General features: G+C 39.8%; 1 protein-coding gene across 6 annotated transcripts; it reads right to left on the bottom strand.

Moving 5' to 3' along the window:
• Positions 1-4,888: 4,888 nt before the first annotated feature.
• LOC124804591 (myelin expression factor 2) lies at positions 4,889-116,517 on the bottom strand. 6 transcript variants are annotated; one of them, XR_007017347.1, is made up of 14 exons: positions 116,336-116,447; positions 110,102-110,346; positions 83,333-83,487; positions 82,415-82,762; positions 70,950-71,103; positions 70,068-70,223; positions 62,961-63,044; positions 50,545-50,589; positions 42,431-42,954; positions 41,714-41,849; positions 36,477-36,535; positions 22,900-23,170; positions 10,099-10,234; positions 4,889-5,043 (listed from the first exon to the last, which is right to left on the bottom strand). XR_007017347.1 is itself a non-coding variant. In XM_047264781.1 (11 exons), exons 2-11 carry the CDS (start codon positions 110,325-110,327, stop codon positions 36,477-36,479), a joined length of 1,887 nt encoding a protein of 628 aa, XP_047120737.1. In that variant the 5' UTR covers positions 110,328-110,346; positions 116,418-116,517; the 3' UTR covers positions 36,044-36,476. The 6 variants fall into 6 exon arrangements, 3 of the variants coding, with proteins under 3 accessions (XP_047120737.1, XP_047120735.1, XP_047120738.1); XR_007017348.1 differs by having other exon boundaries at positions 10,099-10,223; XR_007017349.1 differs by lacking the exon at positions 10,099-10,234.
• Between the last annotated feature and the right edge of the window lie 9,597 nt (positions 116,518-126,114).

Below are 126,114 nucleotides of genomic sequence, written 5' to 3'. Positions count from 1 at the left end.
TAAGGAGAGATGGCCGACAACTTATCCTTATTCTGCCAATGCTATTTCACTCTCTGAATATGTATACTTTTCTTAAGAACTATAAGTTTTAGGAAAGCGAAATTTTGAATGAATGTACATTACAAAAGTCACAGAACACCTCCAAATATTGTGTTGAACTTCCTTTTGCCTGGCTTAGTGCAGCAACTTTACACGACACTGACTCAACACATCATCAGAAGCCCACTGCAGAAATATATCTCAAATGTTTGATGGGATATTTCACGTGATCTGGATGACCAAATCATTAACTCTAATTTTCAAGGAAGCTCTTGAAATCAATCGAGGCCAGGTGACACGGTGCATTGTCATCCACAAAAATTCCATCCGTTTGGCAACATGAAGTCTGAATGGCTGCATAAGGCCTTCAAGATGTCGAACCTCACCATTTCCAGTTAATGACTCTTTAGTTGGACCAGGGGACCCAATCCATTCTGTGTGAACACACCCCACACTATTACTGAGCCAGCACCAGCTTGCGAAGTACCTTGTTGATAACTTGGGTCCATGGCTTTGTGGAGTCTGCCCCACCCTTAAGCCATACCATCAGCTCTAACCAACTGAAATCTGGACTCATCTCTCCACCCCTATGTTTCCCAGCCTAGTGTCCAGCCAATATGGTCACAGCCCCACGAGAGGCAATGCAGGTGATGTGATGTGATGTGCTGTGCTGTTCTGTTAGCAAAGGCCCTCACACCAGTTGTCTGCTGCCGTAGCCCATTAACAACAAATTTCACTGCAATGGCTAACCGACATATTTGTTGTCTGTCCCACATTCATTTCCACTGTCATTTCACGCAGTGTCACTTGTCTGTTAGCACTGACAACTCTACGCAAATGCCGCTGTTCTCTGTTAAATGAAGACTATCAGCCATCGCCTTGTCCATGGTGAGAGGTAATGCCCGAAACGTGATATTCTCAGCACAATCTTGACTCTGTGGATATTAGAATATTGAATTCCCTAACAACTTCCGAAATAGAATGTCCCACACATCTAGCTCTAACTACCATCCCAGGGTCGAACTCTTAATTAATGCTGTGTAACCCATAATATGCCATAAAACTTTTCACGTCTATCACCAGAGAACAAATGAGAGCTCCACCAATGCACTGCCCTCTTCTACATTGTGTACACAAAACTACTGCCATTTGTATGTCCATATCGCTATCCCATGTTTTCTCAACTCTGTGTATACCTGTATTTACAAGTAAAATGAACGAAATACCTCTTACAGATTTCAAACAATTTTTTTTAATCTTTCACTACCAAAATGTCACTTTTTTTACCCCAATCATTAAAACTAAACTGTTGGCTCAGTGTTTCTCAATTCACTCGTAATAACTTATTACCATCCTGAGTACTATTTTTTTTTTTATTTCTCAGCCATTTAGAACAGAAAGTAATGGCACCTGAAAATTGTAATATATAACTTTGAGAAAAACCAATTTGAAGTTTAATATTGCAATTTTAGTGTAGTGAATTATGAGAATTACTTACAATTAATATTTTCCTGTACCATACTGATCCGAATCACACTGACTTACCTTCTCTTGGTATGCTTTTCTGTCTCGTTTCTTTTCAGCATTTTGAATTAGCAATTTCTGCTTTGCGAAGTCCATTTTCACCGGGGATTTTGCAGTATTTCTACTAGATTTTATGCCCAATGCTTCCAAAACGTTCAGTAAAACCATCATTGAAGCATAAGATTGCATCATAAACACCAAATTTGAGTGTTATAATCTGAACAATTTTCAGTAACCAGTTCCAAATGACAGAATTTACACATTCATTTGAATTTTATTTTCCCCATTAAGATATTTCTTCAACTAAGTATCTTTACAAAGCTCTCTAAATTTAGGTTTAATTTCATTCATTACTGCAGCAGGTAAAGAATGTTTGTGGTTGTGTGTTACACTCTTCCTATACTTGCACAAAGTCTCATTCAAGTACAAAAAATGCTGACAATTCTCATTTAACGGAAGCTCATGGACAAGGATGGACCGTAGACCTTTCTTCACGTTTTCTGAATTCCCAGCACTACTACTTATGGACAAGCCATAATAATTCTGTCCTCAATCCGAGAGTGACCTTTTCCACCTGACTTTTTACCATCTGTAACGTCTAGAGAAACAAAAACAATATATTATGTAGTAATTAGAGAATTAGATGTATCATATTGTGTCATTGTATAAAATTATGTATTTTTTTTATTATTTATTTCTGAAAACGTCTGCGTCGGTGAGTAATAAAACCGACACAGAAGATAAATGTTAAACAGAGATTAAAAAAGGAACTAGTATATAATAGTGTTGAGTATGAATGTCTTTGTCGTATTAATTTGGAAGCTGTGCGAGTAGGATCTCCTGTTGTTGTCGTAGAGAACGCCAGTGTAGCATTCTTTTGTCGAGACTAAGCAATGTACGCCATTACGTGTGAATTCACAATGGTCTGTAATCACTGAGATATTTAAAGGTTTTAATAGAGTTGTTTAAATGAAAACTTGTATTATTTATTGTTAAGCTTGCTTGCATATTATCCCATCCTGTTGGGACATTTTTCAGTTATATAAATAGTATCTGTGGTGCTGAGCTGCGTGGAGAACGAAGAGCCGCTGCCACGGCGTATTTAAACGACTTACAATATAGTCGAACATACCGCAAGGAAGCGGTAAAATAATAGTAAAATAATATTATTTCTTTTAGCTTCCAGACTGGCAGTGAAGATCAGCAGATTTTATGATGTGTTGCAGATTGACGCGGGCTGCTGATAGGATATAATTTACAGTGCAAATAATTTAATGTACCTTCAGAATCTGATAGGAATTTTGCTGTGCTCCGTTCTGATCTGGCAAACTTTATAGTGACAACGTATTTTTTTAATGAGAGTCTCATGTTCTTGGGCTAGTCGTGGTATGAAATAGCATTTTAACGAGAAATAAAATCCACTGCGAACTTGTGTTTTTGAACGATCACACGAACTGTAACATCAGTGTTCATAACAAAGTAATTTCAACTTTTAATCACTATGAAGTAGGGAAGATATATTGATTCTTAGCATGAGTTGCAGTTATGAAAAATCGTTCCTTAAATTGTAGGCCAGATACAGAACAAAAAGGCTTCCATATATACATTTCATTCCGCTAAAGGGTAATGACGATAAAGAAAAGCAAAGCACAGCATTATTAACAGATATTTCACGGATCTTTTCGTATATGCGATAATAAAAAACGTGAAACATCTCCTAGTATTGCTTGTGACTTTCCTTCTACTAATCTTCTCGAACTGGACCCGATTCTCTTCTACACATGCACAGTGCATTCAGATTTGTAATTTTTGATAACGACCGTATGGTGGTTCTGCACACATTTAGTCATAGCCTTGCTGTCACCAACCCCTTAATATTGTGTTGGATACTAACACCTCTACTTGCTACTGATCGATAAAAAACCATGAGAACTGCTACCTCCATCCATCACTTGGACCAGTATAATTCTTCAGACAGGAGCCTTCACCCTATTTTCCACTTCCACAAGTTATACAGTACTTGCTTAAAATTACTACATTAATTTCCTTGCTGGAATGAAATAATGCTGTCACCGCACTATTTAGTGAAGTGGGTCCACATTTCTGCCAGCTGCCATCATCAAAAAGTGCACAAATATCACCACTTTCACTGTAATCACTTTCCTTGAGTGCTTCTGCAGCTGCTTCCTTCATAAAATACACAAAAATCCAACAAGGCATTTCTTGAGCATATTTGCCTTCTGTCTCCCCTTAAACATTTATGCAGCTGTGGGCCATCACACACGACAATCTTTTTCACAAAACAGAATGCGACAGGTAATTAGCTGAAAGACAAAATGTAAGTTTATATCAAAAACTAAGAAAAATGCAGCTATGCTCACACAAATTTACCACTAAACATAGAACACACAAACAGTTGGACATGTTCTTAAGAACCCACTTGTGTGTTAGTGTCAGCCTACTATTCTATTTATAAAATAACCCTCTCACTGTATTTTAACATGTAGTGCAGAGTAAGTAAAACAGTTCTCATTTACATTGGTCCAATTTCTCACTCCATCTAACAGAACTTGACAAGAAACCTAATGAGCAGTGCTTAGAACTGTAACTAACTGTTTCTGTAACTAACTGTTTCTGTAACTAACTGTTTCTGTAACTAACTGTTTCTGTAACTAACTGTTTCTGTAACTAACTGTTTCTGTAACTAACTGTTTCTGTAACTAACTGTTTCTGTAACTAACTGTTTCTGTAACTAACTGTTTCTGTAACTAACTGTTTCTGTAACTAACTGTTTCTGTAACTAACTGTTTCTGTAACTAACTGTTTCTGTAACTAACTGTTTCTGTAACTAACTGTTTCTGTAACTAACTGTTTCTGTAACTAACTGTTTCTGTAACTAACTGTTTCTGTAACTAACTGTTCACTATGTAAAAATGTGGTGTTCTGTTTTAAACTGTCAGTGTATATGAACACTTATGTCTTCTTTGCCAATCCTGCACTGGCAATATGGTATTTGTTTTTAATTTCATATTATGAATCTTCAAAACTCCGTCATTTTACAGACATAATTACAATTGTTAGCAATATGAGTGGTATCCATTCTCACCACAGCTATCGTAGGAAGGAGGTCATAGGGAAAGTTCATAGGAAACTAGGTGAAACTTGTTGGAGAAGCATTAATCCTGAGAGAAAATGCGATCCCTACCTGAACCAGGTCACTTGCATAAAGAAATGCCTGTGGTGACTTAGTTGAAAGCTGAAGCACACGTTTAATGAAACTTGTGAACAGTTAGGGCTTAAGCACTGGATGAAAGAAAACACATTATTCCATAGTGACTCTTTTAATGTCATTACGATTTTAATCAATCTTCGACTTGTACCATTATAAAATTATGTCCACATTATACAATGCATCACCAATGTGTAAATTTTACTTATTTATTGCCTTATAGAAGGAACACGTACTTCGAAGACTGGCACCTGGAACAAAAGTCATTTTCTATTACTTTAGAAATAGTATTTGCAGACGCTTCAAAATCAGTGTTACATATGATATTATTTCTTTCAACTTGAATTCACACACAAATAATTGTGAGACTTATTAAACTACAATGTAGTATACATAAACTTCAGTTATGTTGACAGCTAATGACCTAACTATTTCGCTGCTGCAGACCTTGCCAAATGCTCTGGTGCTGTGCTGAGAGATGGCGTTCTGGTTTATCCGAAATTCTTATCAGATTTTTCAGAAACTACTATGGAAAACAATTTAATTTTTGCACCTCTTACCATCTGGTACCTTCATTTGACAAGTGTAATATTTCTTTTCGTTATCCATCAGACTTCCTGCACTGCATCATAAGCTGTGGTGCACTGCACTGAATTTAAGATTTTGCAGGGGTAAAAATGCATGGGGTAAACTGTGTGGTCAATTTTAGCTCATACATTGCACTGAATAGAACAGACAAGATACAGAAATTTTATTTACAACTGAGAGCAGAACAGGTCATTTTGTTCGAGTTACTAGGTTTTATACAAAATGGACAGTTGTGCTCAACATGCCCATTCACGTCCTTGCGTATCACTGATCATGTGGTCACAGCAATCTTAATATCTTAAATAATTCAAGAGACTGAAACAAGTGGTTTTCATCCCCCCCCCCCCCCCCCAATCATTTGCACATATCTTTTATTGTACATACAAAACTATTTTATTTACCAAGATATGAAAGTAACTTCCCCATAGAAGAGGTAAGATGGCAACTCAAGATGCATACACTTGTCCATAGCACTGTAGGAATAACGAAGAGACGCTCATGTACACACCTCACAGCACCTGGGAAAAACGTACACCACCACAGCAGCAAAAGGGCTTGGGGGGTGGGGGGGACACTTCCACAAATTTAGCACACACAATGAACACCACTGAAAGCTTCTTATCAATATATGGTAATACAATTGACGCAAAACAACTATAGGGAGTAGGAAAGATTTACATATTGTGTATTTTCTCATGGGTTTGTTTACTCAGTACAAGAAACATGACATAGGCTCACGTAACTACTGACAAATAACGGAAAGGAAATGCAGCGTGTTTCACAGCAATATATTACTTCTTCTTACATCTGACAAGATGCCAATGACAGTAAAATCAGCAAACTTGCAGCTTATACAGAGATTATCAATGGCCAGCAACAGTACAGAAAGGACTATTACAGCTGGAGGCAGATGGAATTTACAGAGCACCAATAATGAAAATGTATATGCATTAAAATACAATTTGCCTCTGGATATTTTATCCAATGATACAAGATTTTAATATAAATTAGTTACTGAAACATATTACTCATAGTTCTAGTGAAGGCCTAGTTGCAGCTAAAATCAATTCCGTAACTTAGTATGAGGCACACTGAAAGTAACATCTCAAACTTGTTACGTGAAAGTCTTCCAAATAAAACAAATTCCATTACTATTCTAAATCTTTATTCTTCAAGACTGCATATTTGCAGCCCTCTTATTAACAGGTGGTTCTGAATTGTGTGATGTAGAATTATTTGTCATCACATTCTATACTCTTTTATATAGTCACAGACATGTGCCACCTGTGAGAATATCCAGTCCAACTGCATCTTTCACTTAGAAATCTATTGAGAAGCACACGTCACCTCCTTTAGGTAGCGAAAAAAATGTTAAAATTGCTCAGCCCTGTAAGCCGAAAGAACAATCTGTTCCCACCCCAAAATATGTGATCACATCTTGGATGTGAATTGCAGAATGACATCTAGCATTGTCATGCAGAAACAAAACTCCAGGCCTCAGAAGGCCACATCTTATATGCCATATTGCACGTCAAAGTTTAGGTAGCACAGTAAGCCACTGCATTTATTGTTATTCCTTGCTGCATGAACTCTAGCAAAATTCCATGTCTACATCAAAACACAATTGCCATTATCTTGCACGTTTGACTGCCTGCTTGGCCTTGAGTAAATGGATGTTGTGGACACTATTCCACTGACATTTAGACTCTTGTGAGAAACCCATGCCTCATCCTGTGACGATGTTCTCTAAAAATTGATCACCTTCATAATGGTATTCGACGAGAAAAATCAAAAGCACGAGCCATTATTTTCATTTTGTGTTTCCCAGTAAGCAGCCATGAAAACCAATGTGAGCACAATTGGTTGGAACTGCAACTTTTCAAGACACTATTTTGTGTAGAGTTGTTCAACTCGCATTCTGAAATTTGAATCATCCATCTTCACGAATTTTCAGCCATGGATTTGACCAAATTTTCTGAGACCAATGAATGTCAGCCTGACTGCGGTTCATTATGGACATTTTCCTGTCCGGTCTTGAAAGCACTCACTCACACACTATGCTCACTCTCATCGCATTAGGGCTATACACCTAACTTACATGTTTATGAATTTTTGCTGCTGGAACTCGCCGGTTTTCAGAAACCGAACCACTGACCATATCTGTCAGCGGGCTCATCAACAATGTTTTAATATCTACAAGTTACACTGCTAGCAGTGTCATGTGACGAGCAAGGAATGCCGAAGTCTCTTCGCATGTGCTTTAAAATGTTTGCACGACACTTGATTAGCAACAGAAATTCAGACCTTACTTTCTGAAAAAGTTCATATTTCAGTAGACAATGAACAGCCTGCTGTAATCCAGTTTCAAATTCAAAGAATTCATCCACACATGGCACAACCCCTTCTTCAGCATGACAATGTGAACACATAAGTGCCACAACATCTGCAACCATCTGACTCCTTTGATTCACTGTCACTGATCTCCATGTCCCGAATTGCCTTATCTGGTTTTCATCTGTTTCCCAACTGAAATAACATCTTGAATGACTTCCCTTTGACAATGACAAAGCAGTGCAGGTTGAAGTGAGGTTGTGACTGACAACGAAGTAAAATATTCTACAGCGATGGTATGAACGAACTGGTCTCCTGTTGGGAGCGATGTGTTCTTCACCAGGATGACTAAGTTGAGAAGTAACTATGTGGAAGCAAGATTGCTGCTCACCGTAAAGATGACACACTGACTAGCTGTCCGGCACAATCAAAGACTTTACTTCTAGCCGAAGCCTTCTTCAGGAAAGGAAAACACGTATCCACGCTAGTAAGCACATCCCAGACACACATGACCTTTTCCTGGCTGCAACAACCAGAATGCAGGTGTCACACTGTACGAAAGCAGCCATTTTCAAGTGGGGCAGAGAAGGTGGAGCGATAGCACAGTACACGTGGGGACGTAAAAGCACTATCTTCCATAGTGTGCAAGGACTAGATGGCACCAGAGTAAGGAGGGGAAGAAGACAAAGCTACCACGTGTAGTGCCTGAGGCTAGGCAGAAGGTGGGAGAAATGGCGAGTGGAAAAGGAGAGCAGCAGAAAGAGGGCAAGAAACATGGACGAAGCATATGGGAACTGTAGGTATTGTAAGTTGAAGCTAGAATAATTTTGAAAGCAGGGAATTTGTTTCAAGGATAACTTCTATCTGTGCAGTTCAGGAAAGCTGGTGATGGTGGGGGAGGATCCAGATGGTCTAGGTTGTGAAGCATTATTTAAATCTAGCACATTATGTTCAGCTGCATATTGTGCTACAGCGTGGTCTACTTTACTGTTCTCCATAGTTCGGCAGTAGTCTTTTTCTGGTGGACAGTTGGTTGGTTATCATACCAATATAAAAAGCTGTACAATGATTGCAGCAGAGCTGTATACTGTATGGCTATGTTTATGTATGTCTCAGCCACCCAGAGATGGCATATCTGCAGTGACAACTTCCTTACCCATATACTGAAGTTGTCACAAAGCCTTTCGCACACAGGCACTATCCTGCAGACCTAGATCACAAAAGAACTTCCCATACCATGTTCCTACACCCCTCCAAACCACCACGAACAAACTACGAAGGATTGGAGTTGCCTCTACGTCCAATACCACACCAGAAGGGGACAACTGAACCACATCCTTCGTCAGGGCTTGATCATGCACTGAAATGAGGGGCATCCTCCCCACCCCTCCGGAAGTGTTGTTCCTTTGCACACCCAACCACCACAACATCCTACTTCAAATTCAAATTGTTGCCACAGCAATCATATCTGTGGGAAAAACAGATGCGAGACCTGCCCAATCCAACCACGCAGCATCTTTTATTCCAGTCATGTCCCAGGCTTATCTTACCCCATCGAAGGACGTCCACCTGCAAAAGTGCCATGTCATACCAGCTCTGCTGCAATCATTGCACAGCTTTTTATATTGGTATGACTACCAAGCGGCTGCCCACCATGACTGGCCACTCCCGAACTGTCCCTGAGAACAAAATAGACCACCCTGTCAACAGCATGCAGGGAAACAAAAAAAAAAAAGCTTCATTTCAATGTCTCTTCACAACTTGTAGAAATTGGGTTGTCCACCACCACCACACCTTTTCTTAACTACGCAGATGGGAGTTATCTTTACAACACATTCTCCCTCCTGAAATCATTTCGGCCTCAACTTTACAGTAACTTACTGTCCCAAGCCCCCTACCCAAGTTTGCAAAACCTCTCCCCTCCACAGATTTCACCTCTCATCACCCTCATGGACTTATCTGCCGATGTACCCATCTGTCTTTTCCCCTTCTTGTTTCTCTCCTTTTCTGCTCCTGGTGTCATGTGCACGTGAAGTGTGCTTGATTGTGTGAATGTTTTATGCAATCAATGTATTATCTGTACAGTAAATAGATATTTATCCTTTTCATAATGCTGTTTATATTTCAACATCAATTTTCCATCGTGTACAAAATAACTACATGGACATGAAGAGTTATGTTGTAAATAATGCTTTTTTTTAATTCAGAAGGCTTTTAAGACTTTTGACATAAAAATTTGGAGGTATTGCATTTCAGTATGCCCTCTTACATCTTCAGATGTTTACTGGTGTTAAATTATGGAAGCCAATTAATGTAGCATTACCAAATTGCAAATGCTGGAAATGAGAGTGAAGGTGCTGCTAATAATAGTAAGATACTTTACATACCTTTGGCCCCAAAACTTCACATTCCAGCAAGAGCTACTATGTGATTGAAGTCATTGGGGTTGTCCAAATTATTTAAGCATGACTTCTAGCCCAATTTCAAAAATTGCAGATGAGGAATGGAAGTTCTGGAACAAATCTACAAAAATTAATTATAAGTAATTTCATCTTTATACAGATACAGGGTGAACATTAATAAAACCGCCAAACCGCAGGGATGGATTGCCAACTGGATGGAGGAAAAAAACTCCTATGAACATGTGTCCAGGAACGCATCATTGCCACGGTAGCTGGCATTGACAAGTGACAGTTCCACTGACCACGCACCATGTATTCCTAGGGTGTTGCAAGCTGTGTGATTGATGCAGTGTACTGAGAGCAGCAGAATGGTCCAGTATTCATGTTGGGAGCAATCTGAGATGGTGTTCATGTATGGCCCAGCAGATGAAAATGGTTGAGAAGAAGCAGGGCTATACCAAAGTACCCTAATTGACACCAACCCCTTCACACAGCATTTCACACCCTTTTAGGATTTTTGTGAGAGCTTGGGGACCTTTCAGACACACGAACGTGCAGAGAGGCAGTGGTTTGAGGGTACACCACGGTCTGGAGGACCACGTTAAACAGGATACCAAACAAAACCTAGTACAAGTTTCAGTCAAGTGGCCCGCAACAATGATGCATGCCGAAGTACAATTATGTCTATTCCACATCTGGAGAGAGTGTGTGTGTGTGCGTGTGTGTGTGCGTGTGTGTGTGCGTGTGTGTGTGCGTGTGTGTGTGCGTGTGTGTGTGCGTGTGCGTGTGTGTGTGCGTGTGTGTGTGCGTGTGTGTGCGTGCGTGCGTGTGTGCGTGTGTGCGCGCGTGTGTGCGCGCGTGTGCGCGCGCGTGTGCGCGCGCGTGTGCGCGCGCGTGTGCGCGCGCGTGTGCGCGCGCGTGTGCGCGCGCGCGCGCACACACACACACACAAATTTATCATCTTACTAGCTAAACAATATTCCATACAAATGTACTTCTCCCCAAAACAGGAATCAGATATAAGTTTAAATTCTACAGCTCAGCACATACTTAAAATACTGCTCATATTTTATTCAATTCAGTATCTATCCTGGGAAACTGAACCTTTATCAACTGTCTTTAAAATTTGTAGTCCTGAGCCCAACCTACCGAGAAAATTAGCTTATTTTAGCCAATAACACAAATATTATGTAGTCTTTACTGCAGCACTTAAGGTCGTTTCTTTTACATGAGCTTACGCAGAGCATTGTCACTAAGAACTAGAAATAATATTTTGCACGAGTATTACACCATTTTAATGACAACACAAAATTACAACTAAATTTTGAAAAACCTATAAATTTCCTAATTCATGTGTGAAACTTATCTAACAGCAGCAGTTTATCAAGGTTGAGAAATGGTAGCTATTTAATGCTGAAATTTGTTCTCTACATTCCCAGTTTCACATGTAACCTTAAATGACCATTGGTTGCCCATGCACGCTACTGATAAGCACAAGCAGCAGGAATATTACAAAATAAAGAGACCATATACTGTGAACAACTGTAATCTTTATAACTGAAAACTGACAAATTTGACTGAATTTTCAGGTCACATTAGGTGTATAAAATTTGTTTCCTCATTTTTCTGGTACTGTACATGAGCGTTTTCATGCTAATTAACAGTAATACATGCTAAATTCAGGCTGATTTATTATATGTGATTCCATTTACCTTCCCAACCCCCCCCCCCCCCCCCCACCACCAACAAGTTGGCTACCTGGATCTAAATCTTGTGGTAAACTATTGACTAGTATGGTGGTTAACATACCATTGCCAAGCTGACAAGATCCCCAGCACTGGTATCTACTTTTCATTGCAGTCATCTATATGGTTATGTAGGTTAGGGACCCAGGCATCTCACACTGCAGCCACTCACTCATTTGCGTATACTTGACAAAAAAAATTTAAAAATTTGCGTGATGCTTGATTAATGTCAAAAAAGTTTTGCTACATTGAATGATTGTGAGTTTGAATCTTGTGAAATGCAGTAAATTATTTTTATTTTATCATTTTTATTTAATTAACTGATTTAATTGTAAATTTTTATTTCCATTTCTTTGTCACAATTTTAATCATAACAACAACTTCATCTGCTCTCAGTTTTTCTTCCTATCATTCTTTTCAAACTCTGCGAACTTAGTTCGTATGTTTTTAATTGATTTTATATATTAATTACAATTTAATTTCTTTTGTTTTACCACCGTTTTCTCCTCCACATGTATTGTGTTTATTATATCTTTGCTTAAATTTCATTTTACTTATACACCCATTTTCCCACAATTTACACATTATGAAGAAGTGTTCATGGGGAGAAAAAGGACACTGGCATGATGTTGGCCCTCCAGTAGTGTTTACAAATATTACATGGTCAAGTCTCTTGACACCAGGGCACTATATTCAGCAGATTTGAACTGGTAAATGTGTGAAACACACTTACCATGCTTCGGCATTTGGCCACTTGTAGCACTAATTGACACCTTCATTCACTTTTGCGTTGCTCAAATGTTTTCAGTAGGCCTATAAACACAGCACCAGTTACATACTGTTCTAAGCTGAGCAGAAGATGTTTCAAGAATTCACTCTCGTTAAGTGCAGTAATTACGTACATATTTTTTACCGATGTTACACAGTATTTACTGTATGTATTTTTTCCGATGTAAAAGAATCTGAGTGATAATGTGCATGTGCGTGGTTTTTTACATAACTGAGGAGGCACTGTGACCTGATAACCTCACTACGATGACCTCAGTAGAGACAAGCAGAACAATGCGAACACCACAAAATGCTTGTCTACATATTTGAACTTGACACCAAGAAAAAAATTCTTGAAATGCACCCTGCTAAGCATGAAATATGTAACTAGTGCAGTATTTCACTATTTAAATAATGAATGATAGCTGCAGGCTTTCAAAAACATCGATTATGACGTGTAATGGAAGGTGACACCATTCACAGAAAACCAGACAATGATACTTCTAAGAACTTTGTTTACCATTTGTTCTGTTTCAGAATGTGTGCTTCACTTTATTACAATACTAGTATCACATCTGCAAAGACAACTAATTCTGCTTCTTGTATATTAGATGGGAGATCATTTACATATATGAGGAACAGCAGATGATCTAAGACTGAACCTTGAGGAACCCCACACCTTAGCTCTCCCCAGCTGGAATTACGTCCCCAAACATTATTGAATGAATTACTAGGTACAACTTTTTGCATTATTTTCATTAGATAATGTAATATCTAATGAAAATAAAGCAAAATTTGGCTGGTTATATGATCAACCCCACATAACTTCTATTTATGAACTAGAATACTGTGATTCACACAGTAAAATGCCTTAGATAGGTCGCAGGAAACACCAAGCGGTGCTATTATTTAATGACTGTAAAATATAGCAAGTGAAGATGCAAATGGGTTTCTCAGTAGAGGAAACCTTCTGAAACACTGATTTGCTGAGAATAGTATTGCTGCTAAGATGAGAGATTCTTCTACAAAACATCATCACCACCTCAAAAATTCTAGACATGATAACTTGAAACAGGTCAGTAGTTATTTTCATCTCTCAACACCTTTCTTGAAGTGATTTCAACAAAATGTGTTAAGTTAGTAATGCACTATATATTTCAGGTAGGACTGAACATATAACAAGGGAACAAATCTTTAGCATTCTACTGGAAACTCCATCAAAGCAACATGAGCTTTTATTTTTGAGAAAATGTATGATTTTCTTAATTTCAGGTGGAGATACATTCATATGATTGAATTTTGTGAAGTTACATTTTTACCATACTGTTGCAATTTTGCTCTTTAACTGTTCATCCTTACAATTTCTACTATACATAAGAAATTATCATCACATACATTGCTTCCTGTGACATTTATCACCCTTACATTCAGTTCAATAGTGATGTTGACTATTTGTCCTGCGTCTCATTTCAATGCATTCCATATAGCCCTAAGTCTGATGTTGGAATTACTTTTTCTGAATGATGTGCACATTCCTTGGTTTTGTGATCTTCTTAGTAATTTTGGGTAGTTTCTGTAGTATGCAACTACTGCAGGATTCCTACTTATTCTTGCCAAAAGATACAATTTCTGTTTTTCTTTCACAGGATACTTCAATCATGGTTTCTTAAAATCTGTTTTCAAAGAAAATGCAGATTTATCATGGAACAGATTAAATTATAAATTTCATCCCAGATGATCTCTGGTGAACCATTCTAAAAATGTTTTTCCTTGAGTCATTCTAATTGATTCCCACTGAGTAGTATCCATACCCTAAGGCACTACGCTATTTTATCCTAACTAAATCTGCATCCTGATCAGAGAGAGCATTTGTTATTAGAAAAAAAATTACTTTCTTTCTTTGAACTTCACTGAAGGAAACATTATCAATTATGGCCCTACTGCCTTTATCCACCTGTGCTGGAATGTTGATTACCGAGACCAAATTGTGGGATCCAAATGAGGTTTCCTGGCCATTTCTCCTGGTGGCAAAAAATCAATTCTGGATCAATGTTTAACTGCTTTTATGGCTACACAGATTGACAAAATGCTTATAATTTTTATATGGTGCAGCTGAGCAATCAATGAAGTAACATGTAAATGTAGGCTTCCGCGGCCGTTGTCACAGCCAATAAAATTACCGCATTGTCATCTGTAAAATTCCGACATTTCGGTGACTGTTGGAAGACGCCTTCCTCAGGGAGTATTAGCAACACACCCTGAGGAAGACGCCTTGCAACAGACACAGAAACGTCAGAATTTTACGGGTGACAATGCGGCCTCAATCTCAAAAGAAGTTTACTGACAATGAAGTAACATATTTAGAAGATTTTGCCAAGTATTTTGTTTAATGTGCACAAGAATTTGCAAGCTACTATACACCCTTTCATAGGATATTGTATCAGTGACTACATGTTGCAAACTTATTTGTTGCATTATTTCAGATCATCTGGCAATGTGATACAGTTGTCTTCATTTGAGTTGACAAAAAGTCATCAATTTTCGACTCAACCAGTAGTGACAATGCCACCATGGACCAAGTCAATACACTGAGGTATGTGCTTGGTGTTTTGTATTGGAAAACTATAGATTTGCCTTTGTCGAAAGTGTTGTGTACTGTAACTTTAATCAACAAAAATAAAAGCCAATTTTCCAGGCACTTTCCCTTAATTTATGGAGCACTGTAAACCCACGTTTCACATTAAACCCACTGTCCTGGGGAGGGGAATGTGACTGGTTTCAGGCTTTAATAAAAAATGGTATTTGTGAAGCAAGTGTAAAATTACAGTTTTCATCTTTTCACTTAACTCGTCGTTTGGATAAATTTGGACACAATTGGAAAATAGTTGGTGAATGAAATTTCATATTCCAAATCCATGTGCTACCAAGCTACCGTGTATTAAATTTCATGTTCAGCATTTGCCTACTATACGAGATAGAAGAGTCCGAAGTTTACATTTCTCTCTGTGTTGCAATTTCTGCAATGAACTTTGATTCAAATTATCTAGCAATGCTATTCTACATTAGATAATGAGGTAACTGTACTGCAGTTAAAACGATCATCTTTCTATTGCGACCATTGTGGACTGTTTTATGGAATGTAAGCTTTTTGCAAACGCGTGTTGAATACACCAAATATTCTACAGACTCTGCACTTGCGCAGTTTTTTATTCTGTGTAGGAAGTGGTACACAAATGAAACTTTACATTTAAGAACCTTGTGTTGTTACATTACTACATGCCAAGCTCACATTCACCATACCTTTAGTCCCTTAGGTATAAGAACCCAAATTCCAAAATTTGTGCTGGCAATTTCGCTCAGCTGGTTGAATTTTGTGCGTAAAATTCTTTTCATTATAATTCTTAGGAGAATGCACGAAGTTGTACAAGACAGCTAAATTTCATTTCTTCTAACAATATTGCCAGAGATGCAACAGCTGAAGGCACCAGAAATTCATGCTCACTTTGCACAACATTGCATATGCAAGCAAATGGCTGATTCTCTGCCAGTACTGCTTCAACTGACATGTGACAATGTTCATATAAAATTTCATCAAAATCCGTGACAGCCGAGCAGGAGTATGTTCCAAAATTAAACTATTTAACATGGAAATACGTTTTTGTGCATTTTGCGAATCTTTGTTGAGCAGTGGAAGACTAACAAAATGTTCTTTATCCTAAATGTCACTGATCTTTAATTAGATTGAATTTGGCAAGATGCACTCTGAGAACTCCTATTGCGTAGTGCAAGAGACTACTAACACACTATTTTTCACACTACACCAAAGTGGTGACTGATTGGCAATAAGCTCTTTGATTTACATAACCTTAACAGTTTATATTTGTTTTGTAAATAAATACCGCCCTTCCTTGGTGCACTGTATTTTATTTTGCCCATACAGATTTTGCCACTTTCACTTTAAGGCATTGTCAGTGGGATCTAGAATGATACAGTTTTGTTTTGATGTCTATTATTTGTAGATTATAAAACAGTTGAACCTTTTTTATGTAAGTGATTAATTTTTTTTTGTTGGCATTTACATGAAACATTTCTGTGCTTGCTGTAGAGGATGGCCAACAGTTTATGGTTGATGAGTTATTCTTTCTTTGGTTCACTATAGTAAGTTAAATGGAAGTGTATAATTTACTTTGTAATTTAAATAAATGTAGGTAGTGTCTAGCAACAATATAGATGAGGCATTAAGTCACAAACAGGTACATGGAAGAACTTCTATACGAAAGCTTTCAGCTAAAAGGCCTAATTCACAAATCGAGAGCTCCCAAGCCTCCATATTGAAATGCCATACATATCACTAACTGCTAAGTACATATTACAGAGCTTCACTTAATATGTAAATATGTATCCAACTAAAATTAATACTGTGACAAAAGTGGGTCTGTACGAACATTCTAACGAATATTTAGCATTAAACTGCCGATGTACACAGTACATACACGGACAGTATTTTCTTTATCATGAGCAAATAATTTAGTTGCCACGCCTCGATCTGTTACAATTCTTTGAGAAACATTCTCGAAATGTACCATCATATTGTTTTCACTTAAACATGATTATTGGTTATGCCAAGGACAGCAAACATAATAAAATATTTTTATTTTTGTCACTCCCTATTTCCGCACCAAGCCTGCAAGTTCAAGTCAAATTTCACTGGGACCGTAACGATTCCAGAACTGCATTCTTACATGTCTCCACTGTCAGCTCCACAAATAAGGATATCTAGCTACCCTATTTTATCACGTGTGTGTGAACTGGCCACGTACTCTACTCGCAAGGAGAACTCCCCCCACTGAATGACTGGTTATGTGATCATGGTGTTGGACTGCGAAGGGGGATTGTTGTTGTTGTTGTTGTCTTCAGTCCTGAGACTGGTTTGATGCAGCTCTCCATGCTACTCTATCCTGTGCAAGCTTTTTCATCTCCCAGTACCTACTGCAACCTACATCCTTCTGAATCTGCTTAGTGTATTCATCTCTTTGTCTCCCTCTACGATTTTTACCCTCCACGCTGCCCTCCAATACTAAATTGGTGATCCCTTGATGCCTCAGAACATGTCCTACCAACCGATCCCTTCTTCTGGTCAAGTTGTGCACAAACTTCTCTTCTCCCCAATCCTATTCAATACTTCCTCATTAGTTATGTGATCTACCCATCTAATCTTCAGCATTCTTCTGTAGCACCACATTTCGAAAGCTTCTATCCTCTTCTTGTCTAAACTATTTATCGTCCATGTTTCACTTCCATACATGGCTACACTCCATACAAATACTTTCAGAAATGACTTCCTGACACTTAAATCAATACTGGATGTTAACAAATTTCTCTTCTTCAGGAACGCTTTCCTTGCCATTGCCAGCCTACATTTTATATCCTCTCTACTTCGACCATCATCAGTTATTTTGCTCCCCAAATAGCAATACTCCTTTACTACTTAAAGTGTCTCATTTCCTATTCTAATTCCCTCAGCATCACCCGACTTAATTAGACTACATTCCATTATCCTTGTTTTGCTTTTGTTGATGTTCATCTTATATCCTCCTTTCAAGACACTGTCCATTCCATTGAACTGCTCTTCCAAGTCCTTTGCTGTCTCTGACAGAATTACAATGTCATCGGCGAACCTCAAGGTTCAAATCTCCCTCATGCTCAACTTCACCCACCCCATAAAAAAATGCCCATCCAGTCAATGTGTGTTCATTGTATTCTGTCTGTACTGTGGTCCATTTGCAACAAAAAAGTGATCGCCAGACTTAATTACATTTTATTTGTTCCACAGAAGTACCACATTATGCCTTTTGCGTACTGCTTTGGGAGTTCTGACTTAATCCCTCGGTTTTAACACTGTGCACACCCGTTTATCTGTTGTTTTCATTTCCATGAGAGGTCAATGACTGGCCGGACAGTTCACTTATTTGTGGGGGAGCGAGGAATAAAAGGATGTAGCACGAGGGAGGTCTGAACATTGATCTCCTGCTTCGCAGTCCAACACAGTGACCACCTAACCACGACACAATGGTTCTTGCAAGTTGCTCAATGTTGCACATCTTGAGCTTAGACTGTTCACTGTTCCTGTTTTTCTCCTTTTTATCACAGTTCAATATACCTTCCTGCTTTCATCCTTTACCTGTGCTCCGTTTTTGACAGGCTACCCACTGTACCACTTTACCACTAAATTAGAGGGCGGCGTGGAACAGATAGTGGTTACAGACAGGTAACACTAGGATATTATTCCTAAACTTAATTTTGCAGGATAGTAGACAATTCAGTTTGAGGAGTATTCAGAAGAAAAATAATTGGATTTGATTTGAGATACCACCAATGGTGTAGCAGTGGGTGGTGACCTTTGTGTATGGGTAAACAATGCTCCTGAAGAAGTGGAATAAGGCCATGATAAAGAAAATCCCGACGTGTTCTCGGCTCTGGGCAACTGCTCATTCTGAAGTAATAGCAATTTAGTTTTCACTCTTACACCTTACACAAAGTTTCCTGAAATCAGATAAAACAGACTAAAAAACATCCCGTCAGCAATATCAGCTGACCCAAGTCTTTTCATTTCAGTAAGCTTTTCATTATACAGCACAGCACTCGGTACAGCAGGCAGAAATATTGTATGCAATGCATAGGTGTCAACCTTGCTATGGACTATCTCCAATACACGTATTTTCTTCCTTCCATCGTCATTTTTAATTTTGTGCAGAGATGTATAACCTGTAACTATCGACAACAATGATAAGAAATCCAGTTGATTATCAAGCTGTGGTGTCAGACTACTTGTTTAAGAAGCATTTCTTTCCCCAAAATCTAATGAGAGAAAATGTGTAACAGGAAGGACAAATCCCAAAACAAATGCTTTTCATTCACAAGTTTCTTATTTCTTCTTTTATTTTTATATGGAAAGTAACGGCTTGAGTAACTATAGAAGTGGATGTAGCTCTGCTTCACCTCCATGAATCATTTTTTTAGGCTCATCAGATGATTTAAGTCTTCCAATACATCGCAGAAGTTGCATGGAGTGACCAGCAGCCCATGTGTGTGGCGTTTTGACAGAGGTAAGTGTTCATGTCAATCACTGTCATCCCTATGTGAACCAGGTAAACCGCTTACACTATGTTTATATGTACTCCCTGGTGTTTTATCAAATGGCGAACTGCATCGCATATTTTATTGCCTCATTGTGGCCCGGCCCAGTGGCTTTATGTGCATTCCTGATCAGAATATATAATCCAAACAATCACGTCAGTGAATCTTCCACAACATGCAAAACCAATCTACTGTAAAATTTGTTTGAATTACTATCCTCAATCACACTATAGTGGTTCAAATACAGCTCAGACTGACAACCTGATGAAATGACTGTTTCATCCAGGTAAGAGATGTGACACACAAAAAACTATGAAGATACATTGTTATATGTACACAACAAAGATACATCGTCACATGTCGTCGTACTGCAAGCCACCAAAATCCAAACACTCAACAGTAACATGACAAAACTAAAATGGCAATGCCTTTAGTAAATGATTTCAACTTAAATCTACATTCCCTCATAGAATTTCCTCATGCTACACAACTACTTTTAGTTAACTCTCCTGCTACCACTGTTCAGTATGACCCAGTAAGCACATTGGCAATATATATATATCACTGTTTTCAAAACTATTATTTCACCTTCTTGAGCCAACTGTGTCCAATGATGTTTGGTTCACTTTCATATTTACACACATCTGAATATGAGACGTATGTAGTCATGATAGTTCATTAAAATAATGATAATACATTTGGTGTAGAACAGTAGGTCCCTATGACCCCAACAAAGCCCTGATAAAAAGATCAGGGCGTAGGAGGGTTAAAAACTGCATCGAAATTATTTCAAGCGTTAACTCTCAAGAAGCAGTTTCTTAAAAAGAATAGTACTAATTAAGAGTAAAAGATGTAAATAGAAGGCTAAAGTAAGTTTGCCTCCTCTTTTCAGGTAATACGAGGGTTGTCCGTAAAGTAAAATTCCCATGTCACTACAGTCCTGAAAATTGCTGTTACGGTGGATCCCGCGATTCTGTAGTGTACCTTGGATCCCCACTACAAATCCCCTCCCTAGCGAACTACCTGCGGAGCTCGGTCTTTGTTTGGCATTATGAGCCTCCACCTCACATCGCCCACGAAGTGTGAGCTGCACTTAGTGATCCCTTTTCCTGTCTGTAAAAAACACTGCGCTTGGAAGAGCTTGTACTTACAGTTTTCTTATTGTCCATTTGCGCAGAGTGTCACGTGTTGAACACCACTCGCAACTTTCGGTGGACAATACACATCGAGCGTAACTCAAACAATCACTTACAAAGATGTTTTTTGATGTAGCTGACGGAGAGAATGTTACACGGCCTCCACAGGTGTTTGTACGGAAGGTATTTATGTCAACAATATGGATTATAATTTTGCTTACACCTATTTCACGAAGGTGGTTGTTTCTGTGTGTTACTAATTTTATTTAAGTATACTGTCAAGGATTCTGAAGAATCTCACCAATTCAATATTTTTTTGCTGGAGATTTCATCTTCCTATTTTCTGTAATGTGCGTGCAGCCATTTTATGCCCTTTATTTAGTTGGTGGAGTACTTTGATATTTCGCTCTGCTTTTCTAAGAAGTTTTTGCTGGAGATTTCATCTTCCTATTTTCTGTAGTGTGCGTGCAGCCATTTTATGCCCTTTATTTAGTTGGTGGAGTACTTTGATATTTCGCTCTGCTTTTCTAAGAAGGTGTCCTGTATTATGTATGTGTGTAGCTATAGCTCTGTGTGTGTGTGTGTGTGTGTGTGTGTGTGTGTGTGTGTGTACGCGCGCATGCACGCTTTAATACCTATGAACCAAGAAAACTTGCAACAATAGTAAGTATAGTGAAACATATTGCAGTAGTTAATGATTATACTACTTCCATGGTTGACACAGTCCTAAACAGGTGAAGACAGACCCGAACACAGATTGCACCACCAAAGAAAAACAAAAAACAAATGCATATCTACCAACCCACACATTGGCAATATATTGCAGAAGATTGCAAATTTTTCCAAAAATCAAGAAGTGAATGTTGGGTTGAACCCCCTCCACACACACACACACACACACACACACACACACACACACACACACACACACACACAGAGAGAGAGAGAGAGAGAGAGAGAGAGAGAGAGAGAGAGAGAAGACAGGACACCCATTTGGAAAAGTAGCGCAGAAGTCTAAGTACTCCAATGACAAAATAAATGGCATAAAATGGATTTGTTAGAAAAACTGGGGTATTTATGCAAAATGCTACATGAAAATCTTTAAAAGTTAATCAGTGAATTTCTTCAGATGCTTTGATAATATACTTAAATAAAAGTAGCAACACACAGAAGTACCAACGTAAAATAGACAAATTATAATACGTATTGTTAAGATAAATATCTTCCATACAAACTCAGATCTGTGGGGGACCTGTAATATTATCTCTGTCAACTACATCTGAACACATCTTTGTAACTGTATGCTTATGAAATTATTCTCGATGTGTACTGGGCAATGAAAGTTGTGAGTGATGTTTAACACCTGTGACACACTGCACTAATAGACCAGAAGGAAACTACATCAATGTTCTTCCAGATTTTGCCACTAATTACATATAAAAATAAGTAACCAACTAAAAACTGTGTTATTATGTATTATGGTGAAGTCAACAAAACAAAGCAAAACTTCACGCATCAAAAACCATTACATAAAAATGGCATGGTACAAAGAAATACATGCTTTAAAATGGGAATCATTTCCCAAAACTCGTCGTGTAGAATATGAATAAAAAAATAGTTGAATGACATCAGGAAGGTTATTAATTAACAAACCCTTTGTTTTCATTGTTTCTGACTTTAAAAAAAAATTAAAAATAATTTATGTATATGAACAAAATTAGAATACCTTTGACAGATAAATGCTCTTCATATACATCCACAACCAAATATTGATTCGTGTCAACACGGTAAAACCTTAGGGGCCTTAATGGAACAGTTTGATCTGGTTAAACCATCTTCAATAAATCATACTGTTACTTAAATTCTATAAGGCAGTATTTTTGTTATTTAAATTTGCACAACAAATGAAGTATAACCTTTCTAAATAAGCTGTTGTGCAATAAATATTGTTTACATGCTTGGGAAACAAGGTATCGAGTGTTAACAGGAAGCAGACTTACCTACAATTTATATGCAGACTGGTGCACGATGAAACAGGTTGATAACCTTACAGGCTAAGCAGCACTTTGTGAAATATTTTCCCCAGTTGTCAATGATCAGCTGTTTTAAAATTTCCTTGGAGAACTTCCATGCTACTGCTTCTCAGAGGGTATCCTCAAACATGGGAGTAACTCCCACTTACACCCCAAGAAAGTAAGGTCCAGCTTATTTGCCGAGCAGTCTTCTTTGAAGCCTATCAAACTCCAACTGATGACCACAATTCAAACCACCCTGTAAAAATCGTGAGAATGTTAAAAGGTGTCTCGCACCTCACAGAATTATCATTATACTAAACCTTAAACAATCTAAATCTTACTTGAGAGGCATGGCAGAATTAAGTAGATCTGATGTGACGAAGTAGAAAGGAATGGATTATTCTCCTCCACTGAACTTCTCAATGCAAACATGAGAATTAGTCAATGTATGTTAACAGCCAAATAGAAAAGGAGAGAATAAGCAACTGCAGTCTGTCAACAAATAGTATTTCTTTTGATGTTTTGGAAGGAACACTACTGAAATTTCTAGAAGAATGAAATATACAAAATATCAAAGCCCAAGACCAGCAGTTTTTTATGGCTGGAATAGCCTTTTAAGGAATTGTAGCAAACCTACTACTTATGTACCACATTGGAAGATATTTGACCCATGAAAGATGAAAGTAACACAAGAAAACTAAAAAACCAACTTAGATGAGTTTGGAAGGAAGGTAAAATCTTTACTGCAAATAAAATTCGCAGTGGTATGTTCGAAGGAGCTGTTGTGGACTACTGTTAAATTTTAAATACTGGGATCTCTTGTTACCAGAGAAATCTCTTACCAGAAACAGAACATCCAATAGATGATTAATCCATGCACCTTTTGTGATTAAGTCTGTGTTGAGAATATATTTTCAAATTCAAAGGCAAACCAACAAGTATCAGCAGATTGGTTGAAAGAACATCTGAAAGCAATGTCATCTTATCAGTGACAGTGCACTATTACAAAGAGTGGGCAGTGTGGATCGGCTCAATTTTCCTATACACTGTAGATATACCACTGCTGCTTATGTTACAGAACTACTACTGTCACACTACAGGATTACAATGGAGTGGAAAATTTATAAACAAGTGACAAGTGGGCTTCTGAAAGCACAGAAATTTTGTCTGCATATGAAGCTAAAATTAAGTATTGAACAACCGAAAATCTGAGACAACACACCTGGGAAGCCTCCACATTTTAAAACTCCGGAAAAAAACAAATAACGCTGATATGACTATTTACAAAATTTGTTGTTATTAACGAACTATTACTTTACACTGAATTTGTTAAGACACCAGCTTTTAACGGTGTCATATTCTGCCATGCATTCAATTTTAAGAACAAGTTTTTCTGAAGACTGTTCTCAAATACTTGGTTGAGGAGTATTTAGTCAACAAGAGAGCACCTATTTCCTAGTAATATTATGATGCTGTTCTTAATTACACTATATTATGTATGTGACAAATTGCAGTTATCACCCATAATTACTCTTTGAACAGTTTTTACACTTGTGTGAGAACTGTTGTCATTAAACTGAACAATTTTTCAATGACTGAAAATTAAGATTAGTCATTTTGCTATTATAAAACAAATCATTACTTTTCATCACTGTAGCATCTGATTCACACACAAGTGGAGAATGAACAACTGGTGCACTTACAGGATTTCCAGACTGGAAAATAAGCTGTTTTAAAGACAAAGTATAAACTTGTATAATGTTAAAGGCGGTGAGAGGTGTTCTCTTCCTGTGAAGAATTTTACAGCACACACAATTTGTTACCTAGTTTTCTTTCTTTCCACAGCAATATTTATATTAGTAATAGTATTGGCTGTAGAATAGTTACAACGTCAGTTCAGAAAATTGTACAGTATCCTTTCAAAAATCCATTGCACCACAAATCCAGATACTTAAAGGAAATCATCATTTCATGTTATTTAGGAAGCCTCCAACTGCCTGACCATCCACATTTGGATTTTTCAGTCATCCTATTTACTTTAAAGACAAATTCTGTGTTGTGCTTTCTGTTTCAAAATGAAAGTGACATGATTCACAGAAGCAGTAATATTTAGTTACAGCTCTTGTTACTCCCACAAATAGTATTCACGTATATCTAGCCATTGTCAAATGTTTACGCAAAGGTGCAGACATACTAATGGCAGTGAAATCACAATATACCACCATTTGTGACTGCTCTCAAATGAACAGTTACCAGAATAGTCTGCTCCCTAACCAGCTACCTCACACACAAGTCATGAGAAGATTATTCCTTCAACATTAAGTTGCACAGCCTTTTTAAGGAAATCATCTTACACTGAACTGATTTAGGAACACTGAACTGATTTAGGAACACTGAACTGATTTAGGAACACTGAACTGATTTAGGAACACTGTGGAAAACAAATTTAAGGCAGTGGCTAAGGATTTTAACGCTGCCCCTTTACATGAAATGTTGTAATACATTATCAAAACTTCAGTCTTTCATACCAGAAGTATGGAAGTCTAAGTAGACACCTTTTTATACTGCTGGCACATCTTCAATTATACTTCTTGCAACTGCTGTTCAATATTTTGTGCAACTTCTCAATTCACTATGCCACAACTTCTTGCACATAATTTCAGGTATATTTTGATACATCGTTCTTTTTAGGCATTACATTTTGGTATTCAAAATAAGGAAGTAATCCACCTGATGTATTCTAGGCAGAGCTGCAAAAGGTGTCCAGAAAGTCTTGCACATTCATCTAATTTCTTTTATTTTTTGCAGGAGGAGAATGAAATTTTTTGTGAACATACTTTGAACGTGTAGCTACAAGTTGGTATATAAGAGTAATTTCTTTTATTTTCAGGTGAGCCATAATGGACTGTGAAGTAGATGTCAGGTTGTGACAATGGTCCACCATGAGTCCCTCTTCAAGACTGGCAACGACTGCCACTTCAATTCACAGGAAGTTGCTCCCTGTTTATGGAGAGGACACAGTAGATCACAGCAGTATCCAGCAGTGGTTGCAGAGATTTAAAGGTTATTCCTTTCTACTGAACAATCCACGATGCAGTAGACCATGGAGGGCAGTAAGTGATGTGAATAAGGAGACATATTGATCACATCATCCAAATTGACAGATGTGTAACAAGACTACAGCTTGCTGAAATGAATTGTTACTGGGTAGTGTGGTATCACTGGTACAGTCACCAGGGTACAGAAAATTCTGTGCACATTGGATGCCTAGATTACTGACATGAGAAATGAAAACGGTGAGGAGGAATGTGTGCGACAGTCTCGTGAAGACTGTTACTGAGGAGTGGAAACTGTTTTGATGGAGTCATTCCCCAGGATGGAACATGGTTGTTTTCGTCCGAACCTGAGAGCAAAATCCAATACATGGAGTGGCATGATCCGCATTCCCCTCGGAAGAAGAGACCAAGACTTTCACGAAAGGTGAGAGTCTCCTTCAGGGATCAATGTGGTGTAATTTTCAATGACTTTTGGAACCTGGCTCCACAATTAACTAGAGCCGTTACGGTTTGTCATTGGACAAGCTGTGATGTGCCTTCAAGACCCACAGACCACACCCTTAGGGTCAGCTCATCAGACTACACCATGACAATGCCAAACCCAATGCAGCCCTTATAACGCAGGAGAAAAATCAGGAAAATTGGTTGGACAATTGTTCCTCATCCTCCCTACAGTCTGGACTTTGCTTCGCCCGATTTTTACCCCTCTGGCCACCTGCATGGCAAAACATTTGATATTGAGAAAGACCTTATTTCCTGTGTCAAGCAATGTTATAAAAGTCAATCCCCAGAATTTTATTAAGTGCATTTACATCATTGAAAGAACGTTGGGCCACATGAGTCACACCTGAAGGAGTCTACACTGAGTAGGCTCAATGTATAGCTCAATGTTCCACGTATGTTCACAAAAAATTTCGTTCTCCTCCTGTAAAAAATAAAAAATTAGAGACTGTGCAAAACTTTTTTAAACACCCTCTGTGTTTACCTCAACAAATTTAGCATAAAATTATTTCAGTATTTATTTCATATAGTCATGTTTTTCAACAACACACTACTTCAATAATTTCCACTTTAAAAAATCTAAGGAACATTCTTCCTTCTATTCTGAATAGCTTCATTTTGCTCTTTTTGTAGTTGAGTAATTACTCATTTTCCATTTCACCCTGAGATCCTACATAAAAGCTGTATCGGCGTAAGTTTCGTTTGAACAGTTTTGTATCACCACAACCAATTACAGTTCAAATTAAATTCCATCATATTTGCTGTAATGTCATGCCTTTACTGTCTTATGCTGCACAAATTGCTCGGCTACTAATCTTGTTAGCTCGTGTGCAATTCATAGGTTTAAATATTTTGTGCATGTGGAGACTCAAATTTTATAGACAATTTATAATTCTATATATGAAATGGACACTTTACGTTGTGAAAATATTATGCAATATATGTAAAATTTACCATTATCACCTATGTGAATGCAGATGCTACATTGAATAATGCATTTTTTAAAACATAAGAAGTGACATGGAGCTATGCTATTAAAATGTTACACGTACAACTGCTGTTATTTTGTGCGACTTATTACTATACTGAATGTAAAAAAACACTTCTTACAGTTCTAAGAACAAATTGTTAAAAACATGCAAAACACCAAAAAAACTTAAAACGGTGGCTACAGTTATGAAATTTACAATTTATAAGCACTTTGCAAGTGAATACCAAGAAGACTTCTCAAAGAGCAACAAAGATACAAGAGAGAAACCTGACCAATTAACGATATTCTTCAGAACTTGTATAAACATTTATACATGAGTTACATTTAAATATAAATAAAAGGAAAGAGTATTTATGTTTCATAAGAAAGGCATTACTTAGTTACTTCTGACCAGCCTCACACAGAACAGGACATCAAGTGAAGATTATCAGACGCAGTTTGAGAGCCACAACACCATCATCGAAATTCACAGCACTCTTGACGCTGGAAAAAACTCATTAGCAAAAATTTGAAAATACTTTGCATGTCTTCAGCAGCAGTATATGAACAACTACATTACATAACAATGAACTATCTAAACGAGCCCATAAATTACATCAAGCAAAACCCACAATAACTTACCGAACACGAAAAATTTTACTGCAGAATTATTCTGCTTTGATGCAAAATGAATTTTGTTAATTTCTGAATATAGCAAACAGTCTACAAAAAAAATAATTGATTAACTGTTTCAACCCGTGCACTAAAAGTTTGTTGTCAATGCTGGTTTAAGAATCAATGCCTCACACATCTAAGTTATCAATGGTTTACTGAAAATGGATTCAGTGACATCTTTAAGGTGTGAGCATTGTGACCGACTCTTACAATCGTGTAAGAATTTTCATACTTGTAATCTGAAGTACAGAAACTTTTGACAATTTCAATGGAAACAGCTGTTCAGGACTTTCGGACTCCATATCCAAAATTCATTAAAACAGAGAACAGTAAAATTCATCATGAAGTGACAATTATCATGAATAACAGTTAATTTCTGGTACACTGCCACTCTAGTCTTCCAGCAGAGAATGGACAAGTACTAATTACAAACCAGCTTAAGACAGGTAGCATCGTAAGGCAGTAAAACAAATCAGCAGCCACACATTCCTTTCAATACAATCTGGATTTAAACTGCCTTTATTTCAATGGTAATTTTATCATTTCGAATGTAGAGATGACAAATTTCCTGAGGCTGAACACAATATTCCTCCACATTCCATACAGTGTTTCATTCACATCCTGTCCGCTCAAAACAATAAAACTGACAGTGTAATGGCAATTATAAAAATTGTTACGTGACCAGAAACATGTTCCAATGTACACTTGCCAACTGCTGAAGTGAAGTATTTTAAAAATGTTTCTGAACTGTATCAGAAACATGAAGATTGCAGTACAAAGAAAACAAAGCAGCAATGATCTGTTTTCCATTTCACCTGTGCACAAAGTCTGCTGATGTGCAACACCATTATCCAAATCCCCGACATTCCCTCACTGCTCTTTGAATTAAGTTTTTATTTTCTACCTGCACAACATTTTTTTCAAGATGATGTTCACATTGAATGTAAACGTTTACTATTTGAAATGAGTGCATACAGCAATAATTTACTTAGATAACTTTTAAACTGTTTCAAATGTAACTGAAGACTTATTTGTGTCCCCTTGCCAATTCAGTAACCGGATATACAACTTCACTTGCTAAATGCTGATGTATCGCAACATAGAAGTACTTTTATGTTGCATACACTTATACATAGGCTGTGATAATTTGATTGCTTTTTAATTATATAATGTAATATATGACATTCTAACAGACAACTATCAGAAATAGTACAACAGTGCATGAACAGGAATGAATCATGAATTATGTTTAAATCACAGATTATCCCGTTTCAAATATTACGAATTTTTCAACAAGTCAAGAGGCAACTGAAAATAAATTTCTGATGGTATATCTGCAACTGCTACCTTGCTGAGAACATTACAACACATTGTGCACAGTGACAAAACAATAAAACATAAGTTGTTACTGGAACAAGTGTTCGAAAGGCAATTCACAACAATGACTGGAGATGGAAGAAAACCTGTCCACAAAATGTGTGATCCATATAGATTTATTCTATCTGAACAACCAACATATTTTAAGATGCACACCACAATCAACTAAATTGGAAACCAGCATGGTAGCAGAGACTTATCTTTCTATAATGACAGGGCCAACAAAACCCAACAGGCACTTGACAAAATCTATCACACTGTAGGAATGAGTATGAGATAGATCTGGTGGTAGCATGTAGCACGAACTTGCTGAACAGTGAACTATATATAACAAATGAATAATACTGGATGTACATTTTTGGTAAATACTTTAATATTAACCACTCACTCTAATATTAACCACTCACTCAATAGTATAAAGGGGTTAGAAGTTAACATATCCTGCAGCAACATTTGCGAGTACTAAATACACCCCAGGATCAGAGCAGCATATTTAGAATGCTTCAGACTCAGAACAACAATTTGCATTGGATAGGTGGTGGTAATTAAGTGATATACTGAATCCAGAGTACTACCTACATCACTACCTTTAAAGTAAAACGGTGCCTGAATTTGTAATACTACTTTCGAATTGTACAGAATCTTCTTGGAATTTATCTTCCTAGTCTCATTACTGTACACAGTGGACGTATATGCTATAAAGTTTTCAATAATCATGAAGGCTTATTTTAATCAATGTAAGCTATAGCCATTAATAGAAGTGTCAGAACATTTCGTCCAAGTCTGTACGTCTCAGTAAAGGGTTTCAATATAAGATAAAAATTAACTTTGGTCGACAATTAGAATGGGTGAGAAAGCATCTGCTGCCTTATGCCACATATCAACCAATAACCATGTAATTTAAAGATTACTACATCTGGATCTGGAGATCTTTTCACTCAGTTGTCACAGCCCGATGGCTCAAAATTCTCAAGGTAAAACAGTTTGTACAACAAAAATCAGTCCAGCTGCACAAAATCCATCACTTTACAACAGGAAGTGTTTTGTACGCTGGCAGGTACTGAAGATCAAAGTCTGGTGTAGTTAAATTTTTGTACTATGAAGAGTATTTTGTATGCAACTCTTCACATTTGTAAGTTTTGCAGTCAGAAGGTACTTTAGCACACACTACACAAACAGAAAAAACTTGTTATCATATTCTCTCCGTGGGTGGTGATACACTGAACAAAAGTAGAACAACAATAATCAACATTTTAACTGTTGAAAAAATATCGGTGCACTGATTTCACCCAGAGATGTGCCAATTACCCAGTGTTATGATTCTGATGATCCAAACAAAAGAGAACAGGAGGACTGCTTAACACACCTGGAAAAATATATTATTCAGTCTACTGTCCACATTTTGTGTGTGTATTTGCTTAAATACCTGATGAAGCCTTACGGGAAAGTTCTCCCAACTTCGTATGAAACAATGCAAATCACAAATAAATAAAAATATGGAATACTATATGATCCAGAGGACGATTCCCAATACATGAACTTGACAGTGGTGACAAAGCAGTAGCAAATGTTAACCCATAATCCAGATACACAGCATACAGCAAAATGTAAAACAAGAAAATGGCTTGAATGAAATTTACACTCTGCAGCCAAACGTGCACTGATATGAATCTTCAAGGGACATTAAAACTGCATGCTGGACCAAGACTAACTGTAGATCTTTGACTTTCGTAGGCAGTAGAGCATTTTGAAGAGCACTTGCCCGCAAAAGACAAAGGTTCTCAGTTGAAGTCTCGGTCCAGCACAGTTTTAATCTGGCAGAAGTTTAAAGGAAATGTCTTAATTGCATTACCCACAATAGTTTAATTACTCGTTTAGAGAGAGAGTGACAGAAAATATATATGTAAAACATGATGCGCATGCTCAACATAATGAACAGTTATTTATAAATATGATATGTACACATATATGTTTAATACAGGACTTAAGCAGGAAAGGTCATATTGGGAAAGGTTAGTGAATAAACAGCAAGCTGGTCTTCAAATTTACATGGATAATTACAACAGTTTCACCAAAGCTAAGACTCTTGAGCCTGGAAATACATTACATTAGGATAGTATTACATTAAAGGACTATTTTAAATATGTATCTGCAAAACTAGGAAAGTGGACATACTACTTTCAGTAGCCACAAAGCCTGATTGCAAAGAATGAACTGTAAGGGTCTGTTATATTTCTTAAAAACAACTTCATAAAATTGTGGAAGCATTGGTCCAACACCAGTAAATCAACTCAAGATCTTTAGCAATTGGTGATTATATTACATGTATAAATGGTACTGATAGGCAGTACTAAAAATAATAATATCCATGTGAATTAAAGACCCTTGCCTGTAACATGGTAATTCCTGTAAATGATACTACACTGCAATTCACATTCTCTACATAATAAACATTTGATGATTCAAATGGTGCTGCCGGACGAAAAAACGGCTGCCAGCAATGGAAATTATGATAAAGAGACCTTCTGAACAAACTCACCTTGTACAACAGCAGGAGAAACTGATGGGGAAAAAAGCATGGCACAAGGAACAAATGTAGAAGTTATTAAAATGGGCCAAGCCTACATACATGACAGAACAGTATGTACACTGATTCAAAAATCCTGGATTCTGTTTGAATTGCTGTATTAATATTGCAAGCAAACATTTAGAATTCTTTTCACCTGTGGACGAAAGGGTATTTTCGATTGTTACTTCCTTGCATAAATATTTTATAATAGTTATGATTTTCTGAAGACTTATTATTTATCACACTTGCATGCGATTTCTTGGTTGGATTACATTTGTTTTGTACTGGAAATGAAAGTATTAAATCTAAATTCTTTCAAAATGTGTGATGCATAAGCATCGGACAGCTTTCAAACTTATCACGTGATCTCATTTTCCACCTGGCTACCCTACATGTCCTGAAGTTCTACTGTGTGCCAGTGCAACCAAGTGTAGAACAGAAATTTCCAAAATTTTAGGCCATAGCCGACAACCACACAAGCACCAGGCACTTGTTGAACTATGCATGTTAAATGGATACACTGCAGTAACCTCATTTTAAGGTCACAGACTTTATTGCTGAAATGTCACTTCATATTTGGTTTCATGTGATTTCTCCCCCTTCTGAATAGCAGGGAAAGGAAGAGTTTTTGGGCCAAGTTTTCTCTCCAGTGGAAAAAAAGGGAAGCAACATCATCAGTCCCTCGAAGTTCAACAACCTTTGTATCAGTAAAATGCGTATCTTATTTGCGACAACATGCCAATTTATTTACTTAGAAACAGCCAGAAATATGACAACTTTTTCAAACTTGCAGGCATTGTAACATTGTCAAACATTTTTTTACGTAGCCCAACATCACTGCGTAGTAAGCAACACACTACGTGCCATGAAGTTTTATCTCTCTTACAAAAACTGACTGAAGGCAGTGGAATTTTCAATCACCTTTCAAATAGAAGCAAAATGTTTCCTTTGTTATACAATACTCTTAAGCAATGATTTCAAAGAACGTTCTCTACTCATTACAAAGACGAAGATAAATGAGAAAGGTGAACATTGTTTTATAACTATTGTGGACTGAACTACTTAGGAATGTCATTTCTGAAGAATCACTAAAATACACACACAGTAAAATACTTTCTTGAAAAGTATAGAACTTTCACATCTATAATACTGTAGGAGTAGAATCCACTTCGCCTTTAAACAGTGACATCTCTAAATCATTGAAAGTCATGGAAATGGAACTGTTGCAGTAAAATGCTTCCTAATTAGGATGAACCATTCTTTTACTTTTCGGCAACATACAAACATCTCAGCCTTTACAGTATATTATACACCACATTCTAAAATTTTATCTATCTGCACCTCTCTCTTACTCCCTCATACTACACATACTTCCAGTAACTGTGACACCTTTTTCTAGAGTCACCAGCTATGTACAACCTTGAACCCAGCAACTAGGTTCACAATTAAAATAGCAATTAATACAAGAAGGATCAGAGAAAGATTTTCATGGCTTACTGAGTTCCACAAAATAAATTCCACAAAAATCAGAAATATTTCTCTATCATCAGGTAGCAGGGAATCAAAGTAGACAGAAGCACTTGCTGAAATATTTGTAAAAAGCCAAGAAAAATGAAAACAGTACAAATGGCAACATTAATAACATACATGGTGCAAAGAACTTTCCCAAATTTCAGACTGTATAAGAGGACAAATTCACTGGCAACTTTACACAAAAATCATGGTTCATAATATATTAAAATCTTCACACACAAAGTGAAGTAATTCAAGTATACATTGCTTTACATACATTCACTGGCATAGAAACTGAGAAAATGGAATGTTGAATCTGTACAAGTATAACCAAATTAAAACTGTGCAATTTCAATTAATGTAGTGAGATGAAACATGTGGCCAACTACCACCACCCAAAAATATAAATCAAAATACCTTCCATGTTCCACAGAGTGTTAAAGCACGATGTCCAGAGTTAACATTTCAATTTCAAATGAACATTAGAGTTTAGTTTACATGGCACTTCTGTTAACAGATGACAAACTGAGTGCCCACGTATTTCGAATTTTTCAATATTCTGAATGATGACTTCTGATATCTCAGTAGACCCTCTACAGAACTTTTAGTTGCTATTAAATTAGCAGTCATCTCAAAGTAGGCTTCCAAAACCTACCTCCTTGCACAGTAACTCTGATGCCACAAGTGGAGGTGCTCTAATATGTTATTGGTTAAACCAAATGGACTAAAATGAAAGTATAACATCTATAAAAGACCAGTATCTGGTCAACTCCATTTGATAACCACATTACACAGATACATGAAACTTAAATTGATCCAACATTAAGCAAGGAAAGTAGCGTTGCCCATATTATTGGAACATGGTACGCTGCACTGCAGTTTAGTGCATCAATTATCTGAGTCGTCTAAGTCAGATCCACAAATACTGGCAAATAATGCTTGAAAGCTCACAAATTTGCAACACTGAGAAACAGGCACAGAAAGGTAACTATAAAACAGGCCATACACTTTTCCCACCATTTACCAAATTACCCCAACTAAAAGAAAAACTGTTTACTAATATGTGACAAATTGACTCAAATTCAGTAATTCCTTCATACATCTCATTTCCTTCTTTTGAGTGAGTAATTACAAAAGCTTTTACAACACATTTAACAGTATCAGCAAAACCATTAACACAAACAGCTTTGATACAGTTGTTTTGCAACACTAAATTCAATCTCATCCTTGCGAGTGTGTTCTTTAAATGAGAAGCTGCAAATAATAGCATATGTATTATTGTATATGAAAAGATCAGTCATATTTCTCCACTCTCAATACTACAAAGCTGCTGCATATTGTATTTAATAATGCACCAAAATAAATGCGAAGATTAGATTCCAGACAAATCCAAACAAAAACACAAAAACTGAATGAAGATTTACACAATTAACGCATAAGCTCATGAAGATACTTCCTACGAGACTACCACCTTCAGTAGAATTTGTGTCCTACAACTGAACTAAACTTTGAATGCCTTTAAACATTTGTACCAATTTTCGAACAATTGAACTCCATACTGTGTCATTAACTATTCAGGTTTAACAGCCCAAACACAGAGAGAGAGAGAGAGAGAGAGAGAGAGAGAGAGAGAGAGAGAGAGAGAGAGAGAGTGTATGTGTGTGTGTGTGTGTGTGTGTGTGTGTGTGTGTGTGTGTGTGTACGCGCAACTGACATGTAATCAACTCTAAACCAATTATTGGTTACACCAAGATTAGCATACTTTGGCTGAAGTGGAAGAGAAGTAACAAAAATGCAGTGAAACTGCCAGTTAAAAGTTAACTGTAATACACAACATTCCATTTCCTTGTAGCGTTCGTACAATTTCAGTCCAGCAGAGATTTGTAATCCAACAACTGTTTCACCGTAATGGCAAAACTTAGTTTATAATGGGATTAATACTAATTTATAATGGAAGTACCAATATCTCAAGAGAACAATTACACATGTATCGACACAAATAGGGAAACTGATAAAACTCCTCAAAATTCAGAGAGCACTACTTGAAGAACTGGCCAAAAGTAAAATAAAAATTAAGCAGGTGCAATCACCACCACTCTATTTATCCTTTGCCTATAGAACTTACCAGACAACTTCCCAGGGGAAACAATACATCTGTCAAGCTGATGAGGTTTGTAACTACCAAACCGAAAACAGCCTGTTGTTCAATGTCAGCGATGAATCCACTAGCGAAACGGGCAGTGAAAACAATATGACACTGCATCCAGCTGCTGCAAATACCTGCTTACTTAAAACAAACAGGTTTCAAACAAATGCCTGAGATTCACTGACACTATTTTCAACGCGCACCACAAGAATACAACACATTTCTTGAATTGAGGGCAAGAGAATCTAGTTTGTACAACAACCACCACAACAATCATGCCAGACACACATCGTGCAGATACCTCAGCAAAAATCGAAAACACCTTTTACTTTTACGAAATCATTCATTTATTTAAGACTGACTGCAATAATACAATTGTCCAACTAAAATACAATGTTCCTACTGAATTTTGTTTACTGTCAGTATATATCAATGTAGTGAGAAACAACTTTTAAAAGTACAAAATCCTAACACAAAGGTTCTTCCACTGAATTTCACACACAGTACATTTATAAACAGCGACACATGAAGTCAACGAACTACAATGGACAATCTTCAAGTCAGAAAAGTTCAAAAGCAGCTTCACAATTCTTCTTTGCAGAAGCCACAATAAAAACGAGAACTCCGAAGACTGTGTAGAGCAAGACTTCCACACCATTACAATGACCACATAAGAAAATGCATATACTATGGATTCTATATTTCTAGGTGCAAATGAGACATGACAAGCGACTTTTTTAACTCTTCCCACTTTACCTAATAGAAGAGAGATACATCAATAGTACGGCCTTCCAAACGAGTGCGATCCGTCATATCTGTAAAAATGTTAAGGAAACTTGGGGAGAGAAAATACAGAGATGGGAAAAATTTGAGATGGAAAACAATTTAAATCACTTTAAAAAAACTCTGACTGGCAATTAGTATACTATTTCATACCACAAGATTCAAATTCAAATGGCTCTGAGCACTATGGGACTAAACATCTGAGGTCATCAGTCCCCTAGACTTAGAACTACTTAAACCTAAATAACCTAAGGGTATCACACACATCCATGCCCAAGGCAGGATTTGAACCTGCAACCGTATCAGCAGCGCAGTTCCGGACTGAAGCGCCTAGAACCGCTCAGCCACAACAGCCGGCCACCACAAGATTGCAATCAGCTGAAAACAGTAGTGTGTCCATCACAACTGCAAACAGACTAATCATTTATAAAATATCTTAGTAACAATTATATATTAGTTTAACACACAAAAGTTCTGTACAAAATCTATAGAACTTCTTGGAAAATTATGCCCAATGCATTCAGGTAACTTTTGAGTGATAAAATGTGGAGACTGGGCCCACTAATGAGGATACTTAATTTTTGAAAGGCTTGGGTTGTTACCTCAAGTTTGTGCATTATTTTTAGATGCGAAAAACGTGTTATCTTTTACAGAAGCTCCAATAAGTGTTCCTTTTGAAACTGGGAACCATATTTAACAATGAGTGAGAATCACAACTGTTGCATTATACTGGGTGGTTACAATTAAACTGGCAGTATTCCAAGTGCTGCAGTGCAGGGTGTACACTTTGCAGGACTCAAACGTTCTAAGTAAGATCATTAATTGGTGCACTCACAGAGCATGCTGGAGGGGGTGGGGAGAAAGGAAGGGAACAGTTCCACTTTCCGTCACCAGGAGACAACATAGATGTAAGCAGCCAGAATGAGAAATATTGCTGTTTTGATGTCAGTGTGCTGTTTGTCACTAAGCAAAGTATGTTACTTTCATTTGTTAAGTGACTGTGTAAAGGGTTAAAAGGATTGAAGTTTTCCATACAACACGCAATAGCTATTGAGAAGGAAGACTGTGCAATGCTGGTGAAGTATTTTTATCAGAATGACAGCAATAGCTGCAATGCCTTGTGATAATACTGCTGACACAAACAGCTATGAAGAGATTCCATGTCAACGGGCTAAGAATATGATGAAGCAATATGAGGAAACGGGTGAATTAGGTGATGCACCAGAGACCAAGGTGGCCCATTTCCATGGCAATAGTTGGTTAAGTTGCTGAGGCTATAGCTGACAGCGAATGACTACAGCTCACAGTGCAACATGTGCCTCAAATTCTGTCATGGGAATTGCCTCTTGCATGGTCAACAGTTCGAAAGATTTTTCGGTGCATCTTGCACTGGTAACCCTACAAGATTCAGAATGTGCACCAAATGAAGCCCCTAGATAGGCTACAACACTATGACTTTACCCTTCGTTCTTTTGGCATGCCCAAAAATGGATGATGCAGCTGGGGAATATTCATTTGACAGACAACACATTTTAGGCTGCATGGTGCCATGAATGCACAGAACCATTTCATATGGGCTTCAACTTCACCACATCTTTGGGAGGAATATCCACTGCACTCAGCTTATGTGAATGTGTGGTGCGGTTTTCAGATCAGTTTCTTTCCACGAGACGGCACATCTTGGGTCTGTTAAGTGAACAGTGACATCTGATGTAAGAACCATGAATGCAATTGTGTCTACACCACTGTATATTTTCAAACAATGGAAAATCCAGGATGGAATGTAACAATACGAGAGAAGGAAAGTTGCTACTCACCATGTAACTGAGATGCTGAGCCGCAATAGGCACAATAACAATATTCACACAAACATAGCTTTCGGCCATTAAGGTCTTTGTCAGCAGTACACACACACACACACACACACACACACACACACACACACACACACACACACACACACACACTCTTTCTTCTTGGCATGAGACGGGTGGCAGCTGTCTACCATCCATGGTTGTCACCTCTGCAGTGACGAGCAGTCCCTCTCTAAACATACCGAGGGTCTCACTGAAGCCTTCATTGACCGTTATTATCCTCCCATCCTTGTACAAAAACAAATCTCCCGTGCCTTATCTTTCCAGTATCCTACCACCTCCTAAAGTCTCACAGTCCAGCTACATAGCAGCATTCCCCTCTTAACACAGCAGCATCTGGGACTGGAGCAACTGAATTACATTCTCCGCCAGGGTTTCGATTACCTCTCGTCGTGCCCTGAAATGAGAAATGTCCTACCCACTATCCTTCCCACCCCTCCTACCGTGGTATTCTGCCGTCCACTGAATCTACACAATATACTCGTCCATCCTTACACAACCCGTTCCCAATCCCTTACCTCATGGCTCGTACCCCTGTAACAGGCCTATATGCGAGACCTGTCCCATACATTACCCTACCACCACCTACTCCAGTCCAGTCACCAACATTACCTATCACATCAAAGGCAGGGCTACCTGTGAAACCAGTCATGTGATCTACAAGCTAAGCTGTAACCACTGTGCTGCATTCTATGTAGACTTGACAACCAACAAGCTGTGGCCAAAAAACAAGTGGACCACCCTGTAGCTGAACACGCTGCCAAACATAATACCCTCAGCTTAATGACTGCTTCACAGCCTGTGCCATATAAATCCTTCCCACCAACACCAACTTTTCTGAATTGTCAAGGTGAGAACTTTCCCTGCAATGAATCCTACATTCCCGTAACCCTCCTGGCCTCAACCTTCGTTAGTCACTGTCCTCACCCATCCAGCACCCTCCCTGTTCCCATTCTAGCACTACACAGCCGTCATTTCACCGCCACACCCAGTCTTAAATTCTTTTATTTTTTATTTCTCTCCTTTCCGCTACTTACCCCCTCCCCCTCCACACCTTCTCTCCTACCCTCCATCTAAACTGCAACACTTCACTGTTCACCACTCCCACCATACTATCCCTCCCCTCCCCAGCCTCCTCCTTACCCCCATCCAGAGACTGCAGAAGCGCATATGCGTGTGTGTCTACTGCTGACAAAGGCCTTAATGGCCAAAAGCTATGTTTGTGTGAATCTTTTTATTGTGCCTATCGTGGCTCAGCATCTCCGCTATATGGTGAGTAGCAACTTTCCTTTTCTCCCTCTGTATATTTTTGCACAAGACGGGGCAACACAACGTCACTTGCCATGTGAAAGATTAGCTCTGGAAACCTTTGGTAAAAACTGCATCAGCTCTAGGTAATTTCAAGGGTTGTGGCTTCCAGATCCATGTGACTTGCTGTGGGGATATCTGAGAGATTGTGTCGCATCAGGGATGTATTAGGATTGTTCTAATCTGAACGGTAGCTTTTGATGACGTATTGATCCCCTTACACTTGATATGCTGCGAGCAACTGTCGACCATGTCATGTTACGTATGCTACATGTTACTGACACGGGAGACCACACTGAACAGATGATGTAACTTCTGATCATATCCTAACTAATATGCTAGAAACACCAGTATCGTGTTTTGTAGTCATCCCCTTTTTCCTACATCCCCACCACATTCTGACTGCTTACAGCACCATATTTTAACCTTGTGGCAGAAAGTGGAGCTTTTTTTCGGCATACACTGCAAGCACACCAATTAATGAACATACCTATGATGTTTCAGCATCCTGTGATACAGCCCACACTGCAGCACTCAACACTGTCAGTCTATTATAGTCACACGCTAGATATTAAAAGTAGTTGAATTAGGGGAACTAGATCATTTAAAATCTTCCAGTTCGATGCAGAAAAGAGTTAAAATCATTTGCCATTTACTGGCTGCTTTGGAAGTTTGTGGCAAGTTCCTATGGGACCAAACTGCTGAGGTCATCTGTTATGCTTTACAGTGTCAGGTAACTAATCAGGAGGATGAGAGTACCAGTGTCAAAAGTGTTTTCTAGTGAGGTACACAGATGGCATTTGTCATTTGTGGATGTTGTATTCAACCAAGTATATGCAATGCAGTGTCCATGTATCATACAGACGTTGTCAACATACTACAGGGAGACAAGGCAGTACAGAAGGGGAGTTAGGAAAGTGTCGATGCTCTGGAACCTCACATGAAGACAAGTATCTGTCAATCTCTGCAATGTGGCATTACGGGCACCACCGCCCTAAGTGGTGGACTTCCACAGGAATGTCTTATGAAGGTTGGAATTGAAGTTACAGAATGGCCCATATTCAAGTCCCTACATAAACCCCACTGTTCATATATGGGACATGTTTGACAGATGTCTTCATGGTTGTCCTGTTACACGACTGACTCTACAAGAACTTTCATGGGCTCTCACTGAAGAAGAGAGACTCTCCCTTTTAGGAGTGGAAGAAAGATGATTGAGCTAAAAAAATTGATACAGCACAAGGTCTGTACATCCCTGATCTATGCGAAGTGGACGAACCTGTTCTCACTCATACTGACACTCTGCCAAGCCTGTACTCTTTCAATCTTACTATCTCACCCTTGTTGAGAAAGCTTCACTGTATGATGACATTCTAGATGTGTTTCTTTTCTCTAGCACTTCAATTTTTGGCCCAACCCATTCATTCTTTCAAGTCAATTTTGACTTACTACATCAAGAAACACAGTTCACAACTGTTGTCTTATTCACCATTTTGCTCCGCCCTCAGGCAAATTTTTAAAGTGTAACTAGTCTGAAATCAAGTTTTTGTGCAAGCCTGTCAGTTCTATTTCATTAAGAAATCAAACTGTTGGTACTTTCCGTATCCTTACTTGGGATATTTTTATGTAGATAAACTACAAAAGAAATTAACCCTATTACACTAAATATAATGTACGAAGGTACAATACAAACCTCTTTACAACTGAAAATTTGTATTAGTATGGTAAAAATGTAGGAGAAAGATTAATTTAAATTTCAACCATATGAGAGCAAAAGGCACCTTCCCTTAAACGTTTTCTTTCTTCCCACACCACCCATGAACGAAACATTAAAAAGGCAATGAACTACCCCTCTGTGTAATACGAGAAGAGAATATTTAAGTACTGAAGTAACCACAGCAAAGGTAATATCTTTCCTTGCTGTTAACTAAGGAACTGCATGCCTAATATTATCATGCAACAAAATTATTACATTCACAACTTTTATAAGAAATTATTTCGACAGTCATATTGGTTACTAAAGGATACGGACTGCACGCTCGGCCTCCAATTCAGAGCTGAAACGCACTAAGCCAATCTCTTTACCCCTAATCTCTGCGAATTTGACATCTCCGATCTCCCCATATTTATCCCGAAGCATCTGCCATGTTGCAGAAGGAGGAAGCTGGAAAGAGAGACCATTAACAACTTAGTAACAAAGGCGGAAAAGACAAATAGTATGAAAATGAAATAATATGGAACTTTTTTATAAAGCCTTTTACTAACAAATACAATAATATAATTCAACATCACTGTAACTACTCAACCATTAAGTGATAGTACATCTTCATAGGTACTGTTTTTGTACTTTAATTTTTATGAGAACAATTGTCAAAACTTTGGCCAGTGCAATGAAGACAATTCAGGCAGGAGTGGGAATTCCGACAACACATTTTACATTAGCTATAAATTTCTTAGTTAAGTTACTGCTCATTTACAGCCAAGCATATCTCATGCAATCGATCATGCAATTCAGTACCTGACAAATACATCACATAAGCAATATGGAAGTCTAGGCTCTGAACCTTATTTGATCATAAGGTTAACTTCCCACTACTGAATGAGGGAAAGCACTATTATGTAATCAATAATTAGTCGAAGTGGAATCACGTTACAAATGCCACCAATCCGACGATGTGATTTGATTTTAATACAAAAAATTATTCTGGATTGCATTACACGTAAAATGAACAGTAGTCAACTCACATTTTTGATCAGGATAGTATCTGAACCTCTATGACCTGGAACTGCTGCACCTCCCATTCCAATTCCTCTTGATGGTCCATTGGCAAATCCACCATCCGCTGCCCCTCTAAAATCTCTTTCCCCTAAACCAGACCCATAACCACCTCCTCCTCCACCACCCCCAAGACTAGAGTTAAGAGAATCAAAATCACGTCCACCACCTCCGAACGCACTATTACCCACTAAGCCTGCTGCTCCACCACCGAAGGCGCCTCCAGCACCGCCACCCATAAATGAACTGCCACCTCCAGTGCCGATATTTCCTCCAAATGATCCTCCTCCTCCACCCAAACCAACACCTAGTCCTGCTCCCCCAGCACCTAATCCTGCACCTAAATTGCTTCCCCCAAATGCACCACCTGCCCCAATCCCTCCTCCTAAACCAATATCACCACCTCCGGCTCCCATAAGGCCACCTGCTGCAGCAGCTCCTAAGCCACCCACACCAGTTAAACTGGCAGGCAAAGCTGCATTGTTACTCAAACCTGTAAAAGAAAAATAACTCCCATTAAGCACAGAACACATTAAAAAATTAATATACATAAGTCAAATGAAAAAACTGTTGCTCTGTGCAGTACACCATTCCCATTTATTTGCAGATGCGTAGTTATCTTTATTTTATTGTACATGACATGCTGTCCTGACAGTAATTATTTATGCGACATTTGCTAGCCAGTACTCACTTTCAAGACGCAGAATGAAATGAAGTGTGGCATGGCAAGGGCCTCCCAGTGGGTAGACCTGATTGCCTAGTGCAAGTCTTGAGGTGACGCCACTTCGGTGATTTACGCATCAATGAGGATGAAATAATGATGAAGACGACACAAACACCCATTCTCTGAGTGGAGAATATATCCAACCCAGGCGTAATTGCACCTCGGACCCCAGCATGGCATGCCAGCACGCTGTCCATTCAGCTACGTTGGTGGACATAAGCAGAATGTTTAGTATGAATGCACAGAAATAGAAGTGCATTCACTGATGTACATCTATTGGCAATATTAAACATTCTGCCTCCAGGCAGCAAGTCCATGCAGGATATGGTGGCTAGTGCACAGTAACAACTTTTTATACTAAGTACTGGGCGAGTTCATTCGTTTGTTCGGAGGAGGAGGCCGCTATTGTTTTTCAGCTTTCCACCAGTTGGTGATGTGATGTTTTGACAGAATCAAGGTGCACGCCCTGCAATCTTTCTGAAACAATTTTCCCAAAACTATTTGCTAAAAAAATTTGCTTATGTGTTCCTAGTAGCTTCACAATGAAGTGTCCACTTCATTAACAATCATAGTTATTGCGATATTTCTGTTTAATTACGACACTATGAAAATTTCAAAAAAGCAACGAAAAATATGGATTTCTATGACTTTGCGTTTGGTGCATATTACATCACATGTCGCTGCTTGTATCACATGCACCAGCAGTAAGGCTAGAGTGATATGTCCACAACATTCCTCACTTACCATTCACAGCTTGATATACTGAAATGCGATTTCGGTAAATAACAGCATGCAAAGACAGTAGTATTTTGCCATATTGTTAACACACAGAACTTCGTTATTCACCATATAACTAGTAGACATTTTTGAAGAAACTATGTACTTTTTAGTAGCCTTTGATATCTGGTGAAATGAGAATTGCTGCAGGTTTGGGAACAATGGAACTGAAAACATTACACATCTATTTTTGCACTGAGCATATGCTTTTAAATAAGCTACTGACCTTACTTGTCCTCAGTTCCTCATGTAGTAAACTAAATACATCATCGTTTCAGGATTGTTGCAATTATGTCTGCACCTGTCACTAAGGTGACATTGTGTAAACAAGTGTTTTGGCAAAAGAAGCAAATTTTAACACGGCAACAAAAGGAATGCAGGTTTTACTCAAAATTCATCACTCGTGTTGTTTCTCTGAAAGTTGCAAAATGTTAACAAGTCAGGCGAAAATGAAACTCTGCTTTTGTTTTATTTTCAGCGGAATTCTTTATAGATACTAACCAAAGGAGTGATAGTGAATCTCTTTAGATGGTCACATTTAGAACGGCACTTCCTCTCCAGCACAAATCATTTCCCCTACAGCGCATTGATGCCATTGCGCAATCCACCCCCCCCCCCCCCCCCTCCACTAACACTCTCCACACACTTGCTCAGCCAACTGTACATCTGCCTGACATTATTCTGTGTGCAATCTACCTAACAATTCTGTCTAAGAATTTACTATTTTTGTTAACAGATTTTCCTTTTGACACAAATGTCCTGTCAACAATGTACTTCAGACTAGAACGAATTACATTTATGTATTAGTTTTTATGTTCCACCATCTAAACACCACCACGGCAACGTAAATGACCCGGACTTCAGGAAGTAGCTAACTTTATGACCGTTTAAACTATAAATTTCAAGGAGTACAAGTAACTAATCCCCAAATACAAAAACTAGCAAAAATTTTTTTCTATGGAAATTAATAACAGGAAGTGTGTCACATGCACCATACTGACAAAGGGTACAGCAAAGGCAAATGCAAGTGTCCAACCTGTAAGCCCACAAACATGCACCTTTAAGCAGCCACAAGGTAAAGAACCTGAAGTGTCTCTCTTTGTGGGAAAATTATGGATTGGCTGCTGAACACCCTACATTGCATGTGGTGTAACGAAGCAATACCTGCAACTCTTTCAGACCTAACATACTGTGTCTAAGAAAATGTCTTTATCAACAATACTGGGATGATGCGCAACATGAACTTGCCAAGTTGATTACAGGCTCCAGTTACACACACTCCAACCAGGAAAGACTCCTGTGACAGTACCTCCACCAAGGTTTCACAATATTCACATCACTTCCCAAACCACGCACAGGTATGTATCATGGGCAGGGTTGTCAGAAACCTTACTGAAACATGTGATTTCATGGGGGTACTGATTTCACATCGATTTAGATACTGCCAGTGATGTATGAAGGGCAATACAGCAGTGAATCAACCATGGGGCACTTCTAGCTGCTACTACTACAGGGCACTTCTAGCTGCTACTACTACAGAAGTACCTTGCTGCATTAACTTTAGAGAATTGCAGAACTCTTTGATCTGAAGACAAGTTAGTGGAGATAGACAAGTTAACTACCAACAAATTTGATGATTTACACCAAAAGAGCAGAATACGAGGGAAAAAAAGAAAAGAAAGGAAGGGAAGACAAAATTTAATTAAAATTAGGGCATGTGTGTCACAATGGAAGAACAGAGCAGAACAGAAACTGAGGAGAACTTTGTTCTGCAACAATGTTATAGATATGACTGTAGGATGAGATGTTTCAAAAATGACATTCCAACGAAATAATATTTAAGACACTCCCAACTGATTTGGGCATTATTAATCACTGAGGCCCTAATAAAAGAGATTGATGTGTTCTAAGGATAAGGGGCTGAATAGTTAATACTGCTATGGGAGGTGCTGCTGAATAATGAATTAACACATCAATAGAGTCCTACTGCATAATAGCCACTACGGCATTCTGCTGTAATTAAATGTTATATTTTTTAATTCCCCCCCATGAACCATGGACCTTGCCGTTGGTGGGGAGGCTTCCGTGCCTCAGCGATACAGATAGCTGTACCGTAGGTGCAACCACAACAGAGGGGTATCTGTTGAGAGGCCAGACAAACGTGTGGTTCCTGAAGAGGGGCAGCAGCCTTTTCAGTAGTTGCAAGGGCAACAGTCTGGATGATTGACTAATCTGACCTTGTAACAATTACCAAAACGGTCTTGCTGTGCTGGTACTGCGAACAGCTGAAAGCAAAGGGAAACTACAGCCGTAATGTTTCCCGAGGGCATGCAGCTTTACTGTATGACTAAATGATGATTGCGTCCTCTTGGGTAAAATATTCCGGAGGTAAAATAGTCCCCCATTCGGATCTCCGGGCGGGGACTACTCAAGAGGATGTCGTTATCAGGAGAAAGAAAACTGGCGTTCTACAGATCGGAGCGTGGAATGTCAGATCCCTTAATCGGGCAGGTAGGTTAGAAAATTTAAAAAGGGAAATGGATAGGTTAAAGTTAGATATAGTGGGAATTAGTGAAGTTCGGTGGCAGGAGGAACAAGACTTCTGGTCGGGTGACTACAGGGTTATAAACACACAATCAAATAGGGGTAAAGCAGGAGTAGGTTTAATAATGAATAGGAAAATAGGTATGCGGGTAAGCTACTACAAACAGCATAATGAACGCATTATTGTGGCCAACATAGATACGAAGCCCACGCCTACTACAGTAGTACAAGTTTATATGCCAACTAGCTCTGCAGATGACGAAGAAATTGAAGAAATGTATGATGAAATAAAAGAAATTATTCAGACAGTGAAGGAAGACGAAAATTTAATAGTCATGGGTGACTGGAATTCGAGTGTTGGAAAAGGGAGAGAAGGAAACGTAGTAGGTGAATATGGATTGGGGCTAAGAAATGAAAGAGGAAGCCGCCTCGTAGAATTTTGCACAGAGCACAACATAATCATAGCTAACACTTGGTTTAAGAATCATGAAAGAAGGTTGTATACATGGAAGAACCCTGGAGATACTAAAAGGTATCAGATAGATTATATAATGGTAAGACAGAGATTTAGGAACCAGGTTTTAAATTGTAAGACATCTCCAGCGGCAGATGTGGACTCTGACCACAATCTATTGGTTATGACCTGTAGATTAAAACTGAAGAAACTGCAAAAAGGTGGGAATTTAAGGAGATGGGACCTGGATAAACTGAAAAAACCAGAGGTTGTACAGAGTTTCAGGGAGAGCATAAGGGAACAATTGACAGGAGTGGGGGAAAGAAATACAGTAGAAGAAGAATGGGTAGCTCTGAGGGATGAAGTAATGAAGGCAGCAGAGGATATAGTACGTAAAAAGACAAGGGCTAGTAGAAATCCTTGGGTAACAGAAGAAATATTGAATTTAATTGATGAAAGGAGAAAATATAAAAATGCAGTAAATGAAGCAGGCAAAAAGGAATACAAACGTCTCAAAAATGAGATCGACAGGAAGTGCAAAATGGCTAAGCAGGGATGGCTAGAGGACAAATGTAAGGATGTAGAGGCTTATCTCACTAGGGGTAAGATAGATACTGCCTACAGGAAAATTAAAGAGACCTTTGGAGAAAAGAGAGCCACTTGTATGAATATCAAGAGCTCAGATGGAAACCCAGTTCTAAGCAAAGAAGGAAAAGGTGGAAGGAGTATATAGAGGGTCTATAGAAGGGCGATGTACTTGAGGACAATATTATGGAAATGGGAGAGGATGTAGATGAAGATGAAATGGGAGATACGATACTGCGTGAAGAGTTTGACAGAGCACTGAAAGACCTGAGTCGAAACAAAGCCCCCGGAGTAGACAACATTCCGTTGGAACTACTGACGGCCCTTGGAGAGCCAGTCCTGACAAAACTCTACCATCTGGTGAGCAAGATGTATGAAACAGGCGAAATACCCTCAGGCTTCAAGAAGAATATAATAATTCCAATCCCAAAGAAAGCAGGAATTGACAGATGTGAAAATTACCGAACTATCAGTTTAATAAGTCACAGCTGCAAAATACTAACACGAATTCTTTACAGACGAATGGAAAAGCTAGTAGAAGCCAACCTCAGGGAAGATCAGTTTGGATTCCGTAGAAACACTGGAACACGTGAGGCAATACTGACCTTACGACTTATCTTAGAAGAAAGATTAAGGAAAGGCAAACCTATGTTTCTAGCATTTGTAGACTTAGAGAAAGCTTTTGACAATGTTGACTGGAATACTCTCTTTCAAATTCTAAACATGGCAGGGGTAAAATACAGGGAGCGAAAGGCTATTTACAATTTGTACAGAAACCAGATGGCAGTTATAGGAGTCGAGGGACATGAAAGGGAAGCAGTGGTTGGGAGGGGAGTAAGACAGGGTTGTAGCCTCTCCCCGATGTTGTTCAATCCGTGTATTGAGCAAGCAGTAAAGGAAACAAAAGAAAAATTCGGAGTAGGTATTAAAATCCATGGAGAAGAAATAAAAACTTTGAGGTTCGCCGATGACATTGTAATTCTGTCAGAGACAGCAAAGGACTTGGAAGAGCAGTTGAATGGAATGGACAGTGTCTTGAAAGAAGGATATAAGATGAACAACAACAAAAGCAAAACGAGGATAATGGAATGTAGTTGAATTAAGTCGGGTGATGGCTGAGGGAATTAGATTAGGAAATGAGACACTTTAAGTAGTAAAGGAGTATTGCTATTTGGGGAGCAAAATAACTAATGATGGTCGAAGTAGACAGGATATAAAATGTAGACTGGCAATGGCAAGGAAAGCGTTTCTGAAGAAGAGAAATTTGTTAACATCCAGTATTGATTTAAGTGTCAGGAAGTCATTTCTGAAAGTATTTGTATGGAGTGTAGCCATGTATGGAAGTGAAACATGGACGATAAATAGTTTGGACAAGAAGAGAATAGAAGCTTTCGAAATGTGGTGCTACAGAAGAATGCTGAAGATTAGATGGGTAGACCACATAACTAATGAGGAAGTATTGAATAGGATTGGGGAGAAGAGAAGTTTGTGGCACAACTTGTCCAGAAGAAGGGATCGGTTGGTAGGACATGTTCTGAGGCATCAAGGGATCACCAATTTAGCATTGGAGGGCAGAGTGGAGGGTAAAAATTGTAGATGGAGACCAAGAGATGAATACACTAAGCAGATTCAGAAGGATGTAGGTTGCAGTAGGTACTGGGAGATGATGAAGCTTGCACAGGATAGAGTAGCATGGAGAGCTGCATCAAACCAGTCTCAGGACTGAAGACCACAACAACAAAATTTTATTAATTATACACAAATGTGAGGCAGTTAATCCCTTCACCTTAGAACTTAATGATGATTATACTTATCAGAGGTCACTCTTTATATCTTTACACTATGGCATTAATTAGCACAAACACCCCACAATCCTCACTGCATTCCGAAAGTAGGTGATCCACACAGTTGATGTAGAACATGTAGTCACGGTACGACACTTCAAAATAAACTTTTGTCACAACTGGTAAACTGCTTAACAGAGTCAAGGACACAGAGTCGACAATATGTATTATGGGCGACCTTCTGCCATTACATTATGTCCTGCTCACTAGTACTCTCAGCAACTTCTGCACCGCTCACTGCCTGCATTCCACTATTAACAGCTGTATCTCTCTGGTGCTTGGCTACTTATATGTAGCCTACCTCAAGCTGTGTGAGGCAAAACTACATTTATCTTTTCGTAGGAGGCTGCAGACCTCTTACACATTCCATGGTAATCACTTAAATCAATGATTCAACATATTTACATTCTAATGGGGTTAGAGGACCTAAACGAGAATCTTTAGAATCTAATGACATCAATATTTATCGAAATGGGCAAGGTAAGTGAGTTAAGTCCAACAACAACAAAATTGTCGAACCTTAGACACAACAGCAAAAAATAACAAGATTAAAAATTCGAAGAATTTCATGAGAAAAACAAATTAATCCTTTCCAGAAGAACATAAAGAGAAAATTGCCTTGGTAATGAGCAAATGACAAAACTAGTAATTATTTCACCATAAACTAAACTGTACAAAATATGAAGATACCAAAACACTTTGAATCAGAAAGTTGGGTTTATGAACAGAAATCAATGTAAATATGAAACCTGTAAGTTTCTTCCATAACTAAGCTTTTGGCCCAAGAGGCCTCTTCCCAAATTACTCACATGCAACTTACTCGTGTACACACACACACACACACACACACACACACACACACACACACACACACACACACACACACACACAGATGTGCTCCAAATACTGAACGTGTCTTCTTGGTAACACCTGGTAGAATTTTAACTCATTCACCGAGTTAAATAGCAAATCCCAGACAACGTATCATACTTCAAAGTAATAAAACCAATGAAATTCACTTTTTACATATTTCCAAGGAAAAAATGTTGACATTACAGGCAAATTTCATTCCAAGTTGTTATACTGGTACACATCTAAGATTTGCATGTCTTGCTAAGTTTAGTTTCTTCTGGTAAAGTTAAGAAAAATAGTTACCCAAAGATGCTGGACCAACAACATTAGACAGTGCTGATGCCGCTCCTGTAAAAAGAAAAAAAGTTTTTGTGAAGTACATATTTCCCAATCACCAAAATACAGTAAAATAACAATGTCTACAGACAAATATTTTTTCCTTCAATAGGGTTTTAGGTCATTTGCTAACAAAGTGATCAGTAATCAGAAATCTGGAGATTTTCAGGCTGTATCACAAATGCACACAACTTAACCCCAGCAACATATTGCCACTCTGTCCATGAACACAATAAGCGTTAATTTGTAGTCTCGTGTAAAACCACGAATGGGTGTCAATTTAAATAAAGCATCTAGAATGAATAACAAATTATTTATATTTGGAACTTGTGTTATTTGAGTAACACCATAGGTAACTACCGTTACACAGAAAGGAAAAAAAAATCCTTTTGGGGGATTTGTGCTTTGACATTTTCTGCCAGCATATTGTACTGAGAAGTGTTACCACACCAGCAGTTTGATATTGGCTACAACCAACTCATCTGCTCTGAATAAGGAAAAGTAGTTTATAGCATCCACAATGAAACTTAGTACAGCTGAGGCTAAAACCAACTCATCCGCACTGAATAAGTAGCATCCACAATGAAACTTAGTCCAGCGGAATCCTCCACCCCCACCCCTTTCATAGAAGTCTCACCTATCCAATGTATGCAGAAGTCAGGTTGTCATCCCAGCAAAGCACTTAAATGCCGAACAGGGAAATAATACTCCTATTCTTCAGTAACTGATACTGACCCACAGCCAGAATTTTTAAGCGAGTTCAACACACCCTGGGTTACAACATTCCACATGCATCATCTGTAGAATATTTTCACTGTCCTTTCCCAAAGGTAATGGTCTCCATGCAAAACCTGTTCTATATTTAGAGTTCACACACCGAATTATACCCACGTCTACAGGCTGCAGGTGGCGTGTTCATTTAGCAAGAGGAAACACACATGTTCCTGACATATCATCACCTTTTCATGTGCAGAAGATGTGTCAACAATAAGAATTATCTTTCTTCTTACTGAATTCATCTCCACATTTCAACCAAGAAACTTCTTATTTCAGCAGACAGCGAGGTACTGCTAACAAAATTTTAGGTACACAGTAGCATTTTTTATATCCCGCAGTACGTCAATTTTTTTATTATTAGTGGCTTCACTAGTAACACACACTAAAATCATCTATTCTCCTTGGCATCCTGTTCTTCTGGAAATTAAGTATAGAAGACCCCAGTCCCGCCAGCAACAAAAATATTTCTAGGCTCATAATAGTTATCAACTGTGTCAAAATTTTAACATTAAATTCTTTTCATGTCTAATGCCTTACTTTCGCTATATAAATTTTGGTAGGAGAAGTTACATCTTTCTTTTTCCAAGCAGTCTTCTCAGCCACTATTCACTTGAATCTTCTATCCCAATCTCTGGAAATTTTTGAAACCTTTGTCAATAAATTTTCACCTAGAGGAATGTATCCATTTCTCATTTCATAAAATCATTTTATTAGTAAGAGGGTGGTCTCCAATTCTGTAAGGCACCTACCGTCTCTCAGTTTAGCTCCAGAGCCAATCGGTGCAATGTCATATCTAAGCTTCAACTGTACTATTATAGGAGATAACTGCAAATATCGTCTATGGGCGTGTCCCTCGGGCAACTGTACAGTTTTCAGTCTCCTTGTCACCTGTCATCTGAACATAATGATGTTAGAAAGAAAGCAGCCATCTACAATGTATTAATGTAATAAACTTTCTGGGGGTCTGACATGACTCATGATTGTGTAGTGAAGGAAAATTAACCTCACTTCCTCTGTAAGAAAAATTAAAGAAACAACTGCAACTCTTTTTTCTGCCTCCCATTGTCACAGTAACAAACCCTGCACAGAAAGCCACAACAGAGAGAAACTGGGGAAGGGGCCATTACTAAACGCAGTCAACACACCCTCAATTCAGGTAACATAAGGATTTTGAAGTGAATGGGCAATTAAACTTGAAAGAATGAAGCTGAAACTTTTCCCTTTCCAATGCCACAGGGATACTAGTTTCAGCATTCAGGAATATTTCAGTACCAGGGTGTATATGCGGACAAAGAAAAAAATTCCCGGATATCTCCCGGATTTTCCAGTTAAAAATATATTTTCTCCCAGGTGAAAACATACTTTTTCCCGTTACCTGACAGTAAATTTTCTCTCGAAACTGTTTAACCTATCCATCCTTAGAATGGTTACGGTTTTATACACGGGTGTAGAATTTCCGGCACTTTAGAAAACGAAACACGGGGGGGGGGGGGGGGGGGGGGGGACGTCGTTTTGGGAAGATCTTTGATGTGCAGTAATATGTACGCTGCATATTTTCGTATTACAAAGTATAAATTCGAATTCCATCAAACAGCGCATGTTACTTTCCGAAGCATTGAAATCGAGATTGCGATGCGCTTTTGTAAGCCAGTCATAGCTCATGTCACGTGATTTTCACCAGCCGATGATACCAGGTATTGAGAGCTTATGGCACGTGATGAAGTCAGCCAATAGCAACATCACTGTTAAGTAGCGCGTACACAAAAACAGAAAAGTTAATGTTTTAAATTAATATACACAGTGTTGCTACAAGAAAAGTAAAGCTTTCACTTATAATATTGGTCTATAAGATTAATACGCTGGAAGAGAAGCTAAGCTTTCACATATAATGTTGGTCTTTTATGCGCGTATTACAATTTAAAATATATCACACAAATGTGCCATTAAAATTTTTAATAACGACATAAATGTCAGTTCTTCTGGGCTCCAAATTCATCTAAATGACTCGTCATCAAAGAGTTTATTTTTAAATGACAGTCAAACATTCTTTGATTTAAGAAATTCAACGTACATTCTCGTACGTAGTTCAACTTGAGTAAAAGGAAATTTTCTTTGATAGTAACGCTTTTCAAACCACCATTCTGAATATTTTCCTGCGACCTGTTAGAAATAGGCGCGTTTCTGCAGTTGCCAGAGAGCACCAGATGACAGGCATCACCGCACTTGCGCAGCTATGATGTCGTAGGGAGCCGTATGTTCGTACGTGTAAAACATTAAACGCTCTTACATTAGGTCACAAAAGAAACAAGACATTCGAACCTGCCACATTTCTGTAGCCAGAAGTGGGAGAAGGTACTACTCAACTGCGAATGCGCATGATTCCGCTTGTAACTGCTAAAACAAATCTAATGTAAAAAGTTGTGACGACACGATCATCGGAGGCAATTTGTTGTTATGAATCATTGCATATTCTTCCTAAAGCCTTTGACAAGTTTTGCTGTTGGCAGACGCTTGTATGAGCACTTTGTTTTGTTGTTGTATATGGCGCATTTACTTTGCAGTTTAAGTTTTATTTTTTCGTTTTTTCACTCATTCATGTTTTATTGCTGAAGTATTATTCTGCAGTAGCGGGATACAGTTATATTCTTTGTTTGAGTATCTGTTCTTACCAGTCAAAATTACAAAAATTTAACCGAAAACAATGAAAAATTTCCGGAATTCTAAAATATTCCCGGGTTTTTCCCGGATGAAAAAATTCCCGGGTTTTTCCAAGACTGTATACATCCTGAGTACATACCACACAAAGGAGGAAGAGCCAAATCTTATTCTTTGCTTTGTCAGCAAGTTTAGCATTCCAACTGACTAAAAAAAAATGTTGTCTTCCTTTCTTTTGCTGCCCATAACCTAACTTCCACACTGTACAATCAAATCAACTTGTTCACTCTACAATTACTTTTGGTTATGTCAGATCAGGTGACCTAGATGTGAAAATCTGTGTCCGAAAATATCAACTAAAAACAACCTATTGGCAGACTACTTTATCAGCAATTTGATGTAACTATCAGAAATGAAGAATAGTGGAAACTTTCAAACAAGTCTGTAAATCACCATTTCAGTTTGCAAACTAACAACTGACTGACTTTCTTAAAGCAAGGTCCATTAAACCACACTCCCGTGGCATTCTTCTGGCAATTTCACTGGAACAAATATATCCATTAAAAGTGGGAATTCTTTACAGACAGGATTGTTAATATCGGGTTTTACAGGATCAGTAAATATCAATCTCCTTCATGTTCTCAAATTGTGCTTTCCCGAGCAAATTACAAATACTAGAATTTTTTCAGCCAATTGCACATGTTAAGACTGTTTTGAACCAAATGCATCTGGTTCATTTTGCACAAGCTAGATCATGCATGTTGACACAGAGATCACAAATTTTCTTAAGAGTCAACACTTAATGCACATGAGCGTAAAACAACCATCAATACTATTCACACAAGGCCTCCAAATTATCCAGATCTAAATGTAGAGGAGGAAAATCACGTATTTCACGAATTTGAGCTTACATGTGTGAAGATGCACAATTCTGTTCTTAAATTTATTTTAAGGCCTACAGTGATCAGATTCATACGAACAGGAATTCTACAACTGTTTTCTAAAGCTGTCTTCAAACAAAATGGAAACAGATGATTATGGCTCAAAAACAATTTTTTGGGGCATTCAAAAAGGGACACACATGTAACAGTTGCTTAAACCTTTATTACTAATTAAGGAAGACAAGTGTAGGACATCCTCAAAGAACAAGTCAATGTTAAAACCTGGTCGACATAGAATTTTAAAACTAATATATTTCCTCCCAGACAAAGTGTCTCAGCAGATCTGAACAATTAGAATTAAGTTTTGAGTATCTGCATCAAGTTAAAATTACTCAAGTGTCCTCACACAAAGACTGATTACAGTATGTTGTTTGCAGAGTTCATCCTGTGATGCGAAAAGCTATCAGGCATCACACTGTTTAATGTTCGACAGCATGTGTCTACAACGTGGCATGTACCTTACTTGTTCACTACTGTAAACTCTGCACACTATGAAATTCTTCGGTATGAAAACATTTTAACACTCCACAATCGTGTTCAATGTTCCATCTAAGGATGACTCCAGAGTATCAAAAACCTTGCAATTTTGCACAGTACCTTAGTCCATCGGACACTCTACAGATCTCGGTGTTTGCCAGCAGATGAGAGTGCAGCAATGAATCAACTAAGATTATTATCTGAGCAACCCACGGCCATATCGAAGTGGTACGAGAAGTACAAAAACATGGAGGAGTTGCAATGACAATGGTGTGATGTATATACAACTCAGCCACCAACATGTTCAACAACACAGTAATCAGGATAAATCTGAAGCCAATAATACTTTCAGCATGTGCTTAAGGGAAGGTGTGGCCAACCAAAAACCTCAACCAGTCCAGCTTCTAGCACTGCTGCATTGCAACATTTTACTACCTCACCTAAAAATACCCAGGGTGCATGTGAAAGTGGGATAAGCCAATTGATTAAGACGAAATCTGAAGGCCCGATGTGAAAAATATACATTCCAAGATCACTGTACTCTATGAATGAGAATGAGCCAAATCGCAGCATGTAGTACAGCGAGTGGTTTGAAGGCGTGTTTCACGAGCAGGAACAGTTTGCAGGGATGGTTATTTGGTGCGACGAGGCGCAATTCAGACTGAACAGTACTGTAAACCACCACAAATGAAAATAGTTATGTTCACATGGACAAACATGTTAATCTACTGAAGAGTAATGTGTGGTGCTGTCGGTCATTACACAGTTTGATTGAACCATTCTTCTTTGAATGTACCATAACTTGTGAGGTATCTTCATATGCTGCAAACATGAACTTTACCTGCAATCCGAGAGGTGTTTGGAAATGAAAGATTTTTTTAGCAACAACAAAACAGTGTTCTGCCTCACTCCCATGTCAGATCATCCTTTGATGAAAATCTACCCTGAGAAAGGGCAGATCGTAGAGTAGCTGCTGAGTACCCACCAGGGTCCCCAAACGTCTACTTCTGCCTATGGGGACCCTGAAAAATGAAGTTTACCAACAGAATCCGTCTACACTGAATGAGGTATGAGAAACTATCAAGCCATCCTATGATCCTATCACATCGGAAACAATGGCAGCTGTAGTTCGGTCAACAGTTCGGTGGCACCGACACCATTTGACTGCTTATGAGTGTCATTTTGAACACACAAAATAACCTTCCTTCCTTCCTTCTCCCCGTACCTGGTACGGCATTAATGGACTGACAGCTGACAACAATGCAAGTGCCTTTGCTAAATGCACAACCTCTCCTGTATAGCATCTCCTGTGCTTGTGACCGTATCAGTTGGACACTACTTCATAACCACGGCTTTGTTGGATAACTTAATTGTGGCACAAACCCTGCACAAGGTGGCTACTCAAATTTGGGAAAAAAATTCCCTGAGAATTTCAGGTATGGATAGCAAGATGATGATAGAAGTTCCAGATGGATTAATGAAGTGCAGGGGGGTAGGGGGGGGGGGGGGGGGACGACTTACAATAACGACTTTTCTTTCTGCTCAGCTGATATTTTCTAGCCACAAGCTCTAGTTTCACTGCAATTTTTAAACATTGATAATTTATATGCAATAATACTAATAGAATTATCTCTTTAAAATACCTAAGTATTTCAAAATTCGTGACAAACAAAATTCAATAAAATTAAATTCTAATGCTAGGTTCAAAAAACAGAATTCACAGACTTTATTAAATCTGTCGAATTAATTGAGATTTCCCGGCTTTTTCAAGCTACAATGTAATTCCCTGAGAATTTCAAGATTTTCCAAAAGAATCACCACCATGCCACAAAGCAGTGGGACCAAGGTGTCAACAAGACACTGTTCAAGCAGTTGGTTGCTCCATAATGGTGTGAGCTGTGTGTACAAGGAATGGACAGGGTCCTCTAGTCCACCTGAACTGATCATTGACTGGAAATTGCTATGTTCAGCTACTTTGAGATCATTTGCATTTGCTGCCATTCATGGACTTCATGATCACAAACAATGGAATTTTTAAGGGCAACAATGCACAACACCAAGTCACAATTATTTGCAACCGATTTCATGAATTTTCTGCACAATTTGAGAGTGGTTCGGCTACTCAAATCGCCCAACGTGAACCCCATTGAACATTTGTGGGACATAATCAGGAGGTTAGCTCGTGTACAAAATCTTGCACTGGCCACGCTTTTGAAATTAAGGGCAGCTCAGTTTTTCTGCTGGGGTTTTCGAACAATTTGTCGAGTCCGTGCCATGCCGAGTTGTTGCATTACACAGGGCAAAACAAGATCTGACACACATGGAGCTATCCCAATGACATGTCACCTCAGCCTGGGAGACGAGTCTTTGGACTGATAGCCCAGTAGAAGATTCACTACCTACTGCGGGAAGCTGGTCAATTATTAAAGGAACTAGAGTATATAGTACAAGCCACATTTCCACACTTCAGAACAAATTCACAAACGTGCTAGGTGCAACAATGAATTATTTCGTAACTGGGGCTATTGTACCATTCTGCCTTAACTAGAAGTCTAGTTAATAGTTTTAATATTTCCCCACTGAACGTCATATTCTGTATTACCAGTTTCAGGTCCCTCCTTACACTCTCTCATGTATGTATGTTAAGATGAGAGGGCAACACTTAAAATTTTCATTTTTGAAATATTTTTTGGTGCTCAAAATTGGTAGCACACATTGCTGAAAATCACTGATATTACTATGTGCGCTGAAATGTATTTTCATGTTCAGACACGCACTTACACATCAGTTCCAAAAAGTATGTTGTTAATACAATTCAATAACAATTGACAATATTTATTTTTTTAGGGTGGGCATGAAGTACCTCCCCCTTAGGTAATGGGTGTTATGGAAAATTGCATTCACATTTGTAACAGATTTTTTCACATAACACAACGGAGGGTCATCATCCTGAAATACCAGACTCCAGAGGCACTAATGAAAGCCAATAGTACAGTGAAGATATTACAGGTTGAGATAGAAAAATATCCCAAGAACTACACATCCAATTAAGAAACAGAAAATTACATGTTCAACGTTTTCAAAAATGCTATCTGAGGATACGTACACTGATCCCATACTCCATACCCTGGGGACAACCTCAGCATCAAATAGGAACATCCCATTTTTAATGTAGGGTCACATTCAATTGGAAAATACAGAACTTCTGTATGTAACACTTTTGTTGTTCTCTGATAGATGGCACTGTGACATAATGCATTTGAGTTCCAAAATGGTGGTATCTAGAGAAAAATGTATTGCATAAAAATAGGAAAAACAAATGTGTTCAGTTTTGTTGTGCAGGAGGCTTGTTTAAGGTGTGTCCTCTCCAATCTCACCAACAGGTTGCTTGTTTGTATGAATTATTTCACAGTAACTACCCATTTCAATGCACTCATTTATCCACACATGGAATTATTCAACACAACTGAAACGTGTTTCCAATGTAATCTGAACCACATTATCATGCATTGTTGCACTTCATTATAAATTTCAGTCTTCAAGTAACCCCACGAACTGAAGTCAGGCAGGCAAGAAAGATATTGCAATCTTGCAAGCCAAGACATTGGACTGCATTCTCCAGTCCACTGACAATTGTGCAAATGCTTTAATACTTCCCATGCTGCTACAAATTGTGTGTGGACAACCATCAAGTGGAAACCATATTGTCTGTTACAAATCCAAGTAAAGGTCTCCAAACAATACAGGAAGATTGTCTAAGAATTTTTGAGCACTTACTGCGAAATAATTCTAACAAACAAGCACCCATTAGCAAGAGGCAACACCTCAATTTGTTTTCTTCAAAATTACTGAACACTTGTGGATTTTTTTTATCCAATGCATTTTTAACAAGATTATACTGTTCTGGAATTAAATTGTGTTACTCATGAATTACAGCACCGCCTGCAGCATAGCAAAGAAAGTTTCATACTTTTTACTCCATAATTCCCAATCTACAATAAAAATGCAATGTTCTTATTCAAGATTTCGGGGTTGGAGACTATGCTGGACATGTGCCCCCTTATATCTATCGGTTACAATGGAGGCAGCAGCACTCTTACACAGTTACATAAGCTGAAAATATTTAGCATATACAGAATACAGCAATAACACAAGTATAAAGAATGCAAGTATAGCAATGCTTGGGGAAATGCTGACTGACTATACAATAACAACCAGCTCCTTCAACAAATCTTTCTATAGAACCATAGGAAGTAGTGAGCAATGAAATACAGAACCACAATACCACTGAATGACTGACTAGTTTACTGATGATCTGATAGCAGACCAAGATACTGGGGCCATGGTATACAGAGCAGCAGTCTCAGCTGGAAGACAATCTGCATAGGTGTTGCAAAGACCATAGCATTTAAAGTAGCTCTGATACCTCTACCAGCCCATGCAGCTATTCTAAGATTGTTGCAAAATGCCATGAAACCCCTTTAAGGTTAGTGAAAATCATTAGGTTTTACCTACTGTGAGTACTTTGTCACTTAATGATGACGAACTGATACACTACCCAAAATGGGGGGGGGGGGGGGGAATTCAATAGTTTATTAAGCTCACACAATACATAGGTAAATGAAACTATTGAATTTTAGATTCCTCAAAACAGCTACTCTGCTTTCATCACTGGCTTGCATAATCTCAGCCTGTGATAGGTTGATTTTGCTAGGGTTTTGGTTGAAATTAGTCTCCATTCTTGCTGCAGGGCCTCCCCCAGAAGTGAATGTTTACCCATTGTGGACATGGTACATAGGCTGGTCAAATATTAAACAATGAAATTCACCAAACAGCCATGCAATTGTGATGTGATTTTGTTCACCGCCGGTTTTGGCAATTCATAATTGCATCTTCTGGCCCCTATGCACCTCAAACTTAATTGACATTGGCTTACTGGGGCCATGCAGAAACATATGGCCCCAGTATGCCAATGTCTTATTTTTTTTGAGGTGCATATGCAGCCTGAAGGTCACATAATGAACTGCCGCAACTGGTAGCAAAAACAAAGTAACACCTTAACTGCACGGCCCTTAGGTAAATTTCATTTTTTATTTCCACAAGTGTGTCCCTCTCATGATTCCCATTTTCAGATCATCCAGTCCAATTCACCCACAGTAGCTTGATTGGGTTACTATTGGGGACAGGGAAGGCCATTCCACATTTTCCAAAACTATTCCACATTTTCCAAAACTTTCTGAAGCTCTACAGAAGTGACAGCTCTGACAAGTTGGCTGTATGTTTCGTGCTGTTTTTCTGCAAGAAGAACCCTTTTCCAGTCAGACGCAAACCAGATGTCAGTGTATAATACCCTTTTGGTTCGTTTTTCCGTCTACTTTCACCAAATCTCAGACTTTATTCCACCCAAAAGACCCTACACCACCACAACACACCCCCCCCCCCCATGTTTCACAGCTGAAACTACACACTGAGGATTCAAGTATTCATGCGATAAAAGGCAGACAAATTGATGGAGTCTACTTCCAAATATTTCAAATGCGAGGAAGACTTTCCCAATGGCTCCTGTCCAATTTTGGAATGTCATATCCCACTGAAGCCTTTTCTTCATGTTAACAGTGTGCAACAATGGCTTTTCTGCTGCTTCATAATCCTGGAAGCTGTTTTTTTGCCAGGTGCTGTCTCACTGTTGACTCATTCACAGGTGTGTCCCTAGTTTTGTTGAATTAAACAGTCAATTCATGGACAGTTGAGAATCGATTATGTTTACTGATCACTACCAAATACTTTTCCTGACTTGCTGTTTTCCCAGGTGCTGGAGTGAAGATTATCTTCATGCTGGAAATAATTTCTTTGATATTTGTCTGACACTGGTGGGTGCAAAATGATGAACTTCACCTGTTAATCATAAGCAATCTGGCACTTTGGGGTTACTCTTGCTGTGTGTCCTACATTCATACAAACAAAACAGCTGAACTGTAAACAACATACCTGTTCTAACCAGTAAGTCATGTAGATCATTCACCTCTCGTTACACTGCAATATGCGGTCTCCAAATTTATGGAAGGTAGTGTGTATGTTACATTTTTCAATGTGGCACATCTTGTAGACATTGTTAACAGTATGTTTACCTAAAACTTGCAGTGAGATCCATGTATGATGCTATCTCTATAGAAAATAAATAGATGTAATATTTAAGCATGTCCTCATGTGTTGTGGCTTTTCTGTCACTATATGTTTTGTCCACTATTTTCATGGGACACCTACTGCTTGACTGGTATCACTGAACTGTTTACAATACGAGGTCTGTTCAAAATATTTCAGAACTTCGTCTACAAGATTTTTTACTGTTTACTTATTGTGCATGTCTCCTTCAAAATACTCTCCTCAAAAACTGACAGACTGCTCCCAAAGCCTTTTCCACTTCCGGAAGCAGACGTGGTATGCCTCTTGCTGGAATGTGCGAAGAGCCGTTTGTCAATTTTCTTTGATCTCGTCTACCATTGTAAATCCTGGTCCTTTAAACAGTTTCCAACTTTTTTATTTCCAAAGTCTGTACAACCAGCTCTGCAGAGTATGGAGGATGACACAGCACAGTGATTTCGTTTTTAATGCAATAGTCACACACCAACAAGGATTAATATGCGAGTGCATTATCATGATGCAAAAGCCACGAATTGTCTCCCCATTTCAGGAAGTTTCCTTCCCTCATTTTCTCGCAGGACTCAACATGGACCAATAGGATCATCAATTAACAGTTGATCCCTGTTACAAGAATTCATGATGAACTAATCCTTCAAAGTCAAATAAAACAGTCAGCATGGCTTTGAAATTTGACCTAACCTGATCAGCCTTTCCGAGCCTTTGTGAAGACAACCTTGGTCTAAACATCATAACCATTAAGGTTTTCTCGAGTTTCACACAAAATGTGACGCATACTCATTGCTCCTCTAACTCTCATCTCTAAATTCAAACTGTGCAACAACATTCTACTCAATAACAGACATATAACAAACGTTTGCCAGTTAAACATTAAACAGGGATGTGTACCGAGGGACATCTACCACATTTCACTCTAACACACCATTGGAGCAAATTTACGAATGTTCCCGAGTTTTTAGATCTCATTGGGACTTGCAGCAGAACTAACATACCACTGTAATGGATAGCATAAATGGAAACACACACACACACACACACACACACACACACACACACACAAACACACACACACACACACAAGTTGTGCAGTGTTCTTTTTGTACCTACTAGCACCTATTTGAGTCGTCGTCCTACTACTCCTCTGTCGCCACCACTCAAAATTTAAATATAATTTTCATATTTCAATTTGCACTATCGTTTTAAGGAATCAGTTTGCTTATCTTTTGGAAAATTAACAAAACAATTTGCATTGCAAACACTGCAAAATTATAGACAAGCAGCACCATTCTGATAAATTGTTTGTACCCGACCGTAAGCTCTATCAGCCAGCACATCATTCAACAGTATGTTTTGCAAATGACACTGGGAACTTACCTATTCCAGTTCCCAATCCTGCTGCACCTCCTGCAACAGCTCCAACCAGACCACCCACATGGTCACTTACACTTGGTAAATTTCCTGGAAATTCAATCAATAATGATATCTTCAAACTTTTGTAAAAGTATCACAAGCTGTGTTTATCATTATTACATAGACATATTTTGATTAGGGGATATCGAGAAGAGAATTTCAACTTCGTCTGCAGCAGGAATAGCTTTTGATGTTCCTAAAGGCAGAACTAAAGCCCCAGACATTTTCATATCTATAACTTCAAGTTATGTTCTACCAGGAATTGATAGCCTTTGTGATACAAGAGTTGTGGAATGCAGTTTTAGGCCAGGTATCTAATGCATGTCCAGCTTCCACCAATGTTTCCAAATAGCGAAGTTACAGACGTTCGGTCCGACTAACACAAGTACGGTCTGCCAGACAATACTGTCTGCACTCTCAGTGATAAACACCACACACTAAGGAGTAAACTGTCTTTCACAGACTTTGTGAGATGGTGTACTTTAGCTGGTAATGTCTCTTCAGGAGCCAACTAATCTCTTTTACAATCACAGACTATCAAAGATGCAATTTCTGTAATTAAGTTATATTTGTCTTTTGTGACTAATAAAAGTGTTCAATTTTTAGCACACTGCACTTCACAGAGACTGAATATAATTTTGTTTTCATGTTCTGTGGTCACCCACATTGGCAAAAAATTTACACAACATGGAAACAAAAATTCTAAAAATTTAACATCTATTTGTAGAAGGATGTTAGGAAATAAAGGGGAGGGGGGAGAAGAATGATCACTGAAGATGCTTAATGTTAAAAGTAAAAATCATCTGGTGTGAAGATGATTTATTAGTCAAAATAGTTGGGATGTATCTCATTACTTGTGAAATTGCAAAAGAGGACCCAGAAAAGGCCAAGGAAGGGTCCAATAATCCCCATAATCCCCACATCCCAACTCCAAGAATTGACCAGCAGCTAGTAGCACCAAAGGAACACTTGCTTTACATACTAGACTGGAGAGGCTGTAACAAGAACTGTAATATCTAGTTTTACCTCCCCCTCCTAACACTACATGTCTGCTCCCTCCATATATGACTCAAAAACAATTTTCTTTGCAACAAAAATTCTACGTCAACACCCATACTGTGCAAAACAAAAATACTGTTAAGTGCATGGCAGGCAGCACTTCCCACTGTACATTCTACACCTGTAGATGACTGACCATTCAAGTTGGCTTGCTGCATCCTCACTAGCAAAAAATCAATTCAGTCACAAATTTCCTTGATACCCCAAACAATCACTTTTGGTAGTAAATGCAGATGTGGTACTAACTCGAGCGCCTTTCAGAAATTGAAAAATACTGTACCTGACTGCATTGGTACACGAGTTTCAGGACATCACCTGAAAAAGCTGCAAGTCAGATTTCACCAAATCAATGTTTCTAGAAACCATGCTGGTTGGCATGGGTGATATACTGTATTACATCTGGGATCACAATATGTTTGAAGTTTATATAAGAAATTGATGTTAAAGATATTGCACGCAAGTTTTGTAGTTCACTTCTGGTAGTTAAGTGTGACCAGTGCTATATATTATGGTAGAAAGAGGGCTAACCCAGACTAAAATCTGCTAGAGACTGATAGGCATTCCATCAGGTGCTGAAGCTTTGTTGATTTTAGCAATTTCAGTTGTTCGTGAACACTAACACCTGTGTCACTTCTCTTGGCAGTGCTGGAAGCATTATGTAGGACAATAACTATTGTCTAACTCTGCATTTCATTATCACTCCAAAGTGGAAGATAAATATACATTGTGAAGTTTTATATTGTGTAAGGTACACTTTAAAACAATAGTAAGGTATACTTCAAAACAACAGTCATCTACATCTACATAAATATTCCGCAAGCCACAGAATGGTGTGTGGCAGAAGGTACCCTGTACCTCTATTTCCTTACCTGTTCCATTTGCAGAGTGAGGGAAAAAACAACTGTCTACATGCATCTGCACGAGGTCTAATATCTCTTACCTTCGTGGTCCTTACATAAAATATACATTGGTGGCTGTACAATCACACTCTGAAGTTTGTTCTCAAAATTTTCTCTATAGGGCTCATGAAAAGATCACCACCTCCCCTCCAGCAATTCCCATTTAATTTCCCAACGCATCTCTAACACGTGTGTTGTTCGAACCTACCAGTAACAAATCTAACAGCCAACCTCAGGGTGGCTATACTGTCTTCCTTTAATCCAACCTGGCTCAGATTTCAAACACAATAAGATACTCAACTATATGAGGTCTCCTTTACAGATGACCCACATTTCTTAAAAATTCACCACACCAACTTTAGTTTACCATTCACCTTCCCTGCTACTATCCTTATATGCTCATTCCATTTCATATTGCTCTGCAACATTAAAACCCCAGACATTTAATCTACCTGACACAGTCAAGCAGCACACTTACTTTATTTGAAAAATCATCAGGAGTTTTTTTCTAATTTATCTGCACATTTTTCTACATGTAAGGCTAGCTGCCATTCATCAAACCAACTACAAATTTTGTCTACGTCAAATTGTATCGTCCCACAGTTAACACCACCTTCCCATACACCACAGCTTCATCAATAGAGAGGTTGTTCACGAACTGAAGGGTCCAAAGGAACTGTTCACCAAGCTGAACAGAAGGAGCGAGGAACGAATTCTAAGAAAAGTCTTTCATAGTTCACTTTGGTTGTGGCTTTCTACTTATAGTTCCCAGGAACGGGAAACAGTCTGCCTCATTCCATCAACATTGGCCGGTCTCATTCCAGCATCGGTCCCGTTCCCGTCTGTCTGTCTCTGTCTTACCTCAGCCGGACTCATCCTTCGCGTAGCCACTCATAGCAGTTCCACTGCTGACTGCTCATAGTTAGTTCAGTATCAAGCTGTTCGTTTCATTCACTGCACACACCCATTCTGGATGTTTCAAACCTTTTTTGAACTCTGGACTTCGGTTCTTTTCGGATTATATTCAGTGTCCACAACTGGTAATGACAATGTCTTTTATAATTATGTAAATTACATGAAAATTACGTGATATGTAATACACACATCTTTTCAGATAACAGAAGAGCATATCAGCTTACTTCATTATTTCGATAAACAGCAGAAGACATACTTATAAAAAGGCAAGTTTTTGTATTATTCTGCACGCAAAGGAAGCCAGCACAGCACACATGAGTGTCATTTTCTGTCTTTTTTGATCCAAGGTAAGATAGCATGTTCATTGTTATGGAAGGCAGACCGACTTACAACCAAATGAAGCCCGCACCCCATAATCTAGTGTCTGATGTCATTTTGTAAAGAAAATACAGTAACTTCTACAATATTATTTCAGCGGTACAGGCTGGCGCACGAAAAATCATCCCTGAGTACTTGACTGCTCAATGTCGCCAACCAATCGTCATCTACTGTTTCAAAGTAGTTGTTTGAATTACCTGATTTGTTATTTCTTTACTGCCTAATTATTACATGTCTATTCTGCTCGTAGTGGTCAACAAATCATGTATAATTGGCAAGCAGTCTACTCGGGGCCAGTTTTTCAAGTTTCAAGAAAATTATCAATTTATTTTCCAAGATTTCTTATTGCCTTTAATTTTCTTCAGAGAAACATTATGAGTGGCAAGTTGTGAGTAATAACTAAGTTCCCTTGTTGCCACGTTCAAATATGCTTCTCCTGCCAAAACACAGCACAGTTTGTAAATATTTATGTCACTAAGATTCTAATGCAGTTGAAATTGCAGCATGTCAGTAGTTCATGAAATTACCCATCATTAGCATAAAAAGTTAAACTTCCTCATGTCTGTTGTTCCAAACCCATAGTAACTCATTTCAACAGCTGTTGATGGTGCTATGAAGTATTAAATCATTTAATTGAAAAATCTGTGGTCACTTTAATATAACGGTAAATATGGAAGTTCCACAAACTAATCAGATGACGAAATACTCTCCTCTTTGTATACTAACATTTGCCAAAATCTTGTTACAATGTCTGAAACCGTTTACAAGATAGGAGGAATTTTGTGAATATTTTAATCTAACTTTTTCACTAATGCGTGAGTTCAGGACGAAGTGAGTTATATATGATCCATTTTTTCAAGCCCGGTAATAGGGATATTCTTCAAAAATTGAAGAAAAATTTAGCTACATTTGGTATGCAGCAACATGAACTAACATGCACTGAACGTAATTTCAAAGCAACATCTATTTCACTGCAAACCTTATGAAATTCTTGCAGTAATTTACTTAATACTACAATATCACAAGAAATATGATAATTAACCAAATTACAAGCAATTCATCATTAAGCTGATGAGCAAAGCTATAAGATATGCAAATTATTATACTGAGTAGTTCCTTTACAATCAACTGAGAAAAATTAGAGTTTGGCCGACCCATGCCCCCTGCCCTTCACGGTGTCAAGCCACCAGCTAGCTTCCACACCAAATCATAACCATGTAAGAGGTTCAGCTTGCAAGGTGGCCATCACCCCCACCTGCTTGCCAGCAGCCATGCGCATCATCTAGCAAACTTGCACAGAATCTTATTGTGTGAGATGGGCTTTACCATCACAACTGTGCAGCCTACCTAATTAACACAACAGTCAACTTTTCGACCTTGGTCGCAGCAACAAGCCACAACATTGGTCATTTGCATATTCTCGCAATGTGAAAAGTTCTTGGAAAAAGAATCAGTCTCCTCCACATTTTCTGATCTGGATAACCTCTTTAAAAATAAAGTGAAAAGCTTCAGTTTGATAAATACAATTTGAGTCACATATCTGCTTTCCCACTGGTTTCCTTTAACAATCAATTCTTCCCATTTTTGAAGCCCTCTTAATCCTTGCCAGTGAACTATATTCTCACTTTTGTGTTGTACTACTTTTATTGCATGGAACTTCTTTTCCACTGTTGCTTCAATTCATTCTTCAAGAAACATTTCAATATTAGAAAATTCAACAGATCACATTTCCCTTAAAATTTTTAAGTTTTTTTGAGCACCAAGACTATACATCATTTGTCTTATGACCATAAGAAGCGGACTCAGGTAAACTTTCTTAGATTGTTACCTCCTGTCCACTTAAAGGCACAGTAACTGCTCCACTTAAACATTCTACAAAAGGGGATGCACTTTCCTCAGTAATCAACACAAGTCATTTGTTTCCTAATGAATTATGTACCAGAAAGGAGTTAGAGGGTATTAAAGTTTGTGTTTTTCCGTTTGCTATTTTACCCAATTTGTTGCAAAGAAGACTTGCTTGGAAAAATAAACAATCTGTACACGGTTACCTCCACTCTAGCACCTCTCAGAAAAACAGACTTTATATTAGACGATGATTGGTTTGTGGGGCGCTCCACTGCGCAGTTATCAGTGCCCATATTAAGTCCCTACATTGACAAACCAATCTCGTCACATTCACAAATGACGGAATGATGAGGACAACACTTAACAGTCCCTGGGCACAGAAAACCCCAAACCCAGCCGGGAATCTAACCCGGAACCCCGTGATCCAGAGGCAGCAATGCTAGCAACTAGACCACGAGCCACAGACAATTTACATTAGGATAAAAACACTACAAAATTCAATTTTTTTACTGATCCAAAATCAAATTTATATCTTTGAAGATTAAAAATACCACTTAGCTACAATTTCAAACTGACTGACTACAATCTGTCAGGAAAGAAGATAGACATATCTGCAGTTTGAGAATAAACTTCTTGACATTAATGTTAAGGTACGTTCTATTACAACTAGGAACCTGAAAAAACTTGCATTTCAATCAATGCAAATACAGATGCAAATTCAGTCTCATAACGCAGAAATGGTGTTACCTAACAGACCCTATTTCATAATAAGTTTTATCCAGATGAACATTTAATCAGTTTAAATAGCTTTATTTTCTTCTACAAATATTGCATATGTAACCAATTTTACAACTACTAATATCGGGCATCTGGTGAACTCAAATTTGGAAAGAACACGCGCGAGAACATGCTTGCAAAATGTAAGTGCACAAATGCAACAATGCATCAGTGCACTATGTTCAAGTGCCACACAAATTGTTGACTGTAGAATAGCCTCCAAGATATACACCATGTAACAAATCTGCAACAGGACCTAGCATTATAACAAAAGAATGCTTATGTTTGAAAGCTGGTACAATAGTCACTTACATTCCAACCAACTTGCTTTTAACATGATAGTTTCCAGTGGCAGTTTTTAATTGTAGTTGCGTCAAATAACAGTAGAGGTTGGGTCTAGTTACCCTGTTTACGGCTATATCAACATGCATGGTAGCTGTTACTGAATGTTGTGTTGTGCTTTGAACTATCTGGTGCGACCAATCCCGGTCATCACAGAGCTCATTAAAACTCAACACCAGAACGGATGGCAATCTCTATAATGTCTTAGTTCTGCTGTGGCGGAAATGCTTTGTGCAGACTGCTGCCCTGCTTGGACAAGGCACGGGCTAATTCCCCACACCAGTCCTCCCTCTCTGGCAGTCTTAAGTCTAGTTCATTCACACTCATGTCATAACTATTTACTGTGTCCACACTGAAACGAAAACACAACCTGTCAACATATTTTGAGTACTTCAAAGTTCTTCCCCTAACATGCAAACAGTTATTTTCATTCCTAATTCTATGAATAGGTGCCTTGTCGGTTCAACATGTTGTGTTGTCAAGTACGGGTTGCATGGCTATTAATGCCCCGAAAAACATTAATATTCTGCAAATTCTGTAATTATTGAACTGAGTGGAAAAAAGTGTCAAAAAACACTTATCAGATAAGCACTTTGTTGACTGATGGGGTACAATGTTTATGCATTTCTCAACAGAAATGATCATTTGTTGAAACAGACACCACGCAATCATATAATTATATTTGATTATTTATAAACAAAAATTTGGGTGCAACTTTTTTCCAAAATAGATTCTACGCTTACAAGTCCCTAACTGACAAATTGAAAGGCATACCTTGTACTTCCATGTATATTAGTAACATTAATTACACACTGTCACTTCAATCTGTAACATTAAAAAAAATAATTTTCCATACTTGCAACATCCTGAAGTGGAGCTCCACCAGCACCAAGACCCATTCCTAGGCCTCTCAAACCTTCAGGAAGTTTCAATGGTCCTTCTTGTTTGTGTTCTATGCGATCCATCCTTACAGTGATTTTCCTGTCGTACAACATCTGATTATGCAACATAGCTGGAGAAATCATTAAGGAAATTATACAACTATTATGAGAAATACACCATGAATTAAAGACAAACTAAACCGAGATTTAGAAACAGCAGATTGGCAATGACTTCAAGCTATCTAAGCCCTTCCAAAATCTTCACTGAATGGTGCACTATTCTACATGTCTTGCAGATACTAATTTTTTCAGTATTTTAATTTTGCCACATGCATCTGTGCTGGCCCATTCTTTGACTAATAATTGAAAGTACTCTGCTGGTATGTGCATGCCATTTAAAGAAATTTCATTAACTGTCCACTGTACATAAAAATGTTGTAAATGTCACATCTAAACGTAAGAGATGAAATATTCAATCCTGTTATATTATTCTCTCTTTCAAAGCTGAGTAGGTCACTATTATTTTAATGATGCTTGCACAAGAGAGAAACGTCTTAATTCCTTAATGTTCACCTGTTACATGTTTTGCACTTACATTTTCTCTACATTTAAAACTCCAGACAAAATATGAATTTCATGAAAGTGAATACATGGAATGTGGGAGGTTTTATACACCTATCTGGATGTGGCATCCTATTAGACTAATTCTAGCCAGTACAGTAACTGCCTCTAAAATTAGAGATTTCTCCTGCTTTCCTAACAGTTGCCAAATGGAAAACATTTAGTGCACAAAAGACCACATTAATGTCCAGATATACATGAACACACAAAGGCACAATAGAAATACGGAAGGATACAAATAGCTTGAACAGCTTCCACTGGATGTTCATATTCAACAACACCAAATCCCCTACTCTTGCCTTCTTTATCAGTACTAATTTCTGCACTGACCACTTTTCCGGCCAGTTTAAATACTTCTTTTAGCTTCTTTTCGTCTACTTTGTAGTCCAGCTGAAAAAGGAAAAAACACATTTAAATACAAGGGAAAGACTCTAGCATTAATAAAAATTAAATTCTTGTAACATTCAAAGTACAGGAAAACAAAAAAATAGTTCTGAACTTTTCACATACTATGCCAATATGGGCATATCTGTGACTTCTTAACGAAACATAACTTTCATTCTTGATCATTTAAAATAAAGAGCAAAAAAAAAATGTGCTTTTGATTCTTTTCGATCAAATATCCATCAAATTTTGAGCACACATCTGTGATATCCACATTTCTTGTAATACGAGGTTGGAACTTTAAAAGTGGCAACTATTTATTTACAGCTCATACAAAACGCAGGAAGTGGCATTACTTCTGTCTCTATGATGTTCATTTTTGGAACACAACCTACGACCAGCTTAAAGACAGAAGCGATGACACTTTCTGCAGGTTCTGACCATCATTTTGCAGGACAATGCTCAAGCACGTACAGTGGAAGCTGTTATTTATTTGTTTGACTGATGGGGCTCTTAAGTGCTATACCACCTACTGCACTCCCCTGACTTAAGTCCTCGTGAGTTAAACTCAATTTCTAAACTGAAGGAAACACTTGACGGCATTCACTTCGGAACTGCTACAAATTCAGGAGGCAATAGACTGCGCTGCTCAAACTATCAACACAACCAGCACTGCTAAGAGTATCCTACAACTTCCACATTGCTTGCAACAGGTTATACACAATGCTGGTGACTACTTTGAAGGTCAGTAAAACTTTGAAAGAAGTTATTTTTTCCAAGCTGTAAATAATTAGTTGTCACTATTAAAGTTCCAACCCTTGTATTTAGGCCAAAAACATTTATGCCACTGTTGAAGTGGCTCCTGAAATATCAGAAGAAATAATAATGTTCTAATCACATTTTTGAAAACAGACAGAGGTTTTCTGCACTTGCAATTCATATGATCCTGCAATATCACATTAAAATGAGGTAATTTTGATCCCTTTATGTACCACACACAGAACAGCTGCTCTCCTTTGTCTTGTGATTTAAGGAAGTGCTGAAAAATTTCTAATGATCTTCTTAGTGGAATAACTGACTGACTTTATTACAACTAGATGCTGTCTTCTACATCCTAAAGAAAGTGCCAACACTTGGCAAGTATACAAAAACCACTGGCAAATTATGTTCAGATTCATAGCTAACTAAGTCACATAGGAAATAAAATGTTACTGGTGAAGAACAATTTAGTTTAGACAACCACTTACCTTTGGTTACCTGGTCAAAAATTTCTACAATTTAGTAATTACAGTAAGTGCATGAACTTCCACCTGCCATTGGTGAGTAGCCTTTGGATGTTACGGATGGTAAGAAATGAGAAAAATTGTTAGAGAAATACTTCAAAAAGAAAGAAGATATGCACCGAATGTGGTGAAAATTACAACAGAACTAACTGGCTCTGCTCTGTTGCACAACGAACATCCCTCTGAGCAGTTTGAAGATCGAGGGCATGTCTAATGATTTCTAAAGAATCCGACAACTCTTCCAACTGCAACTTGCATCTGTTGTTGTGGTCTTCAGTCCTGAGACTCGTTTGATGCAGCTCTCCATGCTACTCTATCCTGTGCAAGCTTCTTCATCTCCCAGTACCTACTGCACCCTACATCCTTCTGAATCTGCTTAGTGTATTCATCTCTTGGTCTCCCTCTACAATTTTTACCCTCCACACTGCCCTCCAATACTAAATTGGCGATCCCTTGATGCCTCAGAACATGTCCTACCAAGCGATCCCTTGATGCCTCAGAACATTTCCTACCAAGCGATCCCTTCTTCCAGTCAAGTTGTGCCACAAACTACTATTCTCCCAATCCCATTCAATATCTCCTCATTAGTTATGTGAGCTAATCATCTAATCTTCAGCATTCTTCTGTAGCACCACATTTCGAAAGCTTCTATTCTCTTCTTGTCTAAACTATTTATCGTCCATGTTTCACTTCCATAGATGGCTACACTCCATACAAATACTTTCACAGAAATGACTTCCTGACACAAATCTATATTCGATGTTAAATTTCTCTTCTTCAGAAACACTTTCCTTGCCATTGCCAGTCTACATTTTATATCCTCTCTACTTCGACCCTCATCGATTATTTTGCTCCTCAAATAGCAAAACTCCTTTACTATTTTAAGTGCCATTTCCTAATCTAATTCCCTCAGCATCACCCGACTTAATTGAACTACATTCCATTATCCTCGTTTTGCTTTTGTTTATGTTCATCTTTTATTCTCCCTTGAAGACACTGTCCATTCCGTTTAACTACTTAAAGTTTTTATTTCTTCTCCGTGGATTTTAATACCTACTCCAAATTTTTCCTTTGTTTCCTTTACTGCTTGCTCAATATACAGATTGAACATCATCAGGGAGATGCTACAACCCTGTCTCACTCCCTTCCCAACCACTGCTTCCCTTTTCATGCCCCTCGACTTAACTGCTATCCAGTTTCTGTACAAATTGTAAATAGCCTTTCGCTCCCTGTATTTTACCCCTGCACCTTCAGAATTTGAAAGAGTATTCCAGTCAACATCGTCAAAAGCTTTTCCAAATCTACAAATGCTAGAAACAACAAATGCTAGAAACATAGGTTTGCCTTCTCTTACTCTAGCTTCTCAGATAAGTCGTTTAGTCAGTAGTGCCTCACATGTTCCCATATTTCTATGGAATCCAAACTGATCTTCCCCAAGGAATGCTTATACCAGTTTTTCCATTTGTCTGTAAAGAATTTGCGTTAGTATTTTGCAGCCGTGACTTATTAAACTGATAGTTCGGTAATTTTCACATCTGTCAACATCTGCTTTCTTTGGGATTGGAATTACTATATTCTTCTTAAAGCCTGACGGTATTTCGCCTGTCTCATACATCTTGCTCACCAGATGGTAGAGTTTTGTCAGGACTGGCTCTCCCAAGGCTGTCAGTTGTTCTAATGGAATGTTGTCTATTCCGGGGGCCTTGTTTCGACTCAAGTCTTTCAGTGCTCTGTCAAACTCTTCACACAGTATCATATCTCCCATTTCATCTTCCTCTACATCCTCTTCAATTTCCGTAATATTGTCCTCAAGTACATCACCCTTGTATAGACCCTCTATATACTCCTTCCACCTTTCTGCTTTCCCTTCTTTGCTTAGAACTGGGTTTCCATCTGAGCTCTTTATATTCATAAAAATGGTTCTCTCTTCTCCAAAGGTCTCAAATTTTCCTGTAGGCAGTCTATCTTACCCCTAGTGATATATGCCTCTACAGCCTTACATTTGTCCTCTAGTCATTCCTGTTTAGACATTATGCACTTCCTGTAGATCTCATTTTTGAGACATTTGTATTCCTTTTTGCCTGCTTCATTTACTGTATTTTTATATTTTCTCCTTTCCTCAATTAAATTCACTATATTTACCCAGGGATTTCTATTAGCCCTCATCTTTACCTACTTGATCATCTGCTGCCTTCACTATTTTATCTCTCAAAGCTACCCATTCTTCTTCTACTGTATTTCTTGCCCCCATTCTTGTCAGTCGTTCCCTAATGCTCTCGCTGAAACACTCTACAACCTCTGGTTCTGACAGTTTATCCAGGTCCCATCTCCTTAAATTTCCACCTTTTTGCAGTTTCTTCAGTTTTAATCTGCAGTTCATGACCAATACACTATGGTCCGAGTCCACATCTGCCCCTGGAAATGTCTTACAATTTAAAACCTGGTTCTTAAACCTCTATCTGAAACCTTCTGGTATCTCCAGGCCTCTTCCATGTATACAACTTACTTAATGACTCTTGAGCCAAGTGTTACCTATGATTAAATTACGCTCTGTGCAAAATTTTACAAGGTGGCTTCCTCTTTCATTCCTTTCCCCCATTCCATATTCACCAACTATGTTTCCTTATCTTCCTTTTCCTACTACCAAATTCCAGTCACCCATGACTATTAAATTTTCGTCTCCCTTCACTACCCGAATAATTTCTTTTATCTCATCGTACATTTCATCAATTTATTCATCATCTGCAGAGCTAGTTGGCATATAAACTTGTACTACTGTAGTAGGCGTGGGCTTTGTGTCTATCTTGACCACAATAATGCGTTCAGTATGCTGTTCGTAGTAGCTTACTCCTATTTTTTTATTCATTATTAAACCTACTCCTGTACTGTAAACATATTGCATCAGAGTTAACTTCACCCTGTGATTATGATTGTATGCAGGGGACATGCACTTCCCAGTATCAGTCACTTGATAAAATATGGCAGTTGCCTTTATGGTTCGTATATGCACTGAACGGTGTTGTCTGCTAAGGCTGACGTCATTGGCAGCACTGATAAAACTACTACTACATATGAGGTGAGTCAATTTTGATCAACAGAGCTACCCTCCTTAACTGACATGCTATGCATTTGGTGTGTGTAGCATGTCTGTAGCCTTATATAAAGTGACCAAGTGTGTCTTTAGTTCCTCCTTGTAAGTTGTGTTTTCTTTCCTAGTTTTAAGTTAGAAAATACAGATGATACCGAAAGAGAGACACTTTCAATGGAAAGAAAGAAAAATTTTCGAAAGAGTTAAAAGTTCATCATGGCATTAGCAGAGACTACAGGAATACCTGTGTATAAGCTGAACAAAATCATTGAAAACAGGCTATTTTGGTAATACAAGCACAACTGGGCCAAACTTCAAACAATGAAATATGCCAGTTAGTCTTAATATGCACAACTAGAAGGAATTATGAAGAATAGTTTCAGACAGCGTATGTTTTGAACATTACAGTGACCAGTTTGATCTAACACAAAAATGCACTAAAAGTCACCAATGTGCTCGAGATCAAGGGCTTCAGCACTTATAATGGGTGTACTAATAGGTTTAAGAACCTGTACAATGTTTTGTACAAAACTATGTGGCAAAGGAAACAGTGTAGATACAAAATATATTAGTGAGTGGCAGAATGGCAGATTATAAGAACAAATGAAGAAATATAAACCAAAGGAACAATCAATTGTTAATAAAATTATTTATAAAATTAATGATGCTGGTATCTCTTTTGGCATCCTGCCAAACAAAACTTTTGCCTTCAAAGGTGAAAACTGCCACGAAGGCAAAGTTCACTGCTGAAATGCTGATGGCCACAGAAAAATTAAACCATTTGTGACTGACAAATCAAAAAAACATTATTTTAAAGAAGTAAGAACACTGCCAACAGACTACAGCACCAGTGTGGTTGACATTAGAATTATTCTAGAAGCAATTACATTGGCTTGATGGAAGAAAGGGAGAGGGTAAGGAATCATTCCAATACCGGGAGCGGAAAGACTTACCTTAGGGGGTAAAAAGGACAGGCATCCACTCGCGCTCACACACATACACGTGTGTGTGTGTGTGTGTGTGTGTGTGTGTGTGTGTGTGTGTGTGTGTGTGCACGCACGCACGCCTGTCCTTTTTCCCCCCTAAGGTAAGTCTTTCCGCTCCCGGGATTGGAATGACTCCGTACCCTCTTCCTTAAAACCCACATCCCTTCATCAGGAAAGAGGGAAGGAGAGGGAAAGACGAAGCAACCGTTTGTTGCTAAAGCTTCAATTTTGTGTGTATGTGTTTATCGACCTGCTAGCACTTTTGTTTGGTAAGTCTCATTATCTTTGTTTTTAGATATATTTTTCCCACGTGGAATGTTTCCCTCTTTCGCAACAAACTGTTGCCTCATCAGGAAAGAGGGAAAGAGAGGGAAAAACGAAAGGATGTGGGTTTTAAGGGAGAGGGTAAGGAGTAATTCCAATCCCGGGAGCGGAAAGACTTACCTTAGGGGGGAAAAAGGACGGGTATACACCCACACACACCCCCACACCCCCCCACACACACCCACACCCCCACACACCCACACCCCCACACACCCACACACCCCCACACCCACACACCCCCACACACACACACCCCCACACACACACACCCCCACACACACACACCCCCACACACACACACCCCCACACACACACACCCCCACACACACACACCCCCACACACACACACCCCCACACACACACACACCCCCACACACACACACCCCCACACACACACACCCCCACACACACACACACACCCCCACACACACACACACACACCCCCACACACACACACACACACCCCCACACACACACACACACACACACACACACACACACACCCACACACACCAGATCTCCAGTTACTTTCCAGTCCACCTTTATCCCTCCCCATATATTTTTATTTTCATTTTCATATCAGCCTCATGTTACACTTTCCACCTTCTAATACCATGTCACCCTCACAACACCCCCACAACGACCCCATTAAGTTTTATTTACATTCCCTCCGCAAACATGCCTTCGCCCTAGCCAGATTACACTCTCATATTTTATTTTCTCAGGCTTATCTGACATTTGGCATTACCCCCAAAGGCCTCACACTTAAAGTTCCCATCTCTGGCTGTAACCCTTCTTTCAATCAGTCCCTATACCAGTTCCAAACTGAACAATCCATTGCCCTCACCCACCTAATCCTTCACCTACACATCAACTCAGCCAATGAACACACCCGTCAACTCCTATCCTTAATAGAAAGTCCTTAATCTTTCCTCTCCCACATCCACACCGGCTGTTCAGAGCATCCTCCTACAGACCAACCGTAAATTAGAACAGCATGCCACCCTCCACCTCAAAAAACTATCCAATCTCCTGGTTTCCCACCTCCGGAAAGGCAACTCACTCACCCTTCACAACCTTTCCAGCAAACCTCAACCTCCTCATTGCACACAAACCCAGTCTCTCCCATCTACTCAATCTCCCACTTCCAGCTCCACTCCCTCCAAAACCTCAAAATTCCAATCAACACAATCTGAAACCACAACACCCTAATTCAGTAGTTAACCTTTCCTCCAAACCTCTCTCCCAATCCGAAACCTCTGTCCTATCCAAAGGCCTCACCTTCAGCCCCACTTCCAGATTCAACCAAACAGCCCTCGTCAAAAGATTTACTGTTCTACACTCATACTCTCTGCTGGAAATATCACTTTGCCACCAAGAAAAATGATCCTAATCCTAATGGTTTGTGTGTCTATCGACCTGCCAGCACTTTCGTTCGGTACGTCACCTCATCTTTGTTGGGAAACATTCCACATGGGAAAAATGTACCAAAAACAAAGATGATGTGACTTACCAAACGAAAGCGCTGGCACGTCGATAGACACACAAACAAACCCAAACATACACACAAAATTCAAGCTTTCGCAATGAACTGTTGCCTCATCAGGAAAGAGGGAAGGAGAGGGAAAGACTAAAGGATGTGGGTTTTAAGGGAGACGGTAAGGAGTCATTCCAATCCCGGGAGCGGAAAGACTTACCTTAGGGGGAAAAAAGGACAGGTATACACTCGCACACACACTCATATCCATCCGCACATACACAAGCAGAGAGATTTTATATATATATATATATATATATACACACACACACACTTTCACATGGGAAGTATTTTAGTTTGTGAGTATACCCTACACCTACATGCATCACTTCAAGATCTCATAAAATCAGTTATTTTTTATATAGAAGGCAGTGCATTGCTGTATTATTATAAAGGTTAAATTACATGTTTGTATTGGTAGGAGGATGGGTACCAGGTTGAGGAAGTTGAAACAGAGTTCAAGAGAAACTGATTGTAAAACCATAGTAAGAGGCAGGCTGACAGGCGAAATGATTGATGAACTACAGCAGTATTATGGGACAGCCATTAGAAATAATACTGAGGATTTGTCGAAAATGCAGCAGGCAATACGGGCTACCTTCTTCCGCTGACCGTCAACTGATGAAAAACCCCCACCGGACCGGATTCATGGTGCAATTATCGCAATACCCAGTACTCCTACAGTTCATACAGCCATAAAATTCCATCCCAGCAGCAGTCATGGTGTATGCGTATTGTCATATCGCTGGCTTTGTTGGAGAGTATCTTTGTGAGCAGCAGTGTCTGCAGAGTAGAGTGCGGGACACGGAACTGATGTTTAGTGTGTAGCTCTGTATGTGAGAGGCATGTTAGTACGGAAGTTGAAGTGCTCCTACAAGTGCTATTATAGTAAAGTGATGATCTATGGAAATGGTTCAGAGGAAAGTGCATCAGGAAGTAATTGAAAATAAGCAGTGCCGTCAATAACGTATTTATGTATCCTCTCGTTGCGTGTCGCACAGCATCGATCATCCACGCAGTGTTCGGTCTCCCGGAATTAACGAATGTGAATCATTAAAAATTAGTTACCATAGAACATTGCAGTCAGGTGCCAGTGTCTTGTAGCAAGCGTGAGGACGTGCATTCGGTCATCGCGTTCCGAATTATCAACAATCAGTCGCGCCGCGATGGTTACGCACACACTCGTACAAGTGAGAGCTAAGAGACTAAAAAATTAACTTTACAAACAGTGTTATATCATTACTAGTGTCAAGGAGGACTATTACCAGATATCTGAATGTGTGACGAGTGTAAAAACTTTCATTTGATCATTCGGCTTCAGCATCATCAACAACAATCACACGCGTCATGTCGGTTGCGCGTACGCTCGTCTTGAGTGATATTGTGGACAGATAATCATCAAGATTGTTAATTGGGATAAACATGTACGACTTAGGATGTAAACAGTGCAATCTGTAACTTTCTTTTATCGTCTCTGAATATATTTGCTCATACCAGATGTCAGACAGTATTGTGTTTTAACGTTGAGTGGCTCCCCTAAACCCGTATTTCGATAGATAATTTCAGGCAAGCCAACAGCTGTGTGGAGCAGGACAATACGACCGCTGCGGGATTATCAGGTACGTGGTGTGGACAGGGCGCACGGTCAACCAAAGCAGCAATCCGAAACGACCAACAGTTTAAAGGTAGTTTTTTTTTTTTTATTTAGGAATGAAGGCACTGAAGTGGGGCATCAGTGATGCTTTTAATGATCGCAACACTGGTAGGGTGAAAGTGCTACAGCATATGGCAATTAATCCTGGAGCAAACTGCATCAGAGAACTTTAACGAATGGACAAGGTTTGCATTGATGAAGCAGATAGCACAGTTGGCCACTAAGGAGTCCAGTAAGAAGAAAAAACTTGGAAAAGATCAAGAGGATGATGTACAGTACGGTGTTGGGTGCTTCTGAGTGACTAAAAATAAAAAATTAAGCACATATTACGTGAGTTGCAGTCTTTTGAAACTTCAGAAGCTGTTCCTGAAAATTTACATTTTCTGTTGCATTTTTTCTTAAATCTCAGAAACCACTTCGACTAGAGTATTCAAATTTTAACATACATATCCTGAGTCTACTGAACTAAAAGAACATGTCTGTGTATAATTGAAATCATTTAGGATAACGTTCACAGAAGTATACAACATTTTAACCATGTAATTAAAAAAAATGCAATTATTGTACTTCAGCAGACTCGGAACAAACAGTTTTATGTCCTGTAAAAGTTTGATGTCAATGGCTACAGTGGTTCCTGAAATACAGGGAAACCAAATCACAAATTTAACATTGTCGGGATAGGGCGTTACAACTTCCCTTAAGTGAAACCAATATTCAAATATGTTAACAGCCATCAACTTTTTCTTCATCACACTTTAGCTTTTATTTCAAAAGAGCCGAGAAATAGGCTGTTCTTAATGTTTTTCATAAATTTACAGAGATAATCGGCTTTGAAGTTTTCCCAGCCACTGTATGAAACACAGTTGATACATAATCCCACACCATGTGTGTAGTGCAGTTGGGAGCATAATGTAATGTTAACAAAGAAGAGTTAACGGTTCGTTGGTTCAATACTCCCCAGTATCATTTTTTTTTTGTTCGATTTGAAATATCTACATCTCAATCATAAAACTCATCACTTTTCATGAATTATGCACGACTTCTTGTTTCTAATTATGTATTGGACATGGAATTCCTGTTTTCACTTCAAATACACATTCTTAATTATCAATGTTTTACGAAACACTGTTCATAAGAGTTGTGTTGGGAAACAAATCCTTGTTATTTGGACTATGTCCATCTTTTTTATTACAGAGGTAAGTAAGTACTGTAGAAACATGAAATTCATCTTTCCCACAGCATCGAGCACATCATACAAATGCTGCATTTTAACATTTGCTATTGTACCATTGCAATATGAACCCACCAGAACTGATCTGGAGCCAAGTTGTGGGATTTGACCAGAGAAGTAAAGCCACCAGACATACTGGAACTAAGGCAAATAGGTTTTTCACAAGTCACTGCTGAATGCTGGCGGGATATAGAACGACTCATCATAAAAGATGAGAAAACACAGTGCATGGTTGGCTTCATGGATTCTGTTGTTGATAGGCTCCTTATCAACATAGCAGGTGACACTTCCAGAATAAAATGTATTTCTCAGAATCACATTAGCAAGAACTGTAATCGATACCTTCAGTGGCTTCAGTGTTCAACAGTACAGTAAAATCCCTGTAGTACACTTTGGCATTACACACAGCTAACTCAGAAAAATTACCCTATGTTTAAATTAGGAATTTTCATCACTCTAGTTTGTAATTAGAATACTATGTCAGGTGAGAACAAGTGCATTTTATGCTTTCTGTCTGGTCACCTGAGAAGCAGGCAGTAGTACTGGAGTTTCTCCAAGTATTATTTCATTCTCCTTAGAAATTAAATGACGTTCAAAGCCATATTGTTTTATTGCTCGTCCCTTTACATCTGAACTACACCTGCTCACATAATTTGAGTTAGTTGGACTGCTGGCTGGCCAGTGCTGTCCAAATTTAATGCGCCAGTGAAGCTGTCGTCCCACATTATCGCAGTCTATGTGCATGTAACGCGACATAAAACTTATATTTATGATCATACTTCACTGTACTGGTCACAGCTTGGATTCCACTCCACATTAAACGAAACCCAATGAGATTCAATCGAACGCGGAAGAATACATGGCGTAATGTTTACATCAGGTTCACTCTATGATGAGCAGAGCACAGAGATTGAGGACGTACCAGGGTCTCTGCACACTATCCGTTATACCACCTTTACAGTATCCTTATCTGAGTAAATGGAGATGAGTATTTCAAATTTGTCCTGGACAAAGAGCAGCAGGTATTTTGCAGATTGAAAGCAAACTAATTCTTTGTTTCTGTCACATGGAGTAAGTATGTGGTATTAGTCCTGACTGGAGCAAATCAGTTTCAAAGTGTTAAATTTCTAATAAGTAATTTTAATCACACAAAATATAATTAAATGCAACAAAACCCATTATTTTAATGCCACAAAATTATTTGCGCTACTTACATTGGCAACAAAAACTCTTGTGTTCAAAGGGCCAGTTATCCAGAGAGACTCAAGAAATTCCGGACTGAGTCCATACGTATTTCCCCACTTGCTACTTGCAGCAGCAGCTGCAGCAGCATTTGCAGCCTGCTGAGACCCCAATGCTGGAAATGCTGTCTGCAATGGTAGTGGTGGAGCAGGATGATCCCACTTGGCACGGACATCATCTCTCCCTCGAGCTAAATTACCTGCTCCCTGGCCCATGCCTGCAGTGCCACCACCACCTACTCCACCAGCAGCACCGCCACCACCACCGCCACCACCACCTTTAATTGGACGACCATATTTGTCTCTGTCAACACCAAAGTCCTGAAACATTAAGGAAAGTTATACATGAGTCCTGCTTTTAGTATGTGTCTCCAATGTTTTCTTTTATGTAATGATCAAAGCAGTATTTGATATAACCAACTGCGTTCATGTAACAGATTAGAACACAGAATAATGTGAAAATACTTAAACCCAATTGTAATATCACATAACATAGCCCTGTTGGAAGTATAGAATGTTAAGTGGCAATGAAGTGCGCGCACACACACACACACACACACACACACACACACACACACACACACACACACACACACACAGAGAGAGAGAGAGAGAGAGAGAGAGAGAGAGAGAGAGAGAATTGGTCCAAGATGAAACGTGAAATAATGACAAAATGGAGAATGCACTACAGCCACTACTGCCAATGTACAATGTACATCAATGAAACATTCACACACTTGACACATTTTTAACACATTCTATCCCAGAAAATTTAAGCACAGAAGCAAATGTGGTTCAGCTGTGTCCATTAACTTCCTAAAGAAAAAGTGTGATGTGAATCTAAAATGTATGTTATTTTGCAACCACTTTAAATAGTATAGAATGAGATACCTCTTTAACAACCAGCTTTCTGCCTTTAAGATCAAACCGGTGCATTTTTTCCACAGCTTTTTTCACAGACTCTGGCGATTCAAATTCTACTATACCACAGCCCCGCGGTTTGTCATTTTCATCCATGAAGAGTTCAACGTATGAAACTTCTCCAACTGAAATAGATACAAATACTCATTAACTTACATTTGGATAGCACCTTTTTCTCTAGTAATTAATATAATGCCATATAATTTCAAGAAATCATGACATGTAATACATCATGAGCCACTCATGTTTACAAAGCATTCAAGCAGCTCAGTGTTGCAAAAAATAGCTGCACAGTGGCAAATACCTTACTAACTTCAGTATCAAAAATCACTTGTTGGTTTTTCAGAACTGTTACTTTACATACACACACACACACACACACACATACACACACACACACACACACACTTGCACTTAGATGGCTGAAAACAAAGACATGACTAAGCCCACTAGACATATTACAAGTGCAGTATCTAACTTTTGCTCATATTTCGTAATTAAGTTTTTCAAGAGACCTAGTGGGGTTTTCCATCACTTCCCAGTGATATGCCATAATAACTGAACACTTGAGTCAATGAGAGTATACATGGAAACAAATATCCAAATACATCTAGTACAATGCCTTATCACATATTAAAGCTGCCTGTACTTCATTAGATCTTACAAGTTTCCAAATGTCAGAGGAGTTTTCTATCGCTTCTTTAAAGTCACAAAGATCCAGATGAAAATTAATTTCCTAATCAGTTTCTCCCCCAAATTGGTTCCGTCTGACAGTCAAACTTATTTGACTTAACTTATGACTTGAGTAAGTAAATGTCCCGAGTTACCAAATCATGATTACCCCTTACTAAACAACAATGCTGTGTACTTGAGTGAATGTCTCAGTTAATCTTTCTATGACTAAGACAACAGTAAAATATCCTCGTTGTACCTAATTTGGATACAAACAACAAAACTGATACCATTCAATCTTTACAAAAACCTTTTGAAGCAGACCACCACCTCTCCTGTAAAACCCTTAACATCCACTAAATAAAAGAAATTGCCATAATAACCAATACAAGAGAGCACTGAAGTGTTTAAAAACTAAAGACTCTCCTTAACAACCAATCTTCTTTCTCAATATTCACACTATGAAACTGTTTCATACTCCAAATTTTATTAACTGTATCATGTACTGATGTTCTTTCTTTGTTTAGGGCACTCAACTACTAAGGTCATTAGCACCCATCACAAACATTAGTGCACTAACACCGTAGAAAAACGCAATGGGGGCAACATCAGAAAGTACTTACAAGGACGCAGAGAAACAAAATAAAAGACTTAGATCTTTTTGGACAAGTCCGTCAGCGTAATAAAACAAAGGACACTAGCAGCTGCTCGAGCGTCATCAGCTAAAAGTTCCTGTAAGGTAGACGGCAGACCTACACGAGAGTGAATAAAATGGGGACAAGACAATAAAACATGGTGCACCGTCAATGGATGACCACAGGGGCACCGCAGGGCAGGGTCACCGGACAACAGGTAGCTAAATCGGCAATGCACAATCCGCAACCTGGCCAAAATGACCCACTCTCACTGGGATGGGTGTGAGAAGGCTGTCCAAGTCGTCGGGATCAGTTTGATGGCCCTAAGCTTATTTTCATGGAGAGAGGACCAAGCCTCATGCCACAATGATGAAACGTGCCAACAAAGAACCCCACTAACATCAGTTGATGGGACACAAAAGGAAGCTGCCTGAGGCAGGAGGACAGCAGCCTTGGCTGCAGCATCAGCAGCTTCGTTCCCAGGCAAGCAAATGTGGCCAGGAATCCACAAAAAAGAGGACACGAGCGCTGGTATCAGCTAGCGACTGAAGGGACCGTTGAATTTGTTGCACGAGAGGGTGGTCTGAATGTGGGTCATGCAGACTCTGAATGGCACTCAAAAAATCCAAGCAGATGGCATAGAGAGAATGACTGTGGCGGCGGATATACTGAACAGCCTGACAGAACAAAAAGCTCAGCTGTAAAGCTTGAACACTGGTCAAGGAGCCGATACTGAAAGGTATCGTCTCCAACGACACAGGCACATCTGACGCCAACAGTAGTCTTTGAGCCATCCGTGTAAATAAAGACGTTATTAGCGAGTCTCTAATGAAGTTCGACAAACCCCGAGCGGTATATCGAATCCGCAGTCATCTCCTTTGGGAGCGAGCAGAGTTCAAGGTGAACGCGAACGTGAGCCTGGAGCCAAGGTGGCGTCGGGCTCTCACCCACTCGAAAAGTCGTAGGGAGGGTAAAATCAAGTTGCTGAAGCAGGCGATGAAAGCCAACTCCAGGAGATAACAGGGCAGAGACTTACAGCCCGTATTGGCGGTCGAGAGAGTCTTCAAAGAAAGAGAAATACGATGGGTGGTTGGGTATTGACATCAGTCGGCAGGCGTACCGACAAAGCAACATATCACGTCGGTAGTTTAGCGGTAATTCGGCAGCTTCGGCATACAGACTCAACAGGGCTGGTGTAGAAAGCATCAGTCACCAGATGTAACCCCTGATGGTGGATTGAGTTTAGACGGCGTAAGATGGACGCAAGAGTAGACAAAGCTCCCATAATGTAGCTTTGATAGGACAATGGACCGATCTGCTCCCCATGACGTACCGCTGAGAACACGGAGGACATTTAGGGAACGGGTACAATGAGCAGCCAAGTAAGACATGTGGAGACCAGCAAAGTTTCCTGTCAAATGTAAGACCTAAAAATTTTGTCGTCGCCACGAATGGGAGAGCAACGAGACCGAGATGTAAAGATGGTGGAAGAAATGGTTTGTAACACTAGAAGTTCATACAGACCGTTTTCTCACCAGAAAAACAGAAACCATTAGCGACACTCCAGGAATATAGACGGTCTACACAACGCTGGAGACAGCACTCCAAGAGACATGTTCTATGAGCACTACAGTAGATCGTAAAGTCGTCCATGAAAAGGGAGCCTGAAACGTAGCCTGAAACGTCAGCGGGAAGGCAATCCATTATTGGATTGATAGCTATGGCATAAAGGGCCACGCTCAAAACAGAGCCCTGGGCATCCCATTCTCCTGGCGAAAGGCATCTGATAAAACAGAACCCACACGTATCCTAAACATTCGATCCATTAAAAATGCAGTAACAAAAAGAGGGAGGCAGCCGTGAAGGCCCCAAGCACGCATAGTGCGGGGAATGCCCGCCCTCCAACAGGCGTCTTAAGCCTTCTCCAAATCAAAGAACACAGCCACCGTCTGGCGCTTACGCAAAAAGTTGTTCATAATGAAGGTCAACAATGTAACTAGGTGGTCAACAGCAGAATGGCGCCTACGAAAGCGACATTGGACATTGGTGAGGAAGTATCGAGATTCAAGGAGCCAAACCAATCTAGAATTTACCATGCGCTCCATCACCTTGCAGACACAGCTGGTAAGGGAGATGGGGTGATAACTGGAAGGAAGGGGTTTTTTTTTTTGGTTTTAGGGCGCAAAACTTCTATGGTCATTAGCGCCCGGTCCGTGACTTAGGAACCAGTAAAAAACCGAAATTGAAAACCAGCAGCAATTGGAACGGAAGTCATGAAATTGGAGAAACTAAAAGCAGAAATAAGGCTTTAAAATCCACTACAGAAAGGGGCTGGTTGTCCCCAAAAAAAGCTTCAAATGACTGACGTCATTTCACTGGCACTAATAAACTTGAGAACGCGGTCGGCTGAGCACGTGTCATCTGCTAAAATCGACGATATATCCAGCGATAGCTGGAGACGGGAGCGTAACGGATTAAAATAGGGGCACTCAATTAAAACGTGTCTTACCGTCCACAGCTGAGAGCAGTGCGGACAGAGTGGGGGAGGATCGCCGCTTAAAAGATGTCGATGGCTAAAAAGACAGTGCCCTATCCGAAGTCTAGTTAAAATTACCTCCTCCCGACGACGCGTTTGGGAGGAAGAGGTCCAAGCACAAGGAAGAGCTTTTATGTCCCGCAATTTATTATGGCTAAGTGTCGACCAATGCGTGTGCCATAATTGAACAACACGTCGACATAGAACGCTCCATAGATCGGCAAAGGGAAGCGATTGAATAGCTGGCCGAGGAAGAGAGACTGCAGCCTTGGCTGCAATATCGGCCGCCTCATTTCCAGATACCAACGTGTCCTGGGAGCCAGAGGAACGCCACCGAGACGCCCCCCCCCCCCAAGTGGAGCAAGCGCAGACAGTCCTGAATCCGGTGGACCAGAGGGTGCACAGGATAAAGAGCTTGGAGACTGAGGAGAGAGCCGAGAGAATCTGACCAGATAACGAATTGTATCCGCTGATGGCGGCGGATGTAGTGGACAGCCTGGAGAACAGCGTAAAGCTCCGCAGTATAAACCTAACACTGGTCGGGAAGCCGAAAGTGCTTTGGGGTGTCGCCAACAATATAGGCACTCCCTACACCTAATGATGTTTTCGAGCCGTTGGTGTAAATAAATGTGGCGTCCGTCATTTGTGCACATAGACCAGCAAATGCCCGACGATAAACAAGTGAAGGGGTACCATCCTTGGGAAATCGACAAAGGTCACGGAGCAGGCAGATCCGGGGACGGAGCCAAGGCGGTGCTGTACCCCAAGATGTCAAGAAGGTTTTAGGAAAGCGGAAGGAAAGAGAATGGAGCAGTTGACTGAAGCGGACTCCCGGTGGTAGTAGGGAGGAGGGGCGGCCTGCATACCCTACATCAAAGGAGGCATCGAAAAAAATGTCATGGGCTGGATTAGCAGGCATGGAAGACAGATGGCTAGCATAACGACTCAGAAGGACTGTTCGCCGATTGGACAGCGGAGTTTCAGCAGTCTCAGCATAAAGGCTTTCCACAGGGCTGGTGTAAAAAGCTCCAGACACAAAACGTAATCCACGGTGGTGGATAGAGTCGAGACGCTGAAGAATAGACGGCCGAGCAGAGGAGTAGACTATGCTTCCATAGTCCAATTTCGAGCGCACTAAGGCCCGATAGAGGCGGAGAAGGACCACTCGGTCCGCTCCCCAGGAGGTACCATTCAGCACACGGAGGGTGTTGAGGGATCGCAGACAGCGAGCCGAAAGATAGGAAACGTGGGAGGACCAGCACAGTTTTCTGTCAAACATAAGACCCAAGAATTTAGCGAGGTTTGAAAACGGAAGGTTGACAGGACCTAGATGTAAGGAGGGCGGAAGAAACTCCTTACGTCGCCAAAAATTAACACAAACGGTCTTACTGGGAGAAAAACGGAAGCCGGTTTCGATGCTCCAAGAGTGGAGGCGATCGAGACATCCTTGAAGACGTCGTTCAGGAAGGCTGGTCCGTTGAGAGCTGCAGTAGATTGCAAAATCGTCCACAAAGAGGGAGCCCGAGACATCAGGAAGGAGACAATCCATAATTGGATTGATGGCAATGGCAAACAGTACAACACTCAGCACGGAGCCCTGGGGTACCCCGTTTTCTTGGGAGAAAGTACGGGAGAGAGTAGTGTTCACCCGCACCCTAAATGTGCGCTCTGCCATAAATTCGCGAAGAAAAAGGGGCAGCCGACCTCGAAAGCCCCAAGAGAACAGTGTGCGGAGGATGCCTGTCCTCCAACAGGTATCGTATGCTCTCTCCAGATCAAAAAATATTGCTACTGTTTGGCATTTCCGGAGAAAATTGTTCATGATATAAGTGGGGAGAGCAACAAGATGGTCAACTGCAGAACTATGCTTTCGGAATCCGCATTGGGCAGGTGTTAAAAGACTGCGGGATTCCAGCCACCAAGCTAAACGGTAATTCACCATACGCTCCAAAACCTTACAGACACTACTCTTGAGAGAAATGGGGCGATAGCTAGAGGGGAGATGTTTGTCCTTTCCAGGTTTCGGAACAGGAACGACGATAGCTTCCCGCCATCGTCTGGGAAAAGTACTGTCGGTCCAAATTCGATTATAAAGGCGAAGGAGGTAACGCAGACTATGGGTTGATAAATGCAGCAACATTTGGACATGGATAACATCTGGTCCTGGGGCAGAGGAGCGAGAAGAAGAGAGTGCATGTTGAAGTTCCCGCAAGGAGAAAACAGTATTGTAGCTTTCGCGATTTTGAGAGGAGAAAGCTAGAGGTCGCACTTCCGCAGCGCGTTTCTTCGGGAGGAACGCTGGCGGGTAATTTGAAGAGCTCGAAATCTCAGCAAAGTGCTGACCCAATGAGTTAGAAATTGCGACGGGGTCCACTAATGTATCATGCGCGACAGTGAGCCCAGAGACCGGGGAGAAACTAGGCGCGCCTGAGAACCGTCGAAGCCGACTCCAAACTTCCGAGGAGGGAGTGAAGGGGTTAAATGAGCTAATAAAGAATTTCCAGCTTGCCTTCTTGCTATCGCGGATGACACGACGGCATCGCGCTCGGAACTGCTTATAGCGGATACAGTTGGCCAAAGTAGGATGGTGGCGGAAAATGCGGAGAGCACGTCGCCGCTCACGTATTGCATCACGGCATGCCTCGTTCCACCAAGGAACTGGGCGGCGCCGGGGCAACTCGGAGGTGCGTGGTTTTGAATGTTCTGCAGCTGTAAGAATAACGTCGGTAATATGTGTGACCTCATCGTCGACGCTGGGAAAGTGAGTCATCGAATGTCGCAAGAGACGAAAAAAGTGTCCGATCGGCTTGGGCAAACTTCCAGCGTCGCGGGCGCATGTAGGGCAGTTGAGGCTGCAGTTTAAGGACACATGGAAAGTGGTCACTCGAGTGTGTATCATCAAGGGCAAACCATTCGAAGCGCCGAGCTAGCGGAACAGTACCGACCGCAACGTCCAAATGAGAAATTTGTCGTGGAGGCTGACAAAAATGTGGGGACCCCAGGCAAACTAGATCTGCTTGGTGGAAAACGTCTAGCAATAGTGAGCCACGTGGACAAGGATGTGGAGATCCCCAAAGCGGGTGGTGGGCATTGAAGTCCCCAACTAGCAAATATGGCGGTGGAAGCTGACCAAGGAGATGAAGGAGATCAGCTCGTGCCATTGGTGTGGACGATGGAATGTATACAGTACAAAGAGAACGTGTATCCGGAAAGGGAAAGACAGACGGCGACAGCTTGGAAGGAAGTGTTTAAATGGATTGGGTGATAATGGAGAGTTTCATGGAGAAGAATCATGAGTCCTCCGTGTGCTGGAGTGCCTTCAACAGAGGGGAATCATATCGGGCGGACTGAAAATGAGGGAGAACAAAGCGGTCATGGGGACGCAGCTTTGTTTCCTGAAGACAGAAGATGACCGGCGAGTAGGATCGTAAGAGGATCGACAATTCATCACGATTGGCTCGAATACCGGGGATATTCCAGTGGATAATGGACATAGGGTGAACAGAAAATGGAGGAATGTGACCAAGGTCGCTGTCAACTCAACAACTGCTCTGAGCTTGCAACCGACAGCATGGAATGGCATTCAGCCGAAGGCAGAAGATCCTGATCCATAGGTTGGTCAGGAGTAGCTCCTGCCACCAGCGATCGGCCGGTTGATCGGCCGCCAGCAGTGCGCCTCGGCGACACAGAAGACAGCCGAGGGCGATTTCCGCCAGGTGGTGCTGTAGATGGGACACGCCTTGGCGGAGAAGGAGAAGAACTGGGTTTCTTTGTAGCCTTCTTGGAAGTATGATGTTTAGAGGAAGGAGGAACCGATGGTTGGGAAGTTGCCGTACATAAAAACTCTTCATGAGTATGCTATTTTTTCGAAGTCTTGGTGTCTGACTTTTGGGCTCGAGATTTAGCAGAACCCGACAAAGGGTGAGCCAGAGAGTGGGCAGGCGAAAGTGGTGAGGTTGAACGGGCGATCTTTGCGCTGGCCGATCTGACGACCGTGGCACTAAAGGTGAGGTCGCAAGTCTGCGTGGCCGCCTCCTTTGTTGGCCGAGGAGAAGCAAGGACAGTGCTGTATTTTCCTTTCTGAGGCACGGTGGTCTGTCGACTGGCGAATAATTTTCGAGCAGCAAAGGTCGACACCTTTTCCTTTACTCTAATTTCCTGGATGAGCTTTTCGTCCTTAAAAATGGGGCAATCTCGAGAGAAAGCAGCATGGTCACCCATGCAGTTGATGCAGCGAGGGGATGGAGGTGGACAAGCACCCTCATTGGCATCCTTGCCACACGTAACACATTTGGCCAGATTGGAACAGGACTGGCTGGTGTGATTGAACCGCTGACACCGATAGCAACGCTTAGGGTTAGGGACGTAAGGGCGAACGGAAATTATCTCATAGCCTGCTTTGATTTTCGATGGGAGTTGAACTTTTTCAAATGTCAAGAAGACAGTGCGGGTTGGAATGATGTTCGTGTCAACCCTTTTCATAACCCTATGAACAGCTGTTACGCCCTGGTCAGACAGGTAGTGCTGAATTTCTTCGTCAGACAAGCCATCGAGGGAGCGTGTATAAACGACGCCACGCGAGGAATTTAAAGTACGGTGCGGTTCCACCCGGACAGGGAAGGTGTGTAGTAGTGAGGTACGCAGCAACTTTTGTGCCTGGAGGGCACTGACTGTTTTTAACAACAGGGTGCCATTCCGTAATCTGGAACAAGACTTTACAGGACCTGCAATTGCGTAGACACCTTTCTGAATAATGAAAGGGTTGACCGTGAAGAAGTCGTGACCTTCATCAGACCGAGAAACAACAAGGAACTGTGGCAATGATGGAAGAACTGACTGTGGCTGAGACTCAGTGAACTTACGTTTGTGAGCAGACATAGTGGAAGGTGAAGAAACCATTGCGGAAGAATCCCCATGATTACCAGCGTCTCCGATGGCGCGCTCCTCCCTCATGGGGGCCCTCTCTGAGGGCACTCCCGCCTTAGGTGATTGTTCACACCTCAGGTCACACCTCCCGACAAACGGACGGAGGGACCAATCGGCACTTTCGGAAGGTATCAGCTCGGGTAATCACCCCTCCCTGGGCCTGGCCGTTACCAGGGGGTACGTACGTGTCCTACCTGTCTACCCGGGGCGGGGAATTACGCGTTACCCCGTCACCGGCTACGCATGGAAGTGCGTGGGTCGGCCTTCAGACACGCACAGGGAGGAAGAAAGAGAAAGGGAAAGGAAAGAAGAGGGGGTCTCAAACGCCGCAGCGGAGAAAAGGGTAAAGAGAAGAGGTAAGGAAAAGAGAAGGACAAAGGAAGGATGAAGACATACAAGCAAGGAAGGCGAAGAATGCGGTACATTTACAAGCGTCCGTCTCCGGACATAGGCACAAACCATACTCCCAGAGGGGGAGAAAGGGAAGGAAAGAGCCAGAGGTGAGAGGGGAGGGCGAAGATGGGGGATGGGGAAGGATGCGGAAAGGGAAGGTATGCAGCCCGGAAAGGAAGGAGGGCCACATTAGCTTGGGGTCCCGTGCTCACTACGCACGTATCCACAAAAGAGTTGTGGATCCCCTGGGGGGTGGAAGGAAGGTGTTTGACCTTTCCTGGTTTGGGTATGGGAACAACAATTGCTTCACGCCAGTGTGTGGGAACATGACCTTCAGCCCGGATGCGATTACAGGACGAGAAAGGTTCTTCAGCATCTGAATATGGATACCATCGGGCCCCAGTGCAGAGGATTGGGACCAGTAGAGTGCACTTTCGAGTTCCCGCACGGTGAAGGTGGCACGATTCAAAGACTGGAAAGAAGGTGGCCGTACCACCACCGCTTGTTTCTGGGGGAGCAAAGCAGGGTGGTAACGGGCAGAGCTCGAAACCTCTTCGAAAAAGCAGCTAGAGGCATTTGAGGCATCCTCAGGATCCACAAGAACGTCATTCACTACAGTCTGGCCAAAAATTGGGGAGTGGACCTTGGTGCCAGATAGCCGCCACAGGCCACCCCAGACAACTGAAGGAGGAGTAAAACTGATGAATGAGCTGCTGAAAGCCATCCAGCAAGCCTTTTTGCTTTCTTTGGTAACACGATGTCATTGTGCACAGAGTCGTTTCTAACTGATACAGTTTGCCATTGTAGGGTGGCGGTGGAAGGTGTGTAAAGCACGTTGCCGAGCACGAATAGCGTCGCTGCATGCCATAGTCCACCAGGGGATTGGGACTCGACGGGAAGAAGATGAAGTACAAGGGATGGAATATTCAGCAGCAGTGAGAATAACGTTCGTGAGGTGTGCGACCTGACTATTGCAGCTGGAGAAGTCAGGATCATGGAAGGTCGCCAGGAAGGTGAAAAGCCCCCAGTCGGCTTTGGAGATGTTCCAGCTAGTGGAACGTGGAGAAGGGGTGTGATGCAGGAGATGGATTACGCAGGGGAAATGGTTGCTCGAGTATGTGTCAGACAGAGTATACCACTCGAACAGACATGCAAATTGGATAGTGGATAATGAGAGATCCAAGTGGGAATAGGTATGCGTTGCATCCGAAAGGAAGGTACCGTATTTACTCGAATCTAAGCCGCACTCGAATCTAAGCCGCACCTGAAAAATGAGACTCGAAATTCAAGCGGAGAGAAAAGTTTTAGGCCGCACCTCCAAATCGAAACAAAGTTGGTCCATTGTAATATGAGACACAATTTAGGTCGAATGAATGACGATACCGCTACAGTAGTTTGGTTGGAGTCGTAAGCTTAGCAGTTAAGCTTTACCAGGTAGCCATTGCTATGCGCCAGGCGCTCCGTCCGTATTTATACGGGTACTCTTCCTTTTTCACGTGCTTCGCTTGGTTTGAATCGATTGCTTATTTTGCTTTGATCTGATAAGTGCCGTTTTCTTTGCTGTAGGTATTTACGTCACTCTAAGCTGAAAATGCATTACTGTACTGCGCCATGCATTGTTCATCGCATTCTGATAGTTCGTGTTTAAGGCCTGTCGCCGCTCGCAACTTGGCTTGCTTTTGTGCGCGCTACCACCGCTTAAAATTTAAAAAGAAAAAAAAAGGAGAGGAATCGTCTCATTAGCGAAACAATGGCAATAGACTGCTATTTGTTGTTACTTACACAGCTGCTTTCTTTGATAATGATCAACAAGAACCAAATAATAGACTGCGTATGATAGAACATGTTCTGAACGAGAGTTAGGCGAAAATTTTTCTCCATTTGAAAATCTTTGCGGCCACTTCTTTAGTACATCAAATTCTGCACAGAAATTAGAGTCATCTTAGATTTTAAAATCTAGTTAGTTGCCGTGCTTCATTTCTGACTGTATCACTATTAGGCATAAGAATAATACGAATATAAACATGACACGATATGTATATTCTTCCGCGTTTGCTGGTGTCTCACTCTAGTTTCGTAGTTTATTAGGTACACAGGATTGAAATGAGATAGCAGCAAACACGAAAGAATACATGGCAAAATGGTGAAGAGAATACTGCATGTGATTCACATTTCATCAGGTTCCTATTAGCAACCATCTCTTCTCACAGGTAGGAAAAAATTCAGAATGTAGAGGCTGCCACATTGACAAATATCCCAGTCTTGCCAGTCGGATTTTCGTACTACATTGAAATTCTGCTACATTCGAAGATGAACAATACGGAATTTATATTTACTTCATTGGATAATGTATGAATATGCAGTGGTCGAAACTCGGGGCGGAGGAAAAAATCTAGTCTTCCACCTTTTTTTTTTAATTTATTTGCTAATGCAGAGGTTTTGGCACCAGTATTTATCTTTGTGCCTACAAAGCATGCCTGTGTAGCGCTACATATATTCGATGGCAGAAGTTAGTTGTGGCGGCACCTACCAACATTTTTCAGAACTTCCGCTTGCTTTGCACTCGATTCTAAGCCGCAGGCGGTTTTTTGGATTACAAAAAGCGGAAAAAAAGTGCGGCTTAGATTCGAGTAAATACGGTAGGTGCACCAGTATTTAAGCAGACTAGATTGAAGTGGTTGAAAAGGCCTGCCAAGAGGGAGCCTTTCGGGCAGGATGCTGGAGAGCCCCAAAGGGGATGGTGGGCATTAAAGTCTCCAATCAACAAAAATGGTGTAGGAAGCTGGGCTATCAGTTGTATCATGTCTGCCCTAGTACAGGCAGACGATGGAGCGTAAACAGTACAAATGGAAAATGTGAAAGTGGGGATAGTAATTCAGACGGCAACTGCCTGCAGATCTGTGTGCAATATGATTGGATCGTAGTAGACATCATCCCGAACCAGCAATATGACCCCTCCATGAGCCGGAATACCTGCCACAGAGGGTAGGTCAAAACACACAGAGGTATAGTGTGCCAGGTCAATACAATCGCATGGACGTAACTTCATTTCTTAGAGACCTACGACAAGCGGGCAGTGCATTCGAAGGAGCAATTTTAGTTCCTCTTAGTTGGACCGAATGCCACGAATATTCCATTGAAGAAGTGCCATTATGGAGGAAAAAAAGGAAAAAAAAGAAACAAGAAATGGTCACCTCGATGGGTGCTGAGGGCCTGGCTTCGAGGGAGCACTGCTTCTGCAATCTATAGGTGGTGAGTTATGGTCCATCAACTCAATAGTTGTGCCTGCCACCTTCCTGAGCTGGACAGGAGGGGCAGCCTCCTCCGCCGGTGAAAGACCAGATCAGCTACCAGCGGTGCGGCCTAGCGAAACTGAAGATAGCCAGGGACGGCAACCGCTGGGTGGCGCAGGAGGAGAAACACACCTCAGTGGAGCTGTAGAACTCTTTACTATGAGCCTTCTTTGAAGAATTAAATTTGGTCGAAAGAACAGTTGATGGCTGTGAAGTTCGGGTACGCAAGAAATCTTTGCGTGTGTTCTTTTTTGAAGGTTCGAGCATCTGATTTAGAGGACCTCGTCTTAGCAGTAGTAGATGATGATGATTGAGCCTTAGGGTTGGTGGAAGGAAGGGGAGACATTGATTGGGCGATCTTGGCACTGGCCGATCTGATGACCGAATCGCTAAACGTTAGATCACATGTCTGTGTAGCTACCTCCCTGGTAGGCCGAGGAGAGGCGAGAACGGTACTGTATATCCCTGCCGGAAGCACAGTGGGCTTTCTGCTATTGAATAACTTGCTAGCAGCCGAGGTCGCCACCTTCTCTTTCACTCTAATTTCCTGTATACCTTTTTCATCTTTGTAGACGGGGCAGTCGCGAGAGGAGGCAGCATGGTCGCCCATGCAGTTGACGCCCTCATGAGCGTCCCTGCCACAGGTAACGCATTTAGCCGCACCTGAACAAGACTGCCATGTATGGTTAAACCGCTGACATTGGTAACACCTTGTGGGGCGGGATACATACGGTCGAACCTGAATGATCTCATAACCCGCTTTAATTCGTGAAGGCAATTGCACATTGTCGAATGACAGGAATATAGTTCGGGTCAGTATGATGTCTTTGTCGACCCTTTTCATGACCCAATGGACAGCCGCAACTCCCTGATCAGAGAGAAAAGACAGGATCTCCTCATCAGTTAGTCCGTCGAGTGGCCTGGTATACACCTCACCATGCGACAAATTCAAGGTGCAGTGGGCCTCCACCTGTACAGGGAATGTGTGTAAGAATGGCTTGAAGTAATTTTTGGGCCTGGAAGGGGCACTCACTCGGTTGGTTGGTTGGTTGGTTGGTTTGTTTTGGGGTTTGATGGGGGCTAAACATCAAGGTCATCAGTCCCCCATTCCAAACAGACATAATTGCAAAAGGCCTATACAGTAAAAGCGTAACCTCTCTGCACCCAGAGGGAGGGACCACCAAGGGGTACAGAGCTAAAATGAACACCGCAATAACACAAAATAGAGTACACTTGAAAAAAAGGAGCAGAGCAAATACTTGACAAGAGTAAACAGACTACAGTGGTTGATGGATCAGGTAAAAGGTCAACCACTCAACTACAAACAAAGAACCTCCAGCTGGAAACCGTTGATAAGAGGTACCAACACAACTTGTTACCATAGAAGACACTATTTTGGTATCCACGTCACGAAAGTCACTGGATTGGGTGTAGCCTGAGAAATCATGTGAGAGCACCCACACTGGAGCGAGTGATAAAACCCAGCTGCACGGATAAAACTTAAAACTGAGTCAGCTATAGAGGCATCATCACCTAGAATTAAAGGAAGTGCAACTGGTAAATTAAAGGACTGCTGCAAGGGGGCTAAAATGGGGCAGTCCATCAGAAGATGGACCACTGTCAGCCCTGCATCACCGTGACACTTGCACGGGTTCTCACGATGAAGGAGATAGCTGTGGGTTAACCACGTATGTCCAATTCGGAGACTGCGGAGAACCGAGTCCCTACGCATGCCCCTCAAGGATGAGTTCCATACGGCCGTGGACAACTTTACCATGCGGAGCTTATTTGGCTTGTTCAAGACAGACCATTCAGAGCTCCGAACATGTAGGGCTGACTGGAGGTCTCTTTCCACGAGACCAAGCTCCAGGGGCGGCGAAGTGGTGGCCTGCTTGGCCAACCAATAGACATTCATTTCCTGGGATGTCTATGTGGCCCGATGTCCACACAAACGTCACTGAGTGACCACACTCGGCGAGAGCAAAAACAGCATCTTTAATACCGCGCACCAAAGGGTCTAGAGAAAAACACACACTGGTCGAGTGCTTGCTATCTACTCAGGAAGTCACTGCATATGACAAATGACTCCCCAAGGCAGGAGGAAAGGTGAACGAGCGCACGATAAAGAACAACCAGCTCCGCAATGGAAATAATGCTCCCACAAGGCAGGGAATGCTGCTCAACATAGTCGCCATGGATGAAAGCAAACCCAGTGTGTCCATCGACCACAGAACCATCGATGTAGACTACACCTGCATTGAGAAACAAGGCAAGAAGAGCCAGGAATTGTTGAAGACTGGCAGGTGGAACGGAGGACTTAAGCCGCAAGAGAAATGCAAGCGAGGGAGGGACCAAGGAGGGAGCACTCTGTTTCCAACAGCAAGGTACCGTAGCGCAACTGAGTACAAGGTTTCACTTGTCCTGCAATCACATTTACACCCTTCTGAATGACAAAAGGGTTGACTGTTGAAAAATCGTGACCATCAGACCTTGTGACAACAAGAACTTCGGTGGTGGTGGTAGAATTTTCTGAACAGGAATTTCAGCTAACTTTCTTTTTTGGGCAAAAGACAGGGAAGAAGAAGAAGAAGAAGAAGAAAAATCAATTGCAGATGAATCCCCATGATTGCCAGCGTCTCTGATTGCGTGCTCCATCCTTGTGCATCCCCCCCCCCCCCCCCCTCAGAGGGCACTCCCACCTTAGGTGTTTGTCCACACCTCAGGTCACACCTCCCAAGAAACGGACGGAGGGACCAATCGGGACATTCGGAAGGTAACAGCTCAGGCGATCACCCCTCCCTGGGCCTGGCGTTTACCAGGGGGGTACGTGGGTGCCTTACTTGTCGACCCAGGGCGAGGAATTACGCGTTACCCCGTCACCGGCTACACATGCGAACATCTGGGTCGGCCATCAGACACGCATAGGGAGGAGAGAAGAGAGTAAAGAGAGAGAGGGATAGAAGAAAGAGTCTCAAACGCCAAAGCGGAGAATAGGACAAGGAAAAGCAGACAAGGAGAATAGGGCAATGAGAATGAGGCATGAGGCAGAGACGGAAGTAAGGGCATGAAAGCAAGGAGAAGAGTGAACGTAGGGAAAGACCAATAGAGGAAGAAAGCGTAAGACCAGGGAAAAACAAAGGAAACAGGATACTGGAGTGTTCAAAAGTCTGTCTCCGGAGAAAGGCTCGATACATTACCCCCAAGAAGAGGGAGTGTGAAGGTAGGTAAGGAGGGGGAGGGGGAAGGATTGGGGACAAAGAGGGATGGGGAAGGAGGGTAGGGCAGCCCAGAAAGGAAGGTGAACTGCACTAGCTCGGGGCCACGTGCTCGCCACGCATGTATCCACAAAAGATATGTGGACCCCCTGGGGGGGGCCGACTTTCTTAATAATAAGCACATCCCTGTAATTACTGTTAATTGAACCCACACAAAAATTAGAGCACTGATGAATGAGGATAAAAATTTGAAGTTTGTACTGTTATTCCACTGAAATGAACGTGCGAAGGACTGTATAAATTACAATTTCATATTTTATTATATACATAACATCTGTGTTGTTGAGTTTGTTGCTAAGAATAACGTGTTTTGAAGCACTGAATAAATCTGTTTAAGCAGCCTAATCATTAATGTTTTATTCTCAACATGCTAGCGGAGATCTGTGGTTCTGCTAAACACTGATCTGAGGAACAAATTCAAACAGAAGCCTTTGACACAATAACATTGTTGTGGACAACAAATGAAGTAATTTAACATGTTTGTGTAGAGTCCAACTGACATTTGCCAACCACAAAAAACATTGAGACTGAAGAAAAATATAAATTAAAAAAACTTGAGGAGAATTGGCCAAGATAGTATATCCTCATGAAGGTTACTTTGGAATGTGACAGTATATAACTTGAGTGGCATTTTAATCAAACAAGTAGCAAATATTGAATATCTGACAACTACCTACTTTGATGAAAGCAAATTAAAAAGTGAGAAACATCTTATCAGTAGACACAAAACAGTTACTTCAACCTGTCACATGTGAAACTGCAATAAGGTGTACGGGAAAAGTTGTACTGCATTTACAATAGACAATCTCCAGAAAATAATGACTTGTTGCAACATTAAGTTTCATAATATGGAGTGGGAATGGTCAGACAGTGCAGGAGATCATTTGGCAAACTTTGATGAAGTTCAAACAAAGATGTCAATGTTCAATAAAACAATAGAAGCTGGTTTGTACACATTCACTTCAGACATTGCCTAACGAATTTGATCGCATTTACATGACTTCATATGGTCTACCATAAGAAGAAGAAAAATTGGCCAAGTGTAAGTCACTCACATGCTGAGGATTCCGTACAAACTTAATTATGCACATGCATAGTTAACCGAACCCGGAGTCTGGGATGTCAACATATTTTGCCAATTTTTTATGTCCATACACACAGAGCATCAGACCCTGCAATTCCAAGATTTCCAAGAAGGTTATAATTTTTTTAAGTTCAATTTTTTTGTTTAATTTCACATTTGTTATTGTCTCTGAAAAGTTTGTATCAAAATATATCGCACAAAAAGCTGGTCTTTTGATTCCATTGATGTAGAAGCTTCAATTTTCTACACTGCTGCAGAATCATAGACCCTCAGTAAAAAAAAAAAAAGTCAACGAGACCTCTACCCATTTCTGAGAGAAAGGTCTCCCGACAGATTAAGTGATCCTATAAGGGTTCTGCTTTTACCAGAGGTACGGAACCCTAGAAACATGGCATAAACTACGTGAAAGGTGTCTGAATTACAAACTGCGAATGCTACGATGGAATGAAACTAATGTAGCAACTGAAATGTTTTCAGAATCCAAGCTACATATACCAACACAGCAACAATGCAAAATAAAATGTTTAGTGCACAAAAACGATGAAGTTAAGCAACCACAATGTAAAGAAACATTTTTCTTGTGGTACATTTCAGAAGACTGCATAACAGATTTATACTCAACACCTCTTCTAACCGTGATGGTTGTACAGTGTATCAGATGTGAAAACCTCGACAGATCTGATTCACCTGTAATTTTGAATTTATTAGTGTATTACGTGTGATACATTGATGTTATGCTGCACATCAATGTATCAAATAATCTAGACTGACATGTTTCATACAATCCTTTTCATGTACTGAAGAAGTAGGACAACACTAATAATAATGAACACTTCGAAGCATTTGGAAGTGATCATGCCCATGTTGAAACTTTGTATGGAAGAAGATTGATTAGATGATATTTTGAAGTTAGGTGGTACTATCCATATGGTGACTAATTTATTTTCTCTTAGAAAAGGCTGGAGAGAGAAGTACTGATGAACATATCAAAAATGTTAGTAAAATACGAGTTTTACAGAGACAACTTACCAACTGCTGTTTCTTTATCTGAAATAAAGTACGAACTTTATCATCTGGCAATTGCACTGATTTAACATGGGAAGTCTTGCTGTAAAAGAAGCTACCGACACTTCAAATATGACAAAAGATTTGAACACCACAATAAATACCATGTACAATTGTTCTTGACAGCTCAACATTTGTGTGTAGGTTAATGCAAATTTTGTGCAAGTTGTATGCCAGGTAATTACCATCTGGCTTTAGACAACAGAGTTGATAAACCAACTATCCCAAGTGAATTAGTCTTCACTTACGTATTCTATCCAATGAAATGAACCAATCTGGCTGGTTATTGGTATTTTCTCGTTTTTAATTCCCATTTTTCTGATTTTGGAATGACATACATAAAAGTAAAAACATGAAGTTAAACAGAAGTTCCCAATATTTATTGAGTTGGCGGGAACTCGGGCACAACTGAGTACTGAAGAATTACGAACATGATGGTGAAGAAGATAACCGATGTAAGCGCACGCGCGCACACGCGCACACGCGCGCGCACACACGCACACAGAGAGAGAGAGAGAGAGAGAGAGAGAGAGAGAGAGAGTCAAAACTGGGTAGAAAAAAAGAAAAATTCTCTCACTGTACTACAGCCACTACAACTAAATGGAGTTTCCGAATAAGAGAGCAGGATTATCTGTGAGATGATATGTTTATGGCTTCATCAGCAACACGCATTCCCGAAGCATTGTAAGCTGAAGCTATACCTGCTACCATTCATACTCTTCACAAAAATGAGCCATTAAGTATTACACAAAAAAAAAATATTTTTAAAGGAGTTAAGTTTGATCATCTGGAAGTATTTGGGATTATGTTCTGTATGGATTCCATGACAAATGGAATTGGTTCAATGTCAGTTGTTTGGAAGTGTACGGTTAACATTCCATTCTTCTCGAAGTGATGTGTTGGACAAGCATTTTAGAGCATGGTCAGCACTACGAAGTTGTAAGGATTGAGGCACTCTAAGGTTTGGATGTGTTTCATTTATGCACATGTATCGTGAAACATTGATGCACTATATCTGGAAGCCAGGACTACACTCATCACACAAGATCTGCAGTACCTGCTGGTCGAGAAAAATGTCCATGTCATTGGCTCCTGCCTGGGAGTTATGGTGAGTACCATAGGAAAGAGTAACAATGCCTGTAATGTCATGAGGACATGAGAAAACTTGTTATACTCCAAGTCAATTGTAGTCTTTTTTGACTTTTTTGGACTTTTAGTCAACATCAATGTTTGTGGTGTTCCACACGATACAGCACATTTATATCACCTAATCACACGAGCACAATATACAATACACCTTTTTATCATAAGTATCGTACTTGTTTCACAATATAATGTGATTGTACGAACAAAAAACCTACTCACCAAGCAGCAGCAGCAGAGCACACGCATAAATGTTTTACTTCTGCAAAGCTTTCGGAAGAAGTTCCAGCAGACGGGTTTAAGGGAAAGGAAGAGGGTGAAGGGATAGGACTCTAGGAGTTTAGGAAAAGGGATAGAGTTTAGAAAAGTCCCCCAGAACCCCAGGTCAGCGAGACTTACAGGAGAGTGTGAGAAGGAGAGACATGTTGGGGACTGAACTGGACAAGAGCTTTGAAGGCGGAAAACAGGTAATATGTTAGATTACTGTTAGAACATCGTGCATAAGTTAGAAAGAGTGAAGAATGTAAGTGCACTGTATAAAACAGAGGTGTGAGGGAGGACAGCGAAAAATAGGTCAGAAAATGAGAGATGTGGAAAAGTAACACGAAATTATGAAAGTAGTAGTTACTCCCCTTCCCCATGAACCATGGACCCTGCCGTTGGTGGGGAGGCTTGCGTGCCTCAGCAATACGGATGGCCGTACCGTAGGTGCAACCACAACTGAGGGGTATCTGTTGAGAGGCCAGACAAACGTGTGGTTCCTGAAGAGGGGCAGCAGCCTTTTCAGTAGTTTCAGGAGCAACAGTCTGGATGATTGACTGACCTGGCCTTGCAACATTAACCAAAACAGCCTTGCTGTGCTGGTACTGCGAACGGCTGAAAACAAGGGGAAACTACGGCCGTAATTTTTCCCGAGGGCATGCAGCTTTACTGTATGGATAAATGATGATGGCGTCCTCTTGGGTAAAATATTCCGGAGGTAAAACAGTCCCCCATTCGGATCTCCGGGCAGGGACTACTCAAGAGGATGTCGTTATCAGGAGAAAGAAAACTGGCGTTCTACAGATCGGAGCGTGGAATGTCAGATCCCTTAATCGGGCAGGTAGGTTAGAAAATTTAAAAAGGGAAATGGATAGGTTAAAGTTAGATATAGTGGGAATTAGTGAAGTTCGGTGGCAGGAGGAAGAAGACTTCTGGTCAGGTGACTACAGGGTTATAAACACAAAATCAAATAGAGGTAATGCAGGAGTAGGATTAATAATGAATAAAAAAATAGGAGTAAGCTACTACAAACAGCATACTGAACGCATTATTGTGGCCAAGATAGACAAAGCCCACGCCTACTACAGTAGTACAAGTTTATATGCCAACTAGCTCTGCAGATGAAGAAATTGGAAGAAATGTATGATGAAATAAAAGAAATTATTCAGGTAGTTAAGGGAGACGAAAATTTAATAGTCATGGGTGACTGGAATTCGAGAGTAGGAAAAGGGAGAGAAGGAAACATAGTAGGTGAATATGGATTGGGGCTAAGAAATGAAAGAGGAAGTCGCCTGATAGAGGTTTGCACAGAGCATAACTTAATCATAGCTAACACTTGGTTCAAGAATCATGAAAGAAGGTTATATACATGGAGGAATCCTGGAGATACCAGAAGGTATCAGATAGAGATTTAGGAACCAGGTTTTAAATTATAAGACATTTCCAGGGGCAGATGTGGACTGACCACAATCTATTGGTTATGAACTGTAGATTAAAACTGAAGAAACTGCAAAAAGGTGGGAATTTAAGAAGATGGGACCTGGACAAACTGAAAGAACCAGAGGTTGTACATAGCTTCTGGGAGAGCATAAGCGAACAATTGACAGGAATGGGGAAAGAAGTACAGTAGAAGAAGAATGGGTAGCTCTGAGGGATGAAGTAGTGAAGGCAGCAGAGGATCAAGTAGGTAAAAAGACGAGGGCTAATAGAACTCCTTGGGTAACAGAAGAAATATTGAATTTAATTGATGGAAGGAGAAAATATAAAAATGCAGTAAATGAAGCAGGCAAAAAGGAATACAGACGTCTCAAAAATGAGATCGACAGGAAGTGCAAAATGGCTAAGCAGGCATGGCTAGTGGACAAATCTAAGGATGTAGAGGCTGATCTCACTAGGGGTAAGATAGATACTGCCTACAGGAAAATTAAAGAGACCTTTGGAGAAAACAGAACCACTTGTATGAATATCAAGAGCTCAGATGGAAACCCAGTTCTAAGCAAAGAAGGGAATGCAGAAAGGTGGAAGGAGTATATAGAGGGTCTATACAAGGGCGATGTACTCGAGGACAACATTATGGAAATGGAAGAGGATGTAGATGAAGATGAAATGGGACATAGAATACTGCGTGAAGAGTTTGACAGAGCACTGAAAGACTTGAGTCGAAACAAGGACCCCGGAATAGACAACATTCCATTAGAACAACTGACAGCCTTGGGAGAGCCAGTCCTGACAGAACTCTACCATCTGGTGAGCAAGATGTATGGAACAGGCGAAATACATCAGACTTCAAGAAGAATGTAATAATTTCAATCCCAAAGAAAGCAGGTGTTGACAGATGTGAAAATTACCGAACTATCAGTTTAATAAGTCACAGCTGCAAAATAATAACACGAATTCTTTACAGACGAATGGAAAAACTGGGAAGCCGACCTCGGGGAAGATCAGTTTGGATTCCATAGAAATGTTGGAACACGTGAGGCAATACTGACCTTACGACTTATCTCAGAAAATAGATTAACGAAAGGCAAATCTACGTTTCTAGCATTTGTAGACTTAGAGAAAGCTTTTGACAATGTTGACTGGAATACTCTCTTTCAAATTCTAAACATGGCAGGGGTAAAATACAGGGAGCAAAAAGCTATTTACAATTTGTACAGAAACCAGATGGCAGTTATAAGAGTCGAGGGGCATGAAAGGGAGGCAGTGGTTGGGAAGGGAGCGAGACAGGGTTGTAGCCTCTCCCCGTTGTTATTCAATCTGTATATTGAGCAAGTAGTAAAGGAAACAGAAGAAAATTTTGGAGTAGGTATTAAAATCCATGGAGAAGAAATAAAAACTGAGGTTCACCGATGACACTGTAGTTCTGTCAGAGACAGCAAAGGACTTGGAAGAGCAGTTTAACAGAATGGACAGTGTCTTGAAAGGAGTATATAAGATGAACATCAACAAAAGCAAAACGAGGATAATGGAATGTGGTCTAATTAAGTCGGGTGATGCTGATGGAATTGGATTAGGAAATGAGACACTGAAAGTAGTGAAGGAGTATTGCTATTTGGGGAGCAAAATAACTGATGGTCGAAGAAGATAAGATATAAAATGTAGACTGGCAATGGCAAGGAAAGCGTTTCTGAAGAGAAATTTGTTAACATCGAGTGTACATTTAAGTGTCAGGAAGTCATTTCTGAAAGTATTTGTATGGAGTGCAGCCATGTATGGAAGTGATACATGGACAATAAATAGTTTAGACAAGAAGAGAATAGAAACTTTCGAAATGTGGTGCTACAGAAGAATGCTGAAGATTAGATGGGTAGATCACATAACTAATGATGAAGTATTGAATAGAATTGGGGAGAAGAGGAGTATGTGGCACAACTTGATAAAAAGAAGGGACTGGTTAGTAGGACATGTTCTGAGGCATCAAGGGATCACAAATTTAGCATTGGAGGGCAGCGTGGAGAGTAAAAAAGGTAGAGGGAGACCAAGAGATGAATACACTTAGCAGATTCAGAAGGATGTGGGTTGCAGTAAGTACTGGGAGATGATGAAGCTTGCACAGGATAGGGTAGCATGGAGAGCTGCATCAAACCAGTCTCATGACTGAAGACCACCACAACAACAACAACAACAACAACAACAGTTACTCCCACCTCTGCTACACACAATGCACGTAGCTTTTCACTCTATAACTCATGCATGATGTTGAAGGCAGTGCTCTGTCTTTAAGGTTTCAGGTTTTCAAACCTTGTCTAATGCAATCCCCAATCACTCTTTCCTTCTCATCCCATCCAGCAAGTCTCCCCTGACCAGGGGGTTCTGGGTGACTTCTCCAAACTCTACTCCTTTTCCTAAATGTATCTAGCCCTTTTACCTCAACCCTCTTCCTTCCCCTCCTACTCCTCTGCCAGAAGGAGGAGCCACTGGCTCTAATAGGTTACATACGTAAGACCTTTTTCATGTTGTGTTTTCCTGCCACCACTTGGCGAGTATATTTATCTATCCAATAATATTTATTATTTTCATTGTTATATTATACAGACAATGTTGGATTAATTTCCAGCAATAACAGAATGCTGAAATAAGGTGAGCAAGATTAAATAATTCTTGGTTATGCATCAGGCTAACAGCCAGTATCACAGAAAAGAACCAGCGGAACATTGCAGAAGTTATGTAGTTGTCCTTGGTGTCTGGCTATTGTGTTCACCTTCCACGAAGGCCTTCAGTCATTGTCAGCGAAGATGTGAAATTCAAGGAGACAATACTCAATAACATTTAAAGAGTTATGTTACTAAGTTGTGAATGACATCTCTAAATGGAGCTCAAATTACAGATGTACATTGTACTTTGAGGGGTATAGAAATGAATAGAAGGCTAATGTGTTACAGACAGAAATGTAGGGCATACCCATCAACAGAAACCCAATTTGTTGCTGCAAGTTAGAGAAGTGAATTATTAGTGTGGCTCGATCATTTACTGAATGACATTAAAATTGTTGAAGAAAGTTCAGTTCCTACATTACATAGAGGAAAGGTGTAAAAATGGGCACCCTTTACAAAGAGTATGGTAAGTGCTGCAGTCTGACAGAAAGGACTGAAAACACTGCCTGTTGTTGACAGATGGTAGCAACGAACAGTTTGAAGCATCACTTCAAGCAGTGTAGTTACAGTGTCAGTTATTTTGTGAACTGGTATTTGTTCAGGACTGCAAATGTTTGGTAGGTATGTGAAATCTTTTTTTTATATATCCTTCTGATTACTTTAAAACAATTTCTCAGTGATACCCGGAACAACAGAATCCTAAGCTACTTTTAGAAGCACATTTTACATTACACACGCTTTTAGGTTAGACGTGATAGTGGCCATGTTGCTTAAGAATGGTTGGTGTAAAAATGGGCCCCTATCTAAGGAAGTCCCATAATTACACCATCTCTTCTCTTAAACAACCTAAGATATTTAAATAATTTTATGGGGATGTGTTTAGTCAAATTTTGTTTGAAGTTCATATACACAACTCACACAGCAACAATCAAACAAATAGAATCTTCAAACTGTGATAATAGACCCTAATGCTTTTGTTCACCCTTGCATTCCAAAAACGAAGGAGCACTACAACTGTAAGAACCAGAGGCATCAGTGGTATGAATCTCAGATGGCATGTGCCATGGCAGCTGTTGAAGTACAGGAGGCTTCTGTGAAAGGTGCTGCAAGAACATTCATGTCCATTCACAAATGTTGTGGGACTTCACATGCCAGGCCCTTAGGCTTCAATAAAGAGAATGTGATGGTTTTCTTTGATTTATTGTCAGACACTTTCAACAAACACTCGTATCCAGCAGACCGAGTATGTAACGTAGACAAGACAGGCCTGTCCTCTGCCCAAAGCGAAATTGCAAGAGTGGTAGGGATGAAAGGGAAGAAACAAATTTTAGCTCTAACATCTGCAGAAAGAGGGGCTACAATCACAGGTATCGCATGCATTAGTGCTTCTTGACATTATGTTCTGCCAATGATAATTTTCCCTAGAACAAACTTGTCCCAAGCTCTAATACGCAGCTACCCCCCTGGTGAAATTGTTAAGGCCCATCCTTCAGGATGCATTCATAACAATTTGTTCATCAGATGGTTCATTGAATTCTTTGAGAAAACATGTCCAACTGAACAAAGGTCTTATTTTGGATGGTCATTATAGCAATGTTTGAAATCCAGATGTGATCAACTTTGTGAAAGAACACCACGACTTATCTCACTTCCTCGACATTGCACCCACGAACTGCAGCCTCTACATAAGACGTTCATAGGACCTCTGAAAACTTACTAGAGAGAGGCACTGAGTATGGCTGCATCACAATGGGCACCCTCTCACCTTACGTCATGGAGGTTTTTGGCCAAGCCTACCTTCACACCCAATCTGCTGAAATAGCAATAAACAGATTCAAAGTAACTGGGTTATATCCTAAGAACCGTTACAACTTCACCAACACCGATTTCATAGCAGGTACGTTGGCTGCAAAAAAAGACAATTTTCTGAATCACATGCTCCTCTACTTCCTTATCTCTGAATCAACTGACGCCATCTACTTCTTTGAGTTATCCTCATTTACAGTCAAATCAAGCTCTAGCTATGCCAGTTGATGAAGCCACAGAAACGAGGGACTTCAACAAATGCAGTTTCACCATTCAACATATTAAGGGATAAACAACGCGGGGACGAAAAGCAGCAACCACCTGCCACATCACGGAGTTATTATTCAAAGATCAGTTGAGAAAGTCACTTGACATAGTGCTATCAAGAGCAGGTCGGTTGAGTTTCTTTGGAGATAGAGGCAGCCCAGTGGACAGAGGTGCAAAATCCAAAGGCCCTCAAAAAAAAAAAGAAAATTTGTTCCACTAAACTATCTGATTCATCATCTGACTCTTCAGGCTCCTGCAGCCCTCACCTTGTGGACAGCAATAACGACCTTGATGTGAACGATGGCGATACACCAGACTCAAGCGAAGCAAGTTTCATCTTCCTTGATTAAAAGTTCTCTCAAGGCAGGAGAGGTGTGGATTAAATGTATTTTGTGCCAAACATGGGCACACTTAAGACTGTACAAACACGAAAGGAGCTACTTGCATTCACTGTTAATTTCAGATTTCATGTATAAAAGTACAAAAGTTGCTTTTTGTAGACTAGTGTACCACTTTGTATTGCTTTAACCCATTTCATTAAAATATCTCAAAAGATTTCTTGCACCTTTTTGTGGAAGCCCGTATTTGCACCCCCCCTTTTTTTATGTTCCATTTTACAAGCTTTTTATAAATCTGTTTTCGAATAGGAATGATGGATAATTATTTTGCCTCTTATTAATTCTTAAACTTGTTATAGTTGTTCATGAAGATATAAAATGTAGAGTTTTTACAAAAGAAGGTACCTTAAAGACACAAACATGGGTTTCCATGTTTATACCTTTTCCTCTACTATGACAAAAAAAGTGCAGTATTCTACGACTGCTCAAAAATACCGAGACAAGATATAAGTACGCATGACAGACAGAGAGCAAAATCAATGTAGAGTTAGTACAAGATCAGGCAGCAGACACTTTTCTCCATTACATACTTCTGACAAGACTGTGCAAGCGTTATCACTTTTGACTTATCACAGTAAATAAAAATGCAAATGGTAACTACTAATAAAAATGTCAACAAATGTTCTGAATAAGATTTGAGGTTAGTTACACTGTTAACAAGATTAAAATTTACTCTCAAAATTATCAGCAAAATATCATTTCTTGCAATTTTAAACATTTTCTGCAACACTAAATATAAACTACCAAATATTGAAAAACATGTCACTGACAACGGTGAATAATGGAAGGCTCTTCCCCAACACACACACACACACACACACACACACACACACACACACACACACAAAAGATACTTACAAAGCATTGTTTACGGACTGAACTAAGGCTCACCTTCTTGTCTGAATAAATCTTTTAATTCTTGCCATTTGTACTCATAAGCTATGTTGGAAACATAGATTCGTCTATCGGAAGTGGATTTCCTTCCACGTTCACGTTCTCTGTCCCGTGTTGTACTGCTACTACGTGGGCCAAATCTGGTTGGCCTGTCTCCACGACGAGCTCTGTCACGATCTCTTTCCTTGTTACGATCTTTGTCATTTTCCTCATTCCTGTCCATGTCTAGTCCAAATGGAGACCTGGAAAGGAAATATACATAGATACAGATAGATACATGCTAACTGCAGCCACCCCTCCCCCTAGTGCACCTGTGCGTGCGCGGACTCAATATTATTATTCTTAAAAATGTGACACTCATTTTACATAGCCCATAAAAAAACTTTAGCACCCTTTTAAGATCTCCCACTATCACTGAAGTGAGAAATCTAAGACTTTCATATGCAAGTCCTGTTTTACTCTCAATAAATAATAAATACATTCAACAGACTTCCCAAATTATATTCAACATCACTTCCCATTTTCAATTATTCACCTACTCACATGTCCAGAACCACTCAAGCTACTTCTACTTATCTTAAGTTTCACTAAGTCTGATTGAGCTTTGAAATGAAGCTGCAGATAATTTGTTTCTGTACAACATCAATAGCTGGAAAAACAAACCACACTGTACATATAATGATCAACATTTATGTTTAGTATGTAAAAGTTCAGTCAATCAGCACTTGGGGCAAATCATTCTAGCACAGATATAAGCCAAAAATACACAAACCACTAATGTAAGCAACTTTGACAAAGGGCAATGTAAAACAATAATGGGAAGTCCTGGTTGGAGCAATATGAAAAAATAAGAGAATGCAACTAATCACCTACAGTGGATAAATGTGTGGAGTACCAGTATCATCAAATCATCCAGGTCTTATCACTCACCATCTCAGAATTTCATGAAATCTTTGTAAATTTGTTTATACCTATAATGTAAGAACTTTGGAAATTATTTATGCCCCAGACAAACTAGGGTGAAGTGGGGTAAGTGTAACCATGGGGTTACTGTAACCACAGCTTATGGTGCCTTAAAGAAGCTGTATTTTTATCTCTGACCTATCACACATGTTAATTTACTCCTTTCTTTGTTATATTTAACCATAAGTTGTCAAATCTGGCATAAATTGGTAATTAATTTTTGGACTTGAATTGACGTCTACATTTTCACTCTGCGAGAGAGTGACATGCTCAGAATTTGGTGGTCTGTCATTTCTGCAGTTTTAAAGATAACTGCACAATTTTTTGGTTACAAACTAACTTTTGCATGATAATTTCAAATACGAGTTTCGTTTGACTCTACTGATAAAGCTCTTGATAAGCCAGACATGGTTACACTTATCCAACTTTTTCCCATGTGGGGCAAGTGTAACCAATCAGCTGGGGCAAGTTTAACCGGGGGGGGGGGGTTTACACTTGCCCCAAGCAAACTTACCAGAACATATTTATTTATTTATTTAAGCCGTAACCTTGTTTTTGCCATCATACTAGATCAACTAAACTGGCCTTCCTGTACATATGGATACCAGAATACCTGATGTGCTGGATTTGTAGATCTACTGAGTTTGTGAGATATATTTTATTTTTTATTTAAGTCTATTATATTTTTAAACCACGTTTCCTTTTATAAAATATGAGACAGAACTGTAAAGAATGCCACCATTTCAATTACAGTACAGTATGTGAAGCATTGTTTGACTGACAACAGTGTTGAGCATGATAATTCATCCTGCAGGCAAAGGATGTAGCAGTGTTTAAGAGTGTGAAATTTACTTGGGACCAAAAGTTAACTTGTCACCAGAGACATCATCAAGGGGTAAAAATTAGCAAACGTGGCTTTTCCAATCTCCTCACTGCTGTGTGGAATGAAACACCACCTGAATTGTTGAAAAGTGGTTTTTAAAAAGCAGGAATATTCCCTTACAGTAGAGAAGTAATTGATCAAACTAAATATGATCCGGAGGCATATAAAAGATATGTAGCTCATACCAAATCTTTGGCAGAAACAAATCCATTGCCAGCTCACGATAATGCAGCCATAGACTGTGTGGAAGCTACATCTCTTAACAGAAAGTACTCAGATTTTTGGGAAGCTTTCAGCTGAACAACCTCCAGAATTTTATAGCCCTACATCTACTGAGCCCTGCAGTTCTCCCAGTATCAGAGTTCTTTCTCAACCATTCCCGAGCTAACCAATGTTTCATTATGTTCTGGAACTTATTATTGGAAACAGTCCGACAGTGTAGTCCCACTGGTAAAACAAAGAAAAAAAGGATTGCATCAGTAGCTGAAGTTATCACTTTTCAAGATGCCATCTATAAAGAAAAAGATTTTAAAGGAAACAAGACTAATAAGGAGAAATCAAAACAAAACAACATTATCGGCATAAAAAAGGGCTTGGTAATGAAAAGTAAATCTTCCAAACAAAGTGGTGTTACTTTATGCGAAATGGCATCTCAGAATGTTGTGGAAAAAAATCCCTGGTTGCTCATGTGGGTAACAAGAAAAAAAGACGAAGTTGAATCAACAAGTGAAGAAAGTGAAACTGAAGGAGGCCTATCTTTAATAAGTAGTTATGAAGAAAATGGGACCATAACACTAGATGATCTCAGGAAAGAAATGATAAACTGTGAAGAAGAAGAAGAAGAAGAAGAAGAAGAAGAAGAAGAAGCAAACTTTTTTGAAGCCAAAGATAAAATTACAGTTGGAAACTATGTTCTGGTAGCTTTTGCAACAAAATGTAAGAAAGTTCATTTTATTGGCCAAGTTACCAAAATGAGTGATTTAGGAGATCCAGAAGTGATTTTCCTCAGATGCAAAAATAAGACAAAGCATGGCACCACATACTACTGGTCTGATAGAAGAGATGAGACGGAAGTTCCATCCTCTGATGTCATTTCAGTACTGCCTGAGCCTACTTTGGGTCACAAGGAAGACCTGACATTTTGTGTTACATTTGATTCATACAACATTCAGTGACTAAGTAATAGTTAGGGCCTAAGTGTGAATATAATAAGTTGAATTAGGGCAGTTTAGCATTAAACACAAATTGCCAACAACTTTAGTTCAATTACCGTGAAAAATAATAGAAAGTGAACTTATAAAGTGAATTTTTCTTTTCTCTTGAGACTACATATTTTATTATTTTTGTTAAATTGTCTACTGAAGAAAAAAATATTACTTTTGTAGAATTTAAACTAATAAATTACTGGCCTAACACAAAAATAAATCATCTATGATGCATTCTATTTCAGTGTTTTATAGTTTAGGCTAACACTTATTTTTTAGTTTAGCTAACATTTTATGCGTATTTCATAATACACAAAGAGGCCTGTGCAAAAAAGTTCATATCTTGAGTAAAATTTAAGATATTTTAATAATTTAAAAATCCTCAAATTCAGTAAAAATTGGGAAATCAGGTCACTTACCCCAAGTCTCTTTTACAATTCTCTGTATGGGTACAACAATGCGGGGTTACACTTGCCCCGAACCATGGGGCAAGTGTAACCTCACAACACAAAATTTTGAAAACAATTATTTGACCATATATATATATATATATATGGTTAAATGATAGTGATGTGTTGAAAATTAGCTAAGGACTGTTTTTTCCCCTTAAAGTAATGCAATTCAAATGGAAAGCTTCAGACAGTGTGCAAGCTGTCTGAAAACTTTACGGTATTCTCCTTCAAAAATGTGTGAAATACATGAAAGAAATTTTGCATTGGTTATTACTGCCTTTAAGAACTTACAAGGAATTACCTATGTTTTGTGTGTCCATTTAAAGAAAACGCATTACTATTTTTATTTTATTAAAATGTCTACAACCTTTAGTATTATTTAATGCCAAAACTGTGTTCTCAGTAGATTGGAGAAACGTGTTTTTTTTAACGTCCTTGTAATTTTTGTAGAAAATTGAAAGTGGCCTGCACCAATATTTTTTAAATTTCTTCTGTAATTTGTGACATTGTTCAGGTCACACATTCTGTAGACTGCTAGAAATATCTTTTGTTAAAACAATTTAAGTACAAAACCAAAAGTTGTAAATATAACTGAAAAAGTCTGCACGAAAGATTCTTGCAGTTCTCCAATGAAAAGTTTTAATAACTGTGTATGTTTTGAATTCACCGTCAGAATTTAGATTCTGTTACCTTTATATGGTTTTCATAAAAGTAATACATTCTTCTTAACGTGCTTCATTCAGGTACACCAACAGTACATAAAATGTTAGGCACAAAACAAATCTTCCTTCACAGGCCAAAAGAATCGCAAGAATGACACTGACAGTCCAGGTGGGTGGAGAAAAATCAGCACTGCTGACTTGGTCGTTAACTGTGCTACACCTTTGCTCTGACAATGGCATAGGATATGGCAGCCTTAGTTTACAAAGTCCAAGGCCTTCCTTAACAGAACTCCAACAATGTTATTGTATGGGTTGTCTAGCAAAACACACACACCAGACATTATGTTTCCAGAGTACTCTGCAAATCTTCATAGATTTGTTACCAACATCAGGAACAAATGCCATCAACAGGTTTCTCTTCTTCCTCTGCAAGCTGTGGCCAATGTTCTTTCAATTTAATTGCTCAGTTCACACAACAGTATAACTACTCTCCTAGAAAATGGTCTATAATTGCTGCAACTTCACTGTTAACCCTTCTTGGTCTGATAGTCCATTAGCCCTGTGCACTAGAGTGCAAAGGGGCACACACATGTGAGGGGTTAGAAAAAATGTGTGCAATAAATATAAAAAAAGGACAACTTCAGAACTTTTAAGCACAGTACAATGGAAACAGGATGCTAAAATTTGGTATGGTTATTAACCTTTGTAAGGAGACCAAAAATGCCTAGTTTCATCAAAACCTTAGGGGAGTGACAAAAAGCCTTTTTCCTAATTGAATTCACATAAAACATGATGAATGAATATTTGATAATAAAGATTTCCATTTGTAACTCCAGAATGTAAACAGAAGATACTAGCAGTGAGATTCATGCAACCATCTTTAAAATCAGTACGCACTTACATGACACACACAAAATCAAGGAATTTGAGAGGGCTTGTACATAAGGGTGTTTCATAATTTTTTTTTTTTTTTGCAAGGCAGTTGACAGGACCACCAGAATCGTCAGAAATGCACTGTCATTAACCAATATTGACTTTTTCAGGCCCACAAACTAGAGGCAGCAGACAGTGAAAATAGCAGACTGAATTGACTGTCTGAAATGTAAAGTAAAAGCATTCTTGGCTAAATCAGGCAATAATTTTCAGAATGAATACTCTGGCTACATATCAGTAGCCTAGCTCGAGGTCTAGGTTACTTGAAATCAATTTCTAATACAAAAATCACACATTTCTACTCTGAGAATAACTCCACAAATTTCCCACACCTGTCCAGCATCATATTACATAACCAAAGTAAGTTTGAACTCTTGAGTAGATTATTCACTGTGTAGAGTCTAATGAAAATTTACCACCACATTTCAACAACGAACTCGTGATGTTTCCAATATTAAACAACAATTATTCCTACACGTTTCTTCGACAACAAGCAACATTGACCTTCGTGGCCATTGTCGAAATTTAATTTCACGTACGGTCATCTATTTCAAAACAATGAGAAACCACACAAGAGACGGCCACACTTCGGCGATAACCAAAAATCACGACGGAGATTGCGTAAAAAAATTGAATCACAAACTTTAGTATCTGCAATTCAAGAGTTTCTAACGTTCAACAAACAGCCTCAAAATGATCGATCGTACCGAAATTCTTTGTTCGCCATCAACAAAAAAATATTCGGAACAGAAATTACTGACTGCGCCTCATTGACATAAACAATGAAAATGTTAAGAATGATGAAGACCAAACAGCGAAAACCGCAACACTTTTTTCCACAAAACAAGTCATGTTTGAAAATGGAGTCGCGCCGGGCGGTTAGCCACAAAGCAATCAATATAAAATGTAAAATAATTTTACTGAACATCCACTTTGCTACTTATTTCAGCTTCCTCGACAAAAAGTAAAACAACAATAACATATTTTAAACCGCCACCCATGATTCACCATGTATAACGCGCCAAAACTATACTCGTGAAAGCCATGTTTAGCCGCCATTTTTAAGCAACTTAGCGCGGTTCAAAATTTTTCGACTAGGAATACACCGTACAGCCGACATTCTTAACACTTACCTATCTCGGTCTCGTTTAGGACTTGAAGGTTCGGATTTCATTACTCTTATCTGTTCTAAAGACACTCGATATATTGTATTACCTTTCACAGCACCTCTTCCGAAATGACGCCGACAACGACACAGATTACAGAGAACTCGCCAAGACAGATATGTTAAAATCCTGCGATGAAATTGTGTTTCTCAAAGATGCTAGATGTATTAATGCAAGAGTCATATAATATTTAAGTATTCACAGTTGTACACAGTACAGATTGGAAAAAAATGTCTGAATCAACACCTAGGTAGGTCTATACTCTGCATAAGACTTTAAACCGCATGACAGAAGATACTTTCCATTGTATGCTATTCATAGCAGACGCCTGCGGAACGGGAAGGAGCGTCAAGCCACGTTCCCACAAGCATTAATTTCTTAAGACGGGAGGTGGCCGGATCACTGCACGTTAAGCGCTCGCTTGCTACCCACGCTGTCGCTCCTCAGGATGCTTGGACGACTCGGAAAGGGAGGCAAAGCTGCCGCCAATGATGCTTGATGGGGGACGCAAAAAGACGACGCTGCTGCGCCACCTGTGGCGGTGCTCACGCACCGAATTACCGAGGCTGCAGTTGTATTAAGAGTTGGGGTCGCGGTGAGAAGAAAAGACGAAGACGCAAGAAGACGGACACAACCGCGGCCGCTGCGTCGTCGCCACCCCTCGCCTCTGGCGGATCCGAGGTGGTCGATGACGCGGCTGATCCTCCGGACACAGACAGCGAGGCGTGTGCCAGGGTCTGCGCCGCCGACGACGAAGAAATTGCTGCCCTCAAAGCCGCAATGGCGGAAGAGAGGGCAACACTTCAAGCCGAACTAGCTGAGGCTCGGCAGCTGGTGCATAGTCTCCGTGATGCACTGGCCAGCCAGCCCCATCCAGAACAGAAGAAGGACACCAATACGCAGATTGTCACCTCCCTGGAGCCTGTAGTAATAAAGGAAGCCACAAGGGTTGTAACACAAGACGCAACCGTACAGACAACCGATGCGGCGAAGACCAAGGGAACCCAGGTCATCATGGAGGAGTCCGCCCCGGTAGCTGAGTGGTCAGCGTGACAGACTGTCAATCCTAAGGGCCCGGGTTCGATTCCCGGCTGGGTCGGAAATTTTCTCCGCTCAGGGACTGGGTGTTGTGTTGTCCTAATCATCATCATTTCATCCCCATCGACGCGCAGGTCGCCGAAGTGGCGTCAAATCGAAAGACCTGCACCAGGCGAACGGTCTACCCGACGGGAGGCCCTAGCCACACGACATTTCCATTTTATCATGGAGGAAGCTCCTTGCCCCCCCTCCAAGATGCAGCTGCAGAAGATAGTGTCCATCCACTTGGACACTCTCAGGTCCTACAACGCCCGCCCTCAGTTCACTCCTGTTGAGTGGGAAGTTCTCGTTGCCCCGATAGAACAAGGCGAGAACGCAAGCAAAGAAAAAGGGGCGAGAACCACTGAAGACGCCAAAGCCGCCAGCTGGGAGGACGTGACAGATGCCAAAGTGTCACAAGTAGACACATACAAGAAGAAGAAGAAGGACAAGAACAAGCACTCAGACGCCAGGAGGCCTTACTGTGATGGACACCTATCACCATCATCATCATCATCATCATCATCAATCACTCGCCCTGTCAGTCGTTGACTGGCAGTCCTAGGCGTCATCCTGCCCAGTCAAGTAAAGGCCCCTAGCCAACGCATCGTTGTTATTCATGTAGCCTACCGCCTGTTCTGACCGGCAATCATTTGTACTTACTACGCACAACTATCCATTTAGTTCCAAACGTCCCAGCATACTTCGACCCATCCTAAGTGCAGTAAATGTCTAATGACAACAGACTCGTCCTTACCTTCCTCAAAAAGAGTAATTCAAGTGCGAAGAGAGAGGTTCTTAGGCCAGGTTCACACATGCAACATAAGTGTTGCCACAGTTCATAGCATATTACAATTGCAATGCAGTTGCATGTGTGAACTCCCTGTTTTTAGCGGCGCAATTTAAGGGACGCAAATTTTTTAATGCCACAAAAAGTTCAGCTTGGCTGTACCCCTTTGTGGCGCTTCTTTAGTTCCACCACTGCTCTCTAGTGGCGATATTTCGAAACACAAGCATCCTGCCGCAGTTACTATTGCTGTACACGTACCATCTCAGTGAGCTTTCATTTTATTACCGTAAAAGTGAAAACAGTGGTCAGGAGGTACATCTTCGCAGATTCTGTAACTACAAGTACAGAGCCCAATGTTTGATTTTCGGCAGCAATGTGTGTGGGAGAGGGGGGGGGGGCAATATTTGCAAACCAATGACATAGTCGACAATCTTAAAAGATTTTTGGATGAATAAATGAATAAACCTATTGCAAGTAACCAAAAAAAGCGAGTCATATAAAATTCTTGATTTGTGAACCAAGCATTCTATAAATTGTGGATTACACGCACGAAAAAGCTCCCTGGTGTGACGTGGCCAGTTGGTTAGTTTGTCACTGCAACCAGCTTTTTCATCGTCGAGTGTTTTTTCTTTTATAAATGTGATGTGGCTCCTGACTTATCCCTGTGCGAAATCTATTTTCGGATCCAAAATTTGGGTGTCATCTTCCTTGTATTTAACTCTTGTAACAGCTCTAACGCCATAACCAGCAGTATAAAATTCATACTCACCCACAGGATTTCAGTTGACGCCATACTGAATGCCGTGCAGCTATGTAGAATTTGTGGCCCCCTGTGTGAACTGTAGTTCACAATGCCATTACAGAAAGCCACGAGCTGTGGAGCCACATTACAGTGCGTTTAAAATAAGTTGCGTCTATTGACACTTCAGTACGAAGTCACTGGAGGAAAGCGTAGTTGTCAACATGTACTGTACTGGGCGCCTCAGCACTTGAGCAGAGTGTACTGCAAGGCCTACTCTCAGTGAAATCTGCCAGGATCACCTGAATGCATGAACAGCAAGCTGGCCAATCTGCGATCTTTCTCAACCCATTCTGAAAAAACCATTAGGTAATAAGCTCTCACTCTTGAACATCTTGTAGTTTAATCCGTCAGCTTCATGATGAATCACATATTACTTGGTTAATGTTCATAGTTGTTGTGATATTTCGATAGTAGGTAAACTACTGCAAGAAATTCTTAGTATGCAGTGAAAACTAGTGTCGCTATGAATTTGTGTTTGGTGCATGTTAGCTTACATGTTGCTGCATATGAAATATAGATAATATATTGCGTTATCCTTTAAACTTGGAACGATATCGCTGTTTCCAAACTAGACAATATGGAATGTATATAAAGCACTCCATAACGAACTCGTGCGTTAATGAAAAAACTAGAATGAAATATTCATAAATGCCTTGTATCTCGTAAATGGTTTGAGACACCGAAACCAGATTTTGGCAAATGATAGCGCTCAAAGACGACAGTGTTTTGCCACATGATTATTATGCGAAACATACATGCTTCCACGATTTTCAAGCTGCTACAGATTTTTTTTCGATGAATTAACGTAATTATTGAGGCCCATCGATAGCTGGTGAACTGGGAACAGATGTGGGTTTTGTAACAATATCAGTAAAGAAGTTACATGTTTATTTTTATATCAAGAATGAGCCATTTCATAAAGTGTTTTGACCTGACTCGCACTCAGCTGTTAGGTTAATAACACACTATTCAGGATTCTGTCGCAATTTCAGCTGCATTAGAACACTAGTGAGATGAATATTTCCAAACTCTGCTTTGTTTTGATAAAGGAATCAGATTTTAACATGGCAAAAGAAGTTATGTATTTTTCAAAACTTGTCACACTCCTTCATGAATCAATGTCCCTCCAACTACCTACTTTGTATGGCTGACAACTCACAACTATTTCTGTCGTGTAACATTAGCAGTGGCTCCTTTTGTCAATGTGGCTTCTCTTCTCAGCCTCAGTGAGCGTAAACTTCTTGTTGTTTTTCGTCACATTACCTTTCACCTAGGCCCATATAGTCTAGATCGGATTTAAATGCGTGTGATACAGAGGAAACCTGATTAAACTATGCCCTTAAACATTATCCAGTTCATCGACATGGTAGCTTGAAATTTTGATTTGCGCAGCACTACAAGTTCCATTAACTTCACCTTCAGCTTCATCTCATGGAACATTTCTTTGCACCTCGAGCCAAATAACCACTTTCCTCCACTGCATTCTTGAAGCTTTATGCATCGCAACTGAGTGTATGGCGTTTCATCTATTAGTCTTGTCGGATTCCAGGAAATATTTTGTAGCAGAAAGTTATCTTCCCAGCCAGTGAACGTGTTCTTGGACGACACTTGTATTGCAAACGTAGTATTTAGATATACTGCACTGTTATTATTAATGCAACACCACCACAAAACACTTGTACACATTAACTGACGTCTACAGACACTTCAACGCCAGAAAATGCAAATTTACAATTAGAGATGACGAAAGTTGTTGCATCTAATCGTGATACCACATGGTACTGCTTATTCATGGTGTGGCAACAGGGGTGCTTTACCAGCAGAGCCACTGGCGGTGTGGTAGGAAAAGCTAGCTTACCATTGGTGCTACCTGGACAATAGTGTTATGTCCTCCTCTGGTCAGCCAAACATCAAAAGTCGCAACTAATTTTAAATGTGCTATAGTCGCCTGTGTGAACATGGCTTAAAGATGGAGGTGGGAGAATGCTCATGTAAGAAATTCATGCCCATGGAAACTTTGCTTTCAATGACATTAATGTCAAATGGTGGAGTGTTGACACTACATGGAATGTACACTTAATGTCACATCACATCACACAGTACCAAAGGGTGAAAGTGATTATGAGAGAGTATCTGTGATGCAAAAGGCAGAATACAGAAACAGAATTAAGAAAGTAATTATGATAAAGTTTATTAATGACTGATGCAAACTTCATAACAGACATTATTGACCAGTTTTATTTGGCAGTCTGCTGAAAGTGAAACCACATTTCAAAACATCGATATTCTTATGATGGCGAAAATATGTATATGCAAAGATATCAAACAATATTTATAAGGGAATTCATAGAGCCTATGTGTATTATTCATTCTGGTTTTTCCCATGCACCAAATAATATCACAAATAACTGTATTTTTCTCCTTAAATAGAGCTATCTTTTTCTCTTCAAGAAAGGATATTGAAAGAAAATTCACACTTCAGTTTATGTTCTCACTTACGCAAAGTGTAGTGTGTAGATATTTGGTGAAAGACCCTCGGATATGGTAAAGTTAGAATTTATTAAAAAAAAACAGCGATAATGACGGAATCAAAACACCGACTAAAAGCATCGGCAAAGACATTAACTATGAATTCGCAGTAAGGCGAAGACAAATGAACAAAAAACATCATTCACTTTTTTGTACATGATTTTGTTTCATTCTCTCTCATGTAGAAGGATGGTTAAGATGTATTGCTTGGGGTATGACGTGCTATGAGTGTTTTGTATTATATGTGATTCTGTATTTTTATTGAAGTAAAGTGGAGCCAAGTTGGGAGGATTTTCCTTCATGTATCATATCATCTTGAGAGGCACTGGTGTTCCCTGAGTCAGCTACCAGCATATACAGTTGAAATGCAGGAAAGGAAGTCCACAGTCATATTTTTGCAAGATAAACATGAAGGAGAAGCTTTCAGAAGACGACACAGGAAAAAGAGAAACAACACAAGGTAAAGTGAATGAACAACAGCACAATTTCGTACATGCAGAACATTTAATAGCAATGCAATTGTACTATCCTTTAATTTTTCCACTTTTATTATATATCTCCATTTTTTTATTATTATAATGCATCTCGCGACCTAAGTGCCACGACTTTAGTACACTGGTTGTAAGTAGGGTTAGTTAACTATTGTTATATTAAGAAATTTCTATGACATTGTTGTTGGTCATAAAAACAAACTGTCTGTATTATCTATATGCATGAATCACGATGGGGAGCAAGTAAAGCTAAAAGGCAAAAATTGAGGAGAAATTTTGGGAAAGAAATAAGAGTTGGTCGCATGTTACGTAAAAATTTTCCATAGTAAACTCTTTTGTTCGACACAGCAAAGGTAAGACTGCTATGCAAGCTGCTTGCTTGTTTATGCTTCGTAGCGACTCTTTTAATGTAGATAGAAACCTTTTTCTCATTATTCCTTCCGTGAATTTTAATGTAGAAACTTTGCAGGAATTTTTCAATGTGATACGTGTTGTCAGTCAAACAAAGAATTCCAATACAATAGTCTGTGTGTCATAGTACATGTAAAACAGGCTTTGACATCGCGTAAATTACAATTATCAAGTGTAATAATTAGCATACAAAATTTTTCCATTTTTTTTAATTTTTTATTTTTGCATATTCATACAACATGCAGAAAAATATATGTCCATTGTCGATAGCAATAGCGAAAACACCATCAGCCAAAATGATGTAGAACTGCGTGATCGAACAATTGAAGTTCAGGTGCACTGTATGCCTACCACAGAATGTTTAAGTAGATTAGATGAGTGTCACAGGTGTGACAAATGATAGTGATGCGCCACAGCAGAATAACGTTGATGACACAATGTTTACAATTGGCGAGACAAAGTCATGCATCTCCCAGAACGGTATACCGCTTATGAGTGAAACATTGGAGAGCGATACAAATATGAATCTTGACAACATGTTACAAACACCACTTGTTCACAAAGTAAACATTAACTTGGAAAGTACAGCTAACAGAAACCACAGTATTACAACTGATGCACCGCTATGGCAGTTATTAACTAACATAAATACGAAATTAGATAAATATGAACACTAATTTCAGTGATATGAAACAGGATATGAATACGAAAATTGATAATTCGACACAGAATCTGAACACCTTCACACAAGATATGAACACAGTAAAACAGAAACAAAACACTGTTACACAAGATCTAAATACAATGAAACAGGAACAAAAACAAGTATTCAAAGATTTGCAAGGCATGGTCTCACAGAAGTTCAATGACTCAGCCAAAAATTTTCGCACTGCAATTGACGAAAAACTTAATGATGTGAAAAAAATACAAGGCAAAGCATGAAGTACTTTCTGAAGTTAACAGTAACATTACGGAGTTAAAATAGAAGGTAGATTCTTTTAATGACTATCATGATCTAGCAGAGCAACAGATAAAGAAAATCACAGATGTGAACACAAACATTGAAGCCTCACAGAATCAATTGTGTTCGACAGTAAAAAAGGTAACCACTGTCGTTAACAAACTAAACAAAAACTATGAAGGTGTACCTCTGGCTATAGAAGAGCTTACTTCAAGGGTAGCAACGTTAGAAGTTGACTCATCATGTGCTAAGAAGGAGAGACAGAAGTTCAATAAAAATCTAAGTGACATCATTAGTCAAGCTGAAGCAGGTACATTAGATAAGAGTAATACCATTGCAGAGAACTTAGTAACCGATTGTAAGTTATACACAGCTGTAGTAGAAAAAGTTATTAAGAAAAAGTAAAAGGAAATAGTGAACAAGGTAAACATTAATCTACAAGCCGTGGAAAATAGGATCCGCAATCGTTTAGAAGAAAATATTACCGGATCTCGAAATATGAATGTAAACAATAAACAGGCTACAGTGAACAAATCACAACCTGTAAGTATCTATTCACTAATTGTCATGGGTCCTCCAGTAGGTACCAGTGACAGTTGTAGAGTGCAAAATGTAAACACACCCGCTACTCCAATTCGTGAGCAAATACCAACCAGAATTACAGGTAACTCCAATAACAACATAAATACAATAGAAAATGACACATGTCTATCAACCATTTTTTTAAGATGAGGACTTGCTGAGACATCGACAGTTTCCTATATTCACTACCAAAGGTAAAAGAATGAACCCAGTAGTATTTATCATTGCTTTTCGACAACTATTTCCACGCAACTGGACAGAAGCACAGAAAATCAGATTTGTGGGATATGCGCTAGGTGACGTCTTTTATGGGCAACTGAAGTGGCTGAATGTTGCAACACTTATATACAACTTTAACGTGCTTTCCTCGTCAATTACCAGTCTGAGGCGGCAGTACAAGAAAGACTCAGATGCGAAATTTTCAACCCTGCACCATTCAATGGCAAGTATGGTAGTCTACGCACATACTTTGAAAAATACCTGAACAAGACACGCTACTGGACGAACCCATATCACAGGTAGACGTATTAAAAACTTTGAAAAGTCGTTTACCATCACACATTAGAGAAAAATTTGTCACAACGCCAGAGTACGACACTGAATACCTACTGTGAGTGCTTGATTCTATCGAGTTAATCTATGAGGCAAGACCTGTACCGAATAGAACAACAGAAAATCAGGCACAACAACAACATAGTTATGTAAACCAATCAGTGAAACGTGATCTAAACAGACAGCAGGGATGGTACACACAACAGCAAAGTTGCATACCCAGAAGTAACGAGTACAGGAACGGGAACAGAAAAAACAAACGATTTAAAAGAAATTTTCAAAACAACAGGAGTAATTTCAATCCACCATCACAAGGCCATATGCTGAACAGAAACAAAAACAGTCAGCCACATCAGTGGCCAATGCACAGCAACAATACCCTGCCTTATGTTGCACTGCAGCCAACGCCTGGGCAGCAAAATAACAGCGCAGCAGCTTTAATTAATAACATGAGCACTCGCAAAGGAATGACACGAGCAGCCAACAACACAAATTGGCGAAGTACCCACACTGAGCAACTAACTGAAATAACTCCAAGTAATGAATTAAGTCACATTATGCTGTGAGAAAACCCCAACTGGTCATAGTTAAGCCCCAGGTTACTGACCTCTCAGGAAATGAGGGCAAAGAAAAACTACAAACAAGGTGACATAAAGGATGATCTGTTTCAGCATGAGCTAGACAAAATGAATAATTTCCAGGAAGTACAAGCAATCATTAAGGTGAACATATTTAATATTGACACACAGTTAATTATAGATACAGGTTCAACTACCAACCTTATGACCAATGCATTTTTCTGTGAATTAAGAAGAGAGGCATATTTCCAACATTTCCTGTCCAAACTTGCAAGGAACAAACTGCTACAGACAGTAACACTAAACTGGTAAAACATCAGGCACTTATTCCATTATAAACTGAACATTTTGCAGTGAAGTGCAATTTTCTTATAATTGACAAACTAGTTAATTTTCGTATTGGCATGTACACGTTTAGAACATACAAAACACATATTACATAGGTAATGGTAACTGCCACTTTTATGTTAAAGATAAGATTTTTTCCATTGATTTAGTCACAACACCTGATAAAAGTAACAAAAACAAACCAGAGTCAAATGTAATAGTACAATATTCCTTTCCAATTGTATATTTCAGCAATAATTTTGATGCTGAACAAGAAGCAAACACTGATGTTAGTTACGAAATGTTAGAACAGAAACTAAATGAATCACAGATACTAAATGATATGCAAAGACAAGAACTTTCTAATTTGTCATTTAAGTGTGTAAGTGTTTTCACTAAGGAGCCAGGAGTAATCAAAGACTATGAATATAAATGTGAAGTTTATCCACATGAAACATTTTGTGTAATGTCATATCCTATTCCATAGGCAAAACGAGAGGCAGTCAGGGAAGAGATCAATCACATGATTAAATGGGGAATTACACAACCTTCATTTTCAATCTGTTGCTGTCCTATATCACCAGTAAGTAAACCAGACAGATCTGTAAGATCAGTTCTCGATGCTAGAGGTATCAACAAGATTTTA

Source organism: Schistocerca piceifrons, chromosome 7 (assembly GCF_021461385.2).
Source record: "Schistocerca piceifrons isolate TAMUIC-IGC-003096 chromosome 7, iqSchPice1.1, whole genome shotgun sequence".
In the NCBI taxonomy this organism is placed as follows: Eukaryota; Metazoa; Arthropoda; class Insecta; order Orthoptera; family Acrididae; genus Schistocerca; species Schistocerca piceifrons.
This window is presented reverse-complemented; position numbering and strand designations above follow the sequence as displayed.

Excerpts from the sequence above, each read along its gene's own strand:
- LOC124804591 (XM_047264779.1), bottom strand. The coding sequence starts at position 116,376 with ATGAAATCCGAACCTTCAAGTCCTAAACGAGACCGAGATAG. Across the intron at positions 63,045-70,067 it reads TCCACTTCAGGATGTTGCAA|GAAATTTACCAAGTGTAAGT; the intron begins GTATGGAAAATT and ends TTGAATTTCCAG. Across the intron at positions 42,955-50,544 it reads TGTTGGTCCAGCATCTTTGG|GTTTGAGTAACAATGCAGCT; the intron begins GTAACTATTTTT and ends TTTCTTTTACAG.